The sequence below is a fragment of the Papio anubis genome, chromosome 20 (assembly GCF_008728515.1).
Source record: "Papio anubis isolate 15944 chromosome 20, Panubis1.0, whole genome shotgun sequence".
NCBI classification, from domain to species: Eukaryota; Metazoa; Chordata; class Mammalia; order Primates; family Cercopithecidae; genus Papio; species Papio anubis.
The window spans coordinates 49,116,005-49,239,695 of record NC_044995.1 but is presented as its reverse complement, the minus strand read 5'-3'; the positions used below and the strand labels follow the sequence as shown (position 1 = coordinate 49,239,695).

At 54.2% G+C, this 123,691-nt stretch overlaps 5 protein-coding genes across 6 annotated transcripts; 2 read left to right on the top strand and 3 right to left on the bottom strand.

Annotated features, from left to right (window-relative positions):
- The first annotated feature begins 33,429 nt into the window (after window positions 1–33,429).
- TMPRSS9 (transmembrane serine protease 9) lies at window positions 33,430–69,755 on the top strand. The gene is given in 23 exon segments (XM_031659081.1): window positions 33,430–33,560; window positions 38,975–39,025; window positions 39,028–39,101; window positions 43,285–43,338; window positions 43,340–43,353; window positions 43,499–43,668; window positions 45,551–45,600; window positions 46,600–46,636; window positions 49,237–49,408; window positions 51,718–51,992; window positions 53,908–54,044; window positions 57,895–58,213; window positions 59,914–60,085; window positions 60,793–61,064; window positions 62,689–62,721; window positions 62,724–62,828; window positions 65,715–65,797; window positions 66,853–67,119; window positions 67,199–67,529; window positions 67,649–67,817; window positions 68,496–68,761; window positions 68,848–68,984; window positions 69,415–69,755. Coding segments are annotated over 23 exon segments (3,462 nt in total). The 5' UTR covers window positions 33,430–33,448; the 3' UTR covers window positions 69,577–69,755.
- Window positions 69,756–70,048: 293 nt separating this feature from the next.
- On the bottom strand, window positions 70,049–71,404 carry TIMM13 (translocase of inner mitochondrial membrane 13). Its single transcript, XM_031660146.1, has 3 exons — window positions 70,914–71,404; window positions 70,757–70,825; window positions 70,049–70,548 (listed from the first exon to the last, which is right to left on the bottom strand). The coding sequence occupies exons 1-3, from the start codon at window positions 71,031–71,033 to the stop codon at window positions 70,450–70,452; spliced, it is 288 nt and encodes a 95-aa protein (XP_031516006.1). The 5' UTR covers window positions 71,034–71,404; the 3' UTR covers window positions 70,049–70,449.
- A 243-nt stretch (window positions 71,405–71,647) lies between these two features.
- Window positions 71,648–76,090, bottom strand: LOC116271614 (lamin-B2-like). Its single transcript, XM_031659079.1, has 4 exons — window positions 76,078–76,090; window positions 75,242–75,399; window positions 75,009–75,119; window positions 71,648–74,413 (listed from the first exon to the last, which is right to left on the bottom strand). The coding sequence occupies exons 1-4, from the start codon at window positions 76,088–76,090 to the stop codon at window positions 74,372–74,374; spliced, it is 324 nt and encodes a 107-aa protein (XP_031514939.1). The 3' UTR covers window positions 71,648–74,371.
- Window positions 76,091–76,169: 79 nt separating this feature from the next.
- On the bottom strand, window positions 76,170–94,810 carry LOC116271713 (lamin-B2). The gene is made up of 8 exons (XM_031660145.1): window positions 94,483–94,810; window positions 85,698–85,834; window positions 81,110–81,266; window positions 80,898–81,023; window positions 77,480–77,650; window positions 77,272–77,397; window positions 76,779–76,999; window positions 76,170–76,589 (listed from the first exon to the last, which is right to left on the bottom strand). The coding sequence occupies exons 1-8, from the start codon at window positions 94,744–94,746 to the stop codon at window positions 76,280–76,282; spliced, it is 1,512 nt and encodes a 503-aa protein (XP_031516005.1). The 5' UTR covers window positions 94,747–94,810; the 3' UTR covers window positions 76,170–76,279.
- Window positions 94,811–114,149: 19,339 nt separating this feature from the next.
- On the top strand, window positions 114,150–116,981 carry GADD45B (growth arrest and DNA damage inducible beta). 2 transcript variants are annotated; one of them, XM_003914623.5, is made up of 4 exons: window positions 114,150–115,096; window positions 115,223–115,324; window positions 115,724–115,946; window positions 116,186–116,981. In XM_003914623.5, the coding sequence occupies exons 1-4, from the start codon at window positions 115,053–115,055 to the stop codon at window positions 116,297–116,299; spliced, it is 483 nt and encodes a 160-aa protein (XP_003914672.1). In that variant the 5' UTR covers window positions 114,150–115,052; the 3' UTR covers window positions 116,300–116,981. The 2 variants fall into 2 exon arrangements, with proteins under 2 accessions (XP_003914672.1, XP_021786208.1); XM_021930516.2 differs by having other exon boundaries at window positions 115,724–116,981.
- The last annotated feature ends 6,710 nt before the right edge of the window (window positions 116,982–123,691 follow it).

Sequence of the window (123,691 nt, the reverse complement as noted above, 5' to 3'; positions counted from 1 at the left end):
TCCATTTATGTACCCGTCCATCCACTCATCATCCACCCATCCATTTATCCATCTATCCATCCACCATCCATCCATCCACCATCCATCCATTTATCCATCCACCATCCATCCACCCAGTTATCCAACTATCCATCCACCCACCCCGCCATTCCGTCCATCTGTCCACGTGGTGCCATCCGGCCCATCCAGGTCTCCATCCCGTTGATCCACCAAATCCGTTTGTCCATCCGACACCCATCCACATCCATCCGTCCATCCATCCATTACATCCATCCACTCCACCCCACCCATCTGCCACCATTCATCCCGTTTACCCATCCATCCATCCTGCTCATCCCGTCCGTTTGCCCCGTCCACTCCTTACACCCACTCACCCATCTATCCACCCATCCATCCGTCTACCCATTCATCCACCAACCCACCATTTACCCATCCATCCACCTATTCATCTGCCCACCAATCCATCCACCATCCAGCGTTTGGCGTCACCCATTGCGTTTCGATAAAGTCGCGCGCATGCACTCGTCATCCGTTCGCGCGTTTGTTTTGCGGGTCAAAGTTAGCGGCACAAAGATTCGGTCAAGATTAAGATTAGCGGCAGGTTCACGTTTAAGCGTGGGTCCCGTGCGCACGTAAGATTAAAGGTCGCGTCTTGTAAGCGCGGCATTCGTGCCATTGCGTTCACTTCCCGTCAGTTTGGATTAACGTAAGCGCTCCACACATACACCCATCTATCCATCCACTCATGTACCGTCCATCCGTCTGTCCATCCATCCATCCCTCCCTCCCTTTCTCCCTCCCTCCCTCCCTCACCGAACCACCCATCCACACACACTCATTCACCCACCAGTCATCACTGCCGTGTGCCAGGTCCTCTACTAAGCACCCCCTCTGGCCCAGGCAGAGAGCTGCTATAGCTGCACAAGGAACCAGGACTCAGTGTTTGGGGCCAGGTGGGAAGTCATCAGAAGGTGAGAGGGTGGAATTCTGGAAATAGAGGAGGGGGTTCCCGTGGGGTCACAGACTCTTCTCCACACAGCTCAGAGCAGGTTAGAAATGCTTCTTGGGAACCAGCCGCAGCCCGCCGCCCAACAGGAGGGTGGACAGGAGAATGCAGCAATAGGAGGTCCTGGAGGTGGAGCCCCAGCTTGCATCCCAGGAGCTGGATGACTGGCTCTCAGGGCTGTAGCCACCTCTTCTGCCTAAAAGGAGGTGACAACTACTTTTGTGAGGCCATCATGAGAACCTAGTGGAGTCCCTGCTGAGTGCTGGGCACACAGCACATACTCAATAGACTGGATCATTCTGCAGGCGGCTGGGGAAATGGGGACCCAGGAGGTGGATCCTCCAGGATTGCTCTCCCTGCATAACCAGGCTTGGCTCCCCAGGGCTTGCAGCACTTCTCAAAAGCAAATCACCACTTAAGGCACAAAGACGTTGCTGCCAATGGTAATAAAATGGGGCTGGTCGCTCAAGGCAGTTCCAAAAAAAAATGTCCCCAAAGTATCTTAAGAGATGAGACGGTGGTTCTACAACAGCAGAGTGCACCGTCTCCTTCCGGCAGCATGAAGGGAATGTAAAGAACAACGTGACTAAGAAGGAGGCAACCAACGGGCGGCAGAGTGGCACGGTCGAAAACCAGAGCCACCCAGTCTGACCATGAGGGAGAGAAACACCAGACAAACCCACTTGAGAAGTGTCCTGCCAAACACTGACCTCCTTCCCCGGGGCGTGCAGGGTCCGGAAACCAGAACGTGACCTCCTTCCCGGGGCGTGACCTCCTTCCGCAGGGAGCGTGACCTCCTTCCACCCAAGGGAACAGTGACCTCCTTCCCTTGGGGGAGCGTGCAGGGTCAGAAACCGGAGTGCAATGACCGTCATTTTGGGTGTGGGCCGGCTGCATGGGGGCGTGCTGGGAGTTAGGGCGGGGACGTGGGCCAAACTGCTGCGGGGCGTTGAGGAGGTCAGAAACAGGAACGTGACCTCCCTTCTGCAGGGCGTGCAGGGGGTCCAGAAACACAAGGCAGTGACCTCCTTCCCGCGGGGCGGTGCAGGGGTCAGAAACAGAACGTGACCTCCTTCCCCGGGAAGGGCGCGCAGGGGGAGTCAGAAACAGGAACCTGATCTCCTTCCCCGGGGCGCAGGGGGTCCAGAGAGAAACAGGAACGTGACCTCCCGCTTCCCTGGGAGCTGATGCAGGGGTCAGAAGCAAGGCAGCTGACCTTTGCTTCCCGCCGGAGGCGTGCAGGGAGTCAAAGCGGGGCGTGGGCCTCGGCTACAGGGGCGCGGGGGTCAGGGGCAGGACCTGACCTCGGCTACGGGGCGCGGGGGGTCGAGAAACAGGGAACGTGACTCGCTGCAGGGCGTGCTGAGGAGGTCCAAAGAGAGCAGGAACGTGACCTCCTTCCCTGGGGTGGCAGTGATGCAGGGAGTCAGAGAAACGGGAACGTGACCTCCTTCCCCGGGAGCGTGCAGGGGTCAGAAACGGGAACGTGACCTCCTTCCCCGGGAGCGTGCAGGGGTCAGAAACGGGAACGTGATCTCCTTCCCCGGGAGCCTGCGGGGGTCAGAAACAGGAACGTCTGGGAAACTGCAACAGCCCGGAGAGACCCAAGGAGACGCAACGCCTCAATGCCATGTGGGATCCCGGGTGGGGCCCTGAGCAGGAAACTGGGGGAAACTGAGTAAACCGGAATCAAGTGTGGACTCCACTTAACAGTGATGCATCAGTATTGGTTCATTGATTGAGACAAATGTATCCCACTGGCCTGGATGCCGGGAACAGGGGACCTGGGATGTGGCACACGGGAGTTCTGAACTATCTGCACATTTTGTGGGAATCTAAAACTCTAAAACGTTTAGGCTGGGCAGGGTGGCTCACTCCTGTAATCCCAGCACTTTGGGAGGCCAAGGTGGGAGGATGGCTTCAACCCAGGAGTTTGAGACCAGCCTAGGCAACATGGCAAGACCCCGTCTCTATTTATAAAACAATTAAAATGTTTTATTTAAAAAAATACTGTAGTTCCATCATCCCGGGCAACATGATGAGACTCTATCTACTAAAAATACAAAAATTAGTCTGGTGTGGTGGCAGGCTCCTGTGGTCCCAGCTACTCCAGACGCTGAGGTGGGAGGATCACCTGAGCCTGGGAGGTCAAAGCTGCAGTGAACTAAGATCGCGCCACTGCACTCCAGTCTGAGCGACAGACAGAAAAAAAAAAAAACACAACAGCACACACACACAGGTTACACCAGCTCCCTAGAAAATGCCCTTAGCACCTGCCCTCAGGGCTGTCCTGGGCGCACCCCTCCCTGCGCCCTGTCCCGGGTCACCTGCCCAGGTGGACCCACCTGCCCACAGCGCCCACTCTGCCGGGACCCCTCACCCCATGGCTCCCGGCGGCGGGGCCCACTCCCATCCCTGGCCACCCCCAACTCCACCCGTCCCCATCGTCTTCCATTCTGGGCCGGCTCCCGCCAGGGGTGGGTATCCAGGGTGGAGGTCGCAGAGCCCCGGGACCCCTGTCCTCCGGAGACCCCAAGCCTGGGCGGCACCTCTGGCCCGGAGCAGGCGTCGCCGGGGAAGGGGCTTGGCAGGGGGCGGGGGGGAGGGCGGCTCCCCCACCCGGCTCCGCCCCACTCCTCCCTTCTTCCAGCCCAGGGCCCAGCTCCAGCTTCTGCTCCGCTTCGGGGCCGGCGGGATCTGGGCAGCAGCGGTGCAGCCTCGTCTTCCGAAGTTCGGTGAGTCGCGGTCGCCCACGCACCTCAGAACAGCCCCCGCTTCCTCCAGCCCCGTTCCCCAAGCCCTGGAGTTGTGTGGTCGCCTCTGGGGCTGGGTAGACACCACTGGGGTTGTGTAGAGGCAACTGAGGCTGTGTGGACGCCACTTGGGTATGTAGACATGGCCAGGTTGTGTAGATGCGGCCGGGGTTGTGTGGATGCAGGTGCGGTGTGTAAATGTGGCCAAGGTTGTGTGGACTCAGGTGCGGTGTGTAAATGTGGCCAGGGTTGTGTGGACTCAGGTGCGTTGTGTAGATGCAGCCGGTGTTGTATGGACTGACTGGGTTTGCGTGGACGCAGGTGCGGTGTGTACATGCGGCCGGGGTTGTGTGGACTCAGGTGCGGTGTGTAAATGTGGCCCGGGTTGCGTGGGCGCAGGTGCGGTGTGTAGATGCCGCCGGGGTTGTATGGACTGACCGGGGTCGCGTGGGCGCAGGTGCGGTGTGTAGATGTGCACGGGGTTGCGTGGATGTATCTAACCTGTGTAGATGGGGCTGAGGTTTGTAGATGAGGTCAGCCTGGGTAGATGCGGCCGGGGTGTGTGGACGCAGCTGGGATTGTGTGGATGCAGGTTGGTTCGTGGAGGGGCCTGGGACGACCAAAGCCCTCCCCATCCGCACCCAGAGTCCTCCTTTCTTTCTACCGTGAACCACCTAGAGCAAGAATCAAGCATCATCCACCTGGAGCCCTCTGGGGTCAGGAGCAGCAGAAGCGGCTGACAGCTACTGGGGTGGGGGCAGGGCTGGGGTGCGAGGAGTCTTGGCGGGGAGGCTGGGGAGTGCGGGGAGGATCTAAACAAAATCGCGGAAATCGAAAATCGGGAAAACTAAACTAAACTAAAATCGAGAGCTCGAAAACTAAATTCGGAAAGCAAAAAACAAATTAAGAAAAACAAAACAAAATAAAATCAAAACTAAAGTCGTCTCGACTTCGGAATCGAAATCGAAAAATCAAAGTCTCGAAACTCGAGATCCGGAAATCGAAAAATAAAGTCTCGGAAGCTCGAATAAAGTAAAATGCTCTAAAACAAATCGCGTCGGAAAAAATAAATCCGGAAATCTCGAAACTAAAATCGCGGAAAATCGAAATCTCGAAACTCAAAATCGTCGAAACTAAGACATCAGAAATCTAAAATCGGAAATCCGGAGAGTAGTCTGGGGTGGGAGGCAGGGCTGGGATAGGGTGCTGCAGGGTGGGGTAGGAGCTAGTCTGGGGTGGGAGTGCAGGCTGGGATGCAAGTTGCTGGGGAGTCACGAGGCCAGGGTGGGGTGCGGGGCTGGGATAGGGTGCTGGGGTGGGGTGGGAGCTAGTCTGGGGTGGGGTGCGGGGCTGGGATAGGGTGCTGGGGTGGGAGCGAGTCTGGGGTGGGGTGCCGGGCATCTGACTGGAGCGTCTCCTCCTGCTCCAGTTCTCACCCTGGGAGCACTTCTGAGTAAACACACACAGGGACGTTTCAGGTAACAATTGGAGAGTGAAGGGCCTGAGATGAGGCTGGTTATCGGCATTTGCCCTGGGGGAGGGTCCTCCTGGATTCAGTTAGCCGGGCAGGAACCCAGGCTGGGGACCTTGGTGTTATCCCCGAGTGACCAGGAGTGACCCACATTCTGGGAACTGGGGAGGGGTCCCAGGACAGGGTCTGTGCTCAAGGGTCTTCTGTGGCCTGGGGGCCTTCGGTTTCCCTCCCTCATTTTATAGGGGGTCAAACCAGGCTTCAGACCCAGGCATGGGCTCCCGGGGTTGCCAAAGGTTTTGGGGACTTGCCAACGGGTTCGGGCACTGCCCCGCGGGACTTCATGGCCCCAAACACCTTGTGGTCTGCGTGGTGGCCACCGCCTTGCAGGTCAGGGATGCCCTGCAGGACAGCTGTGGCCCTGACTTCCTGACCTTTCCTAGGGCTCGGCCGGGCGGGGCTGTGTGAGATTCTGGGTGAGGTGGCTGTGTGGCTGTGTGTGATTGTGTGTGGTCTTGTGATTGTGTGTGATGTGTGGTTGTGTGTGGCAATATATATAATTGTGTCTGTGGTTGCGTATGGCCGTGTGTGATTTGTGTGTGATTGTGTATTATGTGCGTGGTCATGCGTGATTGTTTATGTTGTGTAATTGTGTGATTGTGTATGGTGTGGTCGTGTGTCGTGGTCATGCGTGGTTGTGTATGGTGGTGTAATTGTGTGGTTGTGTGTCCATGGCTGTATAACTGAGTTGTACGGTTGTGTGGTCATGTGTCGTTGTGTATAGTTATGTCATGATGTTTGTGTGATTGCATAGGATTGTGTGTGGTTGTGTGAGATCGTGTGGCTGTGTGCGGCAATGTGTGTCATTGTGCCTTGTGATTGTGGCGGAGGGGTAATTGTGTGTATGGGTGTGTGACTGCATGTGTGAGACCGTGTGTGGTTGCGTGTTGCATGGGAGGTTTCTGCAGCTGTGTGGTTATAGCATATGGTTGTGTGTGTGATTGCATGATGAGATTTGTATGATTTTACGGATGACTTTGTGTGGTTGTGTATGGTTGTATAATTGTGTGTGATTGCATATGATTGTGGCAATGTGTGTAACCATGTCTGTGTGTGACTGTGTATGGTTGAGTTGTGACTGTATCAGTGTATGACCAAATGTGTGAAGTTGTTTGGCTGTATGGTCATTGTATGTGAGATTTGTGCAGTTGTGTTGTAATGTGTGGTGTGTGGTTGTGTTTGGTTGTGTGAGGTTGTGTGTGGTTATGTGTTGTGTGTGGTTGTGTTGTGTAAGGTGGTGGTTGTGTGTGGAAATCCCCCCTTCCTAGTCTTCTCATCTGGGCATGGGGATGAGGGTCCCAGTGCTCAGGCTGGCCTGACCAGGGGGTAATTGGGCCCTGCAGAGCCTCACGGGGCCTGCTTGTCCTGCCACACGGAATGGGAGTCCGTGTGTGCCCCGCTGCGCACAGCGTGTGAACGTGAACCGGGGACCGTGCGACCCACTGCACTTTGGGTTCCATCCCTAAAGAGCATTCATGCACTCTCGAAAGTTCCCTTTGCAGAATTTGGGATATTTAGGGTGTAAAATATGGAGCTTGGAGAGTCCTTAGGCAAAAGGTGTTGGTGGTCGGTTGCCCAGGCTGGGCACTCTGTCTGCTGGAGCATCGGAGTTCAAACCCTGTTGTCACTGTGGTTGGTTAAGGGCTTTGCGGCGACGTGGAGCCATCGTAGACGGATCCCAAGTGAGGGCAGAATGAAGGCAAAGGCATTGCTTCTCTGACAGTGGACACATGGGTGCAGATTTGACGTAGGAGCTGTTGGGGAGGGGTGGGGGGACAGGCGAGTGTGTGGGAGGGAGTGAAGTCGTGTGATTTCCCCGTGCATCTGTGCGTGCAACTGTGGGTGGTGGAGCTGGTGCCTGGGGAGGCAGGACTGGACCCTGGGTGCCAACACTGGGGCAGGGTTTAGAGCTCCTGGCCCTGCGTCCCTCGGTCCCCAAGGCTCACCTGGCTTAGCTGGGGAGCATAACAGAGAAGCTGCTCAGCAACGTGGAAGAGTCACTGGAATTCCAAGAACTGTGTGTGTGTGTGTGTGTGTGTGTGTGTGTGTGAGAGAGAGAGAGAGCGCGCACCTCAATCTCCTCCTCTGTAAATGGGCATACTGATATTAGCTGGACTTGTGTACCCTGGATTATTGGGATGGATCAGCCTGTGAGCCCTACACCAACAGGATGCTGTTCGCATAAGCACATCTCAGCCTCCCAGGAGTCCTGTAGACCCAGCACCTGTAGTCCCAGCTACTCAGGAGGCTGAGATGGGAGGATTGTTTGAGCCCGGGAGTTGGAGGCTGCAGTGAGCTGTGATTGCACCACTGTACTTCAGCCTGGGTGACGGAGTGAGACCCTGTCTCAAATAAATAAATAAATAATGAAAGATGGGGAAAGAGAAGAAATTTAGGAGCCCAAGAATGAAGCTGAGGCGAACCTTGGGGTTTAATTGAAGTTGATGGTTGAGGCAGCCCCGCAGGCTGTTCTGAACCACTGATGTTTCTATGTGTGGCTCTGAAATGGACGCAGAGGATAACATATTCTGGGTAATCCGCTCATAGCTGCATAAGGCTTTCTTCGCTGTTGTTGCTTTGTAGAGATGGGGTCTCACTATGTTGCCCAGGCTGGTCTTGAATTCCTGGGTCAAGGAATCCACCTTGACCTCCCAAAGTGCTGAGATTACAGGCGGGAGCCGCAACACCCAGCCCTTTGTTGTTTTGTTTACGCGTTACCTTTATTTAAAAAAATTTGGGGGGATAATTTTAGTTGCGAAGATGGTGCAGAGGGTCCCCGCACACACACCATCCACCCGGTGTCCCCTTGCGTTGATACCTTTGACCATAGAACAAAGAGCAAAACTAAGGCATCCCCGTAGGTGCCGCACTCAGTCTTCCCCCCGATATTTCTGTTCTACGTTGGAATCCAGGATCCCACATTGCATTTAGGAGCTGTGTTAATTTTAAATGATACAACTCGTAAGTGCTTGGAAGGTTATTTTTTAATCTCTGCGTTTTTCTCTGTTTCCCTTGGTATCACTCATGTTTATCAGCGTTTTCCCTCCCACACGATTACTGACTCCCTTCTCCTCTGTCCACGTTATAAAGCTGAGAGAACACAAGATATCATTGCTGCAGATAGTTTTCTCACAAACACCTCTTCCCATGAAAGCTAACAAAAAGACCATAGACAAAATGAAAAAAAAAAAAGACCGAGCTTATTAAATTTCCTGTAGGCTTGCTGAGTGATTTATTTCATGATGTTGGGGCGATGGAGGAGGGGAGGTTTTCCCGGGCAGATTCAGGCCCGAGGACAGGGGACAGACAACAGCTGCCTGTTCCATAAACAGGCTTTGGCTGCCGTGGGACCAAAGATGGGGAATCGAATGGGATGGAGGTGTCCGAAAACTGTGATCGTCTTGGATTAGGTGAAGGAAAAAACAAACAAACCAACAAAAACAAAAACAAAAAAACTACACAGACAGGTGGGCAAGACAGTCAAAGCGCTGAGACAGAGGCTGGGGGTGTGATGGTGCAGGCTTGTAGTCCCAGCTATTTGGGAGGCTGAGGCAGGAGAATCACTTGAGCACAGGAAGTTGAAACCAGCTGGGCGAGATAGCAAGACCCCGTCTGTACAAAAATTTTAAAAATCAGCCAGGCATGGTGGTGTGCACCCGTAGCCCCAGCTACTTAGGAAGCTGAGGTGGGAGGATGGCTTCAACCCAGGAATTGGAGGCTGTGGTGAGCTGTGATAACACCACTGCACTCCAGACTCTGTCTCAAAATAAATAAATAAATAAATAATTTTTAAAAAAGAGATGGAGAAAGAGAAGAAATTTAGAAACTCAAGAATGAAGCTGAGGTGAACCTTTGGGTTTCATTGAAGCTGCTTGGAAAAAAAAAGGGAACCCAAGGGCCCGAATTTCTCCTTGGAGAGGTTGAACCGTGGTTTTGAGTGACTAGAAGACATTAAAAGCAGAGAGGGAGACCCTGTCTCTACCAAAAATTTAAAAAATTAGCCGGGCGTGGTGGCATGCGCCTGTAGTCCTAGCTACTCAGGAGGCTGAGAGGGGAGGATTGCTTGAGCCCAGGAGGTTGAGGCTTCAGTGAGCTGTGATTGCATCACTGCACTCCTGCCTGGGTGACAGAGTGAAACCCTATCTCAAAAAACAAAAAAGTAAATAAAAAAGAACACCAGACAGAAGATCCCTGGGACCTGCAGTCCTGTGTATTGGTTATTGGTTACTGCATAACAAATGTCTCCCAAAGTTAGCCAACTAAAAAAACAGACATTTATTATGTCACAGTTTTTGTGGGGCAAGGATTTGGGAGGGATTTATCTGGGTGGTTCTGGCCCAGAGTGTCTCATGACGTTGCAGTTAAGACATGGGCCAGGGGCCGGGCACAGTGGCTCACGCCTGTAATCCCAGCACTTTGGGATGCCAAGGTGGGTAGATCACAAGGTCAGGAGATTGGGGCTAACACGGTGAAACCCTGTCTCTACTAAAAATTCAAGAAAATTAGCTGGGCGTGGTGGTGGCACCTGTAGTCCCAGCTACTGGGGAGGCTGAGGCAGGAGAATGGTGTAAACCTGGGTGGCGGAGCTTGCAGTAAGCCGAGATCGCGCCACTGCACTCCAGCCTGGGAGACAGAGTGAGACTCCCTCTCAAATAAATAAATAAATAAATAAATAAACCAGTCGTCGTGGCATGTGCCTGTAATCCCAGCTACTAAAAATACAAAAAATTAGCTGGGCATGGTGGTGGATGCCTGTAGTCCCAGCTGCTCAGGAGGCTGAGGAGGAGAATGGCATGAATCCAGGAGGCGGAGCTTGCAGTGAGCCGAGATCATGCCCCTGCACTCCAGCCTGGGCGACAGAGTGAGACTGTTTAAAAAAAAAATACATGGGCCAGGGCTGCCTCATCTGAAAGCTCGTCTGGGGCAGGAGGAGCCACGCCCAAGCTGGTGCCCTCATGCGGCTTTTGGTGGGAGGCCTCAGTTCCTCACCACGTGGGAATCACCATAGTGCTGCTTGAGCATCCTGACAACATGGCTGCTTGCTTCATCCAGGGCTAGTGATTCACAGGAGAGAAAGAACAAAGCCATAGTGCTTCTATGATCTAACCTCAGAAGTCTAGCTCCATTGCTTCTGGTACATTCTATTCTTTACAAGTGAGTCAGTAAGTCCAACACACACTCAAGGAGAGGGAAATTAGGCTCTGCTAGGTGAGGAGAGCAAATAATTTTGTGGGATATTTAGAAACCACCACATCTATAACCTTGGGCAAGTTACCTAACTCTTCTGTGCCTCCAGTTCGTCTTTGGTCAGAATAGAACCAGTCTCACAGGAGAACTGTGGCAATAAATGAGATGATAACTGTAAATATTGTTTAACACCTGTCACACAGAAAATGCTTATCTACCTTTTTTTTTTTTTTTTTTTTTTCCGAGATGGAGTCTTGCTCCATTGCCCAGGCTGGAGTGCAGTGGTAGAATCTCGGCTCCCTGCAACCCTGCCTCCTGGGTTCAAGTGATTCTCCTGCCTCAGCCTCCCAAGTAGCTGGGATTACAGGTGCACGCCATCATGATTGGCTTATTTATTTATTTATCAGAGGGAGTCTTGCTCTGTCTCCCAGGCTGGAGTGCAGTGACGCGATCTCGGCTCACTGCAAGCTCCGCCCTTCAGGTTTACACCATTCTCCTGCCTCAGCTTCCCGAGTAGCTGGGACTACAGGCGCCCGCCACCACGCCCAGCTAATTTTTTGTATTTTTAGTAGAGGTGGGGTTTTACCATGTTAGCTACGATGGTCTTGATCTCCTGACCTCGTGATCTGCCCGCCTTGATCTCCCAAAGTGCTGGGATTACAGGTGTGAGCCACTGCGCCCGGCCCATGACTGGCTCATTTTTGTATTTTTAGTGAAGACAGGGTTTCACCATGTTGGCCAGGCTGGTCTCAAACACCCGACCTCAAGTGATCCACCTGCCTCAGCCTCCCAAAATGTTGGGGTTACAGGCATGAGCCACCATGCCTGGCCTTATCCACTATTTTTTTTTTTTTTTTTTTTTTTTTTTTTTTTTTTTTGAGACGGAGTCTGCTTCTGTCAGCTTCAGGCTGGAGTGCAGTGGCTGTGATCTCGCTCACTGCAAGCCTCGGGCCTCCCGCTGGTTCACGCTTATTCTGCCTCAGCCTCCCAGTAGCTGGGACTACAGGCTCGCCACTGCACCCGGCTAGTTTTTGTATTTTTAGTAGAGATCGGTTTCACCTTGTTAGCCAGGATGGGATCTCCTGACCTTGTGATCCGCCCGTCTCGGCCTCCCAAAGTGCTGGGATTACAGGCTTGAGCCACCGCGCCCGGCCTTATCCACTTATTTTTATTAAAGGCACATTTTTCCGTGTTATAGCTCTTGAGGAATGATGTACCAGCTATAGTTATCAAAGTGTCACCCTCTGGATTTGTGGGGCTGGAGGTGCAGAGGGAAATAACTTGCTCTTTCCGGAAGCATTAGGCTACGGAATGGAGAGACAGCACGTGGCGGTTGTGCTTTTCCTGGCTCCCCTTTCCCAATGGTTAAGGGAAGACGAATGGGAATTAAGCAGCTCCAGGCTCTGCATGTGGCAGAAACCATCCTACCATCTACTCGAATTTTGCAGTTTGCACAATTCAAGAGACAAAAAATAAAAATAAAGCAGAGAATGTGAAAGGCACAGTAGGGTGACTGCCAGGAGGATATAGCTGAGTATGTCAGGCAGGAGACACAGCCTGTGCAAAGGCCCTGAGGCTGGACCATGCTGTGTGTGTTTGGGGATCAGCGAGGGGGCCAGTGCAGCTGGGGCTGAGGGAGGGAGGGGTTGGAGATGAGGACGGTTAGACCCGGTCGCTGTGGGGAGGTTTGGGCAGAGGCGGGACGGCATCTGACACGGGTCTTAGCTGTCTCCCTGAGGCTCCCCATTGAGAACAGACCCAGGAAGGGGAAGATGGAAATGGCATTTTGGGAGCCTGGGCAATGCTCTGCTTAGACCGGGCTAAACATGGCGTAGGGGCCCAATTCTAGATTTACCCTGTAGACGGCCCGACAATGTTTTTGGATGGACTGGGTTTGGGATGTGCCAGGGCATCAAGGATAAACCCAGTTTATTTTTTATTTTATTTATTTTATTTTTATTTTTATTTTTTTTTGAGACAGAGTCTTGCTCTGTCGCCCAGGCTGGGGTGCAGTGGCCGGATCTCAGCTCACTGCAAGCTCCGCCTCCCGGGTTTATGCCATTCTCCTGCCTCAGCCTCCCGAGTAGCTGGGACTACAGGCACCCACCACCTCGCCCAGCTAGTTTTTTGTATTTTTTAGTAGAGACGGAGTTTCACTGTGTTAGCCAGGATGGTCTCGATCTCCTGACCTCGTGATCCGCCCATCTCGGCCTCCCAAAGTGCTGGGATTACAGGCTTGAGCCACCGCACCTGCCCTATTTTTATTTTTAGACAGAGTCTCGCTCTGTCACCCAGGCTGGAGCACAGTGGTATAATTTCAGCTCACTGCAACCTCCGCCTCCCGGGTTCAAGCGATTCTTCTGCCTCAGCCTCCTGAGTAGCTGGGATTACAGGTGTGTGCCACCGCACCCAGCTAATTTTGTATTTTTAGTACAGATGGCGTTTCACCATGTTGGCCAGGCTGGTCTCGAACTCCTGACTTCAGGTGATCCACCCACCTCGGCCTCCCAAAGCGCTGGGATTACAGACGTGAGCCACCGCGCCCGGCCCAAACCCAGGTTTTTAAAAAAAATTTTTGTACCCGAGTGACTATAAAAGTGAAGCTGCTGTCTGAACTGGGAAGACTGTGGGAGGAGCAGGTATTTTTGTGAAGATGAGAAGAGTGAGGAGGGATATGAGAGCTCAGTTTGGTCACTGTCAAATTTAAGAAGCCTGTTAATGATTGTATTAGCTTTTGTTTGTTTTTTTAAGACAGGGTCTTGCTCTGTCACCCCCACCCAAGCTGCAGTGTAGTGGCTTGATCACAGCTCACTGCAGCCTCAACATCCTGGGCTCAAGTGATCCTCCTGCCTCAGCCTCCCAGGTAGCTGGGACTACAGGTGTGTGCTACCACCCTGGCTAATTTTTGATTTTTTTTTTTTTTTTGGTAGAGATGGGGTCTCATTATGTTGCCCACACTAATCTCAAACTCCTGGGCTCAAGTGATCCTCCTACCACAGCCTCCCAAAGTGCTGGGATTACGGACCTGAGCCACTGCATCTGACCTAGTTTTCTGCAAATTACGGCAAATGTAGCAACTTGAAACAGCTCCTGTTTACTGTCTCATGGTTTTGTGGTTTCTGTGGGTTGCGTGTCTGGGCATGGTTTGGCTGTCTCCTCTGCTCAGGGTCTGACAAGGCTGCAATCAGAGTGTTGGCTGGGCTGTGATCTCATCAGAAACTCAACTGAGGATGGCCAAGTGCAGTGGCTCATGCCTGTAATCCCAGCACTTTGGGAGGCCAAGGCTGGCAGATCACTTGAGGTCAGGAGTTCAAGACCAGCCTGGGCAACATAACGAAACCCCATCTCTACTGAAAATACAAAAATTAGCAAGGTGTGGTGGTGTGCACCTGTAATCCCAGCTACTTGGGAGGCTGAGGCAGGAGAATTGCATGAACCCAGGAGGCAGAGATTGCAGTGAGCCAATATTGTGCCACTGTACTCTAGCCTCGGTGACAGAGACTTCATTTCAAAAAAAAAAAAAATATATATATATATATATATATCCCAGACTGGACAACACAGGAAGACCTCGTCTCTACAAAAATTAAAAAAAAAAGAAAAACCCAGCGTGGTAGCATGTACTTGTCCCATCTACTCGGGAGGCTGAGGCAGGAGAATCACTTGAGCCCAAGAGTTCAAGGCTGCAGTGAGCCGAGATTGCACCACTGCACTTCAGCCTGGGTGACGGAGCCAGACCCTAACTCAAAAAGAAAAAAATGCATGACAATATTATGTATCTTGATGACCGAGGTTTTTGGAGCTCACTTTAATTTTTCTCTTAAGGCCCATACCTCCCTCCCGTCACCCTACTCCCTGGCCCCGGATGTCCTCTGCGAAGGCTCTGAGCCCAAAGCTCACTCCTGTTTGAAAACAGACACTGGCAGGTCTCAGAGTGGCATTAAGGACACGCTGGCCCTGAACCAAGACTCTCCCCAGCTGGTCTCATCTGGAGGCTGGAAACAGACATTGCTTCTGCCTCGTTCACAGTCACTCATGGCTCTGCTCGCAAAGTCCTTGCTTGTCCCTCCTTGGGGGCCCCCATATGGCTCCAGATGGTTCCTGACAGATGAAGACAGAAGTGGGTAGGTTGACCAGATGTCCCAGGTCCCAGGTTAAAACTGGAATAGCTGCTGGGCGCAGTGGCTCACGCCTGTAATGCCAGCACTTTGGGAGGCTGAGGCAGGCGGATTGCCTGAGCTCAGGCGTTTGTGACTATCCTGGGCAACACGGCAAAACCCCGTCTCTACTGAAATACAAAAGAAAAAAAAATTAGTCGGATGTGGTGGTGGGCACCTATAATCTCAGCTACCTGGGAGGCTGAGGCAGGAGAATCGCTCAGACCCAGGAGGTGGAGGTTGCAGTGAGCCGAGATCATGCCACTGCACTCCAGCCTGGGTGACAGAGCAAGACTCCCTCTTAACAACAACAAAACCAAAAAAACAAAAATCAAAAAACAAAAATCAAAAAACACAAAACTAGCCTTGAGCAAACCAGGACCAGGACAACTTTGGTCACCCCAAAGCAAACTGAGTCACTGGGTGACAGGGACTCTCACCCCATTACCACCATGTTGAGATAAGAGTAGGACCTCCTGCCTCCCAACTGGGCCAGAGGATGCCAGGAGAGTGGCATCTGTTGGGCTAGAGGCTGGTTGAGCCACAGGCTCAATTTGGAGACATCGATGCCGATGGTTCATTATTTTGGTGCGATCTCAGTTCACTGCAACCTCCGCCTCCTGGGTTCAAGGTGGGATTATAGGCGCCCGCCACCATGCCCGGCTAATTTTTGTATTTTTAGTAGAGATGGGGGCCAGGCTGGTCTCAGACTCTTGACCTCAAGTGATCCACCTGCCTTGACCTCCCAAAGTCCTGGGATTACAGGCATGAGCCACCATGCCCGGCCCATTCTTTTTTTCTTCCCTGTATCTTGGTGCACAGTTCAGATCTGAGATCCCACGTCCATCCTTCTCGAAGCTTTTTCCTGTAACGCGGGTGGGCGAGTCTCCTACTGATCTCTTTGGTTTTAAAGTGACACATTTTTCTTTTTGGTTTGCCTGGGAGCATTCTCACGTATCTCTCAAACCTGGCCGGTAACTTACCCTCCTACATTGCTTTAAAAAAAATATAAATGATACCTCCTTTTGTCAAGGGCTTCCTCCCACTTCAAGGTCACCGGTGAACCTCCGTGCCCACTCTTGTTTCTCAAAATGGGTTATCTTCCCTCCTCCTACCTGTGTATTTCATTCTCTCCCACCCCCAGTCTTTGGAAAAAAAGATAATAAAACTCTAGAAGATATTTTGTACTCTGAGATTAGCAGTGTGAAGGACCTTCCAGAACCTTCTCTCTCTGCCTTTCTCTGAATTAAAATGCCCGCTTGTCTGAGACCGGCTGTCTCCACTGCATCTGAGTGATAAGATAAAGATTCATCGAAATGGGCAGGTTTTATTTTTGGTCTGCCCAGCACTAAATGATTTTGTTTTGGCTGACTTTTTTGTTTGTCTTTTTTAAAACCCTAAACGGACTTTGCAGCTTAGTAAGAATTTATTTCAATTTAGAAATATGGGTGTTCTAAGCTCTTTTTTTTTTTTTAATTTAAAAAAAATTTATTTTTTCCTGAGACAAGGTCTCGCTCTATCACCCAGGCTGGAGTGCAGTGGCACAATCGCAGCTCACTGCAGCCTCGACCTCCTGGGTGTAAGTGATCTTCCTGCCTCAGCCTCCAAAGTAGCTGGGACCACAGATGTGCACCACCACGCCTGGCTAATTATTTTTATTTTTTGTGGAGATGGGAATCTCGCTATGTTGCTCACGCTGGTCTAAACTCCTGGCCTCAAGTGATCCTCCCTCCTTGGCCTCCCAAGGTGCTGGGATGACAGGTGTGAGCCACTGCGCCCAGCCAGAAACTTGGGTTTTAAATGGACTTTGCATTATAATGAGATGGGTAATTCACCCAGGATGAATTCAGCCTTCAGCTTTTGCTTTCTTTTTTTATTTTTATATATTTATTGATTTTTGAGACACAGTCTCACTCTGTTGCCCAGGGCTGGAGTGCAGTGGAGCAGTCTGGGCTCACTTCAACCTCCACCTCCCAGGTTCAAATGATTCTCGTGCCTCAGCCTCCCAAGTAGCTGGGATTACCGGTGCACGCTTGGCTAATTTTTTTTGTATTTTTAGTAGAGATGGGGTTTTGTTATGTTGGCAGGTTGGTCTCAAACCTGGCCTGAAGTGAGCCTCCCACTTTGGCCTCCCACAGTGCCGGGATTACAGGCGTGCACCACCACGCCCAGCTAATTTTTGTATTTTTAGTAGAGACGGGGTTTCGCCGTGTTGGCCAGGGTGGTCTCGAACTCCTGACTTCAAACGATCCACCCGCCTCAGCCTCTCAAGGTGCTGGGATTACAGGCATGAGCCACAGTGCCCGGCCAGCTTTTGCTTTCTTTGCCGTACACGTGGCCTAGGGAGGTTGCAGCTTGGAGGTTTTCAGCCAACGTTTTGCTGATTTATTCTTGGGTAAACTCGTCAGCTTTTCACTGAAGCAACAAATGCTTTTGTCTGCACCAACTATTTGCAAAGTACTTTACAGGGAGATTTGAGCAAGGCAGAGAGGTAAACAAGGCTTGTGTCTATCCTTGAGGAGTTGAGAGGAGTCTAGAAGGTTGTGTACATTGGGCACATCTGGGCAGTGCCTTATAACTTTTTCCCAAGCTATGGAACTCTGACCCCTCCGCGGCTTCACTGCTTCTCAAGTTACTGCGTCAGCACCAGACTCCTTTTTCTTGTATTCACGGTGACAAGGAGAGGCTCAAAATCCCGCCTGTCCATTAATTTCTTGCTGATTTCTCTCAACAATCTTTTTTTTTTTTTTTTTTAAATAAGAGAGGTAGGGCGCAGTGGCTCACGCCTGTAATCCCAGCACTTTGGGAGGCCAAGGCCGGTGGATCACCTGAGGTCAGGAGTTCGAGACCAGCCAACCAATATGGTGAAACCCTGTCTCTACTAAAAATACAAAAATTAGCTGGGTGTGGTGGTGGACACCTGTAGTCCCAGTAACTTGGGAGGCTGAGGCGAGAAGATCGCTTGAACCCGGGAGGCGGAGGTTGCAGTGAGCTGAGATTGCGCCACTGCACTCCAGCCTGGAGACAGAGTGAGACTCCGTCTCAAAAAAACAAAACAAAACAAACAAAAAAACACCCCTCAAAAACCCAAAGACCCTGTTTGAGGCCCCTGCGTTGTTCTGGTTGTCTCTGGGGAGTCCCTAACCAGGCTTGGAAGAAGTTCTTGGAGGAAGGTTTCTTCTCTGACCACCGGCTGGCTCTGGCCTCTTGCCCATGAGCCTCTACGGCCTTGGTGGGATGGACGCTGAGTGCCTAAGCCTGATGTTGTGTTGGTTGTGTTGTGTTGATTGTATTGTGTTCTTCTCTAGACAGCACCAAAGGAGGTGAAGAGCGTTTCCTTTAGGGACCATCCTTGTAGCAGCTCCTGCTCTCTGCCTTGGTTTGTTCACAACCTACATATCCTGGCACCAGCTGGCGCAGAACTTGGCTCCATGACTAAACAGGTCCCGTGGAGGAGATGGCGCTGGGCGGGGCTGTGCCAGACGCACTCTGGTGTCCGCTGAGGCCTTCCCTGGTGGAGACTCCTGCCCCCCACTCTGTCGCCTTCTGGTCTCTTCCTCCACGGCACCGACCTCTTCCTTCTGTTGGCCACCAAGAGGGTGGCCAATGACCCCATGTCTACACGTGGCAGTTTAGGAGCCCCACTGGGAAGAAGGCGTCTCCGTCTCTGCTTCTGTTAGTTGAACCGTAAGAAACTGATCTTGTTCTATAGACTTTGGTCTTAAAAAGTGGCAGTTTTATAAAGTTGAAACTCAAGGATGCAAAAGAACTTGGTGGCCTGCTTGGGTCATATGCAACCTCTTGGGTCCATCACTGATGGGGATAGAGGGGTGAGCACTGTGATTGCCAGGTCAGGGTCCAGTGTGGACCAATCACTGATGTGGATGGAGGGGTGGATACTGTGATTGGCAGGCCAGGGTCTAGTGTGGACCAATCACTGGGTGGAGATGGAGGAGTGGATACTGTGATTGGCAGGCCAGGGTCTAGTGTGGACCAATCGCTGGGTGGAGATGGAGGGGTGGAAGCTGTGATTGGCAGGCTTGTGTTCAGTGTGGACCAATCACTGATGGAGAGAGAGGGAGTAAACATTGTGATTGGCAGACCTAGTGGCTAGCACCATGATTGGCCACCCCACCAGGACAGCAGGGATGAGGTAGACCTTCATTGAAGAAAGGGATGCTGGGCAGACAAAAATGACATTGCCACCACACATACCCTAGAAAATTACAACTGAAGAGATAAAGTCGATCAATGACCTGGGGAAACTGAGGCCTGGAGAATTTCATTGCCTTGCTGGGAGTCCTGGAAGTCTCAGGGTGAAGTGAGGATCTGGATATTATGAGTTGGACAGCTCCCATTTGCAGGGTGCTCCTCCTGCAAAGATGCAAGATGCGCAGTAAACCATTCGGCTGTCTCCAAAGTCAGCATCGAGGAGCGCTGCCCCAGGGAGCATGTGTGGGCTTCCTGGTGCTGCTGGAATAAGACGGGCCTCCCCGGGCCAAAGTCAAGGTGTGGACAGGGCTGGTCCCTCCTGGGGGCTCCAGGCGAGAATCTGTTCCCACCTTTCCCAGTGTCTAGAGGCACCTACATCCCTTGCTCGGGGACCCTTCCTCTCCCTTCATAGCCACAGCACAACCTCTTCCAGTCTCCCTCTGACCATCCCCTCCCACCTCCTGTCGTGAGGACACTATGGGGATATCAGGCCCCCCAGATCATCAGGATTATCTCTCATCTCCATGACCTTCACTCAGTCCCACCTGCAGAGTCATTATGACCATGGAAGGCACCATATTTACAGATTCTGAGATTAGGAACTGGATGTCAGAATCATTATTCTGCAGCCACAGAACCCACCCAAGATGTCATTTCTCTTTTTTTCTTTTTGAGACAGTCTTGCTCTGTTGCCCAGGCTGCAGTGCAGTGGCACAACCTTGGCTCACTGAAACCTCCGCCTCCCAGGTTCAGGCGATTCTCCTGCCTCAGCCTCTTGGGTAGCTGGGATTACAGGCATGCACCACCATGCCCGGCTAATTTTTGTATTTTTAGTAGAGATGGGGTTTCGTTATGTTGGCCAGGCCGGTCTCAAACTGACCTCAAATGATCCACTGTCCTTGGCCTCCCAAAGTGCTGAGATGACAGGCATGAGTCCAAGATGCGTTTCTAGGAATGTACCCAGAGACACTGTCAGATTCTCTGGACCGAGGAGTCAAGGCTCTTTCTGAGCTGTGGTTCAAAGGAAGATTCTGCTGCCCGATTTCTGCCCGCTCTCCACCAGGCCTGCCAGCTGCCGGGATGCAATTTCTCTGAGCTCCGAGGAGGGCCAGGCAGGGTCGTGCCGGGGCAGAGGCTCAGCAACGCGTGTCTGACCCAGTGTGCCCAGAGCCTGAGAAGCTAGAGTGGCCGCAGGCTGGCTTCTCCTGAGTCCCTTTCTGTTCACAGATCCCCACTCCTGGCTATCTGCATGTGTTCATTTCTGCATGGAGACAGTTTAGGTGTGCCCCACAGTGGATGTCCCTGGGGCTCTTGGCTCTATTGTTACTGGCCACCGGCTCTCACAGCTCACATTTCAGTCCTGCATATGTCAGTTCCTCGTACTTTCTTTCTTTCTTTTTTATTGTGTGTATGTATGTATGTATTTATTTGCGATGGGGTCTTACTATGTTGCCCAGGCTGGTCTCAACCTCCTGGACCCAAGCAGTCCTTCTGCCCCAGCCTCCCAAAGTGCTGGTATTACAGGCATGAGCCACCACACCTGGTCTTCCTTTCTTTCCTTCTTCCTTTCCCTCCCCTTCCCCCCTCCTTTCCCCCTTCTTCCTCCCCTCCCCTCCCTCCCTCGCTTCCTGCCTCCCTCCCTTCCTGCCTTCCCTCCATCTTTCCTCCTCTCTCTCTCCCCTTTTTTTTTTTTTTCTGAGACAGGGTCTCGCTCTGTCACCCAAGCTGGAGTGCAGTGGTGTGATCATAGCTCACTGCAGCCTCGACCTCCCAGGCTCAAGTGATCCTCGTGCCTCAGCCTCCCAAGTAGCTGGGACTACAGATATGTTCCACTATGCCTGGCTAATTTTTAACATTTTTTTGCAGAGACAGGGTCACACTCTGCCACCCAGGCTGGCACAATCATAGCTCATTACAGCCTCGATCTCCTGGGCCCATGTTATTGACCCTCCCGCCTCAGCCTCCTGAGTAGCTGAGACTACTGGCATGCACCACCATGAAAGGTCAATTTTAAAATTTTACATTTTGTAGAGATGGGGTCTCACTATGTTGCCCAGGCTGGCCTCAAACTCCTGGCCTCAAGCGATTCTCTTGCCTTGGCTTCCCAAAGTGTTGGAATGACAGGCGTGAGCTGCCACACCTGACCCCCCTTTTCCTTATAAATTAGCCAGTCTCAGGTATTAATTTACAGCAGGACAAAAATGGACTCAGACAACTGTGTTTAGGCATTACTTATAGGGTGACAACTGTCCTGGTTTAATTGGAATTGAGTGGTTTCCTGAGACATGAGACTTTCAGTGCTGAATAGGGACAGTCCTGGGCAAACTGGGACCATTGGTCCCTGTAAATGTTGGTGGGTTACTGTGTCAGTCTGTTCTCATGCTGCTAATGAAAGCATACCCAAGGCTGGGCGTGGTGGCTCACGCCTGTAATCCCAGCACTTTGGGAGGCTGAGGCAAGTGGATCACGAGGTCAGGAGTTCAAGACCAGCCTGTCCAATATGGTGAAACCCTGTCTCTACTAAAAATTAAAAAATTACCCAGGCGTGGTGATGCACGCCTGTAGTCCCAGCTACTTGGGAGGCTGAGGCAGAATTACTTGAACCCAGGAGGCAGATGTTGCAGTGAGCCGAGATTGTGCCACTGCACTCCAGCCTGGGTGACAGAGCAAGACTCCATCTAAAAAAAAAAAAAAAAAACCTACCTCAGACTAGGTAATTTATAAATGAAAAAGGGGTTTAATTGACTCACAGTTCAGCATGGCTGGGGAGGCCTCAGGAAACATAATCATGGCGGAAGGGGAAGCAAACATGTCCTTCTTCACATGGTGGCAGGAGAGAGAATGAAAGCCCAGCAAAGGGGAAGCCCTTTATAAAACCATCAGATCTTGTGAGAACTCACTACTATGAGAACAGGATGGGGGAAAGCAGCCCCGTGATTTAATGATCTCCACCTGGTCCCTCCCATGACACGTAGGGATTATGGGAACTACAACTGAAGATGAGATTTGGGTGGGGACACAGCCAAACCCTATCAGATACCTGGAGGGAGAAATCAAGAATGTAGGTGGCAAAGCTTTCTAAATGTGCTCGATGTGGAACAGCTCTCCAGCAACTGTGTCCTCAGACCAAACCTGAGCTTCTGATGGGGCTGTTGGGCCTTCCTGCCTCCCCTCTCACAGTTCTCCTATACCCTGCCCCACACTAGGCCCTGACGTTCCCTAAACTCTTCCCTCCCTCCCTCCTTCTCTCTCTCTCTCTCTTTTCTCTCTCTCTCTCTGTTTCTCTCTCTTTCTCATTTTCTCTTTTCTCTTTCTCTCTCTTTCTTTTCTCTTGCCCATCTCAAGTGCAGTGGCACAATCACGCCTCACTGCAGTCTCAACCTCCTTGGCTCACAGATCCTCAGCCTCCTGAGTAGCTGGGACTACAGGTGCATGCCACCACGCCCAACTAATGTTTCTATTTTTTATAGAAATGGGGTCTTACTATGTTGCCTAGGCTGGTCTCGAACTCCCATAGTGCTCAGCCTCCCATAGTGCCTCAGCCTCCTGTGGTGCTGGGATTACAGGCATGAGCCACTGCACTTGGCCGGTTGTAATTAACTTTAGTTTTAATAGCCACATGGGGCCAGTGGCTGCCATTTTGGACCTTGCTGGTGTAGTTGTATGACTGTTTATGCTCTCAGCTCCCACTTAGTGGGAGAATCATGCAGAGAGTCATGAGACTGATGCAAGAGGATCATTTAAGCCCAAGAATTTGAGACTGCAATGAGCTATAATTGTGCCACTGCACTCTAGCCTGGGCCACAGAGTGAAACCCTATCAAAAAAAAAAAAAAAAAAAAAAAAACAGGTGAAGTGGCTCATGCCTGTAATCCCAGGACTTTGGGAGGCCAAGATGGGCGAATCATTTGAGGTCTAGAGTTCAAGACCAGCCTGGTCAACATGAAAAAACCCCGTCTCTACTGAAAAAAAAAAAAAAATTAGCCAGGCATGGTGGCATGTGCCTGTAATCCCAGCTACTGGGGAGGCTGAGGCAGTAGAATTGCTTGAACCTGAGAGGCAGAGGTTGCAGTGAGCCAAGGTTGTGCCACTGCAGTCCAGCCTGGGTGACAGAGCAAGACTCCACCAAAAAAAACAAAACAAAACAAAACAAAAAACAGTGGATTCTTCCCCAGTCGAGCCTCAGATGAGAATGCAGCCCAGCTAGCACCTGGGTTGCAGCCTTATGAGACCCTGAGCAGAAGGCCCAGCTAAACCCTGTCAGAATCCTGACCCCAGGAAATGAGGAGGTAACAAGTGCATGTTGTTGGCAGCTGCTAAGTTTGTGCTGATTTGTTACACAGCAGTAGCTGACTGATACACTTTCTCTACATTAGTCTTGACTTCTTTGCTCCTGCCACAGGGATTCTAGATACTTTATCCCTGCCATGTAGAATCCGTTCCCTCCACTGGATGCTTGCTCAATTCCTATTTATCCTTCCGAACTTGGATAACTCATCGCTCTCTCGGAAAACCGTCCCCTGACCGCCTGTCTAAATCAAAGACCCCTGTACACAGATTCGAAGTTCTGGTTGTGCTTCTAGTTTTGAGCCATCCTTGGAGCATCGTGTTAATGGTTCTGGGCCTCTTCCACTCAGATGTAAACTCTCTGAGCTCGGAGAATCGTATCTGTCTCATTCAGGATACAACGCAGCCAGACCTGGCCCATCGTAAAGGTTGGCTCGATGGAGACCGAAATGAATGGCCCTTCTATATTTGATGCTAAATAGCCGTGGAGTCCTTTCTGTGAACCAATGATGGTGATGACAAGACCATTTAGAGAACACAGGAATCCTCAGAAAACCCGCAGGGCAGGGTCAGCAGAGGCAGCTGGGGTTGAATGAACACAGTGTGTGGGTGTGTGTGTGTTGGGGAGTGAGCTCATGCTCTAAATGTGCCTTTTCCAGCTCGAATCACAGAAGGGAATCTTGGTGTCTTTTGTTTCTAAACCATCCATCAAGTGATTCTTGGAGATTCTCTGGCTCCTCTGAAGGCCGTTCAACTCAAGTGTAAGAGTAAACGGGAAAGTGTGGTGCGGCCTCACTCCCCGCCACCCCTGCCTCTCTCCATGCTACCCCTGCCTCGCTCCCCACCGCCCCTGCCTCGCTCCCCACCGCCCCTGCCTCGCTCCCCACCGGTGGCCCCTGCCTCGATCCCCGCCGCCCCTACCTCACTCCCCATCAATCCCGCTACATCTCTCCTTTCTCGTTGGCTCTGGATGGTGGCGGCCAGGCATGGAGTGGCCCTTCCCAGAGGGACACGTTCCCCTGAGGAGGGAAGATTCTGGCTGGGCCCCAGCATAGGATTGCCAGACTCAACAGTAACACATTCAGCACCCTCGGAGACATTAGAATTTCAGACATGTATTTATTCATTCATCCATTATTTTGAGATGGAGTCTCACCCTGTCACCCAGGCTTGAGTGCAGTGGCGCAATCTCGGCTCACTGCAACCTCTGCCTCCCAGCTTCAAGAGACTGACCTGTCTCAGGCTCCCGTGTAGCTGGGACTACAGGTGTGCAACATCATGCCTGGCTAATTTTTATATTATTATTATTTTTTTAGATGGAGTTTTGCTCTCTTTGCTCAGGCTGGAGTGCAATGGCACGATCTCAGCTCACCGCAACCTCCTGCTCCTGGGTTCAAGCGATTCTCCTGCCTCAGCCTCCTGAGTAACTGGGATTATAGGCATGTGCCACCACGCCCAGCTAATTTTGTATTTTTAGTAGAGATGGGGTTACTAGAGACGGGGTTTCACTGTTGGTCAGGCTGGTCTCAAACTCCCGACCTCAGGTGATCCACCTGCCTCAACCTCCCAGAGTGTTGGGATAACAGGCATGAGCCACAGCACCCAGCCAGAATTTCAGATTAACAACCAAAACATTTCTTTTTTAAACAGGGTCTCACTCTGTGTCGCCCAGGCTGGAGTGCTCACTGCAGCCTCTACCTCTGGGGTTCAAGTGATTTTCCTGCCTCATCCTCCCAAGAAGCTGGAATTACAGGCATGCGTCAACACGCCCGGCTAATTTTTGTAGTTTTGTTAGAGATGGATTTTCACCATGTTGGCCAGGCTAGTCTCAAACTCCTGATGTCAGGGGATCTGCCCGCCTCGGCCTCCCAAAGTGCTGGGATTACAGGCCTAAGCCAGCACACCTGGCCAAAACATTTTTTTTAGTAGGAGAATGTCCCAAATTTCGCACGAGAGAGACATACTTATACTAAAAAACAGATTAGGTACAGAATTCTCCAGAGACAGGACCAGATGAGTGGATACACAGACACATACACACAGATGTATACATGCACACAGACGCGACGCACACATGCACACACAGATGCACACACACAGACACACACAGACCCCACACATGCACCCACACCCACACATGCACACACATAGATGCACACATGCATGCACACAGAACCACACATGTACACACACACATACACACACAGACCCACACATGCACACACAAACACAGATGCACACATATACAGACGCACACACATACAGACGCACACATGCACACAGACCCACACATGCGCACACACACACAGATGCACACATACACATATACAAATGCACACAGACACACATGCACACACACACAGATACAGACCCACACATACACACACAGATCAACACGCACACACACATGCATGCACAGATGCACACACATGCACACACACGCACGCACACACAGATGCACACACGCACACACACAGATTGAGATTTATTTTAAAGATTTGGCTCACACTGAGGGGCTGCAGGTCTGGAATCTGCAGGGCAGGCTGGAGACCTTGAGAAGAGCCGATGCTGCAGTCTCAAGCCCAAAGGCCATCTGGAGGTAGATTTCCCTCCTTCTGGGGAACCTCAGTCTTTTAAGGCCTTCAACTGATTGGGTGAGGCCCACCACATTACTGCTTTATTCAATATCTACTGATTTAAATGTTAATTGGGCCAGGTATGGTGGCTCATGCCTCTAATCCCAGCACTTTGGGAGGCCAAGGCAGGTGGATCACCTGAGGTCAGGAATTCCAGACCAGCCTGGCCAACATGGTGAAACCTCATCTCTACCAAAAATACAAAAATTAGCCAGGCATGGTGGCAGGCACCTGTAATTCCAGCTACTTGGGAAGCTGAGGCAGGAGAATTGCTTGAACCTGGGAGGCGGAGGTTGTAGTGAGCCGAGCTTATGCCACTGCACTCCAGCCTGGTGACAGAGCAAGAATCTGTCTCAAAAAAAAAAAAAAAAAAAAAAAAGTTAATTGGGCTGGATGCAGTGGTGCACACCCATAATCCCGGCACTTTGAGAGGCAGGAGGATGGCTTGAAGCCAGTAGTTCCAGACCAGCCTGGGCAACATAGCAAGACCCCATTGCTACAAAAAAAAATTATGATTTAAAAAATTTTCTTAGAGACCGGGTCTCCCTACGTGACCCAGACTGGTCTTGAGCTCTGGGCTCCAGTGATCCTCCCATCTTGGCCTCCCAAGGTGCTGGAATTACAGGCGTGAGCCACTGCACCCTGATTCTACAAAGAAATTTTTTAACTTAGCTGCCGTAGTGGTACACATCCATATTCCAGCTACTCCGGAGGCTGAGGTGGGAGGATCGCTTGAGCCCAGGAGGTCGAGGCTGCAGTGAGCTATGGTCATACCACTGCACTCCAGCCTGGGTGACAGAGTGAGAACCCCCTGTCTCAAAACAATAAAAATAAATAAATAGATGTTAATTGTATCTAAAACTTACCTTCACAGCAACAGCTAGAATAATGTTTGACCAACCAACCAAAGCCCGGCCAAGGTATCGCATAGAGTTAACCGTCCCAGGGACACACTTAGGCTACAAAAGGATGTTTGATTATCTGAAACTCAAGCTCCATGGGGTGCTCTGTATCTCATCCGCCCGCCTAGGCCTGGTTTTCATCCCCACAGGCGTCCAGAACAACTCCATTCCCTCCAGAGAAGCCCTTGGCCACGTGGGCACGTCTGGGGGACCCCACCCAGGGAAACAGAATGGCATTGTTCCCCCAGCTTCCTTTCCTGTGGGTTCCTTTTTTTTTTTTTTTTTTTGAGATGGAATCTCGCTCTGTCGCCCAGGCTGGAGTGCAGTGGCTGGATCTCCGCTCACTGCAAGCTCCGCCTCCCGGGTTCACGCCATTCTCCTGCCTCAGCCTCCCGAGTAGCTGGGACTACAGGCGCCCGCCACCACACCTGGCTATTTTTTTGTGATTTTTAGTAGAGACGGGGTTTCACCGTGTTAGCCAGGATGGTCTCGATCTCCTGACCTCGTGATCTGCCCGTCTCAGCCTCCCAAAGTGCTGGGATTACAGGCTTGAGCCACCGCGCCCGGCCTTCTGTGGGTTCCTAATGGGGAAAAGCGTGTTGGAGGCCAAGCAAGAATCATTCTCCACCCACACAGCGGACACCCAGGGGAGCTGAGGCGGAGGGGAGGCAATGAGATCCACCTTTGCAGAAAATGTGGAGGTGATTCACCCCTTTGGAGAGAAAGGCGTCCCCGCAGGCTGAGAACATGCAGAGTTTGAGGTTAAGGTCTGTTGGGGTCTCACGAGTGCAAAAGAATGTAAGCTAGGGAACCAGGTGTGGTGGCTCCTGCCTGTAATCCCAGCACTTTGGGAGGCCGAGGCGGGCAAATAACCTGGGGTCAGGAGCTCGAGACCACCCTGGCCAACATGGCGAAACCCCATTTCTACTGAAAGTACAAAAATTAGCTGGGCGTGGCCGGATGCGGTGACTCATGCCTGTAATCCCAGCACTTTGGGAGGCTGACGCAGGTGGATCACGAGGTCAGGAGATCGAGACCATCCTGGCTAACATGGTGAAACCCCGTCTCTACTAAAAATACAAAAAATTAGCTGGGCGAGGTGGCCGGCGCCTGTAGTCCCAGCTACTCGGGAGGCTGAGGCAGAAGAATGGCGTGAACCCGGGAAGAGGAGCTTGCAGTGAGCCGAGATCACGCTACTGCACTCCAGCCTGGGCGACAGAGCGAGACTCCATCTCCAAAACATAAACAAACAAACAAACAAATTAGCCGGGCGTGGTGGCGTGCACCTGTAATCCCAGCTACTCAGGAGGCTGAGGCAGGAGAACTGTTTGAACCCGGGAGGCAGAAGTTGTAGTGAGCTGAGATCGTGCCACTGCACTCCAACCTAAGAAAAGAAAAGGCCAGGCGCGGTGGCCCACACCTGTAATCCTATAATCCCAGCACTTTGGGAGGCCAAGGCGGGCGGATTACCTGAGGCCACCGTGGCTACCTTGGCCCATCCCTTGATGAGAAGGGGTCACAGAGGGCGTGAATCCCAGGAGGTGGGATCCCGGTGCTCCCGGTGGAATCTGCTGCAGGTGTCCCGTTACATCCCTCAGGGGCCGGCAGCTGCCCAGTTCTGCTTAGGGATCCATGCGACACAGAGGCAGTTTCTCGTGGAAACCCTGGGTGAATCCCCTGCTCCAACGAGACTGAAAGCGGCAGAAGCACAGACGAAGGTCATGGTGTCGCCGTTGCACACGGCTGCCATCTGGCCGTGTTCTGGGACTCATGTTCGTAAATCCTCTTACATTTCAAAGCCTTAGTGATAACCCATCAGTGGGAGATCACCCAGAACGGTGATAGGCAAATGATTATAAACACCAGAGAGGCGGCCGGGTTCAGTGGCTCACACCTAGAGGCCGAGGCAGGAGGATCACTGGAGGCCAGGAGTTCAAGGCCAGACTGGACAACATAGTGAGACCCCATCTCTACAAAGAAAAAAAAAAGCCGGCGCGGTGGCTCAAGCCTGTAATCCCAGCACTTTGGGAGGCCGAGATGGGCGGATCACGAGGTCAGGAGATCGAGACCATGCTGGCTAACAGGGTGAAACCCCGTCTCTACTAAAAAAAATACAAAAAATTAGCCGGGCGAAGTGGCGGGCGCCTGTGGTCCCAGCTACTCGGGAGGCTGAGGTGGGAGAATGGCGTGAACCCGGGAGGCGGAGCTTGCAGTGAGCTGAGATCCGGCCACTGCACTCCAGCCTGGGCGACAGAGCGAGACTCCGTCTCCAAAAAAAAAAAAAAAAAGAAAAAAAAAATTAACCAGCTGTGGTGGCACACCTGTGGGCCTAGCTACTCTGGAGTCTAAGGCAGGAGGATTGTTGGAGCCTGGGAGGTCAAGGCTGTAGTGAGCTATGATCGCACCACTGCACTCCAGCCTGGGTGACAGAGCAAGACCTTGTGTCTAAAAAATAAAAAATAAAAAAGATTAGATATCTATTCCAGGGGTCAGGAAGCGACATCCTGTGGCTCAGAGCCAGATCTGGTCCTCCCCCTGTTTTCATACAGCCCACCAATCTAAGAATTATTTTTGCATTTTATTATTATTACTGGAGACTGGGTGTCGCTCTGTCACCCAGCCTGGAGTGCCGTGGTGTGATCACAGGTCCTTGCAGCCTCAACCTCCTGGGCTCAAGCAGTCCTCCCACCTCAGCCTCCTGAGTAGCTGGGATCACAGATACATGCCCCACCATGCCTGGCTAATTTAATTTTTATTTTCTGTCGACATGGGGTCTTGCTATGTTGCCCAGGCTGGTCTCAAACTCCTGGACTCAAGCGATTATCCTGCCACGGCCTGCCAAAGAGGTGGGATTACAGGCGTGAGCCACCGCGCCCAGCCAGGATTTGAATTTTAGTGTCCATAAAGTGTGACGGGAACATAGTTGTGTCTAATTCTTTACATGTGGTTGGCTGCTTCAGTGTGATAATGGCAGAGTTAAGGGACATAGTCCTGACTGCCTTGTGAGTATGCAAATATTTACTGCCGGCCGGGTGCCGTGGCTCACACCTGTCATCCCAGCACTTTGGGAGGCCAAGGCAGGAGGCCAGGAGTTTGAGAACAGCCTTTCCAATATGGTGAAACCCTGTCTCTACTAAAAATACAAAAATTACCCAGGTGTGATGGCGTGCGCCTGTGGTCCCAGCTACTTGGGAGACTGAGGCATGAGAATCACTCGAACCTGAGAGGTGGAGGTTGTAGTGAGCTGAGATCGTGACACTGCATGGCACACCTGTGGTCCCAGCACTTTGGGAGGCCGAGGAGGGAAGTTTGCCTGAGGTCAGGAGTTCAAAACCAGCCTGGGCAACATAGCAAGATCCCCTCTCTACAAAAAAATAGAAAAGTGGGAACGGGCGCGGTGGCTCACGCCTGTAATCCCAGCACTTTGGGAGGCCGAGGTGGGTGGATCACCTGAGGTCAGGAGTTCAAGACTAGCCTGGCCAACATGGCGAAACCCCCTCTCTACTAAAAATATAAAAATTAGCTGAGCGTGGTACTGGGCACCTGTAATCCCAGCTACTGGGGAGGCTGAGGCAGGAGACTCGCTTGAACCCGGGAGGCAGAGGTTGCAGTGAGCCGAGATTGTGCCACTGCACGACAGCCTGGGCGACAAGAGCGAGACTCCATCTTGATTGATTGATTGATTGATTGATTGATAGATAGATAGATAGGCAGGCAGGTAGGTAGGTAGATAGATAGATAGACAGAGAGACAGACAGACAGATAGATAGGCAGGTTAGGTAGGTAGGTAGGTAGGTAGATAGATAGATAGATAGATAGGCAGGCAAGTAGGTAGGTACATAGATAGATAGACAGACAGACTGACAGACAGGTAGATAGATAGGCAGGGTAGGTAGGTAGGTAGGTAGGTAGGTAGATAGGTAGATAGATAGGTAGATAGATAGGCAGGTAGGTAGGTAGGTAGGTAGGTAGGTAGATAGATAGAAAAATGAGGCTGGCGTGGTGGCGCACACCTGTGGTCCCAGCTACGGGAGGCTGAGGTAGGAGGACCGCTTAAGTCCAGACATTTGAAGTTGCAGTGAGCCAGGATCGCACCACAGCACTCCAGTCTGGGCAACAGAGAGACTCTCTCTCTCTCTTTAAAAAAAAAAATCGGGGGCCGGGCGTGGTGGCTCAAGCCTGTAATCCCAGCACTTTGGGAGGCCGAGGCGGGTGGATCGCAAGGTCAGGAGATCGAGACTATCCTGGCTAACATGGTGAAACCCCGTCTCTACTAAAAATACAAAAAACTAGCCGGGCGCGGTAGCGGGCGCCTTTAGTCCCAGCTACTTGGGAGGCTGAGGCGGGAGAATGGCGTGAACCCGGGGGGCGGAGCTTGCAGTGAGCCGAGATCGCACCACTGCACTCTAGCCTGGGAGACACAGTGAGACTCCGTCTCAAAAAAAAAAAAAAAAAAAAAATCGGGGATGATGTGTGAAGGTCAGGAGAACTCTGGGTTTTAGGCTGCTGGAGGGATTTAATGTGTGTGTGGCCAGGGATGATGTAATCTGACGAACATTTCAAAGGCACCTTAACTGCTGTGACTGGCTCACAAAGGGGCAAGGGAGGGAGGAAAGAGGCCAGTCGCTGCAGAGGGGATGCTGGTGACCTGTGCTGGTGGCCTTTCCAGAGCCGTAGCTGCACAGATGGTGAGGAATGACTGGATTAGGAATCTGTTTTGAACGCTGAGCCAACAGGAGTTGTTGATGAGTGTGACAGAAAAAGAGTCTGTGGTCACAAATTCTTTGATTCTCCTCCCTTCGAAAGATGGCACTCAGGCTGGGCGCGGTGGCTCACGCCTGTAATCCCAGTGCTTTGGGAGGCTGAGATGGGAGGATCGCGTGAGGTCAGGAGTTTGAGACCAGCTTGGGCAACATAGGAAGACTCCCTCTCTACAAAAAAAAAAATTAGCCAGGCGTAGTGGCACACACATGTGGTCTCAGCTACTAGGAGGCTGAGGTGGGAGGATCGCTTGAGCACAGGAGGTGGAGGCTGCAGTGAGCTGTGATCATACCACTGCACTCCAGCCTGGGCAACAGAGAAAGACTTTGTCTCAAAAAAAAAAAAAAAAAAAAAAAGGGGGGGGGCAGGAGGCTGAGAGAGAGAGACTGGAAGAGGCTGCACTGTGGCTGTGAAGGGGGAGGAAGGGGCCCTGAGCCTCTGGACGCTGGGAAAGGTGGGAAACGGATTCTCCCAAGTCCCCAGGAGGGCCCAGGCCTGCCCACAGCTTGATGATGAGCCCTGTAAGATGGATCTCAGGCTTCTGACTTTCAGAACTGTGAGATAATAAATCTATTCCATTTTTAAATTTTTTGAGACAGGGTCTGGCTCTGTCACCCAGGCTAGAGTACAGTGGTGCGACCACAGCTCACTGCAGCCTCCACCTCTTGGGCTCAAGCAATCCTCCTGCCTCAGCCTCCTGAGTTGCTAGGATTACAGGCGTGAGCTACCACATCTGGCTAATTTTTGTTTGTTTTCTGTGGAGATGGGGTCTCACTATATTGCCCAGGCTGGTCTCAAATGCTCAAATGCTAGGATTACAGGTGTGAGCCACCATGCCTGGCCAATAACTCAGTGTTCCTCTAAGGCCCCAAGTGTGGGGTCCTTTTTTACAGCAGCTATGGGAACCTCAGGCTTATTCTTTCTAGCAATGGACCCCAGCGACCTACGGGAACCCCTCACCCTCACACAGCGGCCCAGCCAGCAGTCACTTTCCACCTTTTTGGTTTTTTGAGACAGTCTTGCTCTGTCACCAGGCTGGAGTGCAGTGGTGCACTCTCAGCTCACTGCAACCTTTGCCTCCCGGGTTCAAGCGATTCTCCTGCCTCAGCCTCCTGAGTAGCTGGGATTACAGGCTCGCGCCATAATGCCTGACCAATTTTTTGTATTTTTAGTAGAGACAGGGTTTCACTAGGTTGGCCAGGCTGGTCTCAAACTCTTGACCTCAAGTGATTCACTCACTTCGGCTGCCCAAAGTGCTGGGATGGTATATTCCGCATCGATCTTTGTTTTTGTTTTGGAAGCGAGGAGTCTGCGCTCTGTCACCCAGGCTGGAGTGCAGTAGTGCGATCTCCGTTCACTGCAGCCTCTGCCTCCCAGGTTCAAGCAATTCTCCTGCCTCAGCCTCCCAAGTAATTGGGATTACTGGTGTGCACCAACATGCCTGGCTAATTTTGTATTTTTTTTTTTTGGAGGCGGGTCTCGCTCTGTCGCCAGGCTGGAGTGCAGTGGCGGATCTCCAGCTCACTGCAAGCTCGCCTCCCTGAGTTCCTGCCATTCTCCGCCTCAGCCTCCCGGTAGCTGGGGACCACAGGCCGCCACCTCGCCATTTTGTATTTTTTAGTAGAGGCAAGGGGTTCCTGCATTGTTAGCCAGCATGGTCTCGATCTCCTGACCTCGTGATCCATGGCTATCTGGGCCTCCCAAAGTGCTGGGATTACAGGCTTGAGCCACCACGCCCGGCCTAATTTTTGTATTTTAGTAGAGATGGGGTTTCACCATGTTGGCCGGGCTGGTCTGGAACTCCCGACCTCAAATATTTTCCCTCAGCCTCCCAAAGTGCTGAGATTACAGGCGTAAGCCACCGCACCAGGCCATTTTTAAGGGCATAGTTGCAACCCTTGCTTATGGGAAGAGAAGTACCTTCAGCCTCTGACCCCATGTTTCTGTCTTGGTGTGTGGCATCCAGCTTACTGTCTGCGTGTCTCACAGGCGGTCGCCTGTGGCTGATGTACACCTCATGCCCAGGACAACCAAGGAAGTCCCCACTCCGGACGCTGCATGCTGTCGAGTGACCACCATTGGTGTGGTGGCCACCAGCCTTGTCATCCTCACCCTGGGAGTCCTTTTGGGTAAGTGACTATGGGATTGGCTGGGTTCACAAAACAAGGGGACGTGTGCAAAGTCACCAGGAAGTGACCTGATGGTGTCTCCATGACCATCTTAGAATCAAAGAGAACTGGCCAGTGTCTGGCGTGGGAAATGAAAGGCTGCTTGAGTCCAGGCGGGTGGGCGGGGAGTGGAGCGGGTGGGTTCCTGCGTGCGTCAGTTTTCCCAACTAAAGAAGCTCCCAAAGGAAGTTTTCACAGCTGGGATGACAGAGAAACACAGACAGGGAAATGATCTTGTTTTAAATTTTGGCAAATCAGCAAAATACCCAAAAGAATTTTTATAAAACCGAGCAATTGGGTTGGGCGTGGTGGCTCCCGCCTGTAATCCCAGCACTTTGGGAGGCTGGCAGAGAACCATCAAGAGCCAGAGGAGTTTGAGACCAGTCTGGGCAACATGATAAAGCCCTGCCTCTACAGAAAATACAAAAAATTACCCAGGCGTGGTGGCCTGCCGGAGTCGCTGCTCTCAGGAAAGAACTGAGCCGAAATCATAATTTCCAGCGAGGGCAGCGGTTTGATGAGCTGAGGTCGCGCCGCATCGCCTGAAGTATTAAATGAACATATCTCAAAATAATAGGCGGTAGCGGTGGCTCAAGCCTGTAATCCAGCACTTTGGGAGGCGGCGGGTGGGATGGAGACAGAGTCGAGGTTATCTGGCTAACATGGGTGAAACCGTCTACTCTACTAAAAAAATACAAAACTTCAGCGAGGCGTGAGGTGGCGAGGCGCCTGTAGTCTCAGCTACTTGGGAGGCTGAGGCCGGAGAATAGCGTGAACCAGGAGGCCGGAGCTACAGTGAGCCGATATCGCCACTGCACTCAACCTGGGAGACACAATGTCTCAGTCTCAAAAAATAAAAAATAAAAAGTAAATAATAATAATAAAAAATAAGGCCAGGCATGATGAGAACCACCTGTAATCTCAGCATTTGGGAGGCCGAGATAAGGCAGGTCATGAGGTCAGGAGGTTCGAGGACCAGCCCTGACCAGCAACATGGGTGAAACCCCATCTCTACTAAAATAAAAAAAGAGAGAGAGGACGGGAGGGGAGGGGAGGAAAATAAATAGCTGGGCATGGTGGTACATGCCTGTAATCACAGCTACTTGGGAGGCTGAGGCAGGAGAATTGCTTGAACCCAGAAGGCAGAGGTTGCAGTGAGCCAAGATCATGCCATTGCATTTCAGCCTGGGTGACAGAGCAACTCTAGCTTAAAAAAAAAAAAAAAAAGTTTTAACATTTAAATGGTTATAATAAACAGTAATTTGTGGAGAAATGCTCTTGTGTGGCAAAATAGTAAGTTGGAGATCCTTTGAGAATCCTCCTAATTTTTTTTTTTTTTTTAATATTTGTGGAACTTCTCAAACTCCCAGAGCCAGACACGTTTGACTGAGGCCCTCTAGTGGCCATGGGTACCAAGTGCAATATAATTTGGGTTCCTCCTGTGAGTATATTTGCGTGTGCATGAGGGTGTGCATGAGGGTGTGCACGGTGCACACGTGTTCATCGGCATGCGTTTGTGTGTGCATGCATGTGTGTGTCTGCGTGTGTATGTGTGCATGGATGTGTGTGCGTGTGTTCGTCCTCACACTAGTAAGAGGCAGGGGCAGGGCAGAGTTTCTCATCTACATTCTAACAAATACGTTTTGGGAAAAACGGATAGATATAATTCCCATCAGGATCCCCCGAAACCACAGGAAGTCTTTTGTTTTGTTTTGTTTTGTTTTGAGATGGAGTCTCATTCTCTGTCTCCCAGGCGTTGACAGAGTACAATGGCACTATCTCAGCTCACCGCAACCTCCACCACCCGGGTTCAAGCAATTCTCCTGCCTCAGCCTCCCAGGTAGCTGAGATTACAAGTACGCGCCACCATGCCCAGGTAATTTTCGTATTTTTAGTAGAGACGGGGTTTTGCCATGTTGGCCAGTGCTGGAAGTCTTTTAAGAACCACTTAAGGCCAGGTGTGGTGTCTCACACCTGTAATCCCAGCACTCTGGGAGGCTGAAGCAGGAGGATCACCTGAGCCCAGGAGTCCGAGAGCAGCCTGGGCAACATAGCGAGACCCTGTCTCCACAAAAAATTAAATAATAAAAACAAGAAGTATTTAAAATTAAAATTTTAAAATGTTTTAAACGAAAATGAGTGGTTGTACGTGCCTGTAGTCCCTGCTACTCAGGAGACTGAGGAGAGAGGATTACTTGAGCCCAGCAGTTTGAGCCTGCAGTGAGCTATGATCACACCACTGCACTCCAGCTTAGCAGACAGAGTGACACTCTGATAAAAAAATAAAAAATAGCCGGCCGCGGTGTCTCACGCCTGTAATCCCAGCACTTTGGTAGGCCGAGGCAGGTGGATCACATGAGGTCAGGAGTTCGAGACCAGCCTGGCCAACATGGTGAAACCCCGTTTTTACTAAAAATCCAAAAAAATTAGCCAGGCGTGGTGGTGGGCACCAGTAATCCCAGCAACTTGGGAGGCTGAGGCAGGAGAATCACTTGAACCCGGGAAGCAGAGGTTGCAGTGAGCTGAGATGGCGCCATTGCACTCCAACCTGGGCAATAAGAGAAAAACACCATCTCAAAAAATAAAGATAAATAAATAAATGAGAGAGAAAAAGAAAATGATGCCAGGCGTAGTGGCTCACACCTGTAATCCCAGGACTCTGGGAAGCTGAAACGGGAGGATTGCTTGAGCCCAGGAGTTCCAGATCAACCTGGGCAACATGGCGAAACCCTGTCTCTACAAAAAATACAAAAAATTAGCCAGGGCCAGTCGCGGTGGCTCACACCTGTAATCCTACCACTTTGGGAGCCTGAGGTGGGCAGATCACGAGGTCAGGAGTTCGAGACCAGCCTGGCCAATATGGGTGGGAAGCGATCTCATAAAAATACAAAAATTAAGCTGGTAGTGGCACCTCAAATACCAGCTACTTGGGAAGCTGAGGCTGGAGAATTGCTTGAACCCAGGAAGTGGAGGTTGCAGTGAGCCAAGATCGTGCCACTGCACTTTAGCCTGGGCAACAGAGTGAGACCCTGTATTTAAAAAAGGGGCCAAGCACGGTGGCTCATGCCTGTAATCCCAGCACTCTGGGAGGCTGAGGCGGGCAGATCATGAGGTCAGGAGATCAAGACCATGCTGGCCAACATGGTGAAACCCCATCTCTACTAAAATACAAAAAACATTAGCCGGGCGTGGTGGCGTGCGCCTGTAATCCCAGCTACTCAGGAGGTGGAGGCAGGGGAATCACTTGAACCTGGGAGGCAGAGGATGCAGTGAGCCATGATCATGCCATTGCACTCCAGCCTGGCAACAGAGTGAGACTCTGTCAAGAAAGAGAGAGAGAGAGAGAGAAAGCAAGCCAGCCAACTAGGTGGATGGCGGGCGCCTGTGGTCCCAGCTACTTGGGAGGCTGAGGCAGGAGGATCACCTGAGACCAGGAGGTCGAGGCTGCTGTGAGCTGTGATTGCACCACCGCACTGAAGCCCGAACAATAGAGACCCTGTCTCAAATAAGACATTTTAAAAAATAAAAATGAGAATTCAGCCCTTCCCGAACAGCTCACCGTTTTAGCTGGAGATGTCAGGAGAGGCTGAGTGGAGAGCGGGGGACATTCTGAACTATTTCTGCAACTTCCTGAATCTGCAGTTGTTTCAGAGTGAAGACTTACAGAGTGAGGTTGGGACACAGAGGCGGGGCAATTCAGTCCACCCACCAGGGTGCTCGTGTTTCTTTATTTTTAGTTTCTTGAACGAGAAAGCATACCGTTTTTAGAATTGGTTCAGAATATTCTATCTACTGAATATATGACTATGTAAATAGCCATCTAGCATATCTATCCATTTAGGATAATCGGAAGTGGGCCCCAGCTTTCACAGATCACGTGGTTGCTATTTGCATCTTTTAAGTGTTGTAATTATGGCCATTTTTTTTTTTTTTTTTATTTGGCTGGTGTGCACTTCTGGTAGTTTTAACGTATTTTTGACCAAAACTCGTGCTCTCATGGTTTCTGTGGTTGCTCTCGTAGTTTTTATTTAGAATTTTTTCTGCTGCTTGACTCAGCATAGGAATTTTTTTATGACATTATTTTTGCTATACTTTGTATTTTGGGCACAACATAGGCAACAGCTAAAACCCAGTGCTTTCTGCCAGGCGCAGGGGCTACTGCCTGTCATCCTAGCACTTTGGGAGGCCGAGGAAGGCAGATCACCTGAGGTCAGGAGTTCCAGACCAGCCTGGCCAACATGGAGAAACCTCATCTCTACTAAAAATACAAAAATTAAGGCTGGGTGCAGTGGCTCACACCTGTCATCTCAGCACTTTGTGAGGCTGAGGTGGGCGGATCCCCTGAGGCCAGGAGTTCCAGACCAGTCTGGCCAACATGGTGAAACCCAGACTCTACTAAAAAGGCAAAAAAACTAGCCAGGTGCGGTGGTGCACGCCTGTAATCCCAGCTACTCAGGAGGCTGAGGCAGGAGGATTGCTTGAACCCAAGAGACAGAGGTTGCAGTGAGCCGAGATCACATCACTGCACTCCAGCCTGGGTGACAGAGTGAGACCCTATCTCAAAACAAACAAGGTTGGGCGCAGTGGCTCATGCCTGTAATCCCAGCACTTTGAGAAGCCAAGGCTGGCGGATCATCTGAGGTCAGGAGTTCAAGACCAGCCTGACCAACATGGAGAAACCCCGTCTCTACTAAAAATACAAAAATTAGCTGGGCATGGTGGTACATGCCTGTAGTCCCAGGCACTACTCGGGAGGCTGAGGCAGGAGAATCACTTGAACCCGGGAGGCGGAGGTTGCAGTGAGCTGAGATCACACCACTGCACTCCAGCCTGGGCAACAAGAGCAAAACTCTGTCTCAAAACAAACAAACCAGTGGTTTCTAAAGATGACCTCATGGAACTGTGGCCGGACAGTCCTGATGGCCTCTGGCTGTGCTCATGTCCCTGCAGCAGGAGGTGGGATCTGTCATTTCACCATCTCCTGATGCCATTCCAGCGGTTACTCCCTGAAGTCAGCTCAGATCCTGGGCCAGGCACTACATGGGAGACAGGCATGAGCAGGACCTCTTCCTGCCTTCGAGGAAAACGCGGGGGGCGTCTGGGGCTCACCTGGCTGTCACCCACCTTGTACTGTACCTGGGAACCTCCGGGGTGGCTGTAGAATTCAGCGCCAAACCAGAATGCTTTTGGGAGTTGAGGGAGAGCCCTGTGAGTACCTATTCAGGGCAGCCACAGGGGCGTTGGCCACCCCACTGCGAGTCGGGAGTGACCACCAGGGTGTGTGGGCACAGACAGGGCGGGTCCTAGGCGGCAGCTCAGTGGAGGCCTGAGCCCCCAAAGGTGGGCTCTCTCACGGCCCCTGGTCTCGTCCCCAGCCTTCCTCTCTACACAGGGCGTCCACATGGACCACACGTCGAAGCTAAGCGGGAATCCGTGGCCAGCAGTTTGCAGCGGGAGGCCTCGGACTATCACCGCACACTGACGCCCACCCTGGAGGCACTGGTGAGGGTGGTCTGTGTTTGGGGGCCAGGGAGGAAAAGCGGATGGCCAGGGCTTTGACCTGGAGCTGCTTTCCATGTGGGAGGGAGGCAGGCCGGAGGCAAGGAGGCTGAGGTGGAGGCTGTGAGACTGGGAGGCCAGGCCATGGGGAAGGGGAAAGGATGAGGCCAGGTGGTCAAGGCAGATACCTGCAAGGCAGAGCTGTATCCACTGAGGACAGACTCACATGGGATTGATTTTAGGCCACATTTAGAGGTTTTTTTGAGACGGAGTCTCGCCTGTCGCCCAGGTTGGAGTGCAGTGGCGCCGGATCTCGCTCACTGCAGCTCCGCCTCCCCGGTTCACGCCATTCTCTGCCTCAGCCTCCTCCCGTGTAGCTGGGACTACAGGCACCCGCCACCACGCCTCGCTAATTTTTTTTTGTATTTTTTAGTAGAGACGGGTTTCACGGTGTTAGCCAGGATGGTCTCGATCTCCTGACCTCGCGGGATCCTCACTTCTTGTCTCGCCTCCCAAAGTGCTGGGATTGGAGCAGGCATGAGCCACCGGCACTGCTTTTTTTTTTGAGATGGAGTCTCACTCTGTCGCCTTGTGGCTGGAGTACAGTGGAATGACTCCTCTACCACTGTAACCCCTGCTGCCCAGGTTCAAGTGATTCTCCTGCCTCAGCCTCCCAGGTAGCTGGGATTACAGGTGCGCGCCACCAGGGTTCAGTTTCGATTTTGTATTTTTAGTAGAGACAGGGTTTCATCATGTTGGCCAGGATGGTCTCGAACTGCTGACCTCAAATGATCCTTCCTTTGCCATGGCCTCCCAAAGTGCTGGGATTACAGGCATGAGCTACCGTGCCCAGCCCTCCACATTTAGAGTTTTATATTTTATTCTATAGGGGAATCACAGCCCTCATGCATAGCTGGGGGAATGTATTTTATTTTATTTTTTGAGACAGAGTCTCACTCCGTCGCCCAGGCTGAAGTGCAGTGCTAATCTTGGTTCACTGGCCATCTCCTCAGCCCCCGTTCAAGCAATTCTCCTGTCTCAACCTCCTCAGTAGCCAGGGTTACAGGCACCCACCACCAAACCTAGCTAATTTTGTATTTTTACTAGAGATGGGGTTTCACCATATTGGCCAGGCTTGTCTTGAACTGTTGACCTCAAGTGATTCACCTTCCTTGGCCTCCCAAAGTGCTGGGATGACAGGTGTGAGCCACTGCACCCAGCCCGGGGGAATGTAAAATGAGACATTCCTGGAAAGTGGAAAAAGGGAAAAATAATACAGTGATGCACGCCGGGCGCGGGGGCTCATGCCTGTCATCCCAGCACTTTGGGAGGCCGAGGCAGGCGGATCACCTGAGGGTAAGGTGAATTTGAGACCAGCCGCCTGGCCAAACATGGAGAAACCCCATCTCTACTAAAAATACAATTAGCCAGGCGCAGGGTGCACGCCTTGCAATCCCCCAGCTGCTAGGAGGCTGGAGGCAGGAGACCGCTTGAACCCAGGAGGTGGAGGCCAGGTGAGCTGAGATTGCACCACTGCACTCCAGCCTGCGCGACAAGAGCGAAACTCCATCTCAAAAACAAACAAACAAACAAACAAAAAACAGTAGTGCAGCTGCATGGAAAACAGGCTGGCAACTCTTTAAATGGTTACACATAGTGACCATGTGATCCACAGTTCCACTGCTGAGGGTCTACCCGACAGAAGTCAACAGATATATCCAGGCCGGGCGTGGCTCCGCGCCTGTCATCCCAGCACTTTGGGAGACCGAGGTGGGTGGGACTGGGCGAGGTCAGGAGATCGACACCAGCTCACAACATGGTGAAACCCCTTCTACTAAAATACAAAAATTAGCCAGGCATGGTGGCACGCTTGTAATCCCAGCTACTCGGGAGGCTGAGGCAGGAGAATCGCTGGAACCTGGGAGGCAGAGATTGCCGTGAGCCCAGATTGCTCTACCTGCACTCCCACCTCCAGATAGAGTGAGACTCCGGCTCCCAAAAACCCGCAAAACCAAACAAAATGCATGTCCACACCTAAAACCCGCAGGTGGATGTTCATGGCATGGCTCATAACAGGTAATGATGGAAACTCAGATATCACTTCAATCAGGATAACGGGAGCAAAGTGGGCTATCCACACACTGGAATGCACTCCAGCCAGAAAAGGAGCCAGGCCCGATATTGCGGATAGCAATTTTGAGACGGAGTTCCGCTTGTCGCTTCGCCGCTGGAGTGTATCGATGGATAGTCTTCTGCCTACTGTAAGCCCGGCCTCTGGTTTCACGCTTATTCTCCTGCCTCAGCCTCCCGAGAAGTTGAACTACAGGCGCCCGCCCACTGGCGTACTCGGGCTTATTTTTTGTATTTTTAGTAGAGACGGGTTTCACTCATGGTTCATCTTCCTGATCTTTGTGGATCCGGGCCTCCCAAAGTGCTGGGATTACAGGCGGAGCCACCGCTGCTCGCCCAACAAATTATATCTGAATGGAAAAAAAAAAAAAGTTTTCCATTTTATTCTAAGAGAAACAGACGTGTGGCCACATCAGCAATCGTGTATTAAAAAGAGCACTCCAGGCAGGCATGGTGGGTGCCTCACATTTGTAATCCCAGCACTTTGGGAGGCCGAGGCGGGTGCATCACCTGAGGTCAGGAGTTCGAGACCAGCCTGAGCAACATGGCAAAATCCCATCATTACTAAAAACACAAAAATTAGCCAGGTGTGGTGGTGTGTGCCTGTAATCCCAGCTACTCGGGAGGCTGAGGTGGGAGGATTGCTTGAGCCCAGGAGGTGGAAGTTGCAGTGAGCCGAGATCGCGCCATTGCACTCCAGACTGGGTGACAGAGCGAGACTCCATCTCAAAAAATAATAATTAAAAAAAAAACAGGCTGGGCACAGTGGCCTACGCCTGTAACCCCAGCAATTTGGGAGGCTGAGGTGGGTGGATCACGAGGTCAGGAGTTCAAGACCAGCCTGGCCAACATAGTGAAACCCTGTCTATACTAAAAAATACAAAAAATTAGCCGGGCATGGTGGTGTATGCCTGTAATCCCAGCTACTTGGGAGGCTGAGGCAGGAGAATTGCTTGAATCTGGGAGACGGAAGTTGCAGTGAGCCGAGATTGTGCTATTGCACTCCACCCCAGGCGGCAGAGCAAGACTCTGTCTCAAAATAATAATAAAAACAATAAAAAATTTAAAAATAAAACTTAAGTCTGCGTGGTGCCTACAACTGTAATTCCAGCAATGTGAATGAGGCATGATCAAGTGAAGTCAGGAGTTCGAGACCAGCCTGGCCAACATAGTGAAACCCCATTTCTACTAAAAAATACAAAAAATTAGCTGTGCATGGTGGCGGGCACCTGTAATCCCAGCTACTTGGGAGGCTGAGGCAGCAGAATCGCTTGGACCTGGGAGACGGACGTTGCGGTGAGTGGAGATTGCACTACTGTACTCCAGCCTGGGCGACAGAGCAAGACTCCATCTCAAATAAATAAATACATACATACACATTACACATTAATAAATAAAATCGACTTTTTTAGATGTCCAGCCTGAAATGCCTGAGTTGAGTGCAGTGGAGCAGACCTGGTTCACTGGTTCTCCCCACGCCCGTCTCAGTTCTTCGAGTTGATCCGTCCGCTTCACTTCAAGCGATTTTGATTGGTTTCACCATAAAGCCATGGTTGTTCAATCCCTGATCTGCGGGATCCGGCCTTTTATCCCAAAGTGCTGACTGCATGCGAATAATTTTTAAAATTTAAAACAATAAACAAAGGAAATGCTTTCCATGAAACCAACCCCTGTACGTGCTAAGCCTGTAATTCCAGGGCTTTGGGAGGCCGTGGACGGGCGGATCACAAGATCAGAGATCGAGACCATCCTGGCTAACTCCGTGAAACCCCGCCTCTACTAAAAAATACAAAACTAGCCGGTGGAGGTGACAGGGCCAGGGTCCCAGCTACTCAGGAGGCTGGAGGCAGGAGAATGGCGCGGAACTCCGGAGGCTGAGCTTGCAGTGAGCCGAGATCCGCCACTGCACTCCAGCCTGGGTTTGCATAGAGCGAGACTGGCCTCAAAAAAAAAAGAAATCCAACCTCTTCTCCAGCCTCAACACCAACAGGCCGCTGCAGTGCCAGGGTGCCCATGCTGGGGGTCTCAACATGTGCCGTTCTTGTTTCTATTGCAGTTTGTAAGTAGTTTTCAGAAGACAGAGTTAGAGGGAAGCTGCGTGGGTTGCACGGGTGCTGAATTACAGGTGAGTCGAAGCTTCCATTGGGTGACGGAAACTTGGTGGACATCTGGGAGTTTCTGGAGGACTCCAGAAAAGTCTGGAAAATTCTAGAAGATTCCAGCAGGGAGGAGTCCCTCCCTCTCCAAGGGCCTCTCCTCCATACCTGTAGGGATGGGAACTCCAGTGTCCTCGTACATTTCCAGTTGCACTTTCTGCTGCGACCCCTCCAGACGCTAAGCCTGGGCCTGGAGGAGGAGCTATTGCAGAGAGGGATCCAGGCAAGGCTGCGAGAGCGTGGCATCTCCCTGGCTGCCTGTTGGCACTGCCCAGCCCAGGAAAGTGCTCTGCACCCATGTCCCACCTGCCCAGAGCTGAAAAGTGAAGCTTTCAAAAGATGAGACTGACAACCTCCCAGTGCACAAACAAACGGCCTGTGCGGCACTGTGTAATCCCAGCACTTTGGGAGGCCAAGGCGGGTGGATCACTTGAGGTCAGGAGTTGAGACCAGACTGGCTAATATGGTGAAACCCCATCTCTACTAAAAAATACAAAGCATTAGTTGAGCATGGTGGCTTGACCTGTCATCCCAGTGCTACACGGAATTCTCCTGAGGCAGGAGAATCGCTTGAACCCGGGAGGTGAGGCTGTGAGTGAGCCGAGATCGTGCCATTTTTTCCCACTCCAGCCTGGGAGAAAAAAGTGAAACTTCATCTCAAAAAGCAAAACAAACGTGAAAACTGACATTGCCTTCCTTAATGGTGGACCCCAGGGTCAGCGATCTTGTTTTATAAAAGAGTGTAAATCTTTTTCTTTTCTTTTTTTTTTTCTCTGGGACAGGGTCTCACTCTGGTGCCTCCAGGCTGGAGGCAGTGGTTTTAAAAAACTAAAAAAATTGTACAGTGCAGCAGGTCATGACTGGAGAGTCAGATGCAAGTTCAGGACTGCTTGTTGTCAAGCGTGGCTCACGCTCGTAATCCCAGCACTGGGGAGGCTGAGGCTGGGTGGATCACAAGGTCAGGAGTTCAAGACTAGCCTGGCCAAGATGGTAAAACCCCATCTCACTAAAAAATACAAAATTAGCCAGGCGCAGTGGTAGCTGTAATCCCAGCTACTCGGGGAGTCTGAGGCAAGAGAATTGTTGAACTGGTGGGCGGAGGCTGTGTGGAGCAAAGATCGCACTCACTGCATCTCCAGCCTGGCGACAGAGCAAGACTCTGTCTTAAAAAAAAAAAAGGTTAGTCACCTTGACCTTGACGCCAGACATTTATGGTTCCTCTCCGACGATCCGGAATGATCCTTTGAAATCGAGTGATGTTGAGATCGACTGGATCTGATCGATTGATTGAGGTGTTTTTGATCGATCGATCTTTTCCTTCCTTTTTTATGACTGGCACCAACCAACCAACCAACGCCACAACCAACCAACCTATCCATCCTGTCCGTTACATCCAACCGATCCCAACGGACCTCCTCTCTCTTTCTTCTTTCTTTGATGGGAGTCCCACTTCGTCACCCAGGGCTGGAGTACAGTGGCAGATGAGTCTTGTCGTCGCCCAGGCTCGAGGCAGGAAAGCATCAACTCACCGCAACCTCCGCCTCCTGTCTAGCGGATTCTCCCTGCCCTCAGCCTCCCAAGCACCTGGATTACAGGATGTCCCCGCACCACACCCAGCTAATTTTTATTTTAGCAGAGACGGGTTTTGAGACGGAGTCTCATTTGTCGCCTAGGCTGAGTGCAGTGATCTCATCTCAGCTCACTGTAAGCTCCCATTCCCGGAGCCATCGTTCTTAGCCCGAAAAGATCCACAGGCGCTCGCACTTACTAATTCTTTGTGTTTTTAGTAGAGGACGGTTTCACTGTTAGTCTGGATGGTCTCGATCTCCTGATCTTGTGATCCTCGCTTCCGCCTTGGCTCCTAGTGTTGATTTATTTGTTTAACCGCTACTCGTCGAGGATCGGGTTTCACCTTATGTTGGCTGGTCTTTTGAACCTTGACTTTGCGGATCTGCCTGCTCCAGCTCCCACAGTGCTGGGATTACAGGTGAGCCAGCACGCCACAAGGCCAATAGGACGTGTTCAGAGGGTTTTACCGCTTATTCAATGAGCTTCTATCTTCTCTGTTTTGTTGCAGGAAGACATAAGGGACCCGTGGCAGAAAGAGACTTAAAATCAGGTATGTTTTTCTCTCCCTGGCCTTTTCTCTGACGGTGTTACTGACAGAGGTTTCTAAGATTCTTTTCAAGGAAGTGAAAGAATCTCTGAACAAGCTGGTCAGCAGCGGCTCACGCCTTCATCCCAGCACTTTGGGAGGCTGAGGCAGGAGGATCACTTGAGGCCAGGAGTTTGAGACCAGCCTGGGCAACATAGCGAGACCCTATCTCTACAAAAATAGTAATTAAGGCCTGGCGTGGTTGCTCACACCTGTAATCTCAGCACTTTGGGAGGCCGAGGCGGGCGGATCACAAGGTCAGAGATCGAGACCATCCTGGCTAATGCAGTGAAACCCCATCTCTACTTCAAAATACAAAACCGGGCGCAGGAGCGGGCGCTTGTGGTCCCTGAAGCTACTAGGGGCTGAGGCAGGAGAATGGCGCGGATCCGGAGGCAGAGCTTGCAGTGAGCCAAGATCGCACCACTGCACTCCAGCCCAAGTAACAGGAACGAGACTGCCTAAAAAAAAGAAAAGCCAAAAATAATTTTAAAATTATTTTTAAGAAGTAATAAAAATTAGCTGGGCATAGTGGCATATTGCCTGCAATTTCAGCTGCTTGGGAGGCTGAGGAAGGAGGACGCTGAACCCAGGAGGTAGAGGGCTGCGGTGAACTGAGATCACGCTACTGCACCCAGCCTGGGTGACAGAGTGAAACTACATTTCAAAAAATAATAAATAAAATAAAATAAATAGTCTGGGCCTGGTGGCATGCACCTGTGAACCCAACTACTCAGGAGGCTAAGGCGGGAGGGATTGCTTTGAACCTGGAGTTAGAGGCTGCAGGAGCTGTGATCGCACCACTGCACTCCAGCTTCTGGTGACAGAGCCAGACCTATCTCAAAACAAAAACAAAAAGAAAAAGAAAAAAAAAAGAGAGAGAATTCGTTTCCATACCCTGGGGTACTAAGTGTAGAGTGGTGCCTTTACTGCAACTGGTGTGAGATGCAGCATGAGGTCGAAAGTTATCCTTTCAACCTCAGGCCGCTGTCCGGAAACTCCTTTCCTGCCAGAACAGCCAGTGTGTGTGATCAAGGTGAACCCGAGGTGATCTACTCAGGAGGACTGTCTGGCGGGTCCGGATGAGGTGCACTGTGGTCAGTCTGCCTGTCCGCCTGGTCTCTGGGCCCTTCCCTTTCCAGTGGGTCAGCTGCTGGCTCTGGTCTCGGTCACTGTGCTATGTCACCGGGCACACAGGCCTGGCATTTACGGGGCTGGGCAGAGAATAGAAAGGGGCACCCATGGTATGGAGAGAAATGTGAGCAAACAGCAGAGAAAGCAGCCAGCAGGTGTGTGATGCTGAGAAGCCTGGGGAGGAGGTGAAGATATCAGGCTGAAAAACAGAGGTTCTGGCCAAAGCCTGGGAAGTCTTGAATACTCAGGAATTGGAGCTCTGTCCTGTAAGTAGTGGATGTGGCCACAGGGATTTGAGCAATGGAAAGAGACAATTAAAATGTTGAAGAGATTAGCTGGGCATGGTGGCTTACACCTGTAATTCCAGCATTTTGGGAGGCCAAGGCAGGAGGATCACTTGAGGCCAGGAGTTTGAGACCAGCCTGTGGGACAACATAGTGAGACCCCCATCTCTACTAAAACAAACAAAAAAAAATTAGCCATTGTGGTGGTGTGTGTGTGCCTCAGGGTCCCAACTCAGGAGGCTGAGGTGGAAGGATCACTTGAGCCCAGGAGATTGAGGCTGCTGAGCAGCTATGATTGCATCTACTGCACTGTCCAGCCTGGATAACAGAGTGAGACCCTGTCTCCAAAAAATAAATAAAATAAAATACTGGAAGAGAAATAACATTTTTCTAGCAATGCTAGCCCATGCAATGAGGTAAGGACAGCAGTTTACACTGGGAAGGAAGAGGTGAAAAGCTTAATTCATTTGAAATCATTGTCTATCTAAAATAACCAATAACCAAACAGAAGGAGAGAAGTTGAAAGAATAAAGCAAATGAATCAAGAAATTGACTAAAGGGCCGGGCTGGGTGGCTCAAGCCTGTAATCCCAGCACTTTGGGAGGCCGAGGACGGGCGGGATCACAGGGTCAGGAGATCGGGACCATCCATAATCCCGTGAAACCCCGGCTCTACTAAAAAATACAAAAACTAGCCAAGGAGGTGGCGTGGCCGAACCCAGCTCCTCGAGGCTGAGGCAGGAGAATGGCATAAACCTGGGAGGCGAGGCTTGCAGTGAGCTGAGATCTGGCCACTGCACTCCAGCCTGGCGACAGAGCCAGACTCACCAAAAAGAAATTGACCAAAAGCTATATAAAAATAAAGGCCAGCCAGGCACGCCCCATCCCAGCTCTTGGGAGGCCGAGGTGGGTGGATCACAAGGTCAGGAGATCGAGACCATCCTAGCTAACATGGTGAAACCCTGTCTCTACTAAAAACTACAACAAAAATTACAGGCGTGGTGGTGTGTGCCTGTAGTCCCAGCTACTTGGGAGGCTGAGGGAGGAGAATGGCGTGAACCCAGGAGGCTGAGCTTGCAGTGAGCCGAGATTGCGCCACTGTACTCCAGCCTGGGTGACAGCAGAACGAGAGTCTGTCTCAAAATAATAATAATAATAATAATAATAATAATAATAAAGGCCAGGTGTGGTGGCTCATGCCTGTAATCCCAGCACTTTGGGAGACCAAGGTGGGTGGATCACTTGAGGTCAGGAGTTTGAAACCAGCCTGGCCCACATGGCAAAACCCTGTCCCTACCAAAAATATAAAAATTAGCCAGGCATGCAGCTGTAACTCCAGCGCCACTCAGAAGGCTGAGGCAGGAGAATCCCTTTGAACCTGGGAGGTGGTGATTGCAGTGAGCTGAGATCATGCCATTGCACTCCAGCCTGGTGTACAGAGCAAAACCCATCCAAAAAAAAAAAAAAAAAAAAAAAAACTGTCATTTTGCTTATACAGTAATAATGGGTTAGAAGATGGCTGTGAAAAAAATCCCTTTCATGATCAACACAGCTACAACAAATGAAATATCAAAGATTAGTCCGGCGCTGGCCTGCTTCAATTCCCCAGCATCAGAGGCCGAGGACATTTGAGGTCAGGGAGAGGAGACCATCCTGCTGACAGTGAAACCCTGCTCTCTACTAAAAATGGCTGGGGTCTTGAAGTCACAGCCAGTTCAGTTATTCCTGGGAGGGAGGCAGGAGAATGCATGGAACTCCGGGAGGCGGAGCTTGCAGTGAGCTGAGATCCGCCACTGCACTCCAGCCTGGTGACAGAGCTGAGACTCCGCCTCAAAAAAAAAAAAAAAGAAATATCAAAGACTAAACTTACAAAATGTGCCATGCCTGTGACAATAATTATTATATATAATTATAGAATTACAAAATTTTGCTGAAGGACATAAAAGTAGACTAAATAAGCACAGAGACACAATATCATATACAAACATGTACGTGCGGTCATCGACCCTTCCCCACAGCTAAGATAGAGACCTTTCTCCGTCACTCACTGGTGCACGTGACCTTGGATGCTTGACCTACGTGCCAGGATGGGGCAGCCAGAGGAACTGAAGAGGGAGGGATGAGGAGACCCCAGAAGAGTCAGGGAAGCCAAGGAGGGGCCCCCAAGCATCTCTTTGAACCTAGGGACTGTACACAAGAGACTCAGAGATGAAGGTTCTGGGAGTTCAGGGTGAGGTCCTGCCTTCGTGGGGTCCTGGCTGGTGACCTGCTGTCTTGCAGAGTGTGGCTTGCAGCCTGCCTGGAGGATGGCCGGCAGGATCGTGGGCGGTGTGGAAGCGTCCCCGGGGGAGTTTCCGTGGCAAGCTAGCCTTCGAGAGAACAAGGAGCACTTCTGTGGGGCCACCATCATCAGTGCCAGGTGGCTAGTATCTGCCGCTCACTGCTTCAATGAGTAAGCCTCCATCCCAAAGCACCGAACCCAAACCCTCTGTATTTCTCCTGCCTTCCCTCAAGCACTGGGGGTGTCACTTCGCATTTCCTTAGAGCCCTTGGAAGTAATTTTTTCTTTTCCTTTCTTTCTTGCTTTTGTTGTTGTCGAATCTGAGTGCATTCTTTTTATTTTATTATTATTATTTTTTGAGACGGAGTCTTACTCTGTCACCCAGACTGGAGTGCAGTGGCGTGATCTCAGCTCACTGCAAGCTCCGCCTCCTGGGTTCACACCATTCTCCTGCCTCAGCCTCCCGAGTAGCTGGGACTACAGGCGCCCACCACCATGCCCGGCTAATTTTTTGTATTTTTAGTAGAGATGGGGTTTCACTGTTTTGGCCAGGATGGTCTTGATCTCCTGACCTCGTGATTCACCCACCTCGGCCTCCCAAACTGCTGGGATTACAGGCGTGAGCCATCGTGCCCAGCCTCTTTATTTTATTTTTTCTTTTGAGACAGAGTCTCAGTCTGTTGCCCTGGCTGGAGTGCAGTGGTGTGGTCTCAGCTCATTGCAACCTCTACCTCCTGGGATGGGATAAAGCGATTCTCTTGCCTCAGCCTCCCAAGTAGCTGGAACTACAGATGTGTGCCACCATGCCCGGCTAATTTTTTTTTTTTTTTTGTATAATTAGTAGAGATGGGTTTTTGCCACGTTGGCCAGGCTGGTCTCAAACTTCTGACCTCAGGTGATCCACCTGCCTTGGCCTCCCAACGTGCTGGGATTACAGGCATGCCCAGCCTGACTCTACCATTTCACATTCCCACCAACGGTGCACAAGGGTTGCAATTTCTCCACATCCTCCACTTGCTGTTCTTTTGAGAGTAGCCATCCCAGTAGGTTTCGTGAAGCAGCATCTCCCTGTGGTTTTGACTTGCATTCCTCAGCAACTAATGACATTTTGTTGATGTTTTGCTCATTGTGGACATTTTTTGCATTCACTTTGATTTTTTAAAATATTGTGTTGTGTTGTGATATTATCTTTTTTTTTTTTTTTTTTTTTTTTTTAAGACAGAGGCTCACTCTGTCGCCCAGGCTGGAGTGCAGTGGTGCAATCTTGGCTCACTGCCACCTCTGCCTCCCGGGATCAAGCAATTCTCCTGCCTCAGCCTCCTGAGTAGCTGGGATTACAGGCGCCTGCCACCACGCCCAGCTAATTTTTGCATTTTTAGTAGAAACGGGGTTTTGCCGTGTCGGCCAGGCTGGTCTCGAACTCCTGGCCTCAAGTGATCTGCCCGTCTCCGCCTCCCAAAGTGCTGGGATTACAGGTGTGAGCCACAGTGCCCGGCTCGATATCATTTATCTTGATGGCTGAGATTTTTGGCAACTCTTTAAATTTTGTGCCCAAGGCTCATGGCTGGCTCCCCTCACCCTAATCCCAACTCTGTCGGATCCTGCCTTTGTTTAAAATGTTGATGCTTGGCCAGGCTATAGTGAGCTTGTGACTCATGACTGTAATCCCAGCACTTTGGGAGGCTGAGGCAGGGAGATCACTTGAGGTCAGGAGTTTGAGACTAGCCTGGCCAACATGGCGAAACCCTGTCTCTACTAAAAACACACCAAAAAATCAAACCTGTCATCCCAGTTATTTGGGAGGCTGAGGCATGAGAATCACTTGAACTTGGGAGGCGGAGGTTGCAGTGAGCGGAGATCCGGCCACTGCACACCAGCTTGGGAGATAGAGCGAGATTCCATCTCTTTTTTTTTTTTTTTTTTTTTTGGGAGGGGGTTTCCCCTTTTTTCCCCGAGGGTGGAGCGCAGTGGCCGGATCTCAGCTCACTGCAAGCTCCGCCTCCCGGGTTTATGCCATTCTCCTGCCTCAGCCTCCTGAGTAGCTGGGACTACAGGTGCCCGCGACCTCGCCCAGCTAGTTTTTGTATTTTTTAGTAGAGATGCGGTTTCACTGTGTTAGCCAGGATGGTCTGGATCTCCTGACCTCGTGATCTGCCCGTCTCGGCCTCCCAAAGTGCTGGGATTACAGGTGTGAGCCACCGCGCCCGGCCTGTTTTTTTTTTTTTTAAGACTGCATTCCGCTATGTTGCCCAGGCTCGTCTTGAACTCCTGGGCTCAAGTGCTCCTCCCGCCTCAGCCTCCAAAAGTGTGGGATTACAGGCATGAGCCACTGTGCCCGGCCTAATTTTTATAAATACTATTAATGAATATTAATGTAAGGGGGATGCTCCTTAAATTTTGCACCCAAGGTGAGTGTCCCATCTGCCTCTTCTGTCGGTTCTGACTCTTGGTGGCCTCTGACCTGGGGTTTGCTCCTGCAGATTCCAGGACCCGACGGAGTGGGTGGCCTACGTGGGTACGACCTACCTCAGTGGCTCGGAGGCCAGCACCGTGCGGGCCCGGGTGGCCCAGATCATCAAGCACCCCCTGTACAACGCAGACACGGCCGACTTCGACGTGGCAGTGCTGGAGCTGACCAGCCCTCTGCCTTTCGGCCGGCACATCCAGCCCGTGTGCCTCCCGGCTGCCACACACATCTTCCCACCCAGCAAGAAGTGCCTGATCTCAGGCTGGGGCTACCTCAAGGAGGATTTCCGTACGCATCTTCCTCGGCCTGCAAGTGAACTCAGGCAGGCGGGCGGGCAAATAACGCAGAAAAGGGCCGGGTGCGGTGGCTCACGCCTGTAATCCCAGTACTTTGGGAGGCCGAGGTGGGTGGATCATGAGGTCAGGAGATCGAGACCATCCTGGCCAACGTAGTGAAACCCCATCTGTACTAAAAAATACAACTACAACAACAAACAAAATTAGCCTTGGGCCGGGCGTGGTGGCTCACGCCTGTAGTCTCAGCACTTTGGGAGGCTGAGACGGGCGGATCACGAGACCATCCTGGCCAACATGGTGAAACCCCATCTCTACTAAAAAACACAAAAAATTAGCCGGGTGTGGTGGCGGGCGCCTGTAGTCCCAGCTACGCGGGAGACTGAGGCAGAAGAATGGCGTAAACCCGGGAGGCGGAGCTTGCAGTGAGCCGAGATTGCGCTACTGCACTCCAGCCTGGGTGACAGAGCGAGACTCTGTCTCAAAAAAAAAAAAAAAAAAAAAAAGCCAGGCATGGTGGTGAGCGCCTGTAATTCCAGCTACTCAGGAGGCTGAGAATTGCTTGAACCCGGGAAGCAGAGGTTGCAGTGAGCCAAGATTGCACCACTGGACTTCAGCCTGGGTGACAGCGGGAGACTCTGTCTCAAAAAATAATAATAATAATAAAATAATAATAATAATGCAGAAAAACACAGTGGGTCTGCATTATTCTCTGATTCTGTATTCATGAATTCCACTGCTTGCTAAGATATATTTATAACCCATCATCAATGCTACTGCGATTTTTTTTTTTTTTTTTGAGATGGAGTTTCACTCTTGTTGCCCAGGCTGGAGTGCAGTGGTACGAACTGTGCTTACTGCAGCCTCCACCTCCGGGTTCAGGCGATTCTCCTGCCTCAGCCTCCTGAGTAGCTAGGACTACAGGCATGCACCATCACACCCAGCAGCTTTTTTTTTTTTTGTATTTTTAGTAGAGACGAGATTTCACCATGTTGGCCAGGTTGGTCTCGATCTCCTGACCTCATGATCCTCCCACCTCATCTTCCCAAAGTCCTGGGATTACAGGTGTGAGCCACCTCACCCAGCCAAAAAATTTGATCTTAATGTACTGAAATGCACATCTAAATAGCCACACATGGCCAGTGGCTACTGCATTGTGTGGTGTAGTTTCAGGGGTGGTCAGTCAGTCACAAGATGACTGACAGAGGGAAGTGGATCCAGTGGAGAAAAATAAGGCGGGGGTGGGGGCTGCAGCTTTAAATAGGGAGGTCAAGAGATGCCTCCTGGAGAGAGGAGATGAAGGAGGAAGTCACACAGATTCTGCAGGGACAAGCATTTTGGGCAGCAGGAACAGCATGTGCAAAGGCCCTGGGGTGGGAGGACAGCAAGGCAGCCCCAGGGCTGGAGTTGATGTGGACTGATTTAATGTTTAGCAAGAGTGGCGCTGGCTGCAGGGTTGGGAATGGATTTCAGTTGGGTGGGACCAGAGTGACAGAAGTGAGTGAGGAGCCACTGTAATGACCCGGGCAAGGATGGGCGTGAGACAGGGGCTGATTCTGGGTGTATCTGGGGGCTGACTTGAGGCCAACTTGGAATTTGAGGACTGTGGATCTGGAAGGAGACCCTGAGATCCCTGAGATGGGGAATGCTGAGGGCGGAGCTTGTGGAGGGGAGATGAGGATCTCGGGCTGGGGGTGTTATGTCTGATGCCTCTTCCTTGTCCAGGCAGAGTGTTACCAGGTGGGGTGTTTACCTTTTGCAGTTTCAGAGCCAGGTGTTGTAGGCGGCCACGCTTGCAGCTGGGGAAACTGAGGGAGGCTTGGAGAGGAGATGTCCTTCAGCCTCCCAGCTCAAAGTGGCTGCCAGGGCTCCGGCACTCTCACTCTGCTTTTCTCTCCCCATCGGGCCAGTGGTCAAGCCAGAGGTGCTGCAGAAAGCCACTGTGGAACTGCTGGACCAGGCACTGTGTGCCAGCCTGTACAGCCACTCACTCACTGACAGGATGTTGTGCGCTGGCTACCTGGACGGGAAGGTGGACTCCTGCCAGGTGAGCCCCTGATGCCCCAGACCCCAGAAAAACACAGAAATAGGAGCGTGTTCAAATGCTGGGCAATTCACAGATATCTGGATGTCCATTCTTGAGGAATTTTAAAGCAGTTGGGACTGAGAGAGGCAAGTGCTGCTTAGAGGATCTTCCAGAAGCTCTAACCTGACTGCACTTCCTCCTTTACCCTCCATGGCTCCCTGCTCCCTCCCAGTAGGCCCCAGGTGCGTGCCACAGAGGCTGGGGTCCCTGTGTAATCTCCCTGGCTACGATGGGGTCCCTGTGTAAATCCCCCCAGCTGCCCTCTAAACCGGGACTTGTGTAGGGACACAGATGCTGTTCCCAGCACCAGGCCTGATACCACGTACCACCCAAGAAACACCTCTTGTATGAATGATGCCAGCACACACCCTGGGCATCAGATTCTCTCCATCTGTACGGGAAAGGTTGGTCTACGGGAACCCCGTGGACTCTTGCCCCTGGGTGGTCAGTTGGGCCAAGAGCTACCTGCAGGCTCAACTCAAGAAGTTTCCAGGGCTGGGCGCTGTGGCTCATGCCTGTAATCCCAGCACTATGGGAGGCCAAGGCGGGTGAATCACTTGAGGTCAGGAGTTTGAGACCAGCCTGAGCAACATGGTGAAACCCCGTCTCTACTAAAAATACAAAAATTAGCTGGGCATGGTGGCAGGTGCCTGTAATCCTAGCTACTCGGGAGGCTGAGGCAGGAGAATCATTTGAACTGGGAGCCGGAGGTTGCAGTGAGCTGAGATCGCGACATTGCACTTCAGCCTGGGTGACAAAGCGAGACTCTGTCTAAAAAAAAAAAAAAAAAGAAAAGAAAAGAAAATTGGGTCACTCAAAGCTGCCTCTGCTGTTTACCTGGAACCTTCTTTTTTTTTTCTTTTTCTTTTTAGATGGAGTCTTGCTCTGTCGCCCAGGCTGTAGTGCAGTGGCATGATCTCAGCTCACTGCAACTTCTGCCTCCCAGGTTCAAGCGAGTCTCCTGCCTCAGCCTCCAGAGTAGCTGTGATTATAGGTGCACGCCACCACACCTAGCTAATTTTTGTATTTTTAATTAATTAAGACAGTGTCTTGCTCTGTCACCCAGGCTGGAGTGCAGTGGCACCATCTTGGCTCACTGCAACCTCTGCCTCCCAGGTTCAAGAGATTCGCATGCCTCAGCCTCCCAAATAGCTGGGATCACAGGTGCCCACCACCACACCTGGCTAATTTTTATATATATATATTTTTTCACTTTTATCCTCAAGTTTATTCCTGTGGTAAAACTAAAATAATTTAATATTTGAGAGATCAACAGAAACAAGAGAATAATAATAATTATTGCTAATATGTGTTGAGTGTTTACATATAGTGTTACATATAGTATTCTAAGCATAATACTATGATGCAAATATTCTTTTTTTTTTTTTTTTTTTTTGAGACGGAGTCTCGCTCTGTCACCCAGGCTGGAGTGCAGTGGCCGGATCTCAGCTCACTGCAAGCTCCGCCTCCCGGGTTCACGCCATTCTCCTGCCTCAGCCTCCCGAGTAGCTGGGACTACAGGCGCCTGCCACCTCGCCCGGCTAAGTTTTTTTTGTATTTTTTAGTAGAGACGGGGTTTCACTGTGTTAGCCAGGATGGTCTCGATCTCCTGACCTCGTGATCCGCCCGTCTCGGCCTCCCAAAGTGCTGGGATTACAGGCTTGAGCCACCGCGCCCGGCCTTTTTTTTTTAAATTATACTTTAAGTTCTAGGGTACATGTGCATAACGTGCAGGTTTGTTACGTATGTATACTTGTGCCATGTTAGTGTGCTGTACCCATCAATTCATCATTTACATCAGGTATAAGTCCCAATGCAATCCCTCCCCCCTAATTTTTATATTTTTAGTAAAGACAGGGTTTCGCCATGTTGGCCAGGCTGGTCTCCAAATCCTGGCTTCAGGTGATCCGCCCACCTCGTCCTCCTAAAGTGCTGGGATTAGAGGTGTGAGTCACCATGCCCAGCCGACAATTACAATTTTTGTTTTCAATGTATCTCATTGCTCTTTCTTCTTTCAGCCACTTGGTCTCATTTTGCAGTGTTCTGTTCTTGTTTCATGGACACCATTTCTTCTTTTTCTCTGAGGATCATAATTTAATCCCAGTTATAGTTCTATATTCTATATTTGTGGTTAACTGTATTTCAGGCAAACATAAGTTTTTCTGTTGTAACTGAGTGTCTTTATTTCATGGAGATTGGAATCCCTCAAATGGTGCTTAAGAATGAAAGGCCGGGTGCAGTGGCTGACACCTGTAATCCCAGTACTTTGGGAGGTCGAGGCACCCAGGTCTCTTGAGGCCCGGAGTTTGAAACCAGTCAGGGCAACATAGCAAAAGTCTGTCTGTACAAAAACAAAAACAAAAATTAGCTGGGTTTGGTGGTGCATGCTTGTAGTCCCAGCTACTTGAGAGGCTGAGGTGGGAGGATTATTTGAGCCTGGGAGGTGGAGGCTGCAGTGAGCCAAGATCACAGCACTGCACTCCAGCCTGAGTGACAGAGTGAGACCCCATCTTAAAAAAAAGAAATTGAAAATTTAAAAATGTCACTAAATTCTTGATGTGATCTCATATTTACTATTCACTTTCTCTTGGTGGGGGACATTAACACTTTGTGTTCTTGGATTCTCTGTCCCCTTTCAAGGGACCAAAGACCTCCTGGTCTCATTGATCCTTTGTGGTTGCCCAAATCCCTTTTCTACCTCAACCAACCCAGGTCCTCTTGAGAAAGCTTTCTCTTTTGTCTTGAGCTTCCACACACGGGCTGGGCTGCCGCTTCCCTCTGTCAGCCTCTCGTGATTTTTCATGGCTTCAGTCCACCACCAGGATCTCCCCTGCCTAATTTTTTAGCATGGTTGTGGATTCCTGTCTTTTTTTGTGCGTACCTTTGCTCTTGTTTCTAAGGGCTGGTGGGTGAGGAAAAGATAGGGAGAGACTGCTACACGTGCTTAGATTGCCATATTGAAACTAGAAGCTGGAGAAAATGCTAGGAACTAATAAGAGAGGGCTCGTCTTTAAGAATGCAAGAGTCGGCCGGGCCCGGTGGCTCACCTGTAATCCCAGCACTTTGGGGGGCCGAGGTGGGCAGATCACTTGAGGTCAGGAGTTCAAGACCATCCTGGCCACATGGTAAAACTCCATCTCTACTAAAAATACAAAAAATCAGCCGGGCGTGGTGGCACGTGCCTGTAATCCCAGCTACTTGGGAGGCTGAGGCAGGAGAATCACTTGAACCTGGGAGGCGGAGGTTGCAGTGAGCTGAGATCGCGCCACTGCACTCCAGCCTGGGCAACAGAGCAAAACTCTGTCTCAGAAACAAAAACAAACAAAAAACACACAGAGAATGTGAAAGTCAGGGTGAGCTGGATATGGGAAGGTAAAAAATGGTGAGGCCGGATGAGTGAGAGCAGATGAAGCAATGCTGCAGCTACCAGTGAGGTATCTGGAGGCACCCGCATGGCAGTCATACTGTCAGCCTAAGCAAGTGGTGACATTATCAAAGATCTACTGGGTTAAGAAGAGGAGGGGATGTTACTTATTTGGGTCATGTTTTAGCCTTCCAGATGTAGGACTGGAAGACATCTTGGAGATCCTACAGTCCAGCTATCTTGGGTGGTGGTTGTTGTTTTTTTCTTCCTCCACAGAAGAGGAAAACAGGTTCTGAGATGTGAATGATCAGCCCACAAGGGCTCTGTGAGCTCGGGTGGACAGAGGTCCTGGCAGTCCCAGCTCAGAGCTCCTTCTTGGGCCTCGCAGCCCTGGCATTTGGACTGGCTGCTGCCGACCCATCCTGAGGGCGTGTTTTGGTTTCCTAGGGTGACTCAGGAGGACCCCTGGTCTGCGAGGAGCCCCCTGGCCGGTTCTTTCTGGCCGGCATCGTGAGCTGGGGAATTGGGTGTGCAGAAGCCCGGCGTCCGGGGGTCTATGCCCGAGTCACCAAGCTACGTGACTGGATCCTGGAGGCCACCACCAGAGCCAGCGTGCCTCTGGCCCCCACGGTGGCTCCTGCCCCCGCCGCCCCCAGCACGGCCTGGCCCACCGGTCCTGAGAGCCCTGTGGTCAACACCCCCACCAAATCCACGCAGGCCCCCAGCACTGTGCCTCTTGACTGGGTCACCGTTCCTAAGCTACAAGGTATTTTCGGGGCAGAAAGGTAGAAGATGATGTATGCGCCTATCTTGATTTAGGGAGAATTGATATCTTCATAGCATTTTCATAATTTTAGGTCTTCCTGTTCAAGGAAAGGTCACGTGTATCCATTGATTCCCATCTTCTGTTGCGTGTACCCTCACGGTATCCTTCTGTCCATAGGTCTTGCCCATGTCTTGCTAAGTATGGCGATCTATCAATGGAATACTTTTTTTTTTTTTGAGACAGAGTCTCGCTCTGTCACCCAGGCTGGAGTGCAGTGGCATGATCTTGGCTCATTGCAACCTCCGCCTCCTGGGTTCAAGCGATTCTCCTGCCTCAGCCTCCCGAGTAGCTGGGATTATAGGCGTCCGCCACCACACCCAGCTAATTTTTGTATTTTTAGTAGAGACGGGGTTTCCTCATGTTGGTCAGGCTGGTCTCGAAGTCCTGACTTCACGATCCGCCCACCTCAGCCTCCCAAAATGCTGGGATGACAGGCATGAGCCACCTCGCCCGGCCTGGAATACTTCCTATTGTATTTTCAAATAGCTTGTACCCAGACAACTTGTAGGATTGGCCGGGCGCGGTGGCTCATGCCTGTCATTGCAGCACTTTGGGAGGCTGAGGCGGGAGGATCGCTTGAGGTCAGGAGTTCAAGACCAGCCTGGCCAACATGGCAAAACCCTACTAATTTTTTAGTCTCTACTAAAAATTAGCTGGGTGTGGTGGAGGGCACCTGTAATCCCATCTACTCGGTAGGCTGAGGCAGGAGAATCGCTTGAACCCAGGAAGTGGAGGTTGCAGTGAGCTGACATGGCGCCACTGCACTCCAGCCCGGGTGATAAGAGCAGAACTCCATCTCAAAAAAAAAAAAAAAAAGAAAAGAAAAAGAAAAGAAAAAGAAAAGAAAAAACTTGTAGGACTATATCTGTTTTCAAAACCTGTTAGTTGCTTTCATATATATATATATATATATATATTTTTTTTTTTTTCTGAGACCTAGTTTCACTCTCTTGTTGCCAGCTGGAGTGCAGTGGAAGCGATCTTTGCTCACCGCAACCCTCCTCCTCCCGGTTCAAGTGATTCTCCTGCCTCAGCCCCCTGAATAGCTGGGATTACAGGCGTGCATCACTATGCTCGCTCATTTTTGTATTTTTAGTAGAGTCAGGGTTTTGCCATGTTGGCCAGGCCGGTCTCGAATTCCTGACCTCAGGTGATCTGCCCGCCTTGGCCTCCCAAAGTGCTGGGATTACAGGTGTGAGCCACCGCACCCGGCCATGCTTCATTTCAGTTCACCTACACCCCATACTCTGTTCCGAAACCCCATAGCAATCGTACCCCTTCCTTTTCTGAGCCGCCCCATGGGTCTCCTGGAGTGCAGTCCTGTCTTTGCAAGAAGCCCGTAAACCCGGCTTTGTGGGCTGCGGGCCTGTGGTGGGTCTGTTGCGGGGGGTCCTCAGGCTGACTGGGCTGCTGCTGTTGCTTTGTTAACTTCCGTCCCCCAAGCTAGGCCACGAACTTGCTGCAAGACCTTGGGCAAACTATGGACACCTCGAAGCCTCCACGGCTTCATCTGTGGAATGGGAGGGATTGCGGCACCTTTAGGGCCTGGCTGCAGTTGGTGTCCTGGGACCCTACCCACCCCCATGCTCCCATCCGAGCAGGCCAAGATCCCCAGACCTGGTCTTGTGTCCCCCTTCCAGAATGTGGGGCCAGGCCTGCAATGGAGAAGCCCACCCGGGTCGTGGGCGGGTTCGGAGCTGCCTCCGGGGAGGTGCCCTGGCAGGTCAGCCTGAAGGAAGGGTCCCGGCACTTCTGTGGAGCGACTGTGGTGGGGGACCGCTGGCTGCTGTCTGCCGCCCACTGCTTCAACCAGTAAGGCCCGCCTCCTCCAGGAAGGCTGCCCGGTTTCCCCTCCTCACCAGCCCCTCCCTGTCAGAAACCATCCTGCTGGGGCTGCCTCATGGTGCCCCCCCCACCCCTCGCCCCACCCCGGGGAGCAGCCCTTCCTCTCCTGAGGGCAGCTGAGAGACAGGAGGGAGCCGGTGCCAAGGCTTCTGAGGACAAAAAGGGGAGGGGGAGAGGGTTCCTTCCCCATTGCTTGCTACCCAGGCCGCATTTATCTTGGAGATTCCCAGGCACGGTGGCCCACATCTGTGGTCCCAGTTACTCAGGAGGGTGAGGCAGGAGAATTGCTTGAGCCCAGGAGGTCGAGGCTGCAGTGAGCCTGATGGTGCCACTGCACTCCATCTGGGGCAGCAGAGCGAGACCCTGTCTCAACAAAAAAAGAGACAGACTCATAAAGCTGTAGGGGGTTGGGAGGGCTTCGGCACAGGTGTAGAAAATGAAGCTGAGGGTCCCCTGACTTGCCCAAGGTCCCCCAACTCGGGATCCTTTTCAGGAGGAGCCCGGCAGCCCCTCTTCCCCTGGTCCTCCCTGGAGCCGAGGGTCAGAGGAATGGTCCTGGGGCTCAGGCAGCCCCGTGTAGCTTCCCGGGGGGGGGGTGCATCAGCCCTGTCCGTCCCCCAAGAAGGCGGGCATGTGCTGGAGGGCGGACACGTCTGAGGGCCCTGTCTCCACAGCACGAAGGTGGAGCAGGTTCGGGCCCACCTGGGCACTGCGTCCCTCCTGGGCCTGGGCGGGAGCCCGGTGAAGATCGGGCTGCGGCGGGTGGTGCTGCACCCCCTCTACAACCCTGGCATCCTGGACTTCGACCTGGCTGTCCTGGAGCTGGCCAGCCCCCTGGCCTTCAACAAATACATCCAGCCTGTCTGCCTGCCCCTGGCCATCCAGAAGTTCCCTGTGGGCCGGAAGTGCATGATCTCCGGATGGGGAAATATGCAGGAAGGAAATGGTGAGTCCTGCCCCGATCGAGGGGAATGGTGGATTTATTCTCCAGGGCCTGGCGGGAGGTTAGGATGGGCATCTGCCTGGACCTTAAGCCAGACCCTCCGGCTTTGCAGGGACCTCTGCTTGGCTGATCCCGTTGTCTTGTTCACTGCCTACACACCCTCCTCCCATTCCATCTGGGGGCAAAATCTGGCCGTTGCCTGTTTGTATAAATAAAGTTTTATTGGAACAGGCCATTCTCCCATCAGCAGGCTACCATGGCTTTCCTGCAATATATGAGAGGTGTCATCACCCATGACAGAGGCTGGGTCTGGTGGCTCATGCCTATAATCCCAGCACTTTAGGAGGCTGGTGGGTGGGTCAAGGGATGGGATCTCCAGACCATGGTGAGCTTGTCCAAAATAAAAAAAAAAGTGCTTTGCATGGTGGTGGGCGCCTGTAGTCCCAGCTACTCGGGAGAGCCTAGAATGGCATGGGCTCCCAGGAGGTGGAGCTTACGCAATTAGCAGGCCATGGTGCGCCACTGCACACTGCAACCCTGGGCAAATGAGACTCCGTCTCAAAAGCCAGAGGTAGCGGTGGCTCAAGCCTGCTCAATCTGGCACTAGGAGGCCGGGGCAGGAGGATCACAGGGTCAGGAGGTCGAGACCATCCTGGCCTAGCCACGGTGGAAACCCGTCTCTATAAAAATAAAAACTAACCCGGAGGCCGAGGTGAAAGATCCAGCCTACTCGGGAGGAGGCTGAGAGGCAGGAGGTCGGCCCAGGAACCCGGGAGGCGGAGCTTACAGTGAGGCAGGGTCCAGCCACAGCACTCAACCTGGGCAAGGCCGAGACCCAAATCTCAAAAAAAAAACAAAAACTCTAAAACTTATTAGAGACTGGCCTGTTCCCATTCTAGCCATTTACCAGAAAAACAGTACTGCTTGGTGGCTCACACCTCTCAGTCCCAGCACTTGGGAGGCTTCAGCCAGTGGATCTGCAGGTGGAAGTTTAAGACCCGCCCAGCCGGCAGGAGCCACGTCTCTGCAAAAATTACAAAGAGGTGGCTGGAGTCTGGGGTGGCTGCTACTAATCCCAACATTTTGGGAGGCCGAGATGGGCAGATCACTTGAGGCCAGGGTTTGAATGACTGTTTGAACATGGTGAAAGCCCATCTCTACTAAAAATACAAAATTAGCCTGGTGTGGTGCGGCCTGTAATCCCAGCCACTTGGGACTGGGAGGAGGGTACTTAGGCAGGAGGTGGAGGTTCGGTGAGCTGAGTCCCACTTCATTGCCTCTAGCCTGGGCAAAAGAGTGAAACTCGTCTCAAAAAAAAAAAGCAAACATCCCACCCCAACGTTAATGCTTCCTGCAGCCTCAAATTGGCCTCCTGCACATTGCCAGGGTGCCCTGGGAGGCAGCCCCATGTCAGGACAGTGGGAGACAATTTTAAACTCTGTGAGGAATCAAGTACCTCTTCCTCTCCTCTGTGGCTGTGCATGATTCCGCAAGCTCTGTGCCCTGGTTTCTTCATGGGTAGGGTAGCTGCATCATGCTGTTATCGGACCCGAACTGGAGCTGCTCTGATGATGATCACTCTCCAGAGTATTGCTTTCTGGAAGCTCTTTCCTGGTATACCAATGAGCTACCCGAAGTCAAGTAGGCATCATAGACCAGAAGACTGCGGCGTGCTCTGGCACCTCCTCACGGACATGATCTCGCCCGGCTTCCTGGAAGGCAAAGTTGACTCCTGCCAATTGCAAGCATTCCGGGGAAACCGAGGCGGTATTGAGGATGAAATGCCGCCATTCACCTGGCAGTTCTGTATTGTTGCAGACCCTAGATGTCTTGCTCCTTCCCTCCCTTTTCCTTCTCTCTGCTTCACGGCTAGGTCTTGCTCCCCTATCCCGCCCAGGCCTGGAGAGCAATTGCTTGCGATCTTGGCCTCTGCAACCTCTGCAAGTTCAAGTGATTCTCCTGCCTCCAGCCCCTTCTACCCGAGCAGCTGGCATTTACACAGGCGTATGCCACCCATAATACATGTTTTTAGTAGAGGCAAGGGTTTTTTACCATGTTGTAGGATAGTCTCAATCTCTGACCCTCGCTGATCATTTCGCCAGGCCTCCCAAAGTGCTGGGATTACAGAGCATGGAGCCACCATTGCCTCAGCCCTAGATTTCTGCTTTGAGATGGAATAGCTCTGTTGCCCAGGCTGGAGTATAGTGGCGCTTGATCTTGGCTCACTGCAGCTGCCTCCTGGGTTCAGTGATTCCTGCCTCAGCCTCTGGAGTAGCTGGTTCACAGGCATGTGCCTCCACGCCTGGCTTCAAGTGCATGTATTTTGAAGGGGCGGGGACCACCCATGTTGGCCGAACTAGTCTTGAACCCTTGACCTCAGGAAAAATCCATCCGCCTTGGCCTCAAACTTAGGATTAGGACTGAACTCTCTTTGTGGCTCCTCTCCTATGCTCAGATTTTCTAGAGTGCTCCCAGCCACTTAAAGAGAGACAGAGGTTAATTTTCAGGCTGGGTTGGCTCATGCCTGTAATCCCAATTAGCTAGGAGGCTGAGGTAGGATCAGTTGAGAATGGACTACAAGACAGCCTGGGTGAGCATGAAGTAGAGATCCGTCTCTACAAAAATAAAAAAAAATTTATCAGGCAGAGTGGTGCCTGTGGTCCCAGCTCCCACCCAGGCAGCTAGTGGGAGGATCTCTGCCAGGCCCAGGTGTTCGGCTGCAGCCAGAAGCCAGCCAGTCACACCCTGCACTCCATCCTGGAGTGACACAGCAACACCTATCTAAAAACAAAGATAAAATCCCAGCACTTTGGGAGGCCAGTGAACCAGGTCTGCAGGTGAGCCAGTTCAGGACTAGCCCCAGCTAGCAAGAAAACTCCATCTCTACAAAAATTACAAAAATAGGTAGGAAAGGTGGGGTGCCTGTAATTCGGCCTGCTCAGGCGGACTTGGGAATTGCTTGCCCAGAATGGCAGAGGTCAGTGAGTGGGTCCTGCACTCAGCCTGGGCAGCAGGAAGCTGAGACAGCCCTAAAAAAAGGCAGGTAGCGTTGGCTCAAGCCTGTAATCCAGCACTTTGGGAGGCTGGGGCAGAAGTAGGATCAGAGATCCAGGAGATGGGGTATCCTGGCCCTATGCGGTGAAACCCGTCTCTACACTAAAAATGTCTAAAAAATGGCTGGGCGAGGTGCGGCGAAGGCATGCTGAGTCCCAGCTGCTCAGGAAGGCTAAGGCCAAGGAGGGTGAGACCCGGGAGGCAGAAGCTTGCAGTGGCCGGAGGAGATCTAGCCACTGCACACTCAGCCTAGGCGACAGAGTGAGACTTCGTCTCAAAAAAAAAAGGCATCAGATTTCAAAATGTGGCATTCTCGAGTTAGATGCCATTGTACTAAGCAATACAAAACACCAATGGCATTATGATACTTCATTCTATAGCTTATTAGTTAAAAGAGGTAAATAACCTGCAATGGAAACCTACAGCCCAAAGTTCTCAAACCAGACTCTGAGTTTCAGATCCCATAGCTACAATTTGCTGTAGCGGCCCCAGGCAGTGCCTCCAGCCTCTCTGGGCCTCTGATCCTCATATGTGTAAAGAGTGAGAGCATGGCTGGCCTATCTTCTAGGAGTGTTGTGAGATCAGTGTCTTATAAGATCTTTTCTTCCTGTATTCATTGCTCCATAACTGCTTGCTTTTGGGGCGGAGTCTCGCTCATCGCCAGGCTGGAGTGCAGTGGCTGGATCTAGCTCACACAGAAACTCCACCTCGGGTTACGCCATTCTCCTGCCTCGGCAGCCTCCAGGCAGCTGGGTTCACAGGTGCCACCACCTCGCCCGGCCCCGTTTTTGTATTTTTTAAGTAGAGCGGGGGACTTTTCACTGCAGGATGGTCGATCTTTCCTGACACCATTCAGTCACCGTCTTCGGCCTCTAAGTCACTAGGATTGGGGCTTGAGCTACTCGTCCCGACCTGTATTCTGTTGCACAATCATACTCTCCATACGTCATACTCTCTCTTTAAAATACTCTCTATATCAATGGGCAATTCATGGCAGCTTTTTATCTTGAAAAAGAATGGTAGAGGCCGGGCTTGCAGTGGCTCACATCTGTAATCCCAGCACTTTGGGAGGCCCGGCAGAAGCGGATCCACTGCACGAGGTCAGGAGTTGGAGTGGCTGGCCAGCAGCAGACCCTGTCTCTACTAAAAATACAAAAAATTAAGCTGGGCGTGGTGGCTCATGCATGGTTTAGGCTACTCGGGAGGCTTAGAGCCAGGAGGAGTGCCAGGCTCAGGGAGGTGGAGGTTGCAGTGAGGCTAGGGTCCCAGCCTGCACACTGCAGGCAGAGCAAGACTCTGTGAAGGCGGGCGTGGGCAGTGTGGGCAGTGGGACCATGGTGTGGGGAGTTTTCTGCATTGTTTTACCCTTCCCCAAACAAAAGCAAGGAGGGCAGGAAACTCAGGAGGAAGTGACTCACTGCAGATGCACAGCCAGGCGTGGGGCTGCAGCCAGATCTCAGACCCACGCTGTACCCTCTGCCCGCACCCTCGATGGGGCCCACCCTGGAGACACTTGGGAAGCTATGCTTGAGGCCACCGGGAAGAGGTCCCTGGGGATTGCTTAGTGCTCTGCTGCCCTTCCTTTCTAGGAGGCTCTAGGGCCCCTGGCCTCTGAGAGGCCCGGCGTGTTTTATCTGGCAGGGATGCGTGAGCTAGGGTGTGGCTGCGCTCAGGACCCTGCAGCAAAGTCTACAGCATCACCAGGCTAAAGGGGCTGGATCCCTGGAGATCATCATCTCCAGCCCCTTCCCATGTCACCTCCCCCCTCAGCCACAGGACACTGGCCACCAGCCATCCCAGGACTGACAGCTGGCCTCACAGTCCTGGGGCCACACACCCAGCAGAACCCCACCCTAGGTGCAGGCAGGGTGTGGCAGGCCAGCCTGCCAACTCAGCGCCTCTCTGCCATGGGCACCACTGCTGGGGATGGGCCTGTTTAGGTGCCCCTGGGGCCACCACCCTCCCAGCCTGGGTACGGAGAGCCGGGAGGACCCCTGGGGCCCGGAGTGCCATGGTGATGGCTGGGCAGCCAGACAAGGCCCAGAACATCCTGGCCCGAGCGCCCGGGTTGCTCAGCCTGTAATCCCAGCTGGGAGGCCAAGGTGGAGTGGATGGCCTGAGGTCAGGAGTTCCAGATCAAGCTGCAGCTGCTGAAGTGAAACCCCATCTCTGCAAAAAAAAAAAAAAAAAAAAAAAAAATTAGCTAAAGGCAGTGGTAGGCGCCTGTAATCCCAGCTACTCGGGAGGCAGAGGCAGGAATGCGGCAGACAGGAGGCAGAGGTTGCAGCCAGAGCCCTGGGTGTGGAAATTGCACTCCCAGCCTGGGTGACAGGAAGCGAGACTCCCATCTCAATAATAATAGCCAAAACCAGGTGTGATGGTGCCTGAACCTTCTGGGTGAAGCATTTCAGAGACAGGAGAATTATTTGAGCTCAGGAAGCAGAGGCTGCAGTGTACCGAGATCACACCATTATACTCCAGCCTGGGTGACACAGCCCGTCTCTAAAAAAAATAAAAATAAAATGAAAGCAGGGGCTTTGATGGTTCGCAGCAGCGCCAAGTCCTTGGGTGACTGTTTCCTGTGAACCTGGCAGCTGCCCTCATGTGGGTCTGTCCCCGCAGCCTGGGGGCTGTCACTTTCTCAGTCTGAGCTGATTTTTCCTTTTTCAATAGCTATGGCCTTCCCAGGGCCCACCTCCTTGGGTCCAAAAGAGGTGGAGAAGCCCCGCCTTGAAATACAGGCGGGTTCTGTGTGGAGGCAGCTGTCGTTCCCAAGGACAGGGGCTGCAGCTGCTGTCAGATTCTCCAAGGCCACCTGGTCTTGGGTCAGGGCCAGATGGTGCCCCGGCTGGTGGGGAACTGGCACTTCCCCCTTGCCGACCTTGGTATCGGCTGCGGGTGGCACAGGGGGAAGGGGGCACCTAGGGAAGCCTGCTGGGTGGTAACAGAGGGCGGGGAGGGGGGCTCGCCCCTCAGGAGGAAAACGGACCTCTGGAGACAGCAGGTGGGTACGGGTCCCCTCCATGGGTGGTAACGGGGTCCCTGAAGCCCCCCGGCAACCACCCCATGTATTCTTTCCACAGCTGTGTTCTGAGGAAGGCCTTTGCACTTGGCACCGTCTGGGGAGGGCTCGGAGGCCATCAGGGATCCAGGCAGAGTGCCAAGGCAGGGCTGGGGCCTCTGGGTCAGGGTCCTGGTATGTGCAGAGGCCTTGGGGTGGGAGGGAACTCCTGGAGGACGGAGATGTGGGAGGCTGCCATGAGAGGGGTTTCGGCCTGGCCCCCGGCAGGGGAGAAGGTGTGGTCCCAAAGCTGAAGTCACAGGAAACAAATGCATTTCCAATGTTATTTGAGAAAAGCCCAAAGACCAAGCAGCAGGCCCAGCGTCCTTTCCTGCCGAGTTTTCCTGGGGCAGGTCCGCCCTCGCATCCGGGGCTCCCAGGGGAATTCACGGAGGGGCGGGCGGCGCTCTGGGGGGCTTCGTGGAGGAAGCGCCCTGGGTCCACCTGCCCATGCGCCTGGCTCCCTCCGCAGACTGCGGCCTGGCGCCGGCGGCGCTCAGCAGGATTGTGGGCGGCAGCGCAGCGGGCCGCGGGGAGTGGCCGTGGCAGGTGAGCCTGTGGCTGCGGCGCCGGGAACACCGCTGTGGGGCCGTGCTGGTGGCAGAGAGGTGGCTGCTGTCGGCGGCGCACTGCTTTGACGTGTGAGTCCCAAACGCTCCAAATGCCCCTGTACGTGTCTGTAGCTCACCCGGAACCGAACTGTTGCCCGAAAACGCACCGTGACACCCTCTTTTGCCGGAGTGCCCTCCCCGACCCCGGCTCCCACTGCCCCAGGCTGCTCCTCCCACCCCCATCCCCACTCCCTGCAGCCCTCCCCTGCCCACCCACCCCTCAGCCTGACCACCCTGGGTTGTCCTACCCCGCGGTCCCCACCTAACCCGGGGGCTGCAGCCCCTCCCAGCTCCAGGCCAAGCCCATGGGGACATTGGGGTCACTTCTTTCCCCAGCCCTCGCCCCTGGCACTTAGCTCCAGCCCCCGCAAAGCCCACCCAGTAGAAAGCTGTCCTCCCCAGGGCCCAAGCCCTGGCAGGAGAGGGGTACGGTATTCCAGAGGGGACACCCAGCTCCGGGCCCTGCGGGGCTCGAGGTCAGAAGGGGAGCGGGGGGCGGACCCTCACGGCCACCAATATTTTCAGAGCGCTAATATTAGGTGGTGATGACTGCAATCCTTGGTGCTGCCTCGGTGCCTGGTGGGGGACACTGAGCCCATTCCCAGACTGGCAGCCAGAGAACCATGGTCGGCCCCTGGGGGACACCGCAGGGGCAGGGGCCGGGGGCGCGGGGGCTCTGGCCGACGCCTGTCCTCGCGCGCCCTCCAGCTACGGGGACCCCAAGCAGTGGGCAGCCTTCCTAGGCACGCCGTTCCTGAGCGGCGCGGAGGGGCAGCTGGAGCGCGTGGCGCGCATCTACAAGCACCCGTTCTACAATCTCTACACGCTCGACTACGACGTGGCGCTGCTGGAGCTGGCGGGGCCGGTGCGCCGCAGCCGCCTGGTGCGCCCCATCTGCCTGCCCGAGCCCGTGCCGCGACCCCCAGACGGTGCGCGCTGCGTCATCACCGGCTGGGGCTCGGTGCGCGAAGGAGGTAGGCGCACCCGGGGCCGGGGTGGTGCGGGGTGCTGGGCAGCAGCCGGAAGGGGTCCCCAACCGCCCCATCTCGCTCGTCCGCAGGCTCCATGGCGCGGCAGCTGCAGAAGGCGGCCGTGCGCCTCCTCAGCGAGCAGACCTGCCGCCGCTTCTACCCGGTGCAGATCAGCAGTCGCATGCTGTGTGCCGGCTTCCCGCAGGGCGGCGTGGACAGCTGCTCGGTGAGCCTCGGCCTGGCCTGGGTGACCAGGGGCCCAGGTCCCGCCCAGCCGCCGGGGAGGGAGGGTTCCCCACCGTCCGGGCGCCACGCTCCGGTGCAGACTTCTCCAGAGGATCAAGCAGGGGGGCCCTTTTTGGCTCTGGAGGAATTTCCACTCCACAACCGTTTATTGGGTAACCACTGCATCCCACCCCTGGGCCTCAACGGCAGAGCAGGCAGAGGCTGCAGCGGGAGGCCCCATTCCACTCCGGGACCACGTGGCGGGTGTCCATCAATGTCTGCCACCTTTGCATTGAGCCCATTTTCCAGATAGTGAAAATGCAGCTTCCAAGGGAAGCCACTCACTACGGTCACCCCTACGGGGGCCAATGACCCAAGGGCTGCTGTAGGGGAGGTACCAGACTCTGAACCCCCGCTTCTCTCCCCAACAGGGTGACGCTGGGGGACCCCTGGCCTGCAGGGAGCCGTCTGGACGATGGGTGCTAACTGGGGTCACCAGCTGGGGCTATGGCTGCGGCCGGCCCCACTTCCCAGGTGTCTATACCCGGGTGGCAGCTGTGAGAGGCTGGATAGGACAGCACATCCAGGAGTGACCGCCACGTGATTGCCCAGGCCGGGACTCTAGGCGAAAGCAGCAGGAGCAGCAGGCCACCCAACACCCCACCTCACTGTACCCTACCCAAGGACGGGAGTGGGGGGGGGGGGGCTGTGGGTCATGGGGATGCATTTTGGTAGCACCCTTTGTTCCAATAAACACAGCTGCTCCACCCCGGCTCACTGGCTCAGCACCTCAGTGTCACAGCGCGGACCACCTGCCTGGCGCTCCAACAGGACCCGGGTGGAAGGAAGAGGGGTCAAAGCAAGCCTGGACAAGGGGAGGGCTGTCCCCCTTAGCCTTTGGGACAGGGGTGGTGGCAACAACACATTCCTCGTGACTCAGCAGCCCGGTGGCACTTAAGGGGAAAGATGGACTTCTCCCAACCCAGGAGAGGCTGAGACCCTCCGAACTGGGGTTCCAGGGACACGCGTCTACTCTTCCCAGAGATCCCTCAGGAGGGAAATAAAGAGGTTTCTCTCCGCCCTCCACCAATTTATTTGCCCATCCGCAGGAGGTGACAGCTCCGGTGGGGTCTGACCACCCCCACCTCCAAAGTCCAGACAAGAGTTCTCCGCCCAAAAAATATGAGGCTGACCTGGGCCCACTAGGGGAAGACCCCCAAAGGCCTGAAGGAGGTGCCACTGGGCTGCCAGCACTTTGGGAAGGCACAGGGCCCCCCCACCCCCGAGATCCAAGCTGCACTGGCTGGCAGGGGGCAAGGCGGGGGGTGGCGAGGACACAGTCCCGTCTGTCCCAGCACCGGTGCCACCCCGCTAAGCCCCGGGCAGGCAATACGCACATGCGGGCCCCGCCTCTCAGAGCACGTTTGTGGAAATGAACGGGGCGGGGCGGCCCACGGGCTCGCCAGTCACATGTTGGCTCGTTCCCGCTGCAGCCGCGAGTTGTAGGCGCGGGACACGGTGTTCCAGGCGTCCATGTAGCGGTCCATGCACATGGCGATGCACTTCTGCGGGACCGGAGGGGCGCACGGCTCAGCTCGGGACCTCGCGCCCCCGGGGACCTCCCTCACCCCGGATCCAGGCCGCCCGGGCTGCAGAGTGCACGCGTGCGGTAGCCACTCCGCCGCGCCGCCCCGTTAGTCTGCGCACGCGCAGACACCTCCCCCCCGAATCCAGACCCTCGCGACCCTTGCCCCGAACTTCCGCGGGTCTCACCTGCTCGGAGTTGTCCAGGGAGCCCCCAGGTTTCCCGATACACTTCCGGAAACACTTGTCCGTCATCCTCTGTGGAGACACGCGAGGCTTTAGCCGCGACGTCCGCCCCCAGGGGTGGCCCTGTCGCCCCAGCGCCCGTCCCCGGCCAGCCCCGCACCTGCAGCAGCTCCTGCGCGTTGGCCACGGCGATCTGCACCTTCACCTGCTCCATTATGAGCCCTGGGTCCAGCTTTCCGCTGCTGGAGCCCCCGAAATCGGAGCCGAAGCCGCCCTCCATGGCTCCGCAAAGTCAACCGGACCGAGGCCGCGTGCGCCGACCCGTAGCTGCGCCGGAAGCGGGCCTCCCGGGGCACCACGGGAAACGGAGTCCACGTGAGCGGGGACGGAAGACTACAACTCCCACAAGACCGCGCGCGCCCGGGCCATTCCAGGTCCCGCGGGGGGCCCTCTGCTCACGCGCAGGCCTGGACCTGCCGTTACCTACAGAAGCCACCCGTGGTTGCGACTCCGCGGGAAGGCGGCCGACTTCGCCCGGGGAGTGGGGGAGCCACTGCGTGCGGCCGAAGCCGATCACTTTGTACACAGGCTCCGTCTCCGGCTCGTCCCCCCAGAGGCCTGCCGCGCATGCGCACGAGGCAGCCGGCGCGTCTATATGACGTGCTGCTGCCCGGGCGGAGCCTGGTCTCATCACATGACGAAGAGTCCACTGGTGCTACAGCGTCGGAGGCTCACTAGAAAAAACGGGCAGGGTCCCATGCATCACCTGGGGCCTGTGTATACTCGCTAGTCACCTTTTCCTTGAGGGTGGAGGGTTTTAGACATCCGCTTCATTGGGGACAGAGGCCCCGGCTCGAGCTTCCCCGCGCAGGAATAAACTCGAGAGGCAGAACCTAAAATCAAAATGTTTATTGGAGTGTTGTACAAAAGTTTCCAGTCATAAAATGTATATTACAAATCATTGGAAAAAAAAAAAAAACACCACATTTGGCATGCATCTTCTTAAAAACCGAATCTCGGAAATGAAAGTCCATGCCAACCCCAAGGCTACAGCCCAGCTCCGTTTGCAGGTTGTGCTGTGACGCTCGCTGGACGCAGGGCTTGGAAGACGCTGCAGGCGGCGACGCCCCAGGACTGAGTCCCTTGGATCTTTAACAAGGAACTGCCGCGTGCAGGCCTCAGACCAACCCCAGCCAAAGCCGCTGGCATGAGGACAGGTGCATGATTGGATTCTGGGTCAGCCCGCAGGCCTCCTGGCTCCTGGGCTCAGCGGGGCAGGCTTCCGCGTTAACCTTGGGCTGTGCACCCCAGAACCCGCGTTGGTCCAGCAGCCGTGGGCCTCCCCCCAGGGCTGGGCGGCGTCTGATGCTTCGCAGGGAGGGCGCTAGGCTTTGAGTCACAGCATGGGCTTACACAGAGGGATGGTTTCGCATCGTTCTAAGCGGCACACAGCTAAGCGTATTTGGGGACAAATGCAAATTGTTTCCCAGGCCATAAATAACTTTTAAAACTTTGATTTTCTTAGTGTTTCCAAAGACTCAATTCTTAATGAACCTCCAATCACCCACAGGCTGCACAGTCCACACCTCTCCCCACTCCCTTCAGCTAAGGGCACCTGCAGTCCTAGGACCACCCCCAGCTCCACCCAAGGCAAATGTAGGGTGGGGGGTTCTGTGGACCTGGGGCGTGCTGTGTTCAGGACAGGGCTGGGCAGCGTCTGGACACCAGGGCCTGCCGGTTTTGGGGGGGAAATTTGTCCCTGAGCCCAGCCTGTGAAGCTGTCAGCAAATTACAGACCAACTCCAGGATACAGCTTTGCTCCCCCAGGCCCCAAATACATAGGATGTGGCTGAGACCACTGCATACTCTGCACAGGACAAGACCACCAAGACCCACCCCCGGAACACGCGCTGGCACGAAGCCTGGCCACTGGAGTCCAGGTGATTCCTGCCATGAAGGTGGGGAAGAGGAGTCTGTCGCCAGCACTCCCACTTCCAGCAGCTGGCAGAGGGTATCCCTGGGGCGGGTAAAGCTCCCTACCAGCCGCCTGACTGGGAGCACAGCGTGGTAGCCTGTTGGGCCCCTCCAGGAGGAAATGCTTTGGTAAGACACGCCCCCCTTGATCCACATGGGACAGGGACTTCTGAGAGCAAGGACAGCGAGCGGGGGCTACATGGAGCAGCGGGTGTTTCTGCTTTGTCGGCCGCTGGCTACTTCCCGGCCTGGGGCTGGGGCCCCCCATTCCTTCCTCCCACTGGCAAGTCTCCAGGGAGGCGGGATGCACAGTGACAGGGGAGCAGTGCCGCCCCCACCCTGCCAAGGCCTGGAGACGGCGCGTGCCAACGGCTCAGTTTTGGTGGCTTTAAGACTCGAGCTGCACTTTCTGAAGGAGGCTTTGCTGTCGGAGTGACCCCCAGTCCCACACCACCCCGGGGAGGAGAGTCAGCCTGTCCTCAAGGCCCTGGCGTGAGCTCCTGACCTGCGTACTGACCAATGTAAAAAAATAAATATCCATTAAAAAAATAACTTCTGTGTATCTATGAGGGAGGGTGTAAACGGTGAGCTATTGCCAAAGGGGGTGCCAGGCGTTGGGAAGCTGGACTAAGGGGATTGGGGGCGTCGTGATAGGAGTCAGGAGGCCTTGGCCTATCTGAGAAACATGGCTTCAGCGAGAGAATCACAGATGAAAGCTACAGTATGGATAGATGCGTGTGTGTATCTAGGCGCAGGGCAGACGGAGCCGGAACCCGGGAGGGGCTCCACAGCGCTCTCCTCCAGGGAGTCCACATGGTGGCGTTCCCTGCAGACAGCTGCTCTGAAACTCACAGCCTCTGCCTCCGAGGCAACCAGCTGTGTCCCCTCCCTGCTTAATGTGACAGGTCTTACAACGGGACTGTCCCCATTCTCCCTTCCCCGGGTCTTCCCCTCCCCTGCCCTGTTGGCCCTGCAGAGTCAGGAACTGACCTGAGGGAAAACTCCCCCAAATAAAGTCAACGGTCTGAGAAACCCGGCCGGTGGGCTGTCAGAACGGGAATCTGGAAGCCCAGGCAGCGGAGCGAAAACCCACCCCGGGGGCCACGCCACCCCCACGGTGCTCCACACCCACTGCGTGGCTACCTGAGGAGCTCCTGCTGTCAGAAGCTGGGCAGCCAGAATGCAGGCTTGGCCCCTGGCCCCACCAGGTCGACGCCTGGATTCTGAATTTGGTTTTGTAGAAAGCCTTCAAAAAACCCACCACTGAATTCCTACGCGGTTTCCGCGCTCTGTCCGCATCGGGGCCGTCTCCTGTCCCCGCTCTAGCCTCGCCAGCCCTCCTCCCTCCAAGCCCGAGCATCTTCTAAACCTCGGGGTCCTGGCCCTGGGCTTCCAATTTGACCAAATGGTGAGATGGGGAGTGGGGTGGGACTGAAAAGTCTCCGGGGCAGCGGTGAAGTGGCAGCGAAGTGAGGCTGGAGGATACCCGCAGGGAGGGAAGGCTGGGGGAGACCCACCCACATGTTCTGGCAGTTTGCTTAGAAATTCTCTAGAAATGTATCAAGAACTAAAGAAAGCCAATGATATAAAAATAGTTTTCAGTGGCTCTGGGTAAAGAAAGGTGTGTGGATGAGGAGTGTGGGTTCACATCACGTAGCAGCCTCTCGAGGTGGTCCTCGGGTCCCCCTGCAGGAAGGAAGGAAGGAAGGAAGGACGGCCATGATCAGGGCCAGCCTGGAGGCAGCCGGCAGGTAGACGGCTGCCCCCACCTCCCCACCAGGGAGGGGCTGAGCAACAGCAGTGTCTACTTCTAGAGCCTTCCATTCCACTTCCACTTCCCCATGAGCCCGCCTGTGAGCGACACGTTCTGTTTTGGGTTCCAAAACAAATCACACGAATCTTGCGATACGTGCATTTACCGCAGTGTGGCTTCGGCACTCATCTTCTCCCCAAAAGCCAATATTGAAGGGACCTGTGTCTTCGACTGAGGAAGCCTGGTTGACCAGAGAGCATCTGGGAGCCGTTCAACACCCACCTCTCAGGGGACCCCCTGGCCAGCTACCCTGAGGTCTGTGATGTCGCAAATCCACATGACGGGCGCGACCCAGGAGGCAAGAACAGGTCTCTGCCGTGCCCGTAACAGCCAAGGCTGGCTTCACCCTGAACCACGGCAGCCAGATGGAGCTCCCGCCGGGGATGCGGCAAGCACGTGTGTGTGTGTGCAGGAGCTCACTCTGCCCAGAGGCTGCGCCCCAGCCGCAAGTGGGCACCGGCGTCCTACCTGTTGGTGGAAAAGATCCTCCTCGCCGAACTCGGCTTCCTCCTCCTCTTCCTCCCCATTCTCATTCTCTCGCACCACTGAGGACTGCTTCACAGTCCTCATGGCCACTTCCTGTGTGGGACAGGACACGGCAGCGCATCCAGGGATCAGGCCCAGAGCTGCCGTGGCCGCCCCAAGAGTCCCCAGGCCCCGCTCAGGACTCTAGCCGAGCACCCCCCAAGCTGGGCACCTACCTCGCCATCCGCGTTAACCAGGACGGTGCGGAAGCTCTCGCCCGTGCCCCAGCTGCTCTGGCCCTTCCACACCAGCGTCGAGGGGGGACTGTGGGCCACTCCAGCACCAGCGGCCCACACCTGGGGACCCAGGAACAATGGCCCCGTCAGGGTCCCCTCTGGTTCCAGGGATGTGGGTCAGCCACTGGCTCCTACCGCACAGCCCCCTTCAATGCCCCTCAATGCCCTGGGCATTCAGTCCTTCCAGCCTGACGCAGGCTTATCCAGGGTGATGGCCCCCAGGATACAGAAGAGACCAGGCTTCTCTTGGCAAGCAGGGCTGAGCTGGGATCTGACGCCCACCAGGCTCCACGGCCCATGCCCTTGACTGTTACACTTCACGGGGACGCCTGCCAGCCCCAACGGCCTGGACTCAGACCCAGGGCACATAGCTCAGACTCCAGGGAGGCCCGAGGAGGTAAAGGGAGTGACTTACCCGGCACCGCAGGAAGTTCTATGGCTCACGACAGCTGCTCTTGGAGCAGTGCCTGGGTGCCACCACCATCCACCCTATCAGAGTCTGCTCCACCAGCCCCCTGGCCCCACCTCACATCCCATCTGTAGCACCCTGCGCCCCTCCGTGACCATCTGGCCATTGTCCATGTTTGGCGTCTCCACCCCCCCCTCCCAAGATCTACCCTTAATTCTCCCCCAGGGCAGTCCATTCCTTCCTTGTCCTTCTTCGTGCTTCCATTCCACCCCACTTCGTCCATTCCATTCCATTCCAGTCCTGTCCCATTCCATTATTCCTTCCACCCTGACCCCTGGTCCACCCCACCCTTCAGGTCACCCGTTACCCGTCCCAGTCATTCCGATCACCTTGTCCCCTGCCCTGCATTGGCCCGGTGGCCCCTGTCACCCTGACCCTGGTCACCCCCATCCCAGCTAAGGTCACCCGTTACCCCGTCCCAGTCATTCCGGTCACCTTGTCCCCTGCCTCGCATTGGCCGGTGGCCCCGTCACCCTGACCCTGGTCACCCCCACCAGCTGGGTCACCCGTTACCCCGTCCCGGTCATTGCGGTCACCTTGTCCGAGTTGTTCTTGAGCTGCACGAACTTGCCCTCCAGGTCGATCTCCTCGATGCTGACACTGCCCGAGGCCGAGGCCTGCTGGGCCAGGTGGAAGCCACCACCACCACCCGTGCCCGTGCCCAGGACGCTGGGGCCGCTGCCCAAGGGCTCCTCCACCTCCAGCCTCTTCCGCTTACTGCGGCCCAGGCGCCCGGTGGCCGACGTGCTGCTGCCGCTGCTGCTCGAGGTGGCTCGTGAGACGGTGACGCGCGAGGATGGGCTGGGGGACAGCTTCAGCCTGTGGGGAAGGAAAGGAGGGCCGGACTGGTGGTGGCAGCCCCAGACAGCCCAGGGCACGCAGAGTGGCGGCCGCGGCCCAGCCCCACCTCCACCCCTGCCCAGCACTCCCAGCAGCCCCGTCTCGCCTCTCCTCCTACCCCGCCCCTCCTCCTCGCTCCGCGCCCCCAAGCCCCCAGGCCTGCCGCACCTCTCCTCCTCGCCCTCCAGGAGCTTCCGGTAGGCGTTGATCTCCATGTCCAGGGCCAGCTTCACGTCCAGCAGCTCCTGGTATTCGGCCAGCTGCTGCTGCATCACGTCCCGCATCTCCGTCATCTCTTGCTCCTTGGCGTCCAGCATCTTCCGGAACTTGTCCCGCTCCCCGGCCATGGCCTCCTCCAGCTCCCGGATGCGATCTTCAGCGGCGCTGGCCTGCGGAGGGGGCAGGCGGCGAAGGTCAGGGCAGCCCCTGAGTCACAAGGCCCGGGTGATCCTGGGACTGCGGGAGAGGGGCCCTCACCGCAGACTGGGGCAGAGACCAGGGCTGGGCATGGGGCGCACGGGACGGGAGGGAAGGGGCATCTCTGGGCGCCCCGAGGGCTCCATCCACTGCCAAGAGGCCAGAGCCCCGCGCCCCGCACATCCGGGACAGGGCCCAGAGGTCGGGCCAGGGGGCCGGCGGGCGGTGGCGCTGTGCGCGTCACCTGCTTCTGGAGGCCGGAGAGCTGGTAGCTGAGGGACTCCAGGCGCATGCGGGCCTCCTTCAGCTCCTCGCGAGCCGCACTGGCCGCCTTGTCGTTCTGGTCAGAGCTCAGCTTGGCGCTGTCCAGCTGTGGGGAGATGGGCAGGTGAGCGCGGGCGCGGGGTGGGGGTCCCACCGGCCACCCCTGCCCACCCGCCCGCTGGCCACACCTTGGCCTGGTAGGTCTGCTCCAGCTCCAGCTTGTAGAGCCGCACTTGTTCGTCGTGCTGGCTCCGCAGCTCCTCCAGCGCCTGTGCCATCTTGAAGTCATACTCCTGCTGCCGGCTGCTGTCCACCTCCACCAGGCGCCGCTCGTGCCGCCGCCGCGTCTCCCGCACCTCCTGCGGACCGAGGCCTCATGACCCTCCGGTCCCGCCTGGGCCCCAAGCACCAGGCCTAAGGGAGGGCTCCAAAATGTGCCAAGAGGAACCTCCAGGCAGTTCCTGGTTCCTTGTGCACAAGTTACAAACCGATACACGTGCAGGTGAGAGGCGGCCCAGGGGCCATCCACGCGCTAGAACGGACTCGGCCACGATAAGGAGTGAGGCTCTGACACCGCCAGGCATGAATGCACCTTGAGGACGTCACACTCAGCGAGAGAAGCCAGACAGAAAACGCCACCGTGTGTGATCCCATTTCCATGAAATGTCCAGGACAGGCCCATCCACGGAGACAGGGAGGGGATGGGTGGGTACCGGGGCTGGGAGTGACTGCTGATGGCTGGGGGGGGTTCTTTTTGGGTGATGGAATGTTCTAGAATTAGAGGTGATGGTTACAAAACCCTGTGGAGATCCTGCCAATGCTGAACTGTACACTTTAAAAAGGTGGACTTAAAATAGCCGGGTGTTGTGGCGGGCGCCTGTAGTCCCAGCTACTCGGGAGGCTGAGACAAGAGAATCGTTTGAACTTGGGAGGTTGCAGTGAGCCAAGATCGCATCACTGCACTCCAACCTGGGCAACACAGGGAGACCATGTCTCTCAAAAAAAAAATTAATCTCTCATAAAAGCCATTATTGAAGAAAGCGGGCCAGGCGTGGTGGCTCACACCTGTAATCCCAGCACTTTTGGGAGTTCGAGGTAGGCGGATCACCTGAGGTCAGGAGTTTCAGACCAACCTGGCCAACACGGAGAAACCCCATCTCTACTAAAAATACAAAACAGCCAGGTGTGGTGGTAGCGGGCGCCTGTAATCCCAGCTACTCTAGAGGCTGAGGGAAGAGAATTACTTGAACCCTGGAGGTGGAGGTTGCAGTGAGCTGAGATCACGCCACTGCACTTCAGCCTGGGCGACAAAGCAAGACTCCATCTCAAAACAAACAAAAATCAAAACAAAGAAAGTGAATTACTGATGTTCGCACCTCAGGGCCCAAATTACAGGGGGGCAGCAGACCCGGCCCTGACAGTGATGGGATGCCCGGGCCACAAGGCAGGGGAGCCACAAGGCAGCTGTCTCGACACAGGGCGGGGTCACACCAGGGCAGAGGCACTAACTGGAGCTCATATGGCTCTCAGGAAGGAAACGGCCCCTTCCTCCTCTTCCCAGCTCCCCCTACTCCGCGACAGAAACCATGTCACTTATCACCACGGGACTGGTTTATAAAAACAGCAGAGGCTGGGCGCGGTGGCTCACGCCTGTAATCCCAGCACTCTGGGAGGCTGAGGTGGGCAGATCACGAGGTCAGGAGTTCAAGACCAGCCTGGCCAACATGGTGAAACCCCATCTCTATTAAAAATACAAAAAATACACCAGGCTCAGTGGCTCATGCCTGTAATCCCAGCACTTTGGGAGGCCGACGCAGGCGGATCACAAGGTCAGGAGTTCAAGACCAGCTGACAAACATGGTGAAACCCTGTCTCTACTAAAAATACAAAAATTAGCTGGGTGTGGTGATGCGCACCTATAATCCCAGCTACTCAGGAGGCTGAGGCAGGAGAATCGCTTGAACCCGGGAGGCAGAGGTTGCAGTGAGCTGAGTTGGTGCCACCGTACTCCAGCCTGGGTGACAGAGCAAGACTCAAAACAAAAAAAGAAAAAAAATTAGCTGGGTGTGGTGGCGCTCACCTACAATCCCAGCTACTCTATAATTCCAGCTACTCGGGAGGCTAAGCCCAGCGTGGGCAAAAGCAAGACTCCATCTCAAAACAAACAAAAAAATAGCAGAAACGCTTCTGAAGGAAGTTGGCTACCTTTGCAGTCAGCGAGATGGGTGGCCCAGCCAAGCAGAGCTCTGCGAGCTGCGCACCCACCCCCACAGCCACCCACCCACCTCCACGGCTGCCCTCTCCAGGACTCCGCACCCTGTGGGCTGCACAGGCCTGCGTCAGGCTCCCTACCGCAGCTCCCTGTGAGGGCTCCGCGGGGGTCTCTTCCCAGCCCCTGCACAGCCTTCGTGGGTCTCTTCCCAGGTGCCCTGTGGGCTCTACCTGGGGCATGTTCCTGCGCCCCCGCACAGAAGCCCTCATGAGTCTCTTCACGGGCTCTCTCACAGGTTCCTCCATAGACCCCCTCACAACTGCCCTGGCGGCCTCCCCTCTGGCTCCTGTGGGGGCCCTCGCACGCTCTGGGCCTGGCCGGAGTGGGGCACGGCTCCTGAGCAGCCTGAACATCCCTCCACCAGCAGTCAGCAGCTCTCCCTGGGCAGTGAGTGTGGGCCCGGCCAGCCCCGGCATTCCACCCTGCACTGTGACATCACAATTGGTTGTGAGGGACACAGGCCGACGACGCCTTCTCTCCCCACTCCCCTCTCCGAGCCCCTGGAGGCAGAGGCCCCAGGAAGGAGGCTGGGTGGGGAGCGCAGGCCCCACCCTCACTTTGGACAAGGAGGCCCTGTGGGAGGCTGGACAGTGGCCCCCAGAAGATGCACCTGACGCCTGCCTCATGGTCTAGCGGTTAGGATCCCAGGCAGCTGGGGTTCTGCTCTCAGGGTGGGAACGCCAAGCTTTTAGAAAGGCAAGAAATCAAAGGAGACCTTCCTTGACACTGAAGAGTTCTGGCTGGGCACGGTGACTCACGCCGGGAATCCCAGCACTTTGGGAGGCCGAGGCGGATGAATCACCTGAGGCCAGGAGTTCGAGACCAGCCTGGCCAACCTGGTGAAACCCTGTCTCTACTAAAAATACAAAAATTACCTGGGCATGGTGGTGCACGCCTGTAATCCAGCTACTTGGGAGGCTGAGGCAGGAGAATTGCTTGAACCTGGGAGGTGGAGGTTGCAGTGAGCCAAGATCGTGCCACCACATTCCAGCATGGGTGACAGAGCAAAACTCCGTCTCAAAAAAAAAAAAAGATGTGCCCACGTCCCCATCCCCAGCAGCTGTGAATGGACCTTATTCGGAAATGGGGTCTTTGCAGATGCCATTAGGTCACTATGGATGATCCAGGCAGGCCCAAGTCCAATGACAAGTGTCCTTGCAGGATACAGAGTATGGACACAGAGGGGAGGCAGCGTGGGAAGACAGAGGCAGGCACTGGGGAGATGCAGTCGAAGCCAAGGGCGCCCTGAGAGGCAGGAAGGAGCCTCCCTGGAGCCGTGAGGGTGGACTTTGCGCTTCTGCTGTGCCAGGCTGGAGGCCAGGCCGCTCACTCACCTCCTCGAACACACTCTTCCGGAAGTCCAGCTCCTCCTGCAGGCTCTGGCAGCGGTTCTCCAGGTCCACACGCATCAGTGTCTCTTTCTCCAGCTGCTTTTTGGCCACTGCATGACCGTCCTCGGCCTGGGAGACACAGGACAGCGAGCCGGTGTGACAACGTGTCTGCTGCAAACGCCCTGCTGGGGCGTCCCGTGGCCCCTGGCACCTACCTTGGCCAGCTGGGCCCGCAGCTCGGCCACGTCACTCTCCAGGCCGCGCTTGTCGCTGAGGGCAGCTGCCAGCTCCACCTCGCTCCGGTGGAACAGGGACTCCAGGTCCTTCACACGGCCCTGGGCCACCGTGAGCTCTCCCTCCCTCTTCTTGGCGCTGAAAGTCAAGAGGGCAAGTGAGCGGGGAGGGGCAAGGTCCATGGGGCCGCAGGGAGCACCTCAGGGGGCGTCAGGCAAGCCCAAGGACAAGGTCACCGGAGCTTCCGAGCCCCAGACCTTCCCGTCCCACAGACGACGCAGCCCCACGCACCCAGGCAAAGGCACACGTGCCCTCATCGTCTGCCCTGCACTGTCAGGAGTCCAGCAAGTGACAGCCACCAGTGCTTGGAACCACCCTGGAGGTGTGGGCTTTTCCAGCCTCTCCTGCCCATTCTGGACCCAGGAGGACCACTTGGGAAGAAATTAATGCATCCTCTATTAATGTTACAAAGGAAGACCCTGGCCTTTGAAGAGTCGGCCTTGTTTGTAAACTTGAGCTGTCTGAAGCAGGCTTACCTGGTCTTCCACTAAACCAAATTAGCTCCAGCATTAGATATTTAAGATAGCAAATACTCAGGCTTTTTAAACACACAAATACTACCAGTGTGGATTTTAGGCTTTTTTTTTTTTTTTTTAAAAGAGACAGGGGTTCACTTGTTTGCACAGGCTGGTCTCGAACTCCTGGCCTCAAGGAATCCTCCTGTCTCAGCCTCCCAAAGTGCTGGGATTACAGGTGTGAGCCACCCCTCCCCGCAGGGAACTAACTATATCTCCCAAGCAACAGTGAGGACACCCACGGTTTCTCAGCGTCAGAACTGCTGACATTTGGGGCGGTCCTGGGCACTGCAGGGTGCTGAGCCCTGTCCCTGGCCTCCACCCACTTCAGACCAGAAGCCTCTCGCTGCCCAGTTTTGACAACCACAAATGTCCCCAGGAATCACCCAGTGTCCCCTGGGGACAGAATCACCCCAGGATGGGGACAACTGGGTGTATCTGGAATACCACAGCAAAGGCTGCTGGCTGGACATGAAAAGAACATCCACATCCCGGCGGCTGGAGCCCGTGGCCAGAGGTCAGAAGCGACAGGGACCTCTCCCACCCAGCAGAATGCTGTGTTCCCGACTCTCCCTAGAGCCTTTCTTTCTTTTTTCTTGAGTTGGAGTTTCGCTCTTGTTGCCCAGGCTGGAGCCTGGTGTGATCTCAGCTCACTGCAACCTCTGCCCCCCAGGTTCAAACGATTATCCTGCCTCAGTCTCCCAAGTAGCTGGGATTACAGGCATGAGCCACCAGGCTCGGTTAATTTTATATTTTTAGTAGAGATGGGGTTTCTCCATGTTGCCCAGGCTGGTCTCGAACTCCTGACCTCAGGTGATCTACCCGCCTCGGCCTCCCAAAGTGCTGGGATTACAGGCGTGAGCCACCGTGCTCGGCCCCCCCGTGCCCTTCAAAAGACCACCTAGGTATTTGCCCAAGAACTGAAAGTGACCACCTGTCTAACTGTATCTCCATCAACAACTGTATTTATCTATATTATCTATGTGCATATATATCAATCTACAGATAGCTTTATCTTTCTCTCTTTCTTTCTTTTTTATTTTTTTGAGACGGAGTTTCACTCTTGTTGCCCAGGCTGGAGTGCAATGGCACAATCTTGGCACACCCCAACCTCTGCCTCCTGGGTTCAAGCAATTCTCCTGCCTCAGCCTCCCAAGTAGCTGAGATTACAGGCATGTGCCAGCACGCCCAGCTAATTTTGTATTTTTAGTAGAGACGGGGTTTCTCCATGTTGGTCAGGTTGGTCTTGAACTCCCGACCTCAGGTGATCCACCTGCCTTGGCCTCCCAAAGTGCTGGGATGACAGGCGTGAGCCACCACGCCCAGCCTTACAAATAGCTATATCTATCTATTGCTGTATCTATCACTGTCTATCCATCTATCCATCTACCCATCATCCATCCTTCCATCCATCCATCATCCACCCATCTCTCTCTCTCCCACTAGCTGCCAAGCTCTCACTCTCTGTGGGACTCTTCCTTCCTTCCTTGTGTGACCCAGGAAGGGAGGGCTGCCCTCCCAGCTCACAGTGCCCTCCCTGCCCAGGATCTGTAATAAATCCTCAAACTTGTTTCCTATCGCTGTGCTGAATTTGCACCTTCTGTCAGAAGAACCAGGAGCTGCCCTAGGCTGGGATCCCAGTGCCAGAGCAATGGTCAGGCAGGCAAACGCCGAACATGGGTCAGACGCGAGCTACAGGGCAGCCCGTGTGTAAACAGCCTCTCCTGTGAGGGGTCCCTGGTTGGGGGTCAGACAACCAGGTCTAAGGCCACCTGCCAGGTAAAAGCATCCGTGCCAGGTGCACTGAACCCCAGGTCTGGCTCCTGTTGTGTCCCGCCAGGGGCAGGGCTGCCAGCCGCTCTGGCGCTGGACCTGGTGAAGCCAGGGCTCTCCACACTGGAAATGTGGCATCTGCTTGCGTTTGAGAGGTATGAAGGCCAGAGACTTCGGCCACAAAGCTGACGCGCCCCCATCGGCAGCCCTCAGGGACACTCAGCTCTACTTCCCCGCATGGAGCAGATCTCCAGCAGGGCCTGGGATGCAGATCCCGTATCTCTAAGCACATGCCACCCAGGCCAGGCCCTTCTGCTCAGCGGGCAGCGAGCCCCGCGGCCCTGCAGGGGATTTTTGCAGGGGTCTGGGGGGAGCTGGAGTCTGTTGGGCAAATCCTGACCGAGTGCCCGCTGTGTGGAAGGCACCGCTCTCACACCAGAGGTGCGTCTAGAACCCTTGCCTTACACTGCGGGATGTCCTTGCAGGGGGAGGCACCAGCGACACAGGCTGCCCACCAGATGGGAGGCTGCCTGCGGGCAGGGCTGGAGCGGGGCTGGGAGACAACCCTGGGGGCAGAGACCTGAAGAAGCAGCGCTGGAGGAGCCAGGGCCACCGCTGCTGAAACAGCCTTCCAGGCAGGCGAACAGCAGCACAAAGGCCCAGGGGTGAGGTGGAAGAGGCAGGCTGCAGACCAGCTCAGAGGACTGGAGCAGAGATCAGGGTATCTGGGAATCTCCTCAGTAACTCGGTCTAAACCACAGGGTTCTGCAGGACTGCAGGGCATGCCCAGGAGGCAGGGTGCTGGCTACCAGGGCTCAGACCCGGTTCCTAAGAGCACCAGGCGCTGAGTTAGAATCTTCAGCTGTGTACCCGGGGTTTCGTGGCAGGCTCTGGCTTGTCAGGTCCTGCACGCTGCTCCTTGTGTTTCTCTCATTGTGGGGTTTTGGAGATAAATTTGTTAGGATAAGAAAAACACTAGGCTTGGCCCAGTGGCTCATACCTATAGCAAGCGCTTTGGGAGGCCGAGGTGGGAGGATCTAGCCCGTGAGTTCAAGACCAGCTTGAGCAACATAGCGAGACCTCATCTCTACAAATAATTAAAAAATTAGGCCAGGTACAGTGGTTCACACCTGTAATCCCAGCACTTTAGAAGGCTGAGGCGGGTGTATCACTTAAGTCCAGGAATTTGAGACCAGCCTGGCCAACATGGTAAAAAAAAGTAGCCGGGCATGGTGCTGTTAGCCTCCAGCTACTCAGGAGGCTGAGGCAGGAGAATCATTTGAATTTGGGAGCTGGAGGTTGCACTGAGCTGAGATCGCACCACTGCACTCCAGCCTGGGTGACAGAACAAGCCTATGTCTCAAAAATAAATAAATAATAAAAAATAAAAAAATTAGCTGGGTGCAGTGGTGCCTTCCTGTGGTCCCAGGTACCCGGGGCGGGGCTGAGGCAGAAGGATCACCTGAGCCTGGGGGTTCGAGGCTGCAGTGAGCTGTGATTGTGCCACTGAACTCCAGCCTAGGCAACAGAGACCCTGTCTCAATGAAAAGGAAAAGATGGGCCTCACTGCGGACGCCACGCACTGCTCCGGAGATTGTGAACTGGGAATTCCTCAACACCTAGGGCGGGCACTGTGTAGCATTTTCTTTTTTTAATGTTTTAATTTGAGGTGAAATTCACATCCTGTAAATTTCAACTTCTTAAAGTGAACAGTTGAGAGGTGCCTGGTACAGGGCCAGCAGCAGCTCTGTCCCGCCTGCACGGTGCAGTTCTGACATTTCAGAGCTCCGTGCACCCCTGTCCAAGCTCTAATCATGCCAGAGCCTGCATGGCCCCACTAATGAACCAGCACGGTGGGTGCTGAAGGCAGACAGCTCAGAGCCGCTGCCCGAGCAGGTCCCGGGGTGCACCTGTGCTGTGTGGGATGTGCTGAGAGTGGGCAGCCTGTCCTCATTCGTGCCTGGCCCCAGGGTCCCCAGCTCCTGGTCCCCATCAGGCGCAAATGGTCCCTTCTGGAGCCCCAGGCCCCGGGCAGGCGGGCAGTGGTCCCTGGGCCAACCTGGAGGGTCTCCTGTTGGCGAAGGGAAGCCAGCTCTCCATGGGAGCAGCACCAGCCCAGGCGGAGGGAGGGCATCGGATGGAGAAGTCCCCTGCCCACCCGCCCCCCTGATCCCGTGGTGCCGGGATCAGGGTGACGTCGTGCCCAGCCATGACCACTCACCTCTTGTTGACCTCGTCCAACTCTGCCCTCAGCTTCCCAATCTCTATCTGCAGCCGGGCGCGCTCTCGAGCTGTCTCATCCAGGACTCTCCGGGCGTCGGCCAGCTCTGACTCGTACAGCGCCTTGATGCCACTCACCTGGGGAGACCCAGGACAGGGTGAAGTGAGGAGGTACCCTTCCCTTTGGACTGCAGCAGCCTGGGGGCCCGGTCACTGGCCCCGCTCAGATTCCCGGGGACTGGCACGCAGAGCGAGAGGATGGCAGCCTGGGGACAGCCTGGACCAGCACAGCAGCTGGATGGAGCCTGTCCCCTTCCCCGGAGGACTGGCCATACCCAGACACGCAGCCCTTTGGCTGCTCTCATAGCGACATGATGCCTGGCCATTAGGTGCATTTTTCACACTCTTGGTTTCAGAACCAGAAAATTGTTGGGACATTTAATCAAGGATCTCTCCCTCTGGGCACGTGGACACTGAGCTGATCACTCTCGGACAACTGGTGATGACAGCAACCCGGGGCCCTCCCAGACCCCGCTGGGCCCCTGAGACCCTCCACTTTTTCTGCAAAGCTGTGTCTCTCCCAGGCCTGCTAGGCCCGAGAGCCCCCTGCCCCCACTAGCCTCTGCAACCTGGGGTCCCCTTCCAGACCCCTCTGGGCCCCTGAGACTCCCCCCAGGCCTCTGCAACCCGGGTTTCCTCCTGGTCTCTGCTGGGCCCAAGACCCGCCCCCCAACCAGTCTCTGCAACCTGGAGACCCCCTCTCAGACCCCGCTGGGCCCAAGATCCCCCACTTCTGCCAACTGGGGGCCAGCCCGTGCACCTCTATGCCCCCACCTTGCACACAGGCACATGGCCTGCGGGCTCAGGCTGCTCCTTGATCTGCCCCTGTTGTGTTCTCGGCTGCCACCGCTCTGCCCACCGCACCGGGATCTGCAGCCCGAGCCCCTGTACTCCCCACCAGCCCTCCACGCTCCTCACCACCAGCTCCCCTGCACTCAGCCCTCACCAGCCTCAACCAGCGGCCCTCAGTGGCTCCCCACCTCCACCTCAATCACAGGATCTGTGTCCCCAGCTCCCCCACACCAGTTCCCCTCACTCAGCTCCCTCTGCACTGCTCTCCACTTAGCTCCTCTCTCTACTCAGCCTCAATCCAGAGGGTTCGCTCCCACCAGCGGCCCCCACCTTCCACCCCTCAATCACAGGGATCTGCAGTCCCCAGCTCCCCCCACACCAGCTCCCCACCCCACCAGCCACCCCCACATTTCCCCACGGAGACCTGGCCCAGCCAGCAAGGATGCGGCGAGGGGCTGGAGAGCCGGGGGTCACCAGGGTGGGCAGAAGTGACTTGAACACCCTCTGGGCCTCCCGGCTAAAGAAAGCCCCCAAACCCGCCCCTCCCGAGGGCCGCCGGGCGAACTTGAGGCACACGCGGTGCCCGGGAAGGCGACCTCTTCACTTGCTACTAATCCTGCTGCAACCACAGCCGCCACCTGCCTGGCCTCTGCACGCGCCAGCTGGGGGCACGGCTCAGGCTTCTCGTGGCCTTCCTGCCTCCCCTCCTCCCACAGGCCCATGCACTCAATGAGTTTAAACATATGTGGAAGCAAACCGCAGTGAGATGCCACTTCACACCTGCCAGGGCGTCCGTCAAGAAGACAGACGGTCGCAGGTGCGGGCAGTACACAGAGAAATCGGAACCTCACAGACAGCAGCAGGAACCTGAGCTGAGGCAGCCCTACAGAAAACAGCCCAGGGGCTCCCCCAAGAGTCACAGAGCCACCCCGTGACCCGGTAACTCCACTCCTGGGTGTGGACCCAGAAGAAATGAAATTCACTTCCATGCATGTTTGAAAACTACACACGGTGCTGGGCGCGGTGACTCACGCCTGTAATTCCAGCACTTTGGGAGGCCGAGGCGGGCAGATCACGAGGTCAGGAGATCGAGACCATCCTGGCTAACACGGTGAAACCCCGTGTCTACCAAAAACACACAAAAAAATTAGCCAGGTGTGGTGGCAGGCGCCTGTAGTCCCAGGTACTCAGGAGGCTGAGGCAGGAGAATGGCATGAACCCGGGAGACGGACGTTGCAGTGAGCCGAGATCACGCCACTACGCTGCAGCCTGGGCGACACAGAGACTCTGTCTCAAAAAAACATATACATATGGCCGGGCGCCGTGGCCCAGAGGCCTGTCATCCCAGCACTTCAGGAGGCCGAGGCAGGCAGATCACCTGAGGTCAGGAGTTCGAGACCGGCCTGATCAACATGGAGAAACCCCGTCTCTACTAAAAATACAAAATTAGCCGGGTGTGGTGGCGGGTGCCTGTCATCCCAGCTACTCCGGAGGCTGAGGCAGGGGAATAGTTTGAACCTGGGAGGCGGAGGTTGCAGTGAGCCAGGATCGCGCCAGTGCACGCCAGCCTGGGCAACACAGTGAAACTCCATCTCAAAAAATATATATATATGTGTGTATATATATATTCCATTAAAACATTACTCATCCCATCACCCCAGCGTGACCATGAGAAAAACAACACACAAACCCCCATTGAGGAACATCCTACTGCACACCTGCCCAGCCCCCTCAGGACCAACCAGAATCTCTAACCAGGAATGTGGAGGAAACTAGCAGCCTGGAGGAACCTGGGAGAAAGGGACATGGTCACTAAATGTCACGTGAGATAGTGGATGGGGTCTTGGGGCAGGAAAGGATAGCAGGGGAAACTGAGGAAGTAGGAATACATGATGGATCTGCCCGCCTTAGCTTCCCAAAGTGCTGGGATTACAGGAGTTAGCCACCGCACCTGGCATACGATGATGGGAGGCTGAGGCCAGCAGATCACCTGAGGTCAGGAATTTGAGACCAGTCTGGTCAACATGGTGAAACCCCATCTCTACTAAAAATACAAAAATTGCACCATTGCATTCCAGCCTGGGCGAGCACAGAGCAAGACTCTGTCTCAAAAAAAGTAACTTTTTTTTTTTGTCTTTAAGACAGAGTCTTGCTCTGTCTCCCAGGCTGGAGTGCAGTGGGGTGATCTCAGCTCACTGCAACCTCCGCCTCCTGGGTTCAAGCGATTCTCCTGTCACCCGAGTAGCTGGGACTACAGGTGCCCACCACCATGCCCGGCTAATTTTTGTATTTTTAGTAGAGATGGGGTTTCACCATGCTGGCCAGGATGGTTTCAATCTCCCGACCTCATGATCCGCCTGCCTCAGCCTCCCAAAGTGCTGGGATTACAGGCGTGAGCCACCACGCCCAGACGGTTTCCACATTTTTAAATGGCTAGGGGTGGCCAGGAGAGGTGGCTCAGATCACCTGAGGTCAGGAGTTCGAGACCAGCCTGACCAGCATGGTGAAACCGCATCTCTGCTAAAAATACAAAAATTAGCCAGACGTAGCAGTGCAAACCTGTGATCCCAGCTACTGGGGAGGCTGAGGCACGAGAATCGCTTTAATCCGGGAGGCGGAGGTTGCAGTAAGCCAAGATTGTGCCACTGAACTCCAGCCTGGACAACAGAGCAAGACTCTGTCTCAAAAACAAAAACAATAAAGGGGAAAAAGATGAAGATACTTTGTGACACAGGCCGATTCTATGCACTTCACAGTTCCATGCGTATAAATAAAGTTTTATTGACACACAGCTGCACCCACTTATTCACCTATGGTCTAAGGCAGCTTTCACCCTATGGCAGAGCTGAGCGGTTTAGATGGAGAGTGTCTGGCCTTTTTTAGAAAAAGTCTGCCGACCATGCCTGGGCGCCATGCTGTGATGATGAGGAAAGTTCTCGTCTAGAGGCCGGGGCACCTCACAAAGAACCTCTGAGCCTGTGGAACAGGTGTGCCGGGGCAGGCCAGCCTGCCTGTGCTTGTGAGGCGCTGCAAAGGGCTGGGGACAGGCTGGGCCTTTTGTTCCATGTGTCACGGCATCTAGCAAGTGCTGGGCTTGAGGGATGCCACCAAGTGTGTCCACACACGTGGGCCTGGCAGGGCTCAGACAGCCTGAGATGGCCTTTGCCTGGACCCGTCGGACACAGAGCGGCACAACTCAGCTGGAGGAGTCCACGGTGGGACAAAATGGCCCGGCTACAGCTCTGTGCAGAAAATGCAAACACCAGCTTGGGGTCTCTTCCAAAGCGGACTCCACCCTCCACGCTCACCTCCGAGACCCCCTCTGGCAGCCCTAAGCAGCCAGGGGACACCAGGGGCAGGGAACGGCAGAAGACACCGAAGCCAGGTCTCCTCCCTCGGGAACGTTAAGGCCTGGCAGGGAAGTACCTGGAGTACCTGCCTCTCCTGCACCTGGACCCAGGCCACGGCGCTGCCTCCCTGCACCCGTCCCCACCCCCAACACCCACTGATCCTCCTTCAACAAATATTCAACAAATACCCATCTGGCCAGCACCCACCCCACTCTTCCCCACGCCCCCCAACAACGCTTGTATATGGTGATTCATCCACACCGCCAAAAGACACCCCCCAGCATCACACGGGAATGTGGAACCCATGCTTGGCCTGGTTTTGTACGAGTGTGCAATGGTGAGCTCGTGCGGGCAGGAAAGAAGTGAGCAAGTTAGCCGGGCGTGGTGGTGCAGGCCTGTAATCCCAGCTACTCGGGAGGCTGAGGCAAGAGAAGTGCTTGAACCCAGAAGGTAGAGGTTCCAGTGAGCCAAGATCACACCACTGCACTCCAGCCTGGGTTACAGAGAAAGACTCCGTCTAGAAAAAAAAAAAACAAACAACGGCCAGGTACAGTGGCTCATGCCTGTAATCCCAGCACTTTGGAAGGCTGAGGTGGGCAGATCACAAGGTCAAGAGATACAGACCATCCTGGCCAACACGGTGAAACCTCGTCTCTACTGAAAATATAAAACTTAGCTAGGTGTGGTGGCGCACGCCTGTAATCCCAGCTACTCAGGAGGCTGAGGCAGGAGAACTGCTTGAACCCAGGAGGCGGAGGTTGCAGTGAGCTGAGATCACGCTGCTGCACTCCAGCCTGGGCGACAGAGTGAGATTCCGTCTCAGAAAAGTGAGAAACGTGTGTGTGAGGACCTTGGGGGACGCCACGCACCAGGATGCTGTGAGTCGTGTTATGAGCCTGAAAAAATCTGAACTGAGTCCCTCATGCCTGGGCATGGCTCCTCGGCCTGGCCATTCTCGTGGGGGTTGCGTTATCCTCATGGAGGCTGGGTCATCCTCATGGGGTTAGGGTTGGGGTTAGGGTTAGGGTTAGGGTTAGGTAATTCGCTTTTCAGGGGGCTGAGGAGCACCCCAGCCTCCACCCACTCTATGCCAATGATGTCTCTCTCCCAATGTGACAACCAAAGGCAGGCCCAGCCTTGGCCAAGAGTCCCCTGGGGGCAGAACCTGGCCAGGTGAGAGAGGCCCTGCTGTCCAGGTGACCTGCATGCTCTGAGGCCCGACACCCCAAGTCCCTCCTTGCCGGAGCTCCCTCCCCTGCCCCCCATCCTGCCAGCCTGAGCCAGAGGCTGCTTTCTGAACCCCACCTGGCCCACCTGTGTCTAGAAAGACCCCAGCTATTCCGGGTCACTCCCTCCATGTGACGCCTCCCTACTAGCGGCCCCTACCCCAGCAGGTTTCCAGCTCTGCTCCCCACTAGCCGGGTTCCTGGCCCACCAGTCCCAGGCGGAACTCCCAGCTGTCCCCTGCCACATGCCCTGCAGACACGGCTGGGTGACAGGGCTCACAGGGGGGCCAGTGTGTCATCTGCTGAATGGCTGCCTTCACCCGAGTCAGACCTGCATTTCACCCTGCCTGAGTGAACTGAGTTGTAAAGGACGCTGCTGGGGCCCCGAGAGGTGGCGGGGCCAGGCTCCCTCTAGAGCACGGGGCGGTCCAACAGGGCATCCAGTGGGGCTGGGGCTGGTACCTCCCCAGCACTCATGAGGCCCTGCACCCTCAAAGCTCCCTGCAGCTGTTCATCCCATTGGCAGGTGGGACAACAGAGGCCCGAAGACAAGAAGCCAGCTCTAACCCCGCACGCCACGGGTCCAGCAGGCGGCCTCGATGTTGGGACAATTCTGTCCCCACTGGACAGATGGCAAGATGGAGGCTCCAAGAGACACCGGGGCCTGCCCAAAGCCACACTAATTGAAAAGCAGGGGACTGGCCAGGCACAGCGGCTCACACCTGTAATCCCAGTACTTTGGGAGGTGGAGGCAGGTGGACCACCTGAGGCCAGGAGTTTGAGATCAGCCTAGCCAACATGGCCAAACCCTGTCTCTACTAAAAGTACAAAAATGAGCCAGGCGTGGTGGCGCACACCTGTAATCCCAGCTACTCAGGAGGTGGGGACAGGAGAATTGCTTGAACCCGGGAGGCAGAGGGTGCAGGGAGCTAAGATCACACCACTGCAATCCAGCCTGGACGACAGAGCGAGACTCTAACTCAAAAAAAAAAAAAAGGAAAAAAAAAAACAGCAGGGGACCCCACCAAGCACTGATCTTCCTTCTACCTCCCTGAAGGCACCAGCTACATTCTTTCAGGTTCCCTGTCCCCAGGGCACTGTGACAGCAGAACCCACAGGGAGCCACTAAACAAAAGCTAACCTGCTGTGGCCCCACACACAAGAGCTGAGTATTATAACTATGCCCATTCCAAAGGCGAGGGCACTGAGACTCAGAGAGGGTAAGTGACTAGCCCAAGGTCACACAGAGGGTAAGTGGCTCCCAGAAACGACCTGACCCCCTCAACAAGCAGCTCTTCTCCCAGAAGCCCACCAGGTCCTCTGATCTCCAGATGGGCGAGTGGGGGCTGGGAGCTGCAAATCCCGACTTCAGCACCTGGCTCTCCCAACAGGACGCTGGGACCTGGGGACCCCAGGACCCCAACCCATGGCAGGAATCAAGTGGGTGCTCCTGCCTGCCATCCGTTCTGGAGTCCTGTCCTTGAATTGGGCATGGCCAGCGGGAGGGACAAACAGCCTCCCCAGGGTTAGGTTGGGGAGCAGGACAGATGGCACCCAGACCCCAAGACACCCTGACCTCACGCCCCCTTGATGGGCAGACTTTCCAGCCCTTTCTCCTTCAGTCCGCACTGAAGCCTCGGGGTCCATTCAGAACCTCAACACTTTCCTCTGGACCCAAGACCCCAGCTCTCCCGCTTCCTTCATATTCCCTTGGGGGCAGAACCTGCCAGGCCACCAGTGACCCCAGGGCACAGATAAGGGCCTGCGAAATTTCCCATGGGACTCCAAGGTATCAGAACCTCTCCCTTGGCCCCCTACCCCTCACCCCCCGCCCGGGTGAGAGATGAGGGGCCTAATTCCCACCCCAGTCACCAATCTCTCCTGGATTCATCAGGGAACTCACTAAAGCTCCAGGGAGAACTGAGACCACGTGACTCACCCCAGAGACTCCAGGAAGACCCCCCCACACCCCATCATGGGCCTCCTCAGAGGGCCTGGGCCCTGCAGTCTCCTCGGAGCCCAGAGACCACCCCCATTCCCCCCCAGATGCCCCAACACCCAGCTTCATCCCCAGAGACTCCCACTCACACCCCCTCAGTTGGCGGGGGTCCACCAAGTCTCCTTGGAATCCTCTGAGGGATGAGGCACATGGTGGGCTGCAGCCCAATACTCAGGGAGCCCCCAGATCCCCAGGACCTCTCTTTGGTGGGGAGCCCTAGTCTGCAACCCTCATGGCCCCAGAACACACCTCTCACAGAAGGGTCCCCAGAGCTAGCTGGAGGCGCCTCTGCAGCCTTCACTCAGGACACGGAAGATCTCCTGGGACCCCCTCCATAGGTGGGGCATTCCTGGTCTGCACTTCTCCCTCAATGCCCTGGAAACTCCTGGGGGCCCCTGAGAGAATGGGCCATTCCCATCTGCACCCCTCCCATGGGGTCCCCCAAGATCTAGGAAACTGCGGTGAGCAGGCTCTGCCCAGGCGGCACCCCTCACTCAGGGTCTCCTCCTGGAGATCCCCGAGGCCGGGTCGTCCCCACTTCTGCTCAGGGTCCTCCGTGATCGTGTACCCCGCGGTGGGCTGGGCCTGGCCGAGCTGCACCCCTCACTTAAGGACCCCTCGAAACCCCCTGGAGACCCCCAAGCAGGGACCTGTCCCGGTCTGCACCCCTCCCCAGGGTCCCCGCGATGGCGCACCCCGCGGTGGGCAGGGCCTGCACCCTTCATTCAGGAGCCCCCCAAACCCCCTGGAGACCCCGAGCCGGGAGTCGTTCAGAGTCCCCGCGATCGCGCGCCCCGCGGTGGGCGGGGCCTGGCCGAGTAGCACCCTTCGCTCAGGAGGCACTCTCCGAAACGCAGCGGAGATCCCCGAGGCCGGACTGTCCCCGTCCGCATCCCAGCTCAGGGTTCCCCGCGACTGGGAGCCCCGCGGTGGGCTGGGCCTAGCCGAGCAGCACCCCTCACTCAGGAGCCCCCAAACCTCCTGGAGACCCCTGAGCCGGAGCCTGTCCCCGTCTGCACCCCCGCCCAGGGTCCCCGCGATCACGCACCCCGCGGTGGGCGGGGCCTGGACGAACTGGACCGCTCACTCTGGGGCCCCTCGAAACCCCCCGGACACCCTCGAGAGCCGGGCCCGTTCCTGTCTGCACCCAGGGTCCCAGCGATCGCGCACCCCGAGGTGGGAGGGACCTGGCCGAGCTGCACCCCTCACTCAGGGGCCCCCCGAAACCCCGCGGAAACCTCCGAAGCCGGGGCCCGTTCCCGTCTGCACCCCCGCCCAGGGTCCCCGAGATCGCGCGCCCCGCGGTGGGCGGGGCCTGCCGGCTGCACCCCCGCCCGACCCCTAAGCCCCGGCGCCCACCTCGCGAGTGGTCACCTCCTCCTTCTCTGAGATCTTGAGCAGGAGCCGGTCGTTCTCCAGCTCCAGCGCGCGGACGCGGTCGATGTAGTGAGCCAGGCGGTCGTTGAGCTCACGCAGCTCCTCCTTCTCCTGCAGCCGCGACAGGCGCGTGGGCGACAGCGGCGTGGCTGGTCCGCCCGCGCGGCCGGGCAGCGGCGTGGCCATGGTGGCGGCGGCTCGCGGCCTGCGCTGCTCCCGACGGCGGCCCGGGCTCGGCGGGCTCATTCAATCCGCGCCGCCGGCTGCAAGATGGCGCCGCGCCGCGCCGCGCCCGCCGCCCGCCGCCGCGGGGCAGCCTGGGACTGGTAGTCCGGCCACCGGGCGCGCGCGGGGCACGCCGGAAGTTGAAGTCTCTGCCCAGCTCCCGCTTCGCAGAGACGCTGACTCCAGAGACAGACCGCCTGGCTGCAAACTCCCAGCTCCGCCACGAGGAAACAGCATTGAGTTCCTTTTTAGTGCCTGTTTCCACACTTAGAGAACCTCAAAACGTACTCAAAGAACCAGACACAAAAGGCCCTCTAGGGCCGGGCGTGGTGGCTCACGCCTGTAATCCCAGCACTTTGGGAGGCCAAGGCCGGTGGATCACTTGAGGTCAGGAGTTCGAGAACAGCCTGGGCCACATAGGGAGACCCCCACCATCTCTACTATGGAGGCGCACGCCTGTAATCCTAGCTACTGGGGAGGCTGAGGCAGGAGAATCGCTTGAACTTGGGAGGTGGAGGTTGCAGTGAGCCAAGATCGTGGCACTCCAGCCTGGGCAACAATGGGAAACTGTCTCAAAAAAAAAAAAAAAAAAAAAAAGCAAAAAAAAAAAAAAAGCCACATAGTGTACAATGCTACTGATATAAAATGTCCAGAAGGCTATCAAGGAGCATGAATTTCAACAAATTGAGTTTAATGATCTCATTGGCTCTTATTAGCAATTCATGAATGGGACAGCATTCAATCTATGAAATAGGCACTCAAACGAGCTGAGCAGAGAGAATGGGCACTCTGCATTATAAGCAGAAAAGGCTGAAGAAAGGAGAAATAATAAATAAAATAAAAGCCAGGCCAGGTATAGTGGTTTGCTCACGCCTGTAATGCCAGCACTTTGGGAGGCCAAGGTGGGAGGATCGTTTGAGCCCAGGAGTTTGAGACTAGCCTGGGCAACATAGCAAGACCCCATTTCTAAAAATAAAAATAAAAAAAAATAGCCAGGTGCAGTGGCTCACACCTGTATTCCCAGCACTTTAGGAGGCCAAGCCGGGCAGATCACGAGGTCAGGAGTTTGAGACCAGCCTGACCAATATGGTGAAACCCTGTCTTTACTAAAAATACAAAAATTAGCCAGGCATGGTGGCACATGCCTGTAGTCTCAGCTACTCGGGGAAGCTGAGGCAGGAGAATGCTTGAACCTGGGGCCCGAGGAGGTTGGGGGCGGGATTTTCCCTCACTCCAGCCTAGCAACAGAGGTGTGAGACTCCATCTTAAAAAAAAAAAAAAAAAAAAAAATTAGCTGAGCTGGTCTAGGTATTTGGGAGGCTAAAGGTGTAGGTTAGCTGAGCACAAGAGAGTCAAAGGTTGCAGTGAGCCATGATCACATCACTGCATTCCAGCCTGGGTGACAGAGCGAGACTTTGTCTCAAAAAAAGTAAAAATAAAAATATGAAATAAAAACCAATGGGTTGATTCAAAGTTACTTTTTTCATAGGGTCTGTTTTGGCCTTGTTTTGGGGGACTCCTATCAAGGGTTAACTGAGCCTTGCTGGCTTGGTGGCTGTGAATGGTTTTGTTTTTTTTTTTTGAAAACCTGCACCCTTTAAAGTTCAGTTTGAGGCCAGGTGCGGGCAGCTCACAATCTCAGCACTTTGGGAGGCTGAGATGGGGGTATCGCTTAAGCCTAGGAGTTTGAGAACATCCTGGGCAACATAGTGAGACTCTGTCTCAGACAAAAAAAAATGTTTTTTTTTTTTTTTTTTGTAGAGACAGAGTCTCACTCTTGTCACCCAGGCTGGAGTGCAATGGTGTGATCTCAGCTCACTGCAACCTCCACCTCCTGGGTTCGAGCAATTCTCTGCCTCTGCCTCCTGAGTAGCTGGAATTACAGGCGCCTGCCACCATGCCCAGCTAATTTTTGTATTTTTAGTAGAGACTGGGTTTCATCATCTTGGCCAGGCTGGTCCTGAACTCCTGACCTTGTGATCCACCCACCTCGGCCTCCCAAAGTGCTGGGATTACAGGCATGAGCCACCGCACCCAGCCAAAAAAATTTTTAATCATTAGCCATGTGTGCTGGCACACACCTGTAATCCCAGCTCCTCGGGAGGCTGAGGCAGGAGGATGGCTTGCATCCACGAGTTCAAATCCACAGTCAGCCATAATTGTGCCACTGCACTCCAGTCTGGGCAATAGAACGAGACTCTGTTTCAAAAAATAAAAAAATAAAAGTTCAGTTTGACTACGTGGTACCTAGCACTAGAGACTCCATTCCAATTTTATCTGGTCTGCTGGGGACTAGAGACCCCAGTCTAAAACAATGGCCTGCCATACATTTTATTTAACAAGGCCAGGGACAGTGGCTCACACCTGTAATCTCAGCACTTTGGGAGGCCGAGGCGGACAGACCACCTGAGGCCAGGAGTTCGAAACCAGCTTGGCCAACATGGCAAAAACCTGTCTTTCCAAAAAATACAAAAATTAGCCAGGCATGGTGGTGGGCGCCTGTAGTCCCAGCTACTTGCGAGGCTGAGGCACAAGAATTGCTTGAACCCAGGAGGCAGAGGTTGCTGTGAGCTGAGATCACGCCACTGCACTCCAGCTTGGGTGACAGAGCGAGACTCTGTCTCAAAAAAAAACCCCAAAAATGTAACTTAACAAGACAATCTGTACAGCAGTGTTTCTCCAACTCTGCACTAGATATCTGGGGCCAGATCACTCTCTGTTGCAGGGGGTTGGAGACAGGGGGTGCTGTCCATTACAGGGTGTCGAGCAGCACCCATTCCATGCCATGAGCATCCCAGTCTCCTACTTATTTTTTATTTTATTTTTATTTGAGGCAGCGTCTCGCTTTGTGGCCCAGGCTGGAGTGCAGTGGCGCGATCTCAGCTCACTGCAATCTCCGCCTCCTGGGTTCCAGCGATTCTCCTGCCTCAGCCTCCCGAGAGCTGGGATTACAGGCACGCGACACCATGCCCGGCTGAGTTTTTGTGTTTTTAGTAGAGACGGTTTTGCCATCTTGGCCAGACTGGTCTTGAACTCCTGACCTCAAGTGATCTGCCCGCTTTGGCCTCCCAAATTGCTGGGATTACAGGCGTGAGCCACCGTGTCCGGCCTCAGACCCCTAGTTATGACAACTAAATATGTCTCCAGACATTGCCACATGTCACCGGAGGGGCAAAATTGCCCCAACTGGAGAATAACTTCCTCTTGCCCTAGAACTGGCCCGGTCGTACTTCTGCCTGGGGAACTCCTTCTCACACATCTCACCTTGGGGGTTTGGCTCAGCCTCTGCCAGAGACTCCAATAAATCACACACTGAGAATCTAATGCCCTTTCCAGCCTACTGAGGACACTGGGGGAAAATGCCCACCTGCCTCCAACAGCCAACATTCACTTGCTAATAGTCCCCTCTTACCAGTTAGACCCCTAGCCTTAGAACCCAGGCAGGAAGCCTGGCATGGTGGCTCACACCTGCAATCCCAGCACTTTGAGAGGCTGAGACAGGAAAATGGCTTGAGCCCAGGAGTTCAAGACCAGCCTCGGCAACATAGCAAGACCCATCTCTACAACATTTTTTTGTTTTTGTTTTTGAGACAGTCTCTCTGTCTCCCAGGCTGGAGTGCAGTGGCCCAATCTTGGCTCACTGCAACCTCCGCCTCCTGGGTTCAAGAGATTCTCCTGCCTCAGCCTTCTGAGTAGCTGGGATGACAGGCATGCACCACCACGTCTGGCTAATTTTTTTATTTTTGTAGAATTTCATCATGTTGGCCAGGCTGGTCTTGAACTCTGGACCTCAAGTGATCTGCTCACCTCAGTTTCGCAGAGTGCTGGGATTACAGGTGTGAGCCACTGCACCCGGCCCCTACAAAATAATTTTTTTAATTAGTTGATCGTAGTGATGTGCATCTGTATTCCCAGCTACTTGGGAGGCCGAGACAAGATCGCTTGAGCCCAGGAGGTAGAGGCTGCAGTGAGCTATGATCGCACCATTTCACTCCAGCCTGGATGACAGTGCAAGACTCTCTCTCTCTCTTTTTTTTTTTTTGGCAGGGGAGACAGGGTCTCACTCTGTCACGCAAACTGGAGTGCAGTGGCGTGATCTTGGCTTACTGCAACCTCTGCCTCCCAGGATCAAGTGATTCTCCTGCCTCAGCCTCCCGAGTAGCTGGGATTACAGGCATGTGCCACTACTGCCCAGCTAATTTTTGCTAGAGATGGGGTTTCACCATGTTGGCCAGGCTGGTCTCGAACTCCTGACCTCAAATTATCTGCCTGCCTCGGCCCCGCACAATGCTGGGATTACAGGTGTGAGCTACCATGCCCAGCTGCAAGACCCTCAAAACAAACAACAAATAAACCAGCCAGGCAAGAGGGGACTAGGCTGTGACTGTGTATTTAGAGACCTGATACTGTTTTCGTTCCTCATAAAAGGAGGAATATAAAATATAGATGGTAAAACACAATTGGAAATAAATAATACTACAGGAGGCAGGGCCAGAGGGGAGAAGGATGACTGAGGTTTGAGGTTTGGGTGGGAAATGGGGTCACTTTTTTTTTTTTTTTTTTGGAGACAAGAGTCTTGCTCTGTGGCCCAGGCTGGAGTGCAATGGCACCATCTCAGCTCACTGCAACCTCCGCCTCCCGGGTTCAAGTGATTCTCCTGCCTCAGCCTCCCAAGTAGCTGGAATTACAGGTGTGTGCCACCACGCCCAGCTAATTTTTGTATTTTTAGTAGAGACGGGGTTTCACTGTGTTGGACCAAGCTGGTCTCAAACTCCTGATCTCAGGTGATCCGCCAGCCTCGGCCTCCCACAGTGCTGGGATGACAGGTGTGAGCCACGGCGCCCAGCTGGGTCACCTGGCTAGGTCTGAGGGTCCCACCCTCAGACTGATCTGCAACCCCCTCCGCATCAATTTCTCACTGACCACCAGCCTTGGCCACTGGCCGACCTAATCTCCCTACTCGTCCGTCACTGGAGACCCTGCGGGGTCCCGCCCCCAACCCCATCGCGCTGCCCCTCTGGGCACTTCCATCCCCCCAGTCCCCCATCGCCAGCCTTTGCCTGTGCTGTTCCACCCGCCAAGAGCGCCGTTTCCAGCCTGACAGCGCGGGCCCGGGCCTCAGTCTTGCGCTCTGCAAACCGGGGTCTCGAACCTACCCCCGCCCTCCTGTGTCGGCGCTGAGGAGGGGCTTCGGGTGCCCGGAGCCACCCCCGCGGGACCCCCAGGGACTGGACTCCAAGTCCCAGAAAGCCCCGCGCTTCCCGTGGGTGGGGCCCGGGGCTTTCCCCCTCCCAGCGTACAGTTTGGGAGGCGCTGGGCAATTTTCAAATTTTGGCGCTGAGCGGGAGGGGCGGTGACAGCTGCGACCGTGGTCCCCCGGGGACACCCACTCCCAGGCTGCTGCTGGCAGCTGCGCCCGGAGCCCGAGGTCTGGGGCACCCCGCAAAGCTGCCCCGTCCGCTCCGAGGGGCCTCCCCAGGCACGACACGCGGCAGAGGGCTCCGGGCCCATTTCCACGATGGGAAACTGAGGCACGGGAGCGTTAGGGGCCGGTTGGGGGATCCGTACCAGGGGCGTAGCGGAGGCAGGATTCGAACGCGGGACCCTCTTTCCCCTGGGAGGTAGAAAGTTCGTGACCAATTGGCCGGGCGCGGTGGCTCACGCCTGTAACCCAGACACTTTGGGAGGCCAAGGCGGGTGGATCACCTGAGGTCAGGAATTCAGACCAGCCTGACCACCATGGCGAAACCCCGTCTCCACTAAAAAATAAACAAAAAAATTATCCGGGCCTGGTGGCAGGTGCCTGTGATCCCAGCTACTCGGGAGGCTGAGGCAGGAGAATCGCTTGAACCTGGGAGGCGGAGGTTGCAGTGAGCCGAGATTGCGCCATTGCACTCCAGCCTGGGCTACAAGAGCGAAACTCCGTCTCAAAAAGAAAAAAAAGAAAGTTAGTGACCAATTGCTGTCTGCTTTTGGGGAGAGGGTGAGGGGCCGCGGGAGAGAAATCCCGGACCCTGGGACTACGCAGCCCGTAAGGCCCCCAGCCCCGACTCGTCCATTCCACTGACCTCCACCCGGCACCGCCACTCCCACCCGGGGAGTGGATATTGGCGCCAGATTTAAAAAATTTCACCCTGATTTACGCAGCTGCTCCTGCCCAGAATGCGAGCCTGAGCCTCGGGATTCCAAACCTGACCTGGGAGGACTGGATCTGAGCCTGATCTTGGAGCCTGGATTCCGGAACCTGATTCTGGGAGCCCGGATTCCGGAGCCTGGATTCAGGAGCCCGGACTCCGGAGCTGATCTCTGGGAGTCGATCTCGAACCTGATCTCTGGGGTTTCATCTTGAGCCCACTGAGGGGCTCTATTCTCGAGCCTGATTTCGGGAGCCTGGATCTGAGGGAGCTCAGATTCCGGAGCCTGGATCTCAGGGAGCCCGGATCGAGCCTGATTCTGGGAGCCCGGACCCGGAGCCTGATCTCGGCCCATCTCGAGTCTGGTTCTGAGGGAGCTCGGATTCCGGAGCCTGGATTTCGGGGAGCCTGACTGGAGGAGCTCAGAGTTCCAGCCTGGGATCTCTGGGAACCCTGGACCCGAACCTGGCCCGCATTCGGACCTCGAGTCTGGTTCTGAGATGATTCCGAGCCTGGATTTCGGGGAGCCTTAGGACCAGTGGGATTCTCAGAGATTCCTGGAGCCTGATTCTGGGGAAACTGGATACCCTAGTCGGGACCTGGACTTGCCTGGGGTGCCTAGACTTGAAACAGACTCAGAACTTGGAGGCCAAACCTGGTATGTAAGATCAGAATTCAGGACCCTGGAGTAGGAACCCTGTGATCCCAACAGAAATCCGGGAGGCGAGCAGAGCTCTGGGGCCGTGGCTGGCAGCTGCCTGTTAGATGAGCGAATGGAGCAGTGAAATCAACACGTATTGGCGGGGCCTCTACTTTGTGGCAGGCACTCGGGGGACAGGGGAAGCGAGAACATATTATAAATAAGTGAATTAGGCGGGGTGCAGTGGCTCACACCTGCAATCCCAGCATTTAGAGAGGACGAAGCAGAAGAATTGCTTGAGGCCAGGAGTTCGAGACCAGCCTGGGCAACATAGTGAAACCCCCATCTCTACAAAATATACAAAAATTAGCCAGGTGACTCATGCCTGCAGTCCCAGCTACTTGGGAGGCTCAGGTGGGAGGATCACTTGAGCCCAGAAGGTGGAGGCTGCAGTGAGCAGAGACTGAGTCACTGCACTCCAGCCTGGGTGACAAGAGTAAGACCCTGTCTCAAAAATAAATAAATAGGGCTGGGCGCGGTGGCTCACGCCTGTAATCCCAACACTTTGGGAGGCCGAGGCGGGCAGATCACTTGAGGCCAAGAGTTTAAGACCAGCCCAGCCAACATGATGAAACCCCCTTTCTATTAAAAATACAAAAATTAGCCGGGTGTGAGGGAGCATGCTTGTAATTCCAGCTACTCAGGAGGCTGAGGCACGAGAATTGCTTGAACTCGGGAGACGGAGGTTGCAGTGTGCCGAGATTGTGCCACTGCACTCCAGCCTGGGTGATGGAGTGAGACTCTGTCTCAAAAATGAATAAATAAATAAGTGAATCGTATGGCATGCTAGAGGATGGTGAGCATGGGGAAGAAAGAAAGTGGGGTAAATGCTGGGGCATGTGTGGAGTAGGGGTAGAGGTGGGCCTCTTAGAAAAGGGCGAGACAGGGTCTCGCTATGTTGCGTCTCAAACTAGGCTGGTCTCAAACTCCTTGGCTCAAGTGATCTGCCTGCCTTGGCCTCCCAGAGTGCTGGAATTACCGGCATGAGCCACCATGCCCAGCCTATATTCACTTTTCTTATTTCACAGTTTCTGTGGGTCAGGAATCCAAATGTGGCTTAACTTTGGCATCCTCTGGCTCAGGGCTCTGAAAGGTGGCAACCAAGATGTGTCTGGGGCAGAGTCCACTTCTAGACTCACTGACACATGGTCAGAAGGATGCTGTTCCTTGCAGACTGTTGGACTGAGAGCGTCAAATCCTGGCCCACTGCTGTCCAGGGCCTACCTCCATTCATCAGGAGGGGCTGGGAGTGAATTAGTCAGAGTTCTCCAGAGAAACAGAACCAGCAGGAGGGGAGAGAGAAAAAGAGATTTTTTTTTTTTTTTTTTTTTTTGAGACTGAGTTTCAGTCTTGTTGCCCAGGCTGGAGTACAACGGCACAATCTCGGCTCACCACAACCTCCTCCGCCTCCCGAATTCAAGTGATTGTTGTGCCTCAGCCTCTCGAGTAGCTGAGATTACAGGCACGTGCCACCACACCTGGCTAATTTTGTATTTTTAGTAGAGATGGGGTTTCTCCATGCTAGTCAGGCTGGTCTTGAACTCCCGACCTCAGGTGACCCGCCTGCCTTGGCCTCCCAAAGTGCTGGGATGACAGGCGTGAGCCACCATGCCTCGCCAAGAGATTTATTTATTTATTTATTTTTATATATATATTTTTTGAGACGGAGTCTTGCTTTGTCACCCAGGCTGGAGTACAGTGGCTGGATCTCAGCTCACTGCAAGCTCCGCCTCCCGGGTTCACGCCATTCTCCTGCCTCAGCCTCTCGAGTAGCTGGGACTACAGGTGCCCGCCACCTCACCCGGCTAGTTTTTTGTATTTTTTTTAGTAGAGACAGGGTTTCACCGTGTTAGCCAGGATGGTCTCGATCTCTTGACCTCGTGATCTGCCTGTCTCGGCCTCCCAAAGTGCTGGGATTACACAGGCTTGAGCCACCGCGCCTGGTCAAGAGATTTATTACAAAGCATTGATGCACATGCTTACAGGGCTGACAGGTCACAACATCTGAAGTCTGCAAACTGGAGACCCAAGACAGCCAATGTTCCTTTTTTTTTTTTGAGATGGAGCCTCACTCTGTTGCCCAGGCTGGAGTGCAGTGGCATGATCTCGACTCACTGCAACCTCTGCCTCCTGGGCTAAAACGATCCTCCCACCTCAGCCTCCCAAGTAGATGGGATTACAGGCATGCGCCACCACGCCCTGCTGATTTTTGTATTTTTAGTAGAGACGGGGTTTCGCCATGTTGGAAAGGCTGGTCTCGAACTCCTGACCTCAGGTGATCTGCCTGCCTCGGTCTCCCAAAGTGCTGGGATTACAGGCGTGAGCCACCGCACCCGGCCGAGAGCTGATCTTTCTGTTTGAGTCTGAAGATGGGGAAAAAAGCCGATGTTGCAGTCTGAAGGCCTTCAGGTGGGAGGAATTCTCTGCTCCCCAGGGGAGTGGCAGCCTCTGTGTTCCATCCAGGCCTTTAGTGACTCGGGTAAGGCCCACCCGTGCTAGGGAGGGTAGTGGGTTTGAGTGACTCAGTGACTGTACTGATGCAAAGGGTCAAAGGCTCATCTCATCTAATAACCCCCGGCCGGCATGTGCAGAGTAATGTTTGACCAAATATATAGGCACCCACAGCCCAGCCACGATGGCCTATAAAGTTAACCACTGGGCCGGGAACAGTGGCTCATGCCTGTAATCCCAGCACTTTGGGAGGCCGAGGCTGGTGGATCACTTAAGGTCAGGAGTTCGAGACCAGCCTGGCCAACATGGCAAAACCCCATCTCTATTAAAAATACATACATTAGCCAGGCCTGGTGGTAGGTGCCTGTCGTCCCAGCTACTGGGGAGGTTGAGGCACGAGTATCACTTGAATCCATGAGGTGGAGGTTGCAGTGAGCCAAGATCGCGCCACTGCAGTCCAGCCTGGGTGACAGACTGAGACTCTGTTGCCAAAAAAAAAAAAAAAAAAAAGAAAGAAAATAAAAGAAATTAAGCATCATGGAGCTTGGTGCAGTAGCTGCTTACCCTGCAATCCCAGCCCTTTGGGAGGTCAAGGAGGAAGGATCACTTAAGGCCAGGAGTTCAAGACCAGCCTGGGCAACAGAGCAGGGCCCCATATCTACAAAAAATAAAATTAGCTGAAACCGCCTTTGCAAAAGTTCTATCAGTGAGAAAATTATAACGGTAGGCTAAACTAACCAACTCCCATCTTGCCTTAATTATTGCTGGGCTATTGGGCCAAGCTAACTTTGGAAGACATTTAGGCTACAGTTTAAGTGAGAATAGACCTTGCATGAAACCTGACAGCTTTTATCAAGCTAACCCGAGGCCATCAGGTTGAGGGGAAGAGAGGAGCCCGAGATCTGCTAAGGTGCAAACATTATTCTGGAGGTTATAGGATATACAGTTTCCAGTCCAGGCACGGTGGCTCACGCCTGTAATCCCAGTACTTTGGGAGGCCAAAGCACGGGTGGATCACTTGAGGCCAGAAGTTCAAGACCAGCCTGGCCAACATGGTGAAACCCCATCTGTACTAAAAATACAAAAAGTAGCCAGGCATGGTAGCCCATGTCTGTAGTCCCAAATACTTGGGAGGCTGAGGCAGGAGAATCGCTTGAACCTGGGAGGCAGAGGTTGCAGTGAGCCGAGATCGCACCACTGCACTCCAGCCTGGGCGACAGAGCGATACTCAGCCCGAAAACAACAACAACAACAAAAAAAGAGATGTAGTTTCCCCCAATTACTCCTGCAAATAACACCATTATTGTAGATTGGCCTTTTGAGATGTATTTCCACGTGTTTTGCACGTCTGACATCCGTGCTCCACCTGGACTGACCACCCTGCTCCTGAGGTTCCACCCAGAAGCGACTTGGCCGGCAGGAGAACCCCTGCAACCTGCTGTGAGTCCATCTCTGTCCCCAACCAACCAGCAGCAAGCACCTGTTTCCGTGGCCACTCCCACCCCTTCCCACAAAACTGCCTTTGAAAAACCCCTAACCTAGGCCGGGCGCGGTGGCTCACGCCTGGAATCTCAGCACTTTGGGAGGCCGAGGTGGGCGGATCACCTGAGGTCAGGAGTTCGAGACCAGCCTCAACATGGAGACACCCTGTCTCTACTAAAAATACAAAATTAGCCGGGCGTGACGGTGCATGCCTGTAATCCCAGCTCCTCGGGAGGCTGAGGCAGGACAATAGCTTGAACCCGGGAGGCAGAGGTTGTGGTGAGCCGAGATGGCGCCACTGCACTCCAGCCTTGGGCGACAAGAGCGAAACTCCATCTCAAAAAAAAAAAAAAAAAAAAGACCAGCCTGGCCAACATGGTGAAACTCCATCTCTACCAAACAATAAAAACATAAAAATTCGCTGGACGTGGTGGCACGTGCCCGTAATCCCAGATACTCAGGAGGTTGAGGCGGGAGAATCGCCTGAACCCAGGAAGCAGAGATTGCCGTGAGCTGAGATGGCGCCACTGCACCCCAGCCTGGGTGACAGAGCGAGACTTGTCGCTATAAAGAAAAACCTCTAAACTATGAGGTTTGAACAAGTTGATTTGAGTTATGAATTCCCTCTCCCATGTGGCGTGGCCAGCCTCATGTCTATCAAACTCTTTATCTACTACAATACCATGGTCTCTGTCTCTTTCGTTGTTTCCTTTCTTTTTTTTGAGACGAAGTCTCGCCCTGTCACCCAGCCTGGAGTACAGTGGTGCAATCTCAGCTCACTGCAACCTCCACCTCCCGGGTTCAAGCAATTCTCCTGCCTCAGCCTCCCGCGTAGCTGGGAATACAGGTGCCTGCTACCACCATGCCTGACCACTTTTATATTTTTAGTAGAGACAGGGTTTCTCCATGTTGGTCAGGCCGGTCTCGAACTCCTGACCTCAAGTGATCTGCCCGCCTTGGCCTCCCAAAGTGCTGGGGTTACAGGTGTGAGCCACCGTGCCCAGCCTCTTTTTTTTTTTTTTTTTTTTTTTAAGTAAAATACTTTCTTAAACAGAGGTCTCCCTATGTTGCCCAGGCTGGTCTCAAACTCCTGGACTCAAGGAGTCCTCCCACTTTGGCCTCCCAAAGTGCTGGGATTACAGGTGTGAGCCACCGCACCCAGTCACCTGCTCTTTCTTTATGCAGCGGGCAGGAAGAACCCCTGCATAGCTGGGTGTGGTGGTCCGTGCCTGTAATCCTAGCTATTTGGGAGGCTGAGTTGGGAGGATTCCTTAAGCCAGGAGTTCAAGGCTGCAGTGAGCTGTGATGGCGTCACTGCCTTCCAGCCCGGGCAACAGAGCAAAACCCATCTCTAAGAGAAAAAAAAGAAAAAAAAGTTAACCACCCTGAGGGATCACTGGAGCCAGGCCCGAAGCTGCCCACCGTGCCAGCGTTGTCTGCTGCCAGGGGTTCCAGCCGTTCCATTGTCTGTGAGCTCTTTTACAAGGTGTGTACATTGTAAAATACTCAGGGCAAGGGGAACGATTCCTGTCCATTGTGTAGCAAGAAATTTTGCCTCGACCAGAGACAGGTCTGGCTTTTGTTTCAGTCACTGAGAGGTGACCTTTAGGCCCCCGGAATGTCCTGCCTGATGGGTATACCGTTTTGTTTTTTTATTTTTGTTTTGCTTTGTTTTGAGACAGAGTCTTGCTCTGTCTCCCAGGCTGGAGTACAGTGGTGCGATCTCGGCTCACTGCAACCTCCGCCACCTGGGTTCAAGTGATTCTCGTGCCTCAGCCTCCCAGAGTAGCTGGGATTATAGGCGCCTTCCACCACACCCAGCTAATTTTTGCATTTTTAGGAGAGACGGGGTTTCACCATGTTGGCCAGGCTGGTCTCAAACTCCTACCTCAAGTGATCCATTCGCCTCGGCTTTCCAAAGTGCTGGGATTACAGGCGTGAGTCACCGCACCCGGCTTCAAGCGGCTTTCGAGTTCACTACAGTAGGGGAGGTGTACGGAGCACTTTCTATGCCAAGCCCATTCTAGGTCCTTGTTTTGGGTAAACCTTTCCACAACCTGACTTTCCCATGAAAAGAGGGAGTTTCAGGGAGGTTAAGCCACCAACCCAAGGACACACAGCTGATGACGGCTGCAGGTGGGATTTGAACCAGGCAAACGTGACGTCAGACAGAGCCTCTCCTACCTCCCTCTGCGAGGCACAGTCCCAGACCTGCCAGCCTCTTGCTGTGCACCATTTCCCCCGCCCCTTCCCTGCCACTGTCCTCAGAATTTCCCCAGTGTGCCTTAGCCTTCCCTGGAGCCTCCACTGCCACCTGGCTTGGCAATCCCACCTCCTCCCACCCCAGGCCTGTCTTACAAATGTCTGCAAGTTCAAATGATGACTCAGCTCCATCCTGAAACCCCTCCTTGGGGACAGGAGTCATGCCTTGTTCGTCTTGTTCATCTTTGCAGAAAAACATGATGTCAGAGCTCAGCCGTTGCCAATCACTTCCTGGCTACATCCGGAGTGAAACGCAGACCCCTCCCTGCAGCCCCCAAAGCCCTGTGAGCTCATCTTCCCGGCTCTCCCTCTTGCTCACTCTGTTCCACCCCCAGGCCTCTTGGGATTCCTCAAATGCACCAGGTGAGGTCCTGTGTCAGGGCCTTTTCATGCACTGTGCCTGCTGCCTGGGACCTCTGCCCCCAGAGCCCCTTGAACCTGACTTTTTACCATTTTATTTATTTATTTATTTATTTATTATTTATTTATTTATTTATTTATTTTGGACACGTGGAGTCTCGCCTCTGTTGCCCAGGCTGGAGTGCAGGGCTGTGATCTCTGCCTTCTTCTCGTGCTCTTGCCTCCGGGTTGATCGCTTCATTCTCCTGCCTCAGCCTCCCAAGTAGCTGGGCTCCTGCTGTGCCACCACCCCCTGCCCCATGCTTGGGTTTTTGTATTTTTAGTAGAGACGGAGTTTTCACCTCAGGAAAGTTAGCTAGGATGGTCCCTGACCTCCTGACCTCATGGATTCTCTGTCTCGGGCTCTCCAGTGCTGATTACAGGGTTTGAGCCACCACACTGCCTATTTTTTTTAGACAGAGTCCCGCTCTGTCACCCAGGTGGGGTGCAGTGGTGTGATCTCAACCCACTACAATCTCCACCTCCCAGGCTCAAGTGAGTCTCCTGCCTCAGCCTCCTGAGTAGCTAGGATTACAGGCATGCGCCACCACGCCAATAACTTTTTGTATTTTTTAGTAGAGACAGGGTTTTGCCATGTTGGCTGTGGCTAGTCTCAACTCCCTGACCTCAAGTGATCTGCCCGCTTTTGCCTTCCCAAAGTGCTGGGATTACAGGTGTGAGCCACTGTACCCAGCCCCTGCCTCCTTTTTTTTTTTTTTGAGACAGGGCCATGTTTTGTCGCCCAGGCTGGAGTGCAGTGGTGTGATCATAGCTCACTGCAGCCTGAAACTCCTGGGCTCAGGCGATCCTCCTGCTTTAGCGTCCCAAATAGCTGGGACTACAGGTGTGCCCACCACACCTGGCTAATTATTTTTATTTTTATTTATTTATTTTTATTTTTATTTTCTTTGAGATGCAGTCTCATTCTGTCGCCCAGGCTGGAGTGCAGTGGCGCGATCTCGCCTCAGTGCAAGCTCCGCCTCCCGGGTTCACACCATTCTCCTTCCTCAGCCTCCCAAGTGGCTGGGACTACAGGCGCCCGCCACCACGCCCAGCTAATTTTTTGTATTTTTAGTAGAGACGGGGTTTCACTGTGTTAGCCAGGATGATCTCGATCTCCTGACCTCATCATCTGCCCGCCTCGGCCTCCCAAAGTGCTGGGATTACAGGCGTGAGCCACTGCGCCCGGCCCTACACCTGGCTAATTTTTTTTTTTTATTTTTTTTATTTATTTTTTTTTTTGAGACGGAGTCTCGCTCTGTCACCCAGGCTGGAGTGCAGTGGCCGGATCTCAGCTCACTGCAAGCTCCACCTCCCGGGTTTACGCCATTCTCCTGCCTCAGCCTCCCGAGTAGCTGGGACTACAGGCGCCCGCCACCTCGCCCGGCTAAGTTTTCGTATTTTTTAGTAGAGACGGGGTTTCACCGTGTCAGCCAGGATGGTCTCGATCTCCTGACCTCGTGATCCGCCCGTCTCGGCCTCCCAAAGTGCTGGGATTACAGGCTTGAGCCACCGCGCCCGGCCACACCTGGCTAATTTTAAAAAAATTATTTATGGCTGGGTGCAGTAGCTCACTCCTGTAATCCCAGCACTTTGGGAAGCCGAGGCGGGTGGATCATGAAGTCAGGACCTGGATCGTGAGGAGTTCGAGACCATCCTGGCCAAGATGTGAAACCCCATCACTACTAAAAATACAAAAATTAGCCAGGTGCAGTGGCGGGCACCTGTAACCCCAGCTACTCAGGAGGCTGAGGCAGGAGAATCACTTGAACCCGGGAGGTGGAGGTTACAGTGAGCTGAGATTGTGCCACTGCACTGGGAGACAGAGAGAGACTCCGTCTCAAAAAAAAAAAAAAAAAAAAAATTATTTGTAGAGATGGGAGTCTTGCAAGGTTGCCCAGGCTGGTCTTGAACTCCTGAGCTCAAGCGATCCTCCCAACTTGGCCTCCCAAAGTGCTGAGATAACAGGCATGAGTCTACCCTTAGAGACAGAGGCTGCAGTGAGTCATGATCACACCACTGCACTCCAGCCTGGGCAATAAAGGGAGACCCTGTCTCAAAAAGGAAAAAGAAAAAGAAACTAATCTCATTAGAGGATATTGATATCTTGACCTCGTGATCTGCCCGCCTCAGCCTCCCAAAGTGCTGGGATTACAGGTGTGAGCCACTGCGCCCGGCCCTGGCCACGTTTTTTGTTGTCGTTCTAAATTTAAATGAATGCAAAAACCTCTATGCTGGATAACTGTTTTAAAATTTATTTTGTTTAAAGCCGAGTGAGGTGGCTCACACCTGTAATTCCAACACTTTGGGAGGCCGAGGCAGGTAGATCATTTGAGGTCAGAAGTTGGAGACCAGCCTGGCCAACATGGCGAAACCCCATCTCTACTAAAAATACAAAAAATTAGCCAGGTGTGGTGGAGGGCACCTGTAATCCCAGCTACTTGGAAAGCTAAGGCAGGAGGGTCACTTGAACCCGGGAGGTGGAGGTTGCAGTGAGCTGAGATCGCGCCACTGCTCTCCAGCCTGGGTGACAGATCGAGATTCTGTCTCAAAAAGAAAGAAAGAAAGAAAGAAAATTATGACAGGATTACACATATCGATTATTCCTCTCACCTCACGCTCCAAGATGGTCTCGGTGACGCTGTTATTGATCTCATCTTTTACTTTATTTTATTTTTAGATGCAGGATCTCGCTCTGTTGCCCAGGCTGGAGTGCAGTAACATGATCATAGCTCACTGCAGCCTCAAACTGCTGGGCTCAAGTGATCCTCCCATCTCAGCCTCTCACGTAGCTGGGACTACAGGTGTGCACCACCATGGTCTGCTAACTTTTAAAATTTTTGTAGAGATGGGGTCTCCCTATGTTGCCCAGGTTGGTCTCAAACTCCTGGGCTCAAGCAATCCTCCTGCCTTGGCCTCCCAAAGTGCTGGGATTACAGAGGTGATCTCTGGCACCAGGCCCAAAGATAATAGCGCACATTTCCTGAACGCTTACCTGATTGTGGGAATTTGATCCTTCAATGTCTCTGATGAAGCCTTAGTGTGACTGCTCCCATCTTACAGAGAAAGAAACTGAGACTGGAGCTCATTTTCTTTTTGTTTTTTTTTTTTGAGATTGAGTCTCATTCTTGTTGCCCAGGCTGGAGTGTAGTGGCACGATCTCGGCTCACTGCAACTTCCACCTCCCAAGTTCAAGCGATTCTCCTGCCTCAGCCTTCTGAGTAGCTGGGACTACAGGCATGCGCCACCACGCCTGACTAATTTTTATATTTTTAGTAGAGATGGGGTTTCACCATGTTGGCCAGGCTGGTCTTGAATTCCTGACCTCAGGTGATGCACCCGCCTTGGCCTCCCAAAGTGCTGGGGATTACAGGCGTGAACCACCGTGCCTGGCCCGGCTGGAGCTCATTTTCTGAGCTCAAAGGCACAGAGTTCAGAGTCTCTTGCGGATATTCCAAGATACTCCAGATATTCCAAGATGCCTGGAGCCAGGACTGGAAAAGGGAGGCACAGGAGGGCTTGGGGTCTAGAAAGAGAAGGCTGTAGGGTGGGGGACCATGGGGTCCAGGCAGTTGGTCTGGGAGAAAACAAGGCCAAGTCAGTGTTGACAGAGAAGTAGGATTTTCCTGGTGAAAACCAGAGGCAGACAGCATCCCAGGTGGAGGAAAAAGCTGACAAAGGCCCGGCCTCTTGGAGAGGAGGTTGTTATGGCTGGCATGGGGGACACACAGAGGAAGGACTTGGACACAAATTCTCTGAGGCCCTGCTTTGCTCGCCTTATTTTATTTCATTTATTTTATTTTTGAGACAGATTCTCGCTCTGTCTCCCAGGCTGGAGTGCCGTGGCGCAATCTCAGCTCACTGCAACCTCTGTCTCCCAGGTTCAAGCGATTCTCCTGCCTCAGCCTCCCGATTAGCTGGGATTACAGGCCTGCGCCACCATGCCCTGGTAATTTTTGTATTTTTAATAGAGATGGGGTTTCACCATGTTGGCCAGGTTGGTCTTGAACTCCTGACCCCAGATGATCCACCTGCCTCAGCCTCCCAAAGTGCTGGGGTTACAGGCATGAGCCACTGTGCCCAGCTCTTATTTTATTTATTTATTTGAGATGGGGTCTCACTCTGTTGCCTAGGCTGGAATGCAATTGTGCAAGTCTGGCTCACTGCAGCCAGGAACTCCTGGGCTCAAGTGATCCTCCTGCCTCGGCCTCCGGAGTAGCCGGGATTACAGGTGTACACAACACACCCCATTCTTTTTTTTTTTTTAAAAGACAGAGTCTCACACTGGCACGATCTCGGCTCACTGCAATCTCAGCTTACTGCAACCTCTGCCTCCCAAGTTCAAGCCATTCTCCTGCCTCAGCCCCCAGAGTAGCTGGTATTACAGGCATGTGTCACCATGCCCGACTGATTTTGTATTTTAGTTTCTCCATGTTGGTTAGGCTGGTCTTGAACTCCTGGCCTCAGGTGATCCGCCCACCTCGGCCTCCCAAAGTGCTGGGATTACAGGCGTGAGCCACTGTGCCCGGCCTTTTGTTTTGAGATGGAGTCTCTCTCTGTCACCATGCCATGTGCAGTGGCATGATCTCAGCTCACTGCAACCTCCACCTCCTGGGTTCAATCCATTCTGCCTCAGCCTCCTGAGTAGCTGGGATTACAGGCACGTGCCACCATGCCCAGCTAATTTTTGTGCTTTTAGTAGAGACGGGGTTTCACCATGTTGGTCAGGCTGGTCTCGAACTCCTGACCTCATGATCTCCTCTCCTCAGCCTCTTAATGTGCTGGGATTACCCAGCCTGCAATACTTTTTAAAAACAAAAAATCACGCCGGGCGCGGTGGCTCACGCCTGTAATCCCAGCGTGAGGGAACAAAATATCAAAATTGTAAATAAAGACAGAATCTGACTTTGCACTTATCCCACTCACCTCCCTGACCTTCCCTATCTTCAGCTCATGTTGGCCGTATTGGTCAGGCTGGTCTGGAACTCCTGACCTCAGTTGATCCGCCCTCCTAGGACTCCCAAAGTGCTGGGATTACAGGCGTGATCCACCGCGCCCGGCCGATTTAATTTTTAAAATGAAATTATAAAATATAAATATATATGTTGCCTGCGTAAAACATTGCATATATAAAATTATATGAAACGTTGCAACTGCCACGGTCCCCTTATCCCCCCCGCTCCAGCCCAGAGCCCCGCCCGTCCGTTCCTCTCTTCCGGCGCTGAGGGCGCAGAAACTCCGCGCGGCCACCAGATGGCGCCGCCGCGCCTCGCAGCCCCGGGACATTTCGTGCCCCAGCTGTGGGCGGCGCGGAGGAGGCGGGATGCGTCAGCTGGACTCGCGGGCCGGGGAGCCGGGGAACCGGGGAAACCGAGCCGCCGGGCCGAGGCCAGACCCCAGGCTGGCGGGGGAGGGGACTCAGATGTGAGTCACCCGGGAGCCCCCAGTCGACCGTGGGAGACATTGTCATGCGGGGCCTGCCCGCCTCGTTCCTAAGCAGCCTTCCTGGGGCGGCGGAGTCCTGCAGGCGGCCGTGCCTGGCGCACAGGCGTGGCTCCAACACGAACTAGCCTGTGGCCTCACCAAGCCTCAGTTTACCCTTTTGCATAATGCACATAAGCATCCCCCCTGCTTCTCAGGTCTTGGATTAAATCATCCATGAATCGGGAGGCGTGGAGGGTGCCAGATCCGCACCACGCTCAGTGCAGGTCAGCGCCCACCCCGGAGTGAGAAATAAAGGTGGCCGTCATCCTTGCACGTGGGCCTGGGGTGGCGGCGTGCAGCCGCAGCCTGCACCATTCCCCCCAACAATGGCTTTCTCCTCGGCCTGGAGGCCTCCGCACGGGCAAAGCCTGGAACGCCAGGCAGCTGGCGGGGGCGGGGCCGCGCCACCTGCACCTCCCACGCGCACCCCACCCTGAAACTCGCGGGGTCGGCGAGGGGGGCGCCCGCTTTCTTCTCCAGAGTGCCCCGGGCTTTGCAACCTCCCACTTTCGGGGCCCTGGAGGAGGCCTCCCGCGACCACCAGGTGACAGATGATGTGTATTGAGCGCTTACTGTCAGCCGTATTTTATGTCATGCTCTGCAAACCAGCGAGGCCGGCGCTGCAGCCCCATTACTCAGACAGGAATATAGAGGCCGGGAAAAGCGAAATCACCCAGGGGCTGGGGTCGTCGCAGCCAGGAGAGACTCCGGTCATCACCACCACCTGGGCGAGATCAGGCTGCAAACGGGGCCCCTTCCCGGTGCAGCCCCTCCACCCCCAGCAGAACTTGGGAAAGGCGCAGTCCGGGACTCTCCGCGCATCGGGAGGGGATTCCAGGCCCCCCCCGTCGAAAGTCCGGGCCGCCTCGCGCGCTGGAAATCCCGCGCGCGCCCCGAACCGCGGCTCGGCTGCCGGGAAATCAGGAGAAAAAAACTTCTGCTTTTTTTTTTTCTTTTCTGGCATTCGCGGTCACCTACCCGGCCCCCGCGCGCCCTCCTCCCGGTTCTCGCCCCCACGTGGGGCGCCCCCACACGGCGCTCCGCCCCCTCCCCGCCGTCGGCCAACCGCAGAGCTGTCTGCACTCTCCGTTGTCCTTCCACCAATAGGAGGGGTGAATGACTCCACTGAGGCCACGCCCCAGCCGTCAAGTCTATAAAAGTCGGTGCCGGAGGCTCCCGGCTCAGATCGCCGAGGCTTCGGACTACGGTTGGTTTCTGCAACTTCCCGGATTATTTTTGCCAAGGATTTTGCAACATTTTTTTCCGCCTTTTCTGGAAGGATTTCGCTGCTTCCCGAAGGTCTTGGACGAGCGCTCCAGCTCCGTGGGAAGGTTTTGGGCTCTCTGGCGCGGATTTTGCAATTTCTCCCTGGGGACTGTCGTGGAGCCGCGTCCACTGTGGATTATAATTGCAACATGACGCTGGAAGAGCTCGTGGCGTGCGACAACGCGGCGCAGAAGTAAGTAGCCGGGGCCGCCGCCGTCTGAGGTCGGCCGGGACGGGATGGGTCGGGTTGGGCCGGGCCGGGAGCGGAATGTAGCACCCGGTGGTCCGCCCGTCACTGATCCCTCTCTCCTGGCCTCAGGATGCAGACGGTGACCGCCGCGGTGGAGGAGCTGTTGGTGGCCGCTCAGCGCCAGGATCGCCTCACAGTGGGGGTGTACGAGTCGGCCAAGTTGATGAATGTGTGAGTCAGACCCCCTCCCCGGGCCGGGCGCGGGTGGGACGGGACCTCCCCTCCGCTCTGGACGCTTTCCACACGCTTGTCTCGCATGGGGCTGGGACTTCCCCAAGTGCCACCCGCTGTGGATGCAGAGCTTCTCTGCTGTTTTGTGGATTGGGGGCTGCCGTATCCTGATGCATCGTCTGCAAGCGCCCCTCCCGCTGTGGGCCTGTCTCCCCACACCCCACACTTTGAACCTTGTGCCTTCCCCGCCCCCCACCGTCACCAGCTTGCAGAGGCAATCCCCTGCACCCCTGCAGTTTCTCTTTTGCTCTTGCACGCTCCTTTTTTTGCAAACTCCCCCTGCACGGTGGCCTCTCCCCTGTTCCCGGCTGACCCACCCCTTCCCTTTGGCCCCCTCAGGGACCCAGACAGCGTGGTCCTCTGCCTCTTGGCCATTGACGAGGAGGAGGAGGATGACATCGCCCTGCAAATCCACTTCACGCTCATCCAGTCCTTCTGCTGCGACAACGACATTAACATCATGCGGGTGTCGGGCATGCAGCGCCTGGCACAGCTCCTGGGAGAGCCGGCCGAGACCCAGGGCACCACTGAGGCCCGAGACCTGCATTGTCTCCTGGTCACGGTGAGTCGGGCCTCTGCCCTGACCTGCCACGCCCGGGCACCTGGGCCGGTGTTTGTCAACAAAGTCGGGCTGACTGGTCCTGCACAGCTCAGCGTTCAACCATGCTTGGCATGTCCAGTGGGCAGCCGGGCTGGGGCCTCCTCACCCAGGGAGCTATTTTGAGCCTGCCTGTTTTCCCCACACATGGGGCCCCGGGAGAGGGAGGCTCCCACTAAACCCCTTCTTTTCCCCTCCCACAGAACCCTCACACGGACGCCTGGAAGAGCCACGGCTTGGTGGAGGTAGCCAGCTACTGCGAAGAAAGCCGGGGCAACAACCAGTGGGTGCCCTACATCTCTCTTCAGGAACGCTGAGGCCCTTCCCAGCAGCAGAACCTGTTGAGTTGCTGCCAAAAACAAAAAATAAAATAAATATTTGAACCCCCCTCCCCCCCAGCACAACCCCCCCAAAACAACCCAACCCACGACACCATCGGGGGCAGAGTCGACACCATCGGGGGCAGAGTCGTTGGAGACTGAAGAGGAGGAGGAGGAGGAGGAGAAGGGGAGTGAGTGGCCGCCCCCAGGGCGGAGATCGGGGAGCTGGCGGCCGCCGATCCGATGGAGGAGAAGTGGGGACCCAGGCCAGCAGGAGACAGGACCCCGGAGCTCAGGCCTTGGGATGGAGCAGAAGCTGGAGTGGCGGGGCACGCTGCCGCCTTCCCTATCACGGAGGGTCCAGACTCTCCACTTGAGGGTGGAGTGAGACTGACTGCAACCCCCACCCTCCTTGAGACTGGAGCTGGCGTCTGCAGACCAGAGACCTGGTTGAACTTGGTTGGTGCTTGTCTGCACCCTGGACAAGACCACACTTTGGGACTTGGGAGCTGGGGCCGAAGTTGCTCTGTACCCATGAACTCCCAGTTTGCGAATCATAGAGACAATCTATTTTGTTACTTGCACTTGTTACTCGAACCACTGAGAGCGAGATGGGAAGCACAGATATCTATATTTTTATTTCTACTATGATGACCTTGTAATAAATTTCTAAAGCTTCTGGGTGCTTGTATGTTTTTGGCTTCTGAGAACAACCGGGACCCCTGCCCCCTCCCCTGGGACACGCTTCACACCCCCCCTCCCCACCTCTCCTCCGCAACCCCTGCCAGCTCACCAGGAAGTGTTACTCAAGCCCCTGTTAGCAGCTCCAGGCTCCCGTGCAAAACAGTACCTCTTCTCTGCAGCAGGCGCCTCCACCGACTCCAACAAATCTATGCCTCTTTTTTTTTTTTTTCTTCTCCTCCTACCCTGTAGCAATTAAGAGACCGGTTTATTACGAAACCTGGCCGCCGTGCCACCGCTGTTACTGGCTGTGCAGGAGCCAGCCCTAAGCTCTGGGCACATATGGAGGCATTTCGGCGGGAGGGGGTGCTGGCTGCAGCCCCTGACCGCCCCGGCGGCCGCCACCGCAGCCCAAGGTCCAGAGCGGTCAATGGGGCACCTGGGACCACACAGCGAGGTGAGCTCAGGACTTGCAAGGAAGAGCTCCTTTGGAGGATTCCGCAGGGAGTGCCCCGCACCCACCACAGCCGTCTCCATCCCAGGATAGGCCTCTCTTTTGCACTAAAGAAAAGAACTTTTTTTTTTTTTTTATTTCCGCAAACTAAAATCAACAAGCAGAAAAATACCCCAGGAAGTCGGCCTCCGGGCCAGCTGGCCTTGGCACAGTGCTGCGTTTTGCCTCTAAACCGAAACTGCGAGCCCTGGCCAGCCACCTCCTACTTCTCCCAAAGTTGCAGGCGCGGTGGTGACTCCCCCTGCCCCGGGCTGGGAGCGTGGCCCAGCCCTTCCGTGCCCGGCCTCAGTCTTCCCGCCCCGGGTCTGCAGGGTGGGCCCGCCCTGGCCGGGTGCAGGGACGACCTTGGCTCCCCTCTGCCATGCAGCCCCAAGCCTGAGAACTAAGGAGGAGTGTGGAGAGGGTAGGATGGTCCTGCCCGCAGGCCGCGACCTTTCCACGGAGCCTCACGTGGGCGCATGAGGAAAACCCCAGCGGCTCCCTGGGAGTCACGGGGATTGGGGGAGCCCCGGCGGGGGAGGGCGAGAGAGGGAGGGGGAAGTCCCAGAGGGAGAAGGGGGGAAGGGGGAGGGGATCCCGCCTGGGGCTAGGAGGAGGGGAGAACTGAAGTGGGGAAAGGGGAGCCCAGAAGGGGAAGGGGAATCCCCCACAGCCCTGAACCAACAGGGAAACCCCGGGAGGGGGTAGACAGGCAGCAGGAGTCCCGAAGGGGTTGGAGGAGGGGGGAATGGAGGCGAAGAGGCGGGAGCTCCGAGGGAGTAGGGGATGATGGGGTGGGGATCCCTGAGATGGCGCCCAAGCGGGGAGGGCGCCTGGGAAGGGGTACAGAGGGCGAGGGGCTCTTGAGGGATTGGGCTGCGGGAGAACATGGGGGGCCAAAACCCAAGGAGGGAAGGACCAGGTGGGGCAAGGGTCGGTCTAGTGGCGGCCTGCAAAAGTTATGGCTTTTCTTTTTCTTTCTTTTGAGACAGTCTCACTTCATCGCCGGGGCTGGAGTGCAGTGGCGCGATCTCGCCTCACTGCCTGAGTTCAAGCGATTCTCCTGAGTAGCTGGGACTACAAGCACCCACCACCACGCCCAGCTAATTTTTGTATTTTTAGTAGAGATGGGGTTTCACCATGTTGGCCAGGCTGGTCTCAAACTCCTGACCTCAGGTGATCCGCCCACCTTGGCCTGCAAAGTGCTGAGATTACAGGTCTGAGCCACCGCTCCCATTCTCTGTCTCTGCCATTGGTCAAGCTCCTAGGGTAGGGAGGCGAGGCCGGCTTGGAGGGCTATGCCCCCTGGGATGGGCGGGTCTGTCTCCATCCTGATTCTTCCATTCCTGCTCCTCAGTCTCTGGAACAGCGCAGCCAGATCTCAGGCTCCTGAGCCCCAAGCGGAGACAGGGCATGGAGGGGCCCCAGTGGTGGGACCCTCAGCCAGGACCTTCACCTGTCTGTGCCTCAGTTTCTCCCTCTGAAAAATGGGGATAATGCTACCTAGCTCATAGACTGTTGAGGAGATTCAATGATACATAGATTCCTGGGCCGGCCCGGTGGCTCACTCTCTGTAATCCCAACACTTTGGGAGGCTTGGGGGAGGTGGGGAGGAATCCTTGAACCCAGGAGTTCGAGACCAGCATGGATAAACATAGGGAAACCCAGGTCTCTACAAAAAAATTTTAAAAATTAGCTGGGCATGGTGGTATGGGCCTGTGGTCCCAGCTACTTGGGAGCCTGAGGCGGGAGGAGCACTTGAGCCCTGGAGATGGAGGCTGCAGTGAGCTGTGATCGCACCACCGCACTCTAGCCTGGGTGACAGAGCGAGACCCTGTCTCAAAACAAACAAACAAACAAACAAACAAATAGACCCTGAAATATAGCTTCTTTGACCGGCTTCCTTCAATGTACTTCCAGAATCATCTTTTTTTTTTTTTCAATTTTTAAAAGATTATTCATTTAAAAATTTTAGATTTTGCCGGGTGTGGTGGCTCACGCCTGTTACGGTTTGAATTGTGTCCCCCACAAAAGATGTGGAAGGCTGGGCATGGTGGCTTACGCCTGTAATCCCAGGACTTTGGGAGGTCGAGGGGGGAGGATCATTTGAGGTCAAGAGTTCGAGACCAGCCTGGCCAAGACGGTGAAACCCCATTTCTACTAAAATATAAAAGTTAGCTGGGCGTGGTGATGCACACCTGTAGTCCCAGCTACTCAGGAGGCTGAGGCAGGAGAATCACTTGAACCCAGGAGGCGGAGGTTGCAGTGAGCAGAGATCCTGCCACTGCTCTCTCTCTCTCTGTCTCTCTCTCTCTCTCTCTCTCTCTATATATATATATATATAGAACAAAAAAAGAAGCAGGGTCATGCTCTCTTGCCCAGGCTGGAGTGCAGTGGCATGACCATGGCTCACTGCAGCCTCGACCTCCTGGGTTCAAGCAATCCTCCAGCCTCAGCCTCCTGAGTAGCTGGGACTAAAGGTGCACACCACCATGCCTAGTTATTTGTTACTTTTTTTTTTTTTTGTAGAAACGGGATCTCACTATATTACCCAGGCTGGTCTCAAATTCCTGGCCTTAAGTGATCCTCCAGCCTCGGCCTCCCAAAGTGTTGGGATTACAGGTGGGAGCCACCGTACCCAGCCCTCTCCTGTTGTTATTACTATTGCAGTTGGTATTGTTGTTGTCATTTATGAAAGTACTCCACAGTCTCCCTGACCGAAGCCAGGGATGTACAGGAATTGGCTTCAAAGGCTGCTGTTTCATTGAATTAATAATAGCAGCTGGGTAGGTTGATTCAATCTCCTCTGGGACTCAACTGTAAACACCTATAAACTTATAGTGGTTCCGTGAGGAAGATGCCGTTGTCCCATTTTCCCGAAGAGGAGACTGAGGCTCAGAGTGGAAGAGCCACAGCCTGGCTAGGAGACTTGAATTGTCAGTGTCTGGCTGGTCAGTCCCTGGGGAAAACTGGGTTGGGGGAACTGGGGGATGCAACACCCCCAGCTCCCCAGACCCCTTCCAGTTCATGCTGGGTCAGGAGGGAGTAGTCACAGGGCGCCAAGGCTGTCAGCTGGCACAGGCCGTTCTGGGCTCCCACACTCAGGACTGGACGCCAGGATACGTGTGTGTGTTCCTTGGACGATGGTGAGTGGAAGAGTTGGCAGTGCTCACCGCAGGTTGCAGGCAGACACCCTTCCCCAACCGGACTCGTAAGGTTGGGTGCGAGCTCACTCCAGGGTGCCCACGATGGCCTGTGTCTGAACCTACACTCACAGGCTGAAACGCATACACATGCCCATACCCCGCTACGCAGTTATAGTCACAGCTGGAGACATGTTCACACGCATGCACACACATACTGCATGCCATGGACACAGAGTCGCTTGCAAGAAGACAGGTGAGTCCATAGAAATGCCTCCCATGGCCGGGTGTGGTGGCTCACACCTGTAACCCCAGCAATTTGGGAGGCCAAGGAGGGTGGATCACCTGAGGTCAGGAGTTTGAGACCAGCCTGGCCAACATGGTAAAACCCCATCTCTACTAAAAATACAAAAAATTAGCCAGGCGTGGTGGTGCATGTCTGAAATCCCAGCTATTTGGGAGGCTGAGACAGGAGAATCGCTTGAACCCAGGAGGTGGAGGTTGCAGTGAGCTGAGATTGTGCCACTGCACTCCACCCTGGGTGAGAGAGAGAGAGACTCCATCTCTCAGATGACCCACCTGCCTCAGCCTCCCAAAGTGCTGGGATTACAGGTGTGAGCCACTGCACTCGGCCTTATTTTTTTTTTACTTTTTCCTTTGAGACGGGGTCTCACTCAGCCATCCAGGCTGGAATGCAGTGGTGCAATCTCGGCTCACTGCAACCTCTGCCTCACCAGCTCAAGCAATCCTCCCTCCTCAACCTCCTGAGTAACTGAGATTACAGACATGTGCCACCACACCCAGCTGTTGTTGTTTTTTGAGACAGAGTCTCCCTCTGTCATCCAGGCTGAAGTGCAGTGATGTGATCATAGCTCATTGCAGCCTGAACCTGCTGGGCTCAAGTGATCCTCCTGCCTTGGCCTCCCAAAATGGTGGGAGCCACCATGCCCAGCCACTATCTGCTTTTTATAGAAAGAGAATGTGGAGTGTAGACAGGTGCAGTGACTTGCCCAAAGTCAAAAGGTACAATGACAGAGCCAGGAACCAAACTAAGGCCAGTGTGGCTCAAAGTACTGTTTTCCATACACACGCATGCACACACACACACACACATACACACACGTACACACATATATACAGACATGCACACACATACACACATACACACACGTACACACATATATACAGACATGCACACACACACATACACACACGTACACACATATATACAGACATGCACACACATACACACAGTATATATACTGTATATATATACACATATATAGTATGTATACACACTATATATGTAAATATAATGATATCTATTATTGAGAAATAGTTCATATACCATAAAATTCACCCCTTTAAAGTGTTTAACTCAGTGGTTTTTAGTATATTCACAAAGTTGTGCAACCATCACCACTGTTGAATTCCAGAATATTTTCACCACCCCCAAAAGAAGCCCTGTCACCATTAGCAGTCACTCCTCACGCTCCCTCCCCTAGCCCCTGACAATCACTACTCCACATTTTTCCCATGAATTCACCTCTTCTGGACATTTCATATAAATGAAATCATAAAATGTGCAACCTTTTGTGTAGGCTTATTTTGCTTGCATACCATTTTGGGGGCTCATCCATGATGTTATATGTGTTGGTATCAAAGTTTGAACATACTGGATGTAGTGGCTCAGGCCTGTAATCCCAGTACTTTGGGAGACTGAGGCAGGAGGATTGCTTGAGCCCAGGAGTTTGAGACCAGCCTGGGCAACATGGCAAGACCTCGTCTCAAAACAAACAAACAAACAAACAAAAAACAAAAATTAAGCTAGGTGTGGTGGTGCATGCCTGTAATCTTAGCTACTGGGGAGGCTAAGGTGGGAGGATTGCTTAAGCCTGGGAGGTTGGAGTTGCAGTGAGCTGTGATCGCACCACTGCACTCCAGCCTGGGCAACAGAGTGAGACCCTGTCTCAAAACACAAAATATTTGAACTTGTGTGGCCTGCCCTGTGCCTCTGCTCCCCCGAGCATGTGCCTGGGAATCCCAGCAGTATACTAGCACCCTCACGTGTGGATGGCCATCCCTGGGAAGGCACTCAGAGTCACACACACAATTCATATTTAGTGACCAGCCACTATGTGTGGGACTTACACACGCAAATCCTCAACCCACGTGTTGTTTATACACCTGGCTCTCTAACGTCCAGCCAGGGCCTGTGCTGATGCCTCTGGCCAGAATACTCTTCCCTGCCTTTCCCCTAGATAACACCTACTCATCTTTTGCTCACATCTCAGATGCCACCTTCTCCAGGAAGCCCTCCAGACAAGACCTGGAATAACCTCTGTACTATCTCTGTCCACCTGCCCTTCTTGGTACTTGCACCATTTTTTTGTTTGTTTGGTTTGTTTGTTTTTTTGAGACAGAGTTTTGCTCTGTCACCCAGGACAGAGTGCAATGGCATGATCTTGGCTCACTGCAGCCTCCATCTCCTGGATTCAAGCGATTCTCCCACCTCAGCCTCCAGAATAAGTGGGATTACACGCACCCAGATAATTTTTGTAGTTTTGTGGAGATGGGGTTTCACCATGTTGGCCAGGCTGGTCTTGAACTCCTGACCTCAGGTAATCCACCTGCCTCGGCCTCCCAAAGTGCTGGGATTACAGGTGTGAGCCACCATGCCCAGCCCCTGCACCCATTTGTAATGACATATTTATAACCCTGTTATTTGCTTCTTGTCTATCTTCTGTGTGAGGCTGCAGGCTCCCAGAGGGATGGGAGAAGGTCTGTTTTTCTCACCCCTAGATCCCTAGTGGCTAGTCCAGAGCCTGGGACACAGGTGGCACTTCATAAATGCTTGTGGCATAAAGACTCAATCGAGTCTGTATGACAAGAGGTTGAACTGCTGATGACCTTCTGTGTCCATGATCCAGGACAGACCGTTTCGTCCCTGAGGGACACACGTTGGTCTGCCAAGTGCTGGGTCCCGGCCAGGTACAGTGACACCACTCAGCTCAGGAAGGCTGGAACCTGGCTCTGTGGAGGCGGCCAGCTGTGTGGCCTCGGGCAAGTTGC

What these genes read in the sequence shown, in the direction of transcription:
- TIMM13 (XM_031660146.1), bottom strand. Translation starts at nt 71,033, where the DNA reads ATGGAGGGCGGCTTCGGCTCCGATTTCGGGGGCTCCAGCAGCGGAAAG. An exon ending in ACGCGCAGGAGCTGCTGCAG is followed by an intron (nt 70,826 to 70,913) that starts GTGCGGGGCTGG and finishes GTGTCTCCACAG; the next exon opens with AGGATGACGGACAAGTGTTT. An exon ending in CCCTGGACAACTCCGAGCAG is followed by an intron (nt 70,549 to 70,756) that starts GTGAGACCCGCG and finishes CCGGTCCCGCAG; the next exon opens with AAGTGCATCGCCATGTGCAT.
- LOC116271614 (XM_031659079.1), bottom strand. An exon ending in TGGTTAACGCGGATGGCGAG is followed by an intron (nt 75,120 to 75,241) that starts GTAGGTGCCCAG and finishes TGTCCCACACAG; the next exon opens with GAAGTGGCCATGAGGACTGT. An exon ending in AGGATCTTTTCCACCAACAG is followed by an intron (nt 74,414 to 75,008) that starts GTAGGACGCCGG and finishes TCCTTCCTGCAG; the next exon opens with GGGGACCCGAGGACCACCTC.
- LOC116271713 (XM_031660145.1), bottom strand. Translation starts at nt 94,746, where the DNA reads ATGAGCCCGCCGAGCCCGGGCCGCCGTCGGGAGCAGCGCAGGCCGCGA. An exon ending in AGGAGGTGACCACTCGCGAG is followed by an intron (nt 85,835 to 94,482) that starts GTGGGCGCCGGG and finishes GGGTCTCCCCAG; the next exon opens with GTGAGTGGCATCAAGGCGCT. An exon ending in CTGGAGGGCGAGGAGGAGAG is followed by an intron (nt 76,590 to 76,778) that starts GTGCGGCAGGCC and finishes CCTTCCCCACAG; the next exon opens with GCTGAAGCTGTCCCCCAGCC.
- GADD45B (XM_021930516.2), top strand. Translation starts at nt 115,053, where the DNA reads ATGACGCTGGAAGAGCTCGTGGCGTGCGACAACGCGGCGCAGAA. An exon ending in TGCGACAACGCGGCGCAGAA is followed by an intron (nt 115,097 to 115,222) that starts GTAAGTAGCCGG and finishes TCCTGGCCTCAG; the next exon opens with GATGCAGACGGTGACCGCCG. An exon ending in TCGGCCAAGTTGATGAATGT is followed by an intron (nt 115,325 to 115,723) that starts GTGAGTCAGACC and finishes TGGCCCCCTCAG; the next exon opens with GGACCCAGACAGCGTGGTCC.